At 41.0% G+C, this 144,179-nt stretch overlaps 1 protein-coding gene and 2 pseudogenes across 4 annotated transcripts; 1 reads left to right on the plus strand and 2 right to left on the minus strand.

Moving 5' to 3' along the window:
• The first annotated feature begins 44,519 nt into the window (after nt 1-44,519).
• On the plus strand, nt 44,520-111,790 carry LOC125403661 (uncharacterized). 4 transcript variants are annotated; one of them, XM_085684326.2, is made up of 8 exons: nt 44,520-44,601; nt 95,548-95,673; nt 96,975-97,054; nt 100,520-101,343; nt 102,939-103,020; nt 103,808-103,860; nt 109,436-109,556; nt 111,168-111,790. In XM_085684326.2, exons 1-8 carry the CDS (start codon nt 44,553-44,555, stop codon nt 111,264-111,266), a joined length of 1,434 nt encoding a protein of 477 aa, XP_085540452.2. In that variant the 5' UTR covers nt 44,520-44,552; the 3' UTR covers nt 111,267-111,790. The 4 variants fall into 4 exon arrangements, with proteins under 4 accessions (XP_085540452.2, XP_048295157.3, XP_085540451.2 ...); XM_048439200.3 differs by lacking the exon at nt 44,520-44,601 and adding an exon at nt 69,092-69,179; XM_085684325.2 differs by lacking the exon at nt 44,520-44,601 and adding an exon at nt 71,058-71,163.
• LOC146889222 (tyrosine-protein phosphatase non-receptor type 12 pseudogene) lies at nt 73,280-75,841 on the minus strand (annotated as a pseudogene).
• LOC125403657 (transmembrane protein 269 pseudogene) lies at nt 82,334-92,989 on the minus strand (annotated as a pseudogene).
• Nucleotides 111,791-144,179: the final 32,389 nt, after the last annotated feature.

The raw sequence follows: 144,179 nt of genomic DNA on the forward strand, positions 1-144,179 counted from the left end.
TGCCAGGAAGAACATGTTTGACACTCCAATTTACTAAAGTATTCTAGGTATCTGTTCAATCCAATCTATGTATTGTCTAGTCCAGATCTGACATTTGATAATTTTAGTTTATATGATGTGATGATTTATGTGGATTGCCAACAGGACCTATAAAAAAGAAAAGGAGCCTATGTGCATGCCTGTGAGGGATTATCTAGATTAAGTTATCCTCTGTGTGTGTCTGTCAGGATATTTGGGGGGGGTCGTGTGTCTGTGTTGGGCAGTGGGCTCTGAGTTCCTAGAAATGCCAGGCAGACCACTCAGAACGAGGGTACTACCACTTCCATATGGTTCCCACAAAATTCTCTCATCCATCATGCTGAATGTAAAGATACAGGCCACCCCACAAACACACACCGTGCCCTGTACCACTCCATGCTTATTATGCCCACGTGAGCTGGAACTGAAGGATGGAGCCTTCAAAGTCTTCACCAACGTGCCAACGTGCCATACACCATTCACCCTGAGCTGACCACCAGAGCTGTTACACACTGTGACCTCTGAGCCACTTCTTATGGCCTCACCAAGGACTTGTCTCCTGGCCACGGATAAATATAAACCACACCACACACACACACACACACACACACACACACACACACACACACAGGAGTTAAAAGTTCCAAGAGGACAGGTGATACCCTGTGTTAATTTCAGAGCTTTCTCTGAGTATTCTTGTAGCTGAGATGATGCCTGGACAGCCCAGAGCAGGACAAGGGGCTTGTGGACCCTTGACCCTCTGACTTCTCCTTGGGTATTACTCAGCGTGGACTAGATAGGAGAAGCCAGGTATGTGTGGCCTGCATGAGTGTCCCTTATCAAAGAGAGGGGATTTGTCAGGGGTGGCAAGGGCAGTGAAACCTGGTCTGGATGGTACCCACAGGCCTGCCTGGTCAATTTGGGCAGCCTACATTCCACACCCTGACCTGCCTAGTTCTACTCGGATTCACCCTGAACCATCACACCGAATTGAGCTCGGTGCCCACTAGGTATGCACAAGCAGGTGGTACATGATGACGTTGGTGGCGGGTGCCTTCCCTCAGACCCCTTGTAGGGTTCTGGGGAATTAGCTGTATATCAGAAACATCTGGCAGGTGGCGGTCCCTGAATTGCGAGCCCAGCACGACTCGAGGTGAAAGCCATTTCTCAGAGAAAGCAAAGGAAGGAAAGGAGGGCCCTGCAGAAAGAGAGGAGAGAGGATGGCAGGGAGGGAGTGATGTGGATGACAGACATGTTGTCACAATGGCTAGCTGTCCCTGAGAGCCTGAGCACCTGGCCAGAGATGCTGGGCAGTGAGTGCAGTTTCAGGAAAGGAGCTATGTGTGTTGGAGGGGAGGCTGAGCCCAAGGCTAGAGGTTCCCTGAGCAGGCCTGTGCACATGACATGGGCTCGCAGGCACCCCAAGGTCGCCAAAGGAACCCAGAGGCATTCCAGGATGCTGAATACCCTGCAGAGAGGATCTCTGATCCTGCCAAATGTGGCTGCCTCAGGACCTGGGAGGCTGTGCTTCCCTTGCCCAGCAAACCTAGGACTGTGGTGGTTGTGCAGTTCCCCTACATCTGGCTTGTTCTCACACCTCTGCTTGATCACAGAGACTGCAGGAGACTGGGTTAGGCACACTGGGGGCACTATGGGAATCTCTCTTTTGCCAGCTCTCATCCATGTCATCAGAAGCACTGGGGAACTGCTGGCGGGATCAGAAAAACAATTCTGCTAGATGGCAGCAGTGCACTGAGAATGCAAACTGTCACAGGGCATGGGTGCACTCCCTCTGCCCTTTCCAAAGCAAAAATAAAGGAAACCCAGTGCACCACACCCCAAGATGGCCACCGACCCAACAACTAGGCAAGGACTGGCCAGAGATGGGTCTCTGGGTCTGCTACAAGAGATCCAAGGGCTGTGGACCTTGAGGGGTTCAGGAGTTCTGTGCAGAGAAGGGCTTCATGGACCTCAAAGGCTTCTCTACCACACTGCTTGAGACACTCAGCTTTGTGATTGATGCCAGCCCCCAAAGGTTCTTTGGGGGAGCGACCATGTGAGATTTCCCCTTTCAAGTTAGCATGTTTATCTATATCATTGCTCAGGTCTGGATTAGGCAGCCATATTGTTGAGGTATCACAAGTACAGCTTTCCTATCATTTCAGGAGATGCAATCTGATACCCTTGCTCTTACAGTTTGCCTGTCACTTCTTCCATAAATGCTTCCTGAGAACCTCTCTGAGATTCTGTTTCCTATGATGGAGTCTCAGGGATTGGTCTGCACAAAGTGCATGCATGAGCTGGTGAACAGTCCACGCCCCCACCCTTCATGCCTTCAGCTTTCCCAGCAGCATGGTGAACCAGTCTGACTGAGGAGAAAGCAGTATGAAAGGAAGTGTGGTAGGAAGTAGTGTCTAGGTGGGTGGGTGACTTTGGTGGGCTGAGACTCTGTAAGCTTCAGTGGGTGATGACACTGGCTCTGAGGAGTTCCGTGAGCATTGGCAGAGGAGAATATGGCTTCGCAAGGCAAGGCCTCGGCTAGCTTGTTAGGAGACACCTGGGAGTCTTGCCTAGGCTTCAGATGAGAGGAGGCTCCTGAGGGCAGTGGCTTCCCTCTGTTCCTGAGATCTAGGGTGCTGCTGGCCTCCCCCACATGGCTCCCCAACAGCGCCTTAAAAATGGCGCTGGCTCTTGGCCTCTCTAACGGCCACCTTGGAGTGGGCAACTCCTTGTTTGGCATCGGATCACAGCTCCTCTGTGGAGTGACTCTGTGTCATACTTTGACGTGTGTCTGCAGTTGCCAGGGAGCCTATGAGCTATGCCCACGTGGCTTACAATCATTGGAGAACAGAGCTTATAAGCTGCTTACACGGAGGGCTCGGGGAAGAAGACATTATTTTGTAATGAAAATCCTGCAATAAAGCCACTTGCTGGAAGACTCTTGGTGTTGTGTCAGTCCTTGCTGGTCAAGGTTGGGCCTGACACTGAGAGGGGCTTAGGGAACCCTGTGTGACATAGTGAGAGAGTGCAGACCTCTCACAGCTTTATCTCTGCCTGTTATAATTCATTATTAACACTGGGGCTCCTGAGCTCCTCCTGTGTCCTCGAAATAACAAGATAGCACGGTTGTCTCCTGAGTCTGTGGCACAGGTTCATTTCTGGTGGCTGAATCAGTACTAAATTGCTTAGTCCATCTGACCATACATCAGTGCAAGGATACTCAGGCTCGGGAACACAGGCCACAATTTTGTCTGCCTCCACCCACTTCCAAATGCAGGAACTCAGCAGAAGGGGTAGAAGTGGAGGTGTGCAGGACAGAGTCAGCTTCATATTCATCAGTAGAGAACGGACAGGTTAGGGTACCACACTGTTGTAATATTCCATGAACCTCCCTGCTCCAGCACAGAGTGACGATGCCCTGTCTCCCTCCCCATGGACCCTGGCACTTGTTTCTTTGACTCTTATTTAATTGCTGGGAGTTTTGTATGTCGTTGCAATCACAAGGTTTAGGAGTTGGAACTAAAACCAGGGCACAATAGACATGCCACACAAGGGGAAGAAGGCTACAAGCAAAACTCCAAAGCACTTGACGAATTCTCCTGATTCTCAATCTGATGATGACTTGAAGCATGGTGTTCCCCAAAGGCCAGGTACAAACAGAGGGTTTTGTAAAAGGCTGCACCTATACCAGGGGACAGTTTGACTGATCTCTTGGCAGGTGGTGCATAAGGGCAACTCAGGCCCAGGATCCTTGCTTCAGATTGCAGGATGTTTCCAACTCTGAAAATGGATATTTCTATGTGTCCCAAACTGGTTTGTTGACTTTAGGTTTCCCCTTGATCTTCTAACTCCAGGACTCCTAGCCTAAGCCATCCTCACTTCCAGCTTGTCTCCTGGCAAGGACAAGATTTAAAATTACTTTCGCCCCGGAAGGCTTGTACAAATGCCTAACTAAAACATAACCCAGGTACGTACCTGTTTTAATCTCACTTGTACACACATGCTGGATTGAAAAGTACTCTTCCTCTCTGGGATGCCTAGAAATTCCATAGACAACGTATTTTGTATTTTCTTTCTCTTCAATGTAATAGAAAACTTCACGACTGATATCAGTGACGACAGTGCTCAATCAAATCAAGATGAACATCAGGAGAAGTGATATGTGTCAAGTACTGTTTGTTTGTCATTAGAAGATAGTTTCAGAAAATTCAACTTTTCTCTGTTAAACACCACATATTTATTTCCAAATAAAATGAAGTTTCATATCTCATTTAAGAATCTTGTATGTTTTTCATAGGGAGTCTGTTCAGAAGATGTTACAAGAAATTCAAGGTATGTTTTAGGAGATGCTCACCATTCACAAGTGCTGTTTTTCAGTCGTACAACTTTCACACAGTCATGAGTGAGCACTGACCTACAGGACTACACTTAATGTCTTCTTCACATGCATAGGAGTGTGTTATGAATAGGTTGCCATTTGATTTTTATACATTTCTTCACTTTTAAACTCACTTTTTAAACTAGAAATGAAATGTTTCTAACAATGAAGAGGTATGGATGTTTTGCGTAGTAGAGAGTGAGTGGGGTGTGTATTGCTGGGTGGAATGGATAACAGAATCTCCATTTTTAAACTACTCTCTATGATATTTGTTTCAGTACGTGCTTTTGGTGTTTTGAATTAATTTAGATTTTTGGATTTTTGAAGTTGCATTTCTTAGGATAACAGTGCTGATGAGAGTCCTTTCATACAACTGTTATTAACTGTGAATGAGCTAGTTAGTAGAAAACAAAAGAAAGTACTCTGCCCCCCACTACGACCCTACACCAATGAGAAGTGTGAGGTTGAATATATAGTTTACATTTTATTAACTATTAGCTACACATTATGAATGGACCAGCATCTTTACAAAGTGACTAAATTTTGAATCCTTTTCTAGAGCCAAGAACAGTACTTTGAATTCTCACTGATTTTTTTTGACACATCTCTAGAGACGATTTGAACAAAATAATATGCAGAGCAACTTTTTCCATTTGATGCTGACAAAGAGATTGTATCACAAAGAGACCCACATATTTTTACTAGATAGATAGATAAATTATTTGTATTGTGGCAGGAATGTTATCTAAGTACTGAAAGTAAAAGTTATGCAGTGAATATAGCTTTGTTATTTCTGAAATATTATGAATTCCAGTACTTATGGGAAGGCAGGTGTTATGAAGTCTAAAACAATAATTTAACTTTTCTGTATTTAATGTATGCTCTCCATGAGATTGTTTTTAATGAGAAAATACAGTGTCCAGGTATCATATGTCACAGTGCTTAAAACTAACGTTCACATTGTGTATTTATCCATATGATATTTTAAAAGTCTGTTTTTAAAAAAGATTTATTTATTTTATGTATATAGGTGTTCTATCTGTATGTATGACTTTATGCCTGAAGAACAAGGCATCAGATCCCTCTACAGATGGTTGTGAGCTGCCATGTGGTTGCTGGGAATTGAACTCACGTCCTCCAGAAGAGCAGCCAGTGCTCTTAACCACTGAGCCATCTCCCCAGCCCCCGACTTTAACAGTTTTTAAAATAAAATATATTTGTGTTTCTAACAAATGTGTCCTAACAAGATTCCATCCTAAGTGTATTATTTGAAAAGAATATTTACTGAATGTTTTGGGGTATGGGTTATCTCACTCAGTATAATGTATTCTATTTCCATCCATTTGCATGCAAAATTCAAGATGTGATTTTTTTTACCACTGTACAAAACTCTAATGTGTATATGGGCACACTTTCTTTATCCATTCTTCCATTGAAGGGCACCTAGGTTGTTTCCAGGTTCTGGCTCATATAAATAGTGCAGCTATGAACATAGTTGAACAAATGCTTTTGTAGTGTGATTCGGCATCTCTAGGGTATATTCTCAAGAGTGAAATTTCTGGGTCCTGAGGTAGGTTGACCCCCAGTTTCCTCAGAAACCACCACACTGATTTCCACAGTGGTTGCACAAGTTTGCATTCCCACACCGATGGATATCTTGAATATCACCATAGAAGCTTCATCCAGTGATTGATGGAGATAGAGACAGAGTATCACATTGGAGCACTGGACTGAGCTCCCAAGGTTCAGTTGAAGAGCAGAAGGAGGGAGAAGATGAGCAAAGAAGTCAGGACCGCGAGGGGCTTGTCCACCCACTGAGATGGTGTGAATGATCTAATGGGAACTCACCAAGGCCAGCTGGACTCGGATGTAACGAGCATATGATCAAATCTGACTCTCTGATTGTGGCTGCCAATGGGGGTTGACTTAGAAGACAATGATAATGGCATTGGGATTTGATTCTACTGCATGTACTGGCTTTTTGGGATCCTAGTTTGTTTGGATGCACACCTTCCTAGGCCTAGAATGAGAGGGGAGGACCTTGGACTTCCCACAGGGCAGGGTACCCTGCCCTCTCTTTGGTCTGGAGGGGGAGAAGGGAGAGGGGAGTGTGGAACTAGGAGGGAAATGCTAGGAGGGGGAGGTGGAGATTTTGAATGGCATTATTTATTATTTATAAAGCAATAAAAAATTGTGTTTTGCTGATTCTGAGTAGGAAATTAAAGGCTGTCTTTGAACATCTTTATACACATATTAAAAAAGTAGAAAACATTTTGACTTGGAACTTTCTTATCTCTAAAACAAATGGCAAAATACACACATACACACCACACATACACACACACACACACACACACACACACACACACACACACGGGTAAATAGGAATTCTGTTTTTAGAAAATGGGAGTGTTTATAAAAGAAAGACAGCAAACTTTGCTTTTTGAAATGATGCTTATTGTCGAATTTTAAATATTGTTGCAATATTGCTCAAACAGCATATCTCATGTCAATTTGAGTGGGAACAAAGTAACTTCCAATTTTACCTTCTAATAAAATTTTATTTCATGCATAGGTTGCCTTACAAAGTCCTATGTTGCAAAGAGAAATCAGTTTCACCAAGATGTAAAATCTACTATTGAATTTCTGAATAAAAAGCTTCTATCTGTTTTTAAAACACAACAAATGGAAAGGTAATGTTCTTGGCTTCTTTGATCTGCAAAATTTGTGCATTTTTATGCTTAATCCGTGCAAGTGATTTCAGGCTCCATTTTCTTGTTATGCAATGATCTGAATCTCCACTGAAAACTAGAATCACCTTGCTTTTCCACCGAGCAGAACTTTTTATTAGTTCTAGAAACTCAGTTTTAGGGAATTGAGTTATATAATGTAGAATACAGTGAAAATATCCAGTTTCTTGCCTTTTAGTTAACCCCAGAACTGTGGTACTGTAAAATTAACTGATACTTAAGTTTTGTAATTTGCTCGCTGAATGAATGTAGGGTCAGTGTCAAAGCATTAATTATATGTAGGACAGTAAATGATATTTACTGTAAATGATTCGACTATGTAGACTTATTTATATTGTAGATATGAGCCTTAAAATATAGTGATACTCTTACTTTGTCTAATTCTCAAATTGCAATCACCGTTTTTCTGTGAAAGTCATTGTGATAATAGGAAAGACAGCGATACTGTGCTACCGTGCGTGTGCAGTGCCCACGGCAGGAGATCATTGAAGACTTGTCCTATATGGTGCGGTAGCTGCTTATCTAGTTCTTCAAGCCCACCCGAATCATCTTCTACCGAGATGGGATCCCTGAGGGCTAGCTCCCCCAGATTCTTCACTCTGAGCTGCTTGCCATTCGAGATGCCTGCCTCAAACTGGATAAAGACTACCAGCCTGGGATCACTTATATTGTGGTGCAGAAACGCCATCACACCCGCCTTTTTTTGTGCTGACAAGAATGAGCGAATTGGGAAGAGTGGTAACATCCCTGCTGGGACCACTGTGGACATTAACATCACCCACCCGTTTGAGTTTGACTTCTATCTGTGCAGCCATGCAGGCATCCAGGGTACCAGCCGACCATCCCATTATTATGTGCTTTGGGATGACAACTGTTTTACAACAGATGAACTCCAGATCTTCACATACCAGCTGTTCCACACTTATGTACAATGCACACGTTCTGTCTCCATCCCAGCACCTGCCTATTATGCTCGCTTGGTGGCTTTCCTGGCACTATACCAACTGGTGGACAAAGAGCATGACAGTGGAGAGGGAAGCCACATATCGGGACAGAGCAATGGGCAAGACCCCCAGGCCCTGGCCAAGGCCGTGCAGGTTCACCAGGATACTCTACGCACCATGTACTTCGCTTGAAGGCAGAAAGCTGTTACCTCACTGGATAGAAGAAAGTTTTCCAAACCCTGGAAGCTGTACCACCAAATACAGAGGAAGCAAGGAAGAGGGAGGTGGGGTCGGGAGGAGTCCAGGAGGCCTTGTTTCTATCTACAGAGGGGATGTAAGGGTGGGAAGAGGACCAGCAAGACAGGCTACTAGCCAGAAATCTCTGATAGCAACCTCATGTCCTCCACCCCTCTCCCCATCTTGTCACATCCGACCCCACTGGACCAAAAGGGCCAGCACTGGTGCCCACCATACATGTAGTTGTCTCACTGACTCACAGTGCTAAAGACTCGTGCTTGGCAGCTTACTCGAGTCGGCTCTGCAGTCCTGTGGTCAAATCTGATACTTCTGGATTTGATAATTCTAGATGAGAAAGTGAGGGACTTGAGAAAGTGGGAGGGAGGAGGGAAGGAATTTTTAGGAGCCTTAATCAGAAAAGGTCTAGATTTGTTTAAGAAGAACAATGAAAACAGACTCAGAACAATATTTTAGGATACTAGATGTTTTCATGGGTTCAGAATCCAGTTTGTAGGAAGATTTTTAATGCTAATGGTTTGGGTTGCTCCTCCTCAGCTGCCACCCTCCCCAATTATTCCTCTCCATATTTTCTACCCCATATGCCTCTTCCCTGACAGACATCCAGCCCCTAGTAACACTTAAGGCACTATGGCACTTAGCTCTGAAGTGACACGACCCTGTCTTCCTTCCGCCTGCTGGTGGGTAACAGTGCCTTCCCTGTATCGGTAATGCTGCAGAACTGCGACCTTTTGTACCTTTCTTTGTGGGGTGGGGTGTGGGTGGGAGAGGAGGCAGGAAGGGAGGGGAGAAATAGCCCAACGCCAGCAAGCCTCCAGCCAGAATGCCAGCTACTTTTCATTTGAAGGAATTGACTTCCATTCATTGAGCTTTTAAAAAAAGATCACAACCTCAAAATGGTTAAAGTCCATTGACATTTGCACTTTCAGACGTGACAAGTCTCCAAGCTGCTGAGATGACTGGCCTTTGGCCTTTCCCCTTGGTCCCATACCCCCACCCTGCCAGGGCTAGAGTTACTGCGATAACATTTCTCATTCTTTGTTTCCTTTTCCCCTGATGGTCATGTCTCTTTTGTTTCAATATTTCTTAACTGGGGTGTCTTGTAACAGAAGATCTTTAGGACTAAAATAAGAAAACAGAAAACTAAATGTTATTTTTATACCATAACTTGAGTCTATTGCCAAAATCTGGAAATCTCTCTCATACTGGATGAGTTTGCATCCCAGACCCATGGAGTCATCAGAAGGAACTGTGACCCTGACTTATATTCTGGCCTGGCTAAGTAGGGGGTGGTTGTGTCCCTAAGGTGGGGCTCAGCCTCTGCCCTCCCTCTCTCTCAGCAGATAATACCCTTTTCTTGCTAAAGCCTCCCTCCGCTGCCCCATCCTGCACTCTTTCTCATAAGTGAATCTTTGCTTTTCCTGGACTGGACTGTCCTCTAATGCTCTGACTAATGGAGATTCTGGCATGTCCTCTGGACAGGCTAGAGAATTTTGCTGTTCCCTATTGCTTCTGTTTACACAAATGAATTTTTCCTGTTTCCCACTAGGGCATGTGAGTGGGTGGCATGGGCTTTTCTTTTTCTCTCCCTCTCAAGATACTGGGGTTCAGCTGTTTAGCAGGACTGGAAAAGAAGTGGGTTCTAGCTTTGTCCTTGCGGATCTTGAAGCAAGGTGCCCTCTTTCCTTGACTGATATTTTTCTCTTCCTGCACTGCTGCTTGGGATGGGGAATTTGAAACTTGGTTTACAAAGTCCCCTTCTAAGGAGTCTGAGCTTAGATTTGCCCTACTCTGGTGATGAAGCCATGATATTTTAGATCTAGCCCGGGCTTAGAGGCCAGCTAGAGAAAGGAAGGTCCGAATCCTGGCCTTTGGAGTCAGAACCGCTCTCCAGTAGCCTTTGTACAGACCCAGATTTGCTATGCAAACAGTCCAGGTTCAGTTGTGACCAGCTACATTATTTAGTAACTTCCCAAAAGGTAGCACAAACATTCCTTATGGAAAAAGCACAGGACTGTTTAGCAGTTCCTCCTGTATTTTTGTTCTGCTGTCTACAGTATGGAGTGCCCCATGAGCCCTAGCTCAGCTGAAGAACAGAACAGAGGGCTCTGGGAAGAGGCAGCTCACTGGAGAGCCTACATTCCTTACACAAGTGCCTACAGAGAGTGATGCCAACACTCCATCTGCCCTGTCCATCGCCTCCATATACAGTCTACTTCTTATTCTGTCACCCTTTGTGGGGGAGCTCTCCACAGATGTGTGCTGTCAACTTGGGTACCTTTGGAAACTTGGATAGGGCACTATTCCTGGAGGGTCCAATCATTCACCAGCATTTGCAGATGCCCATAGGGAACAGGTGGCTGTCACAACTCCAGCAACAAGTTTTTGTTCTCTTCTTTTTTCTTTGCCTCACTCTCTCCAGTTGGGTTTCAAGCTAGGGATTGGAAAGCAGTTTTAGTCCTTTGGTATTTATGTGCCATTCAAGAAACAAAAGCAAGATCATGGGCATGATGACCCAAGTCTGTAATTCCATAATCTCAGCTCTAAGACCGAAGCAGGAGATCCGCAAGTTCAGGGTCCCCCTGGGCTGCTCAGTGCATTCCAGGCCAGGCGCACTATGTAGTAAGACCACGTCTCAAAATAATAATAGTTAAAAGGAAGAGAGGAAAGTAACTTGGGTGATACAACTTATTGCTGTGATTTTTTTTTAAAGCAAACCAGCAAATCCTTGAGATTTAGCTACTACTGACCATGTAGGTTCTCCTCATTGAAAGGTAGTGCACACACATTAAAAACCGTGTTGCAACAAGGGTCAGCTCGTTTGGATTTGACTTAAGGGGTGCATTGTGCCAAGCTCCGCGGAAGCACTGGGAGGAGTCCAACTTCATCTTCGACCTCTTTCTCCTTTTCCCTCTCCCTCACTGTTTGGCTTTCCCTTTCCTCTTCTCTTTTCTCAGCTTGCTTTCTGGCTGGCTTTCCTGTCTGTCTGCCTGTGTGATAATAAATTTTCTGCATGGCTGCAATGATCTCACTGTTAGTGGCAAGGTCGGGCTTAGCTCATTGACTACAGAAGACCAAAAACCTGTTTCTCATGCCCAGGGTGTTAACCTGGTTTGCACTGCCCTCAAGCTTACACTAGGTCAGATCAGGGGGCTCTTCTAGCTGACAAAATCAGTAGGCTTTCTGGCAGTTTCAACACTTCTCCACTCTGAGGACCTGATTGCTCTCTGGTTTCTAACTGCTGCTTTTTCTCCATACCTGGGACCTCGCTCTGCTGAGAATGTCCTAGAGTTGAACTACTTGGGTATGAAAGAGTTGGCTGGAGGATGGACACAGAAGAAGAGAGTAAAAAGAGGATGGAGAGAGTTTGGATAGTAGATGGTAAAGGAGAGCGCGGCTTGGGTCCAGTGTGGCCACTACTTGAGGTGCTATTGCCAGCCACCTGGGATCAGCCTGGAACTACAATGACTGGGAACTTCGGCTTGGAAGATGACTAAAGTCTGACATTAGTAACTTAGAAGTGTGGAGCAACTCTAAAAGTCTAGTTCTCAACTGCAACATAGTTTCTCCATGGCCTCCTCTTTGGCTGAGCAGTAATGTTTTTAACCAGAATCCTGTGAATGATGCCAGGGACACAGTTTCCTTTGCTGGCCCGGCCAATGGAATGTCTACAGGGCTGCTAAATGTGGTCGACCTGGCATCAGGCATCACAAAGGAGGATGAAGGTTCTTCCCTTTCAGGGTAAAAGTCACCTCTCATCTAGCCGAAAGGCAGTTTGGGAAATTTGTGTCAGGAACAGATTTGTTTTGTTTTTTATTTTACTGGGCTTTGGGTAACCCAGGATGGTAGTTAAGATGCCTTCCTTGGGCAGGGATCATGGCAGAGATATGTAAGGCATTCTTTCCTACTTGGCCTTCTAAGCAGACTGGGAAAGAGGGGTTCTCTGGTTTTCCTTTCTCCCCACTTACTAGGTCTTGCCTTCTCCCTGAGCCAGGAGAGGCTGGGTTGGTGCTCTCCCCTTACACTGCTCCTACTGACTTAGGAGCTCTGGCTGCTGTACAATAGCCCAGGAAAGGAAATGGGAAGAATGGACTCAAAACAGAATGATGTAAGGAAGGCAGATTTCCTTCCTTCAAAAGGGAAATCAGAAACTCTCCAAGAGCTGTTTAAGTAAAGATAATGTGTCTCAATGCACTGAGTCCTCTGGTGTCATTGCAATAAGGAAAAATGAAATGACTTCCTGTGCACACATTCCAACCTGGTTGGTGAATGATGTTGCAAGAAGCAGCCATGTGGTGGGCATGTGTGACTACTCTGGGTTTCACTTTATTTTCTAAACTTTTTATTCCTCTCACGTCCAGCATGGATGGGGAAATGTCCCTTCAGCCCTGCAGCTGTGTATTTGTTTGCATTTGTTTCCTATTGAGACTTGTGTTTGTGTCCTGCTTGAGCTGTACCTTGTTCCGTCCATTGTGAAATTATCCCACCAGCTGTAATGTACAGTTCCTTCTTAAGCAAGCAACAGCAGCAGCACAATTCTGTGTTTTATAAAGGCAACAGTGGCTTTTATTTCTAAAAAAAATAAGACAAAAAGGCAACCTACTGATTGGGAGAAGATGTTCACCAACCCCTCATGAGACAAAGGTCTGATCTCCAAAATATACAAAGAACTCAAGAAACTAGACACTAAAACTCTAACTCTAAAACTCTAAAAAAATGGGGGTACTGAATTGAACAGAGAATTCTCAACAGAAGAAATTCAAATGGCCAAAATACGCTTATGGTCATGCTCAACCTCCTTAGTGATCAGGGAAATGCAAATCAAAACAACTTTGAGATATCATCTTACACCTGTCAGAATGGCTAAAGTCAAGAACACCAATGATAGTCTATGCTGGAGAGGATGTCGAATAAGGGGAACACTTATCCATTTGCATTCTGGGAAGGCAAACTTGTTCAGCCACTCTGGAAATCAGTGTGGCAGTTTCTCAGGAAATTCGGGATCAACTTACCTCAGGACCCAGCAATTCCACTCTTGGGAATATACCAAAGAGATGCCCTATCAGACTACAAAAGCATTTGTTCAACTATGTTAATAGCAGCACTATTTGTAATAGCCAGAACAAGGAAACAACCTAGGTGCCCTTCAATAGACGAATGGTGAAAGAAGGTGTGGAACATAAACACACTAGAGTTTTACTCAGCGGTAAAAATCAATGACATCTTGAATTTTGCATGTAAAAGAATGGAGATAGAAAATGCTTTACTGAGTGAGGTAACCCAGACCCAAAAAGAGGAATATGGTATGTACTCACTCATAAGTGAACTCTAGCCATAATTAAAAGTCTTTGAGCCTATAATTCGTGATCCTAGAGAAGCTAAATAAGAAAGTGAACCCAAAGAAAATCATATAGTTATCCTACTGGATATTGGAAGTAGACAAGATTGCCAGGCAAAAGTTGGGTGCATGGAGGTGGGGGTGGATGTAAGGGGAGATGGGTAGAGTGAAGGGAGGAAGGGGAGGATTGGGGAGAGCTTGGGGGAATGGGATGGGTGGGATGGAGGGAGGGTGGATATGGGAGCAGGGAAGTAAATATCTTAATTAAGGGAGCCATTTTAGGGTTTTCAAGAGACTTGACTTGAGAGGGGATCCCAGGTCCAAGTAGAGGCCCCCAGGTTGTTCCTTGGGCAGCAGAGAAGAGGGTGCCTGAACTGGCCTTGTCCCATAGCCACACTGATGAATATCTTGCATATCACCATAGAACCTTCATCTGGTGATGGATGGAGATAGAGACACAGACCCACAGTGGAGCACTGAACTGAGCTTCCAAGGTCCAAATGAGGAACAGAAGGAGGGAGAACATGAGCAAGGAAGTCAGGACCACAAGGGGTGCGTCCACCCACTGAGATGGTGAGACTGATCTAATGGAATCTCACCAAGGCAGCTGGACCGGGAGTGATGGAGCATGTGATCAAACGGGACCCTCTGAATGTGGCTGGCAATGAAGGCTGACTGAGAAGCCAAGGACAATGGCACTGGGTTTTGATTCTACTTCATGGACTGACTTTGTGGGAGCCTGTTTTGTTTGGATGCTCACCTTTATAGACCTGGATGGAGGGGGGAGGACCTTGGACTTCCTACAGGGCAGGGAACCGTGACTGTTCTTAGGAGTGGAGAGGAAGGGGGAGGTGGGGAGGGGGAGGGAAAAGGGAGACAGGGAGGTTGTGGAAATTCTCAATAAATAAACAATAAAAAAGAAATAAGCCACACTAGTTTTTATCTGAGAATGTGTAATTTGCTGTACCTCCATGCTATAAGACCATGCTTATTACTATGTTTTACAGACGGATGCTTCGTGCCAAATATTCTCAAATGTTTGGGCCTTTGTTTCAACAATGGGAAAGAGAGGTGCTGAAAATTAAGCAAGAAGAATACAGTTTTGTTGTCAGTGTTCGGATTATCTTTGTAATTAACCTGTGTGACAAAGTCTAAAACAATAAGAAGTCATATAGATATTCAAGATGGAAAGGGAAGCACAGGCTCACTTCTTTTAATCTGGTGACATGTCAATGTCATTGGTTAGGAGTCAGGCTAGCTAGAAAACACAACATGTCCTCATTGGAAGCTTGTATAGAAAGAAAGTGATCTCTCTCTCTCTCTCTCTCTGTTTCTCTGTCTCTCTCTGTCTCTGTCTCTGTCTCTCTCTCTGTCTCTCTCTCTCTCTCTCCCTCCCTCCCTTTTCCCCTCGCTCCCTCTCTCCCTCTCCCCCCTCTCTTCAAGGGACACCATTTAGGAGCATAGTGAGATATGTATGACAAACAGTAGAATTGTACAACACAAATTTATGACACTGGGTTAGAAAATTATAAGTGAAAGTAAGCCACGTAGCTGCGCTTGCAGAGCAGGGTAAGATGTTGGCTTTGAGTAGTTAGTATTCTGAGAAGCCCAGGCCGGGAGGGGAAGGGAAGGAGGCTTACATGCAAGAACAGGTTTGATAATTGACAATGATACTTACTCTGAAACTGAGAACTTGAGGATAAGGAAGATGGGTGTTGGAGAACAGAAAAAGTTCTTTTTAGTACCTCTTATTTCTTGACAGAAGACTGAGATGTAATGCTAAAGACAATGCTCCTCAAAGCTAGGAAAGAGTCTAGATCCTGAGAATATGGGGAAATAGTCCATGTTTATAGACTGGAACCTGTCTCTGGAAGTCTTCTTGGAATCTGCCCATAGTATTAAGTAGTTTCTCTGAAACTCATTTTCTTCTAGAGTGAAAGGTGGGATAGCAAAATTTCTACCTCATAGAGTGGGTTGCATATTAAACAAGTTCTACTCTCCCATTTTTATAGAAATGTTTAAGAGCAGTACCTGACAAATGATTGTCATGTGCCTTTTGTATGTTTCATACTTAAAACATGTGGATTAATTCTAGGGGATGACTTTGAAGGCCAGCAGGGGTTAGGCCAAGATTATAGTTGGAGTTAAGGTCAAAGAACAGAATTGGCTACATTTAGAAATTTCATCTGTGTACACGTTGAAATGTACCACAATTAATTCTCATTTAATACTAGACTTCCCCCCCAATATTTCCTGATCCCCCCAACTCACCTCTGTCCCAGACTCACTCCCTCTCTATTTCCCTTTACTAAAACATATCCTCAATGTTTTCTTCTAAACTAATTGATGCTGTTTTAATAAATTGGAAGTTACCAAATTCCTTCAAGAGCTTAAGAGTTCCCTATATCAAACCCAGATATTTAGGGAGAGATTTAAGTTGGAAAACATGCAGCTTTGCTGAGCCCTGAGAACCACTTTCCTGAAGATATAAATAAAAAGGATCTTTTCTAAATGTTAGTGTGAAATGCCATCACTATATTTGGAACCTTATTATGGAAACTTTTACAGTTGCTCCCGTTCTTCTCTCCGTTTTACCAATAGGGCTATGTGCTCTTTGCAGGGCTTCTTGCATTTTCTTCAATGAATTGTGGAATTACCACAGGGCCTTTTCATTTCTCTCTAGTATTAGGAAATCTTTTCTGTGTTCTCTAAACTCAGTTATTAAATTACCACAGGGCCTTATCATTTGCTGCTAGTAATTGAAAATAGTCTTTTCTGTGTTTTCTCTTTCTATCCCTCCTTCGCTTAGAAACCCCCATCTCTCATGTTGCATTCAAAGTGCATAAATAAAATATTATCCTAAAACAGAGCTCTTTCCCTTTCCAAATCTGTCAGTAGCCCCCCATTCTTAATTCTCAGATCTTCCAATACTCTCCTCAAAAACACCTCTCCTTCAAATAAAAGCTTCTTTTGCTGCATCCTGCCTTTGCTTCCATACCTCCAGCATAGTAGATTCCTATGAAGAAACTTAACACTTTGTTTCCCTGATTTGCTTGTTTTTCCTAATTCTTGTCTTTATTTTGAGAATACTTTAGTCTCCCTCTTTTAGCCAAATACCCTAGCAAATTCTTCTGAACTCATTTTAACTTCTTTATATTATTCCTGTTTGTATCCTTATCCATGCCATAGGAATACGGTAGAAACTATAGAAACTGTACAGTTCCATTTCCTTTGTTCCACATATGCCACAGTTCTTTCCCCATGGTGTATATCACTTCACACTTCTTTGGCTAGACAGAAAACTGCTTAAACCCTAAATGATGTTCCGTGTAACTGAACGGTCATAAGGTAATTTGACCTTATGACCGTAAGGTTAACATTTCTATGGAATGTAAAAGGAAATCATTTTACATGTTCTATCATTAAGTTGATATTCAGCCATTACCTGGGGAGGGGAAATACGGTATTTCCTACTACAGACTCTTACAAGTCTACTTCCCTTGAATTTCCACTGCCCATTCACCAGCCTGTTTTCTCCAAGTAATTATGCACCCTTTTTTCTTTTTATAATTGTACTCCACTCAGGTCTACTACCTAAATCCTATAATGAGCACTAAAATCTCCTTAAATGTCACCATGTTTTGCATTCATAACAAGCATCCCTTACCTGTGACTATTTGAAAGTTTTGAACTTTGAATGATTTGAATGTGACTTGAAAGATTGGGATTTTCATCTGAGCCAGACTTTTGTTTTGTTTTAGAGCATCAAAGTCCTTGAGGATCATCACCAAAACTTGATGCTATTGAGCAAAAGATAGTGAAAAAAGAAATAGAAAACTTGAAGAGGAAACTTAAGACAGAAAATGTGAGCAGTGTACATTTAATACAGAATAATAAGTATCTATGTTATGCTTTTGATGTCTTCTTGGAAGAGATGCTTATAGTTATTATCGATATCTCTGTTTTGAAACAGCAACATCAGGATTTAAGTGCTATTGAAACATATCTTCTTTCTCTGCTCTCTGAGGACTAAAAAAAACCTGTGAACCTACATCATGTGACACATATATACACACAAAACATTCACTACACTATCAGAAATTATAATTGAAATTAGTATATTTCATTTATCATTATTTTGTTTGCTACACACCATACTCCATGTCTTTTAACCTTTAAGTAGCACTGGACATTTTAGTGAGCAGAAATCATTACATGTATTCTATTTATTTTTCTAACTAAGCATATACATGTTAAGTATGCAAATGAATGAGATTTGCTGTGCCATATCCAAACGTGCACATTATCTGCAATGACAAGGAGGACCACCCTTTATCCAGTCCATCTAACAATTTTCTTCTTCCATTCTGCCCTCATAGCTATGGCTCCCTCAGTACATGCTGTACATTCAGATCCTTCAAAAATTATTTCAGTATATGTGAAAGAACATGTGACTTGTGTATCTGGCTAATTTCCCTTAATGGAATACCCAGAGATGCATATGTTGTAAAAGGAGTGGCAGGCTGCATCCTGCCTGGCTCCCGGCCACACTGCTAGCTTAGCCCCTGAAATAATTACACGGAAACTGTATTCATTTAAACACTGCCTAGCCCATTAGCTCTAGCATCTTCTTGGCTAATTCTTACATATTTGTTTAACCCATATTCATTAATGTGTATTGCCACTTTACTGTGGCTTACTGGCATGATTCTAACCAGCATCCATCTTGGAGAAGAGAGCCATGGTGTCTGCCACACTGCCTTCTTCTTCCCAGAATTCTGTTCTTTCTACCACGCCCATCTAAGAGCTGCCCTATCAAAAGGCCAAGGCAGTTTACAACCAATGAAAGCAACACATAGAAAGAAGACCCTCCTTTACCTTTTCCCCTTTTTCAGTTTAAACAAAATGAAAGGCTTTCACTGTAACAGTAAAATTACATATAACAAAACAGTTATCAAGCAAGTATTACAGTTACAATATTTAGACCTATTTTGTCTTTTATCGGAACAATGGGAAATTATAACTATAACTATCTATTCCTCAACTCCATCAAAGACTCCAGAAGTATATAATATTACCTAAGCAAAGAAGAAGTAAGCAACTTCCAAAACTCTAGAAATGAGAGAGACATCTCACTATCTGGATAGTCACCCAAATTTCTTTTGTACTGATGGGGCATCCATCTCCAGCCTACAGGCCCACAGTATCCAGCAGATATTTCCAGAAAGCTGGAAATCTCAAAGACAATTCAGTCACTTTCTTCTATATCCTACAGAATTTCTCATAGACTCTTTCATGAATCAGGAACCCCCAAAGAACATTTCACCTTTAGGCAAGTTCAGCAGTCCTCTCTCTGTGGGTTCTTTGTGTCCAATTAAGCAGTCCAGGCAAGAGCAGTTTCTTGCCCAAATGGCTAACCAACTCCATAAGGAGCTTCTTCGATGCCCATCCTCCTCTTGAAGTAGATTTGTGTTGCCAGGCACAGATGAGTCTCATTGTCATGTAAAGCCCTAAGTTATTAAAACATTTAAATGCCATATTCTGTAGTCTTTGAAAGATATGAAGAATGCCTATCTAACTGAAATATATCTCTCTATATCTAGAAAAATCTAACCTGACTACAAACTTGACTATTATTGATAATTATCTATTGACAACCTATATTTCCTAATTATACATTACATTTTCAAATGAACTACACAATAACAATACCTTAATCAAGGTCAGAAATACATATACATAAAACAAAATTTAACTTAAATTTATATCAACAAAGCAAAATTTATACCAATGTAAATTATTCATATCTATATCATGCATTCAGCTTGTTTTTTCCTGAAAATGGCAGCATTTCACTTCTTTTTGATATCTGAAGAATATTTCATTGATATTTATGTCTCATACTTTCTTTATCCTTTCATGTGTTGATGGACAGCTGTCTATTTGTACTTTTTGCCTCCTGTACTTGAATGGGTGGCTTTATGCCACTATATTAAATTACGATTGTCAACATGACTGCAATTAGAATTTTTTAAGGCATTAGTAAAGCACACGTGTGACATATATGTTAAGCTGTTTACAGAGAAGATTGGTGGAGAAACAGGAGAATGTGTTTTCCTAGTTGTGGATAGAGTCATTTAATAGACTGGGAGCCTACAGGGAATTACGAAGTAAAAAGAGAATGAAAACTAGTGCATACAAGCCTCACTCTTCCTGAACTTGTGCATCTGTTCCTGTGGTCATTGCTGGTAGAGATCAGATTCCAGACTCTTTGACCTCTCAATTCAGACACACACTAGTGTTGCCCTAGATAACTCCAGACTTTTGAAGCGGGAATGGTGGTAACTCATTTCTCTCACTTTCTTTTAAAAATAATTTTTATATATTTGTGTTTATTTTGGAAGGAGGTGTGAACACTTACAATGTTGTATCTGTGAGGGTCAAAGGGCAACTTGTGAGGTTTGGTTTTTCCAAATTTTAGGTTCTGGATGGGGCTCTAACAACATTGTGTGTATATGTGTGTGTGTGTGTGTGTTTGTGTGTGTATGTGGTGCATGGGTGTCTGTGATGTATATATGTATATATCACATATATGCACATATTTGTGTGTGTATCATGCACAGGCACATGTATATGTGTGTATTTATCATACACATAGCTCATATATATGTATATGTTTATACGAGATATATCCACACCTGAGTAGAATGAGATTCACATAATGAAAGACTCTGATTGTTCTTCTTACAGGCAAATAAAGGTTTTAAAGAAGATTTTATTTGAATTGAATAAATAAAACCCAACTCTCACATTTCCGCTAGAGCATTGGCACATTTACTAAATATACAGGAAGAGCCTAGGTATATAGTGTATACTTAAAGAAATTCAGATCCAAAGAGGGGTATAGTCATCAGAGTGTCCAGTTTAATCACATGCTCCATCACTCCCAGTCCAGCTGCCTTGGTGAGCTTCCATTACATCAGTCCCACCTTCTTAGTGGGTGGATGCACCCCTTGTGGTCCTGACTTCCTTGTTCATGTTCTCCCTCCTTCTGCTCCTCATTTGAACCTTGGGATCTCAGTCCAGTGCTCCAATTTAAGTCTCTGCCTCTATGTCCACCCATTGCTAGGTGAAGGTTCTGTGGTGATAGGCAAGGTATTCTTCAGTGTGGCTATAGGATAGGGCCAGTTCAGACACCCTCTCCTCAGCTGTCCAAGGAACAAACTGGGGACATTTCCTTGGATACCTGGGAACCCCTCTAGAGTCAAGTCTCTTGCCAACCCTAAAATGGCTCCCTTAATTAAGATATCTACTTTCCTGCTCCCATATCCACTCTCCCTCCATCCCAACCATCCCATTTCCGCAAACTCTCCCCATCCTCACCTTCTCCCTTCTCTCTCCCCATCTCCCCTTCCCCTCACCCCACCCCCACCCCCAAACTTCCAATTTTTGCCTAACAATCTTGTCTACTTCCAATATCCAGGAGGATAACTGTATGTTTTTCTTTGGGTTCATCTTCTTATTTAGCTTCTTTGGAATCACAAATTATAGGCTCAATGTCCTTTATTTATGGCTAGAATCCACTTATGAGTGAGTACATGCCATATTCATCTTTTTGGGTCTGGGTTACCTTACTCAGGATAGAAGAAAATTTTCCCAACCCAAAGAAGGATATTCCCATGAAGGTTCTATTAATAAGTTTTTAATGCTTCCTCTAATTCTGTAAGGATTTGAAAAGGCAAAGATTGAAGGCTTTTATTTATACAACATTTTGAATTGTTTGGGTGAATTTCTAAAGCACAAGCTTAGTGTGTGGTTTTGGGCAGAGCCAACTCATAGTGCGCTTGGCCTGCCTGTGTCAGGATATAAAGGGAATGCACACAATATTAATAATTTTGTCTAGAAATCAAAGGAAACTCTCCCATACATTACATCCCAAGCACAGTTTCCCCTCCCTCTAATCCCCTACTTACAATACTCCCAAGGGAAGATGGGTTGATGCCCCGGAGCACACCACCACCCACCTGAGTGCGGCCCCAGGCTCAGCACAGGCTTCCCACCTGGCAGAAGGCAGCAACGAGATGACCGGACACAAGCAATGGGCAGGCAGCTGCGTGCATTCGTGAGGACTCCAGCTTCGCAGGCCTGAGTCCCGCCCCATGGTCCCATGGGTCCCATGCTCCCATGGGAGACGAGAAGAGCCACAGTAAACCTTGGCTACCTTGGCCCAAGCTTCACCTGTCATCCGGCTTCAGGTGGCTGCGGTCCCACATCGTCCTCAGCCTGGACCAGAGCTTGGAACGGGACATCCGCGACCTCTCACCAAGAGCCAAGCCTCTTGGGATCCTGTTGTGGACACAAAGTCACATCGAAAGAAGACCCATTCCAGCCCACCTGCCCCCTTGCCTACCAAACCCTGGGCAGGCTCCCAATCCTAGCACTGTCTGTCCTCTATTCATCACCAGGCAACCATTGTGAACTGCCACCAGCTCTCTCACAATCTGTCCTCTCCCCCACAGACCTCCACACCCCCCCCCCCACGCCACCACTTTCAACCCACAGCAATCAGCAAGTACTGTTGACTGAGGTTCCTCTCCTGTCCTGTTCCTGCGGTCATTAAGTCCCAAAGAAACCACACAGAGGTCTACATTATTTATAAACTGATTCACCCAGTATTTCAGGCTTCTTCTTAACTCTTACAAATTTTATTAACCCATTATTCTTGTTTGTGTTAGCCACGTGGCTCAGTAACTTATTCAGCAAGGCAGCATGGTGAGAGCTTCTTATTCTACCTCTGGCCAGTAAAGTGTTGTTGGTCCTTTCACTGTGCATCCTTGTGGGATTTTGTGTTGTTTGCACAAGTAGACCTTATCTCAGTTACTCTAATGGTGATTGGTCTGAATCATCTGTCCATACTCTCCTACTATGTTTTTCAGCAAGGGGCTGTGTAGGTACATTTAATTCTTATTAATGTCCTTTAGATAAATCTATGTCAGGTAGACCTGGTGACCCACATGTATGATCCCAGCCTGCAGAAGGCACAGGCAGCAGAAGCCTAATTATCCTATATAGCCAGATGTCTCAAAACAAAAATAAACACACAAAAATTTTTCAAGGGCCACATTTGGTATTATTGGGTGTAGCTAGAGTACTTGCATAGCATGCAGGAGGCTCTGGGTTCCATCCCTGCACTGCCAATCATTTAAAAAAGTAAACAAATGATACCAGTATTTGCCTACTAGGTCTGGATGCATGATTTCATTCCTTGACCAGAAGTGAGTAACATTAACATATCTTTGTGGTCAATTTGACAGTCCAGAAATACAGATGTTATAGGACTTCACTCTTGTCCTTTCATTTGCCTCATGATTTTATTGAATTAAAAATACCCAGCTGAGGGAACAAGCATAGGACTAAACTAGTCCCCTCTGAATGTGGTTGACAGTTGCATGGCTGGGGCAGACTGAGGGGCCACTTGCAATGACACCAGGATTTATCTATACTACATCTACTGACTTTTTTGGGATCCTATTCTCTTTGGATGTATACCTTGCTCAGCCTACATATAGTATGGAGGGCCTTGGCCCCTCCACTAAACAAAATGCCTTACCCTCTCTTAGGATTAGATGGGGGTGGGTGGGAGGGTGTGAGGAAGGAATAGGAGGAGGGGAGGGAGTGGAAATTTTGATTGGTATTTTTTTAAAAAAATCTAATAAATTAAAAAAAAAGTTTAAAGACTACCCAGCCAAGTTAGAAGAATGCTTAGCATGTGTAAGGTCGTTTGTTCTAGTCCCAGCATCGCAACCCCAGATAAAGCCACTTCTGCTTGGTTGTTTGTTGTTTTCCCCTTAGACAGGATCTCCTGTAGTTCATGCTTGCTTTGAACTCTCTGTCTATGGAGTCTGCGATGACTTCAAAATCCTGATCTTCGTGCTTCCATCTTTAAACTGCTGGAATTACAGGCACACACCCTGCTTTAAGATTATGTATTATTTTAGGGGTAGGGTGAAACTGATGGTTCAGGATATGGCAAATCTTATTTTTAAATTCATTTACTTTTATTTCCTCTGCACTTTCATTTTGCCTGCATATATATTCATATGGGGCTGTGGGATAACCTGGAACTAAATTGCAAACCATTGTCAGCTGCCCCCCAACTGCTGGTAATTGAACCTGGGCCCTCTGGAGGAACAGCCAGTGTACTTAACCATTGAGATGGCAATTTTGTATAAATTTTATCTTATATTTTATGTATGAGTGATCTGCATATAGCCTTTTATTCTTTCATTCTTTTTTCTTTCACTCGTTTATTTATTTATTTATTTATCATTCATTCATTCATTTATTCATTTATTATGATTAAAGTGCTCTACTTGTATGCCTGACTGTTGGCCAGAAGAGGGCACCAGACCTCATAACGGATGTCTGTGAGCCACTATATCATTCCTGGAATTGGACTCAAGAATTCTGGAATAGCAGCCATGGCTCTTAACTGTGCCACCTATCCAGCTCTCTGCATATATTCTTGCATGCCAGAAGAGGGCATCAGATCCTACTATAGGGATCCCTGAGAACACAGTTTATAGTTTATAGGTTCTAAGAAAGAATTTGGCCACATTGGGATTAGGTTGTAATAGAAAAGTCTGCTTGTTGTGATTTGTGTGGGTAGGAAGGGTGTTTGTCTAGGTGAGCAGGTTAAAGACTGGCTAATTTGAATGATTTCAGTGGGTGAGTCCAGACTTACCTGGGAACTGGCCCTGGGGAGTCTAGGGCTAGTGAAATCTCAAGAAGGGAGTGAAGATGGAGGGTGAGTTGGCTTCTGCGTTTTTGCATAGGAAAGGCACTAATCCAAAGAGTATTTACTATCTTTAGACCTCGGGTAGGGCACTGTCTCCAGGATCAGCCAAGCATATGAGGTCACACCATCAGAATCACAGACAAATAAAAGCCCGATTAAAACAGGCTTCTCTAAAATAGTTCCTTAATTTGTTTTCTTTATGGACGTCTGATTCAGGAGTATCCTTTTGAGACCAGATCCATGGTAGAAAATAAAGGAGTAAAGGCACTGAAACCCCAAGGCAGGAGTGGTTTAAAATGGCCTTTGCTATCTAGAGTTGGGGGTGGAATCCTTGCTCTCAGAATTGCCAAGCAGGCTCTAACTGCTGAGCCACACCAACAGTCTTGCAAATAACTTTTAAAGGCCACCATCAGTGTGGAGTTTGCTGCCTCCGTTCCCTGCAATTCACAGCCCCAGTTGAGGCTCCTCTTATGACAACCTACATGCTGCTGGACCCAGCCTTGGGTCAAAGTTCCAGACTTCACTGGTTTTGTTTATCCCTCACTTATTTCTTGGCTGCTTAGGTAGAAGAAATAGAAGAACCAAAGGGGAGGGGAAAGAGAACAATGGAGTCCATGAGGTTCTTTATCCTGGCCATGCAGATGACTTTGTACTTCAGGTTAGTAATATCGTCATTGCCTTTCCCTGGAAAGGGTTCATTCCTGTTGGTGACTAAACATATGTTTGTAAGGGATTGGTCTATGCTGTCATACTTAGCAGAGAAAATTGGAAGAATGGGCGTGAGGGGAAAAGTGAGGGCAGCAGGAGAGGACGAGCAGAGAAGGAAAGGTGGGAGGAGAATTTGAGGGAATGGATGATCGAGATGGGGGAAGGACAGAGAGGGAGAGCAAGGAAAGAGAAATCTAGATTGAGGGAGTCATTGTGGGGTTATCAAGAAACCTGGTATGAGAAATTTCCAGGAATCCACAAGGATGAACCCAGCTAACACCCCTAGCAATTGTGGAGAAGGTGCCTGAACTGGCCTTTTCCTATAATCAGATTTATGACTCTCTTAAATGTCATTATAGAACCTCCATCCAGCAACTGATAGAAGCAGATGCAGAGATTTACTGGCAAGCACTGGTCTGAGCTTCCAATGTCTAGTCAAAGAGAGGGAGGAGCGATAATATAAAAACAGGAGTCAAGACCATGGTGGGACTACCCAGTGACACAGCTCACCAGAGCTAATGGGAGTTCACCACTTCAGGCCTAACAGTAGAGGAACCAGCGTAGGACCAAATTAGGCCCTCCAAATGTGGGTGACAGTTGTATGACTGCGGCAGACTGTACTGTCACTGTCAGCGAGACCAGGATTTATCCCTACTGCTTCTTTACTGGCTCTTTGGAACCCATTCTCTTTGGAGGGATACCTTGCTCAGCCTGCATATAGTGTGGAGGGCCTCTGTCATATCTGAAAGCAATGTGCCAGTCTTTGTTGACTTCCCATGGGAAGCCTCACCCTCTCAGAGGAATGGGTGGTGGCAGAGTTGAAGGGAGTGGAAGGAGGTTAGGGAGTGGGTACTGGAATTGGTATGTAAAATGAGAAAATATATCTCTTCTTAAAAATTAAATTAATTAAAGAAAATATTAAAGTATGAATTTAGGAGTTAATCAAATCTTTCTCTTCCTATTTAAATTTGTTTTGAGAGAAGGTATTAATATATCCCCATGGTTGGCACTATGCAGAACAGCCTGGCCTTGAACTCACAGGCATGTCTCTTCCTCTAACTAGCAGTTACTGGGATTAAAGGCATGTGTTCCCATACCTCGTCCAAACTGATTTGAATTTTATTTTGCTATGTACCTTCTGAATTTGAATAAATAATTTAAACATATGTGTTGTATATCTTAACAATGTTATTGATAAAATCACATCTATGTGTGTTCAAAAAATAAATAATATGCCAGAAAAATACATGTGGTTTTTAGTGATATCTTCTTGACTTTGGTAATCTTTTGTCATGTAAATGTTATCATAGAAACTTCAGTTTTGTAGGTGTATTTTTATATAGTATATCTCTAAAATAAAGTTCAATATCATCTCAATATGTAGGAACTATGAATAAAATTCTGCAGCCTATAGCTATATTTTTGTTGGTTGATCTGGAATCTAGTATGTTATCTTTTAAAGTGTGAAGTAATATAAAAACTTTGTTTTTGTTTTTCTTAACTTGATGTGGAATTCCCCACTGTATGCTGTGAATATTATTCGTTAATAAAGGAACTGCTTTGGGCCTATAGCAGAGCTATAGGGGAATATATTTAGGTGGAGAAAACTAAACTGAATGCTGGGAGAAAGAAAGGGGAAGTTAGATAAATGTTATGTAGCCCCACCAGAGACAGATGCCAGAATTTTAGCTGGTAAGCAGCAGTCACATGACCATACACAGATGAATTGAAATCGGTTAAATTAATATGTAAGAGTTAGCCAATAAGAAGTAGAGGTAAGGGGCCAAGCTGTGATTTAAATAATATAGTTTCTATGTGGTTATTTCAGGTCTGGGCAGCCGGGAACCAACAAGTAGCCTCTTTACAACATTAGCTAGATCTTTAAACTGCATTTAGGTTTATTTCAATACCTGCATAAATGGTTATTTTTGTTTCTTTTCCTTAGTAAGTAATGAAAATGCAAACTGTGACAAGAACAAATAAAATTTTATGCACTTTTTCTATGTCCTTGCAATGCAGTGTTTTGCCACTTCAACACATTAAGAACATAAATACATTACTAATTAGTTGGATTTATATGCTTCTTTTGTAGAATATCTTGAACAAACATGCTTTTTTCTGTATTGTATTTACATTTTTGGAGTGCCAAATATAAAGGACTGCATGTACATATTTGCTATACAATATCATAGCAATTGTGGCAACTTTAATACAAAATTTTCAGCAGAATATTAAATCAGAATCATGTATAGCATGAAGGAAGAGTTATGTATGTGTCCTAAATGTCTTCCTAAGCTAATACAATAAAAGGTAGACCCAAGCTGATGGCTCATGGCAGGTGGTTGAAATTTTGAAAAGGCTAGTACAAGAATGGTCCAGGTTAGGTGGTAGAAACTTTAGAGCAGGCTGATTCAAGGATGCAGATCAGTATAGTCCCACTACTGAAGGCTGTATAGGGACTCAGGCTCCTGCTCTCTCTGGTTCCATGCTTCGTGAATTGAGAGGGTACCCTCCGCCACAGAACACAGAACACAGAACACAGAACACAGAACATGGTAACATGTTCTGCCTTGCTGAAATTCCAAAGCAGTGCAATTAAACAAGCGTGGTGAAACTTCTAAAGCTGGAAAACAAACTTCTCTTCCTTACTAGAGTCTAATATGTCAGGCATTTTGCACAATGACAGAAGACAAACATCAAACAGATGTGAGAGAAAACCTCTAAGATGATAACATGGAAACCTTGAATTCTGCTGAGAAGGGACTGAACATCATAGAATCCACTTTGCCTTGAACAGAACATGTACCAAGAAAAAGAGAAACAAAATGGGGTCCAAGAGTGTAAACAACTTCCTTCTGTGTACTAATACACTCTAGATAAACAGATAAGCCACAGAAATATTCAGTTTCTGAGTGGAAGGAACCTTGTCTTGTTTGTCTGTTCATTTTTGCAACCCTTGTTAAGTGAGTATAAAATAAAGAAAAACTGAGCCACTCCATGGGTAATGTGTTTAGATTCTTTTTCTCTGTTATATCCAGATAGTTTTCTGTAAGATAGAACACAGCTTTAAAAAGAGAATATTAGTATAACTTAGGGGATAAAAACATTGGTTTCAATAATTACCGTCCAAAAACATATCCAGGAAATGTTAGAGTGTCATGACTAGTGTCAAGTACACACAGGTACATCTCAGTGAAGATTTCATGATGTAGACTTTCCGTATCTTCTACCTAAAGCTTTAGTAGGTAAGATGAAGCATTATCAAGAACAATAGTCAAGAGACACACAGTCTCTCTGAAAGTCCTCTATCTGCTTGCAATACATTCACTATAGAAATCAGTTACATACCTATATTTTTAATTGTATTTTGATACAACATAAAAACCTTACATACTCAGTCTATGGGATCAAGAAAAAACAATACTTAAAGGGAACATGTCAGGGTGAAATGTATTAGATTATAATTTATTTTAAAAATATTTAATGCTTAAAAAATCATATCATGGTGAAAATATTGCAATTGTAATTTATTTTAAAAACATTTCATAATTAAAGGATATGTATCCAGGTGAAACTGTGTTGGATCATAAATTTATCCTGGCTAAGTAAACCAAATCATGTCACTTCTCCCTGCCTCTCACAGCATTTGTTTCAACCATGCCTGCACATTAGCCATTTTCTGTCACGTCTGCCTTATCAGCAATGAAGACACAACACCAGACTCTTCTTAACTGCGGTTTATTCGTGCCCTTAAAATAATCTTCTCTTCCTTTCGCTACCTCTTGCAGCCTCTCGCCCCAGGGAAAAGCCAGTCTGCAGTTTAAATAACCTCTGGGTAGCCAACCCCAGCAAGCCACGTGGGAGATGCAGATAGGTCCAGAAACGCGGAAGCAAGCCAGATCTTAGCATTAGCCATATATGGAGTTGTTACACACCTGAGAGCACTCACCATTGGAAAGGATGAAGGCGGGAAACAGCGCCATCTGTAAGGCATGGCATCATGCTGCTCTCTACAGTTCCCCCTTTTTGTTTTAGATGCAACAGGCAAGAGTAGCCTTGCATCCTGAACATGTAGGGGGACTGACCTACTTCAATGGCTGTAATGGCTTTAATAATCATGGCTGCTCCGTGCTACTGAAAAAACCTGATCTTGCAAATACACCACAGGCAAGTCAGGGAGACCAACACCAACACAATTTTCTGCTGATCTAAACTGTCCTGGATTTGCCATATCCTGTAGTAATGTACAGCGATAGGATAAATCAAGGGTGTTAAATGCTCAAGGAGCCTCATGGGCATACTAACAGGATTTAAGGAAAAGTTGACCACTCGGAGTTGGGAACAGCGACTGAGTGCTGGGATGACATGAGAAACTATAGAATCTGTTAAGATGCACTGACTAACTGCCAGATGTTGCAAGGTGCCAGAGATTCTATGCAAGAGGTTATAAAAGGGCTCACAATCTTCCCAGCACATCGGATTATTGCTGATATTCAGCAGTTTTAAATGGTTGGCTTGAGGGCACTCAGTTAGAAACTTGAAATCATTGTAAGAAAGTTCACAGAATGTCAGATGTACGAAATCCAAACTGGTTGGTAGGATTCTGCAGGGAGAAAACAGAAAAGGATTTCTGAAAAATGAGGACTAGAAGAGGGGAACTATATCTTTGAATCTAGAACAAACTGTTTTGCACATCAGTAGCAACAGATTGGAGCTTTCACACACTTAATAGTCTTTTGGGTCTGTGAGAGATACTTTACCACCCTGGCAAATTATATTTTAACCTTGACAATATGAAAAACATTGTTATAAAGTTGTGTGAAAATATTATCAACTTAAGAAATACAACATAACAATAGGAGGAGCCTAGTTCACCTGCTCAGAAGAGAGGGAACAGAAGGAGCAACCAACTGGAAGCTCCCTTTGGCCCGTCCATAAATGATAGCCTCTACAGTCATAGCCTGAACCTTGGAGATTTTCCTCATAAGGTGACATTACCATCCATGGGTGTATGAATATGTACACCTGTACCAGGACATAAAGCCTTTCAATTCCCCCTCTTTGTCTCTCTTTATATCTCTCAGAGGAGGGCTGCATTTTTCTTTTGACCTTCATTTTTTCTTGAATGAGCACAGTGCCTACACATGCTCACCTAACTACATTTTTTGTAGCTCAATTTTTCTATTTAATTAAAGTCAAGACTATCTAAGAATTATTTCGCTCACCTTAAAAACAGGCTACTATTGGAAACATAGTATCTGCCCCATGCCCTTACCTCAGGACAGTTTCAAAATGATTTGTGAGGGTGAAAGAATGCAAATTGAATTCATTGAGATGGTAAATACACCTAAGGTGTGAGACAAAATTTCAGAAGACTTTCCCATTCAAAGATCTACAAGTGAGTTTAGAAAGACAAATTCTGCTCAGTTGTACCATTTGAGCCAGAAGGTTGGTGACAATGGTGTTTTCTTGACTAGAAGCTTACTTTTACCACAAAGAAAGTAAACTCCTTGTGGAGTTTCTTTGATGCCCATTGTCTTCTCTGAAGTAGATTGGGGCTGCCAGGAGCAGACATGTCTCATTGTCATAAAAATGTCATGTCTACATTATTAAAATATTTTACATGCTATATTCTTTAGGTCTCTGAAGTGTTTGAAGATGATCTGTCTATCTAAAATGAATCTTTATTTGACCTTGAAAACATACTTAACATGACTACAAGTTTGATTATACTTGGTAATAAACTACTAGATTATATTTCCCTATAATCCTAAACAGTTGGTGATGATAATTTTCAAGGACTAGAGATTTGTATTACAGTTTTGAAAAGAGCTATATAGGTACAATACCTTGAACAAGATTAGAAATGTATGTATAGTATATTTTAATAAAATTAATCTCAAATTTGTATCAATATACAAAATTTGTATAATATACAAAAGTTCAGTCCAGTGTAAAACATTTAAGACTAGTAGTTGCTTTTAAAAGTGATGCGGGAGAATTGTCTGTATTCTGTCAATCATATTTTAATAAAATGCTGATTGGCCAGGCAGGCAGTATAGGCTGGAAAACCAGACAGGAAGTAGAGGTGATGCAATGAGAACAGGAGAATTCTGGGAAGCAGGGAGGTTCCTCTGCCACTCCTGCACAGACCACCGAAGAGGCAAGATGTAAGCTGCCCAGCTGAGAAAGGTACCATGTGGCTGACATAAATAAGGATAATGGGGTAACAAAAGTTATAAGAGCTAATAAATAGCCTGACCTAATGGGCCAATGAGTTTATAACCTTATATAAACTGTGTGTGATTGATTTTCGTTGGGAATTGCCGGTTGTGGGGTACTGGGAGGGGCCAGAACCCCCAACAAGCCGGCCTCTCGTGTTACATAAAAGTAGATTCAATAATCTACCTTTTAATCTTATCATATATACATCCTTCCTTTTTTTAGAGTAGATTCAATAATCTACCCTTTTATCCTGACATATCTATTTCCCCCTTTCTTCTTTTCAAAACAAGAGCCTTGAATCTATTTTTTTTTTGTTGTTTAGCTTTTTGCTGACCATTATATGTAATAACTTGTAGTCAACACACTAAACAAAGACATTCATAATCCGTGAATACTGTGGGCATAGTTTTCTAAGCTACTTCATACTGACTATGGGCACTGATAATCTTATGGGGACATAAAGAAAATTTAGGATTACTGTCAAGTCCTGATTGAAGTATTCTGTGAGACTGGATCATCTTGGTAAGCAGTCTTGATGCTGTTCTGGATGTAGAACTCAGAGAAAACTGTAACAGAGGTGCTCTAAAATGATTAATCATCTGGGCCATCGACTCCTATCAGAGATTTTTCAGGGTGTCTTCCTTGATCAAACATTATTTTTCTTAACCCATGATGAATCCACAACCTCTCACTTCCTGTGGAAACAAAAGCAAAACCTCTTCTCGAAAGTAACATATTTGACTTAAATTTTGAAGTTAAAGCATTTTCAAAATATCTATCTTAGATTAACCTATCAGTACTTATAATCAAATGTCTTTTAGCAGTTGTTGCTCCTTTCTCAGCAGACAAACAATTCAAAGACAATACAATAACATACAATTTCCAGATTGTCTGTGTATTTTCCATCTCTACATGGATGCTAAACTGGGGCAATTGCTATCAGGGAGTGCTAGTTTTCTTCCATAACCCATTTGGCTATGTTTGGGTCCAGTTCTGGCCTGTGCTGGTGGAAAAAGCTTCAGGCAAACAGGTTTTTGGTAAATTTGTATTCCCAAAAGTTGTATGTCAAATGATGCATGAATAATAAAAACTTAGAGACAGATATGACATGGCAATCCTGCCTCCAGAAATCTGAGAATGAGTCTGTGTCTGTGAACTGTCTCCTCCCATTTTGCATTCTTCTCTAAGGCTGGGATTAAAGTGTGCACCACTGGGATTATAGGCATGCACTGCCCAGTTCTCATGGCAAACTAGTGTGGCTACTGGGATTAATGGTGTGTGTTACCACTGCCTTGTAACATAGTAAGGTTGGCCAGTGTAGCTGTTTTACTTTTCTGATCATTAGGCAAGCTTTATTTATTAAAATACAAATGAAAAGCCATTATAATCATGTCCATTTAGCAAATCATCCTATTAATGTCAAAAATGATGTTACATATATTTGTCATGAAACTTATATTTCAAAAACAGTAGTAATATATTTGTATTACATGACAAAATTATACCTGACCTATAAAGATCCCATTTTGTAAACTTGTATTCAACTACTAATGCTTTCTAACTTCATTTTCTTTAAATCACCCAAATGCCTTATACATTATTTGTAACAAAAATCGATTTTTCTATGTCATACATGGATATATATTTATGATTGACCAAAGAAAACAGTAAGTAGTGCCTTCTCCCTCAGGCATGAGAGGCTGGATTGCTGCTCTCACCCTACTCTGTTCCTACTGACTTAGAACCTCTGACTGCTGTATAATAGTCCAGAAAAGGGAATCGTAAGAATGGGCTCAAAACAGAATGATGTAAGGAAGGCAGATTTCTTTCCTTAAAAAGGGAAGTCAGAAAGTCCCCAAGAACTGTTTAAGTAAAAACTATGTGTCTTAATGCACTGAGTCCTCTGGTGTCATACCAACAAGGAAAATTGAAATAATTTCCTGTGCACACAGTCCAACCTGAATGGGGTATGATGTTACAGTTAGCATCCATGTGGTGGGCATGTGTGACTACTCTGGGTTTCACTTTATTTTCTAAACTTTTTATTCCTCTCAAGTCCAGCATGGGTGGAGAAATGTCCCTTGAGGCCCACAGCTGGGTACTTGTTTGCATTTGTTTTCCATTGAGACTTGTGTTTGTGTCCTGCTTGAGCTGTGCCTTGTTACATCCATTGTGAAATTATCCCACCAGCTGTAATGTACAGTTCCTTCTTAAGCAAGCAAAAACAGCAGCACAATTCTGTGTCTTATAAAGACAACAGTAGCTTTTATTTATAAGAAAAAGAAAATAGTAAGTAGAAATGTGTGTATGTTTAAAAAAAAACCTTGAGAATAAATGAAATTTTTAGGTAATAAATATTTTGAATATGGTATTTGTAATATTTTCATTTCAACAAAAACCTTCATTGCAGACTGTCATAATTTCTTTAAAATGTTATTACTAGATTTGACTAGAGAAACAACAAAGTACAACTCTGCTGGTTGTGTGATCTATGACAGGAAGTATAGCCACTCAGGGCTCAGCAAATGGCTCTTGACCCAGTCAATTAGTAGAAGACAGTTGCAGTGCTGTTCGTCTTCACCAGAATCATCACACTCCTCAATTAGACAGATTTAAGGACAGATATTCAAGAGTCTATAGAAACAAGGAAACAAAACCTCTGCAAAACTATTGATACTTAGGTTAATTGAAGAAAGAATAGACAAATAAATACAAGTGGAGAGAATGATAGAGGTTATAGACCTTGGAGGTAAACCCAGTAAAGTTTGCCCACATTTTCCTTGAGCCACGTGTTATAGTTCATATTTTACTTTCTGAATTATTTCATACTTTGAACAGCTGATGCTCCTGCCTTGTACACCCTAAATGCTGAGATCACAGAAATGTACCACCATGCCCAACTCAGAATGGTCACATAGTTATATTCTAATAAGTTGTGTACTCATATGTGTATGTGTGTGTGTTGAATAACACTAGGTTCCTGATAGTAAATTTTTACTTAAAAAGTGGTGGCTTTGTGTGACCATTACAAGTTTTGAAAGGAATGTAATTGAAGATTTGAAGTCAGAGCAATCTAGGGTAAGAGGCATAGGAGACTTCTTAAATAAATCCATATTACAGAAGATAGGAACTGGAGACCTGATCATGAGAGAGGATAGGCACAGGAGAACGGCAGCAATAGTTAATCTGATTCTTGGATATATGTGAATTTTGAAATATTTGTCAGATCTACAAGTAAAAATGTCCAACCAGTTAAAATTATGTTTTAAAAGTTCACAAAGAATGCATTTGTACTATTGAGCTTTCAGCTCAATAGAATATTTATTGTGGGTCCTGGCAGAATTTCTGTCTCCTTTGGAACCGTAACTTCTATGCTAGCAGAATTTAAGGTCCTAGGAACAGGAAGCAAAAATATCCATAGTGAGTGAACCTATTCACTTTTGCACCCCTTGATTCCTGGACTTTTGTGGAGTATTGCTGTGACACACCTGATCATGCTGTTTGGGGAAGGATTGTGGAAGGACATTGGAACTCTGAGCAAGGAAAGCCATTGAATATTTAGTGCTTAGTGAGCTGTTCTGTAGGAGATTAGAAGAATGTTAATGGCAATGCCAACGATAGAGGCCTGGCTTGTGAAGTTTCAGGGGGAAGTTTAAATACTCTATCTGGGCCCTTCATTGTTTAGATTCTGTGGTTCTGCCTAGCTAAAGCCAAAGAATCACCTGCTGCGACTGACAGGATACCAGAAGTACTCATGGGGAACTTTTGCTTTGATGAGCTATCTGAGGCTGGATGCCTGGAACTGAGATATGAGCAGTGATTCAGAAGAGACCAGCATTGTTAAGGTGAAATCTTCTGGGAAGTGTTTTCTGAAAGCATAAAGAAGCTGTGTTCCAGTGGTGTCCAAGGTTTTCCCTTGTGGTGGCAGCTGAACATGGTAGGCTAAGAGGCACCCAGGTGGTAGTAATTTTGAAAGTGTGAAGGGGTCATGGAGAGAAGCTAAGGCTTGGCACTGTGAGAGGCCAGAAGAGACCACTGGTGAAGGTTCAACCCCAGTAGCAGTTGAAGGCCCAGCACTGAAGGGGTCATTTGTATGGGCTAGTTTTTATATTACTTTGACACACATTAGAGTCATCAGAGAAGCTGGATCCTCAATTGAGAATATTGTCTCCTTAAGATCAATCTGTAGGGCATTTTCTTAATTAGTGTTTGATAGGGGATGGCCCAGACCATTGTAACTGGTACCATCTCTGGACTGGTGGTCCTCTGCTACATCCACGGCTGTCTCACCAGTGTAGCAGAAATGCTGACTGGATGGGCAAGTGTTGCCAGAGGATTGGGATCTGCGCTCCTCAGAGATGTGTCCCAGGCTGTCCCTTGGCAATCAGTTGTGGTGTAATGCCACCTGAGTCGCCATTTGTACTGACTCGACCTTACTGTACTTGGTGTCATATGTCTGTCTTTTCCCTTGTCTGTGTGTTCTTTGTGATCCTTGCATATTGCTAACAGATCAGACTATTCCAGGCAGTTGCGGATACAAATAAGACTGTTGAGGACATTTTCGAGTTTTGCCCCACTATACATTAAAGCCTTTAAGGAAATAGCCAGTTCTGGAAATAGGGAAGTCATCGTTAAAATAATTCCTTAATGTTGTGGAGCAAAAGGAGCTGCTCTTATCAGGAGAAACCTTAGAAGCCTTCTGTAGGAATACAGCTGCAGCAACACTAGATGTTTGCCTGAGAATTACGTGCAGGAGGCCTATGCAGCCTTCATTATGGCCAGAATAAACCTAGGCTAATTACAACATCTGACCCCGAGAGTCAGGGAGGGAAGAAAGTTAAGATTTATGGTATGAAACCAGATTCAGACAAGTTTGGGATCATGTCTTTAAAATTTCCTAGCAGAAAGTTTTTCCAGGAAGATAGTGGCCTTCTCCTCTCACACCCTGGTGCGGGAGAATTATCTGTATTCTGTCAATCATATTTTAATAAAACGCTGATTGGCCAGGCAGGCAGTATAGGCGGGAAAGCCAGACAGGAAGTAGGGGTGGAGCAAAGAGACTGGGAGTATTCTGGAAGCAGAAGCTCTCTCTCAGCCACTCCTGCGCAGACCACCGAAGAGGCAACATGTAAGCTGTCACACTGAGAAAGGTACTGAGCCCATGTGGCTAACATAGATCAGAATAATGGGTTAAGATAAGTTATAAGAACTAATAAGTAGCCTGACCTAATGGGCCAATCAGTTTATAACCTTATGGAGTCCTGTGTGTAATTTCTCTTTGGGATTTGCCGGCTGTTGGGGTACCGGGCGGGACGGAAACCCCAACAAGCCGGCCCTCATACTACATATGGCGCCAACGTGGATAACTGAATCCACATAAAGCGTGAGAAAGCTTGGGAAAGAATAGAGTAAAGCATGTTTTCTTGGTAGCAGCAATTTCTCGGGTCTGCTCTGCTTGCTAGAGGCAAGCAAATGCTCTCATCTAAGAGAGGCTTCCTGACTCAGCTTTAGCTGCAAAACTTTGTAGCTCATTAAGAGGTCCTGCCACGAAACACTTGAACGGTGTTGGTGAAAAACTGAACGCATGCTTTTCGGTCGTAGCAGGAAAAAAGCTGTGCTGTTTTGAAGTGCCGGCTTTCTGGGCTGTCCTGCCAGGACAAACTCTGACTCTTGCAGGCAGGCAGTCCGACTGAGTGTGGTCTGTGAGCAGAATGATGCAGCTTGCTTGCTAGCAAGGACCTTGAAACACGACAAGTTGTGGCAGTGAACACAGCTGTGGCTGGTATCTCAGCTATGAGTCTGGAAAGCTAAGGAATGAGCTGGATCTAGCTGTCAAAGCCACGGCTTCCCATATTGCTTTGTAAATTAAAGGCTCATGTGGTCAGAAAAAGAGAGATAAACAGTAAAGAGAGATTCAAAGATGAAGAAAACCTCTAAATGGTTTACAGTGTGTATATGCAGGCTAAAAGTTAAAGTTCTTAAAGTTAAAAGGAAAGAAAGAGAGTAGTTGGGTGTGGTGGTACACACCTTTAATCCCAATGCCTGGGAGGCAGAGGCATATTGACCTCTGTGACTTCAAGGGGTAGAGATAGATTGACCTCTGTGAGTTCAAAGTGTGGTAGCACACACCTTTAATCCCAGTGCTGGGGAGGCAGAGACGGAAGGATCTCTGAATTCAAGGACAGCCTGGTCTACAGTGTTATTCCAGGACAAAGATATACAGAGAACCTGTCTCAAAAAGTAAAAGTAAAAATAAAAGAAATAGAGGTTAAAGTAAAGCCACATAAAGATGGAAAATATACAGAGAATCTTGATACTGTATGCTATTATGCTCTCTTTGGATTGTTTGAATGCTGAGGAAGGAGCAACAGTTGCTAAAAGACTTTTGTTTATAAATGCTGCTGAACTAATCCAAGATAGGAATTTTGAAAATACCTTGGCTTCAAAACTGAAGTCAAAAGGTATGTTACTTTCGAGAAGAGATTCTGCTTTTGTTTCCACAGAAAATGAGAGGCTATGGATTTATTCAGAGTTAAGAAAAATCATCTTTGACCAAGGGAGGCCACCTGAGAAATCTCCGACAGAAACAGGTGGCCCAGATGACAGAGTTCTACATCCAGAACTGATTCAAGACTGCAGCCTGAGATGATCAAGACTCACAGGATACTCCAGTCAGGACTTGATGATAATTCTAAATTTTCTTTAGGTCCCCTTAAGACTATCAGCGCCCCCAACCAGCAGGAAGTAGCCTGAAATACTATGCCCACATTCCCAACAAATGGATTATGGGTATTTTCCTTTGTTTTTTTAAAAAAAAAGAGGGAAATGGTGCGGGAGAATTATCTGTATTCTGTCAATCATATTTTAATAAAACGCTGATTGGCCAGGCAGGCAGTATAGGCGGGAAAGCCAGACAGGAAGTAGGGGTGGAGCAAAGAGACTGGGAGTATTCTGGAAGCAGAAGCTCTCTCTCAGCCACTCCTGCGCAGACCACCGAAGAGGCAACATGTAAGCTGTCACACTGAGAAAGGTACTGAGCCCATGTGGCTAACATAGATCAGAATAATGGGTTAAGATAAGTTATAAGAACTAATAAGTAGCCTGACCTAATGGGCCAATCAGTTTATAACCTTATGGAGTCCTGTGTGTAATTTCTCTTTGGGATTTGCCGGCTGTTGGGGTACCGGGCGGGACGGAAACCCCAACAAGCCGGCCCTCATACTACAACACCCCAAGATATTCTGAGCACAAGGTCACTTAGCCTTGCCAGCCGCCTGGTATAGACTGGGCGAAAGTCCTTGTGCCCAAGTCAAAGCATTTTCAAATATTCTTTTTGTAAACTGTTTTATGCTTTTTTTTAATGATCTGATGATGTATGCCTTTGCCAAGTTCTTTGTTTGTAAAAATAGAAAAACCTCACACTGAAAAAGTAAAACGCAACAGCATGTCTCAAATACATTGAGAGTGATCTGTTTGTCAATTTCCTCCGCTGTATCCTGAAATCTTCTGTTCTTCGTCCTGTTTCCTCACGGTCTGAGTATCTCCCCTGAGCCAGTCCGTAGCAGTCCTCATTTCTATAAGAAAGCAGGCTGAACAAGCCATGATGAGTAATCTAGTAAGCAGCACCCCTCAATTGCCTATGCACCAGCTCCTGCCTCCAGGTTCCTACTCTGCTTGAGTTCTTGCCCTAGCTTCATCCAGTGCTATGGAAGCACACCAAATAAACATATTCCTCCCAGAGATAATTTGGTCATAATGTTTCACTGAAGCAATAGAAACCCTGACTAAGACAGTTGCCATAAATTGCCCTCCTCACTTCTGAACAATTCTTTACAAATGCAAACCTTTGACTGTTCTCATGTTTTCACACAGGGTCTGGCTGGACAGCACAAACTGTCCTTCAGTTTCCTAGTCTGCCTTTGCTGCCCTCTAGTGCCAGGATTATTATTGTGAGCCTCCAATCCAAACCAGGTTACATGGTTCTTTACTTTGTTTTTTTCCTGCATGAAATGGGTTGTGCGATGTTCCTGGACCACAAATAAGGATCCAGTAAGGGCTTGTGACAGGCCACATGGATAAACTTGAGAAAACTTCTTACTGTAAGAAAATACTTGCATACCAATTCAATTTAATCTAGCAATTCAATACTGTGTACACGAGAAATTTTCTTTTGCTTTTTTCCTAATGGAATTTTTGTGTACAGGTCTGTCTGTCAGGGGTGAGCATGTTTAGGTGTACACAGTAGCACTTATACATGTAGGCATTCCTGTAAATGTTTGTTTATGTAAAACCTAGAAGGCAACCTTGAGTTTAGTTACATAGGACCTAACAACAAATCTCTTTCTGGGACTGAGATTTACCCATTAGGTTAGGTTGCCTTGCCAGTGAGTCCCAGGAATTCTCCTATCTTTTTTCCATCCTTGACACTGGGGTTGTAAGTATACACCCTTATGGCTCAAAATTTTTTTAAAACTGACTATTTATTTAATTTCTTCAGGGATTATGTGACCTGCCACAGTGAACATGGGAGATCAAAGAACAACTTGTTTGTTTGTCCTCTCCATTTATGATGGTGGTTCCAGGGATCCACTATAAGTCCTCAAGTAGAGCACCAAGTGCCTTTAACCACTGAGCAATCTCATAGGCACTCACATAGGGGTGTTGCAGGTTTTCTGGGGATCCAGTTCAGACCCTGAAGCTTGCCCAGTAAGCACTTTATCTACAGAGATGTCTCTCCAGCAGTCCCAATAGAGTGTCTAAGAAACATAAATATTTTCCCTTCACTTGTCAAATGTTATGAGAGTTATAACATTGTGTGTTATAATGTTGCTTGGCATACAGAGACTCAACGAACCATTCTTCAAGAGAATTAAAGAAACGTTACCATTAAAATCATTGATATTTTCAAACAGTAAATTTGATATCTTTTTCCTTTAGTCTCATGGTATATTTCTAAGTTGAGAGCATAGATTTCCTTTATTAATAATATTCCTTTTACATTTAGATTTAAACATTGATGGATTTATTCATTTCTTTTTTTTCTTTTTTTGTAGACCTCTGACAAGTAGCTAAGACTCACCTGAGACACAATGGGTAGCCCACACTGACTCCAAAGGGCAGGCTACCTGCCTAACATTTCTGAGTGCTGAGATTGTACATATAAATCATAATGCCAGATTCATTTGTAAATTTAGTTTTTAAATTTATTTGGGATTGATATTTCTTCCAAGTCATTTGTTTAATTTATGCCATTCCTTTTTCCCCTCTAAAACTTCCCATATACCTCTCCTTGCTCTTCAAAATATAATCATTTTTTCTCATGAATAGAGAAATGAATTTTTTCTCAATTGTGTATGTCTGTGTGAATATATACATACATGTATATCTCTCTGTGTGTCACACACACATACGCATACATGGTGACTTCTTTGTTCAGGTCTCATTTAAGACAGCCAGCTTGTCAGCTTGGTGAGACTTTATGGGTTTAGCTTCTTACATTATAGGGAGATAAAATCTCACAGCGAACTCTCCATTTCTCTGGCTCTTAAAGTCCTGCATACCTTCTTTCCTAATTTTCCCTAAAATTTAGACATGAGAGTTGATTTGTTGATGTATCCATTGGGACAGGGATCCTGGCTTAGTCAGGGTTTCTATTGCTGCAACAAAACACCATAAGCAAAAGTAAGGTGGGGAGGAAAGTGTTTACTTAGTTGACACTTCCATATTGCTGTTCATCATTGAAAGAAGTCAGGATAGGAACTCAAACATGGCAGGCACCTGGAGGCAGGAGCTGATGCAGAGCGTTTGGATGGGTGCTGGTTACTGGCTTGCTTTCAATGGCTTACCCAGTCTAATTTCTTATAGAACCCAGGAACACGACTGGCCCAGGAGTGGGCTTGGTCCTCTCCCATCAATCACTAATTAAGAAAATGCATTATATCTGGGTCTTATGGATGCATTTTTTTCCAACTTAGTTCCTTCCTTTTCAGATAACTCTACCTTGAGTCAAGTTGACATAAGACTAGCAGGGTCAGATTCAAAACTATACATTTTCTTTGGTTGTGGTTTTTTGTAAGGGTCTACATCTGTTACAAGGATTTTTCTACATGAGATCTGAGGACTACATTTATCTGGGGGAAAAACAATTGGGAAAAATAGAGATTACCTTGGTTAGATAATAAAGTAGTTGTAGTTTCTTCTTCACAATCCATGGCTGCATTGGACCTGAGTAGCTGGCTGGGTTTCCAGTACCAGTCATCATTTCTCTCTTGTTGATGAGGTATTAAATCCAATTGGCAAACTGTTGGTTACTGTCAAGGTATGAGTATTTAAACTGTACCTTAAGTTTACCATGCCTTGATGGTTGGCATGTTTTTAAGGTATCATATAAGGATAAGACCGTTCCATCCCTTCATTGGAAGCTTAAATGTCCTTATGGTACCATAAAAGTTTAAATTCATGACAGAGAGAGAGAGAGAGAGAGAGAGAGAGAGAGAGAGAGAGAGAGAGAGAGAAAGTTGAGTGTATCCTAATATTCCACTCTCCATAGCTCCCCCACCACCCCACCCTGGCAATGGTAACTTTTTACTTCCTTGGTGTCTTCCGTTAATTAATATGCCTACAAAATCAAAAATTACAACCATTGAGTTTTTCAAACTTACGTTGATGCTGTTGTAGGCTAGTGTGTCTTCAAATTCTGATCTTATCTGGTATTTCAAGTTTGACCCACGGAACCTATGCAAGTGTGCTTTAATAGGTCTTCTAAGTGTTTCTGATTTATAATATACACTATGAAAGTTGGGCCACAGTTGCATCTGTGATCTCTTCAAATATTTTTGGCAATGTTTTAGCATACAGAATTGCTAGATATTGCAGATTGTACTGGTAATACTAGTTACTTGACTGAGAAATATTCGTACCATCTTCAACTGATTCTACTGTCTCAAGATTTTATAAAAAAATTATTTCTTTCTTGGTCTACAGGTATTCTCTGCAATTCTATATATACACAGTCATTAGCTTAGGTAATTGGACAATAGAGAGATGGTGGAATGATCAAGGGCTTTTGGTGCTCTTTGAGAGTACTGGAGTTTCATTCTTAGCACTCAGATCAGACTGCTCACACGTGATTCTAACTGTACTGGAGTTCAGCAGCCCTCTTCTGGCCTCTGTGAGCCAGACATATGTCCTAAACATACATTCAGACACAAACACAAAGAATTAGATAAAAAATACTAATAAATATTATAGGCATTAATTGTTTATTGACTTTGGAACATTGTAGTGACATTTCACTTTTATTTTATTTTCCTTTTTATTATTATTTTTATTGAGCTCTACATTTTTTCTCTGCTCCCCTTTCTACCTCTCTCCTCACCTTCAACCCTCTCCCAAGGACCCCATGCTCCCAATTTACTCAGGAAATCTTGCCTTTTTCTACTTCCAATGTAGATTAGATCTATGTACATCTCTCTTACGGTCTTCATTATTGTTTAGGTTCTCTGGGATTGTGATTTGTGGGCTGGATTTCTTTGCTTTATGTTTAAAACCCACTTATGAGTGAGTACATGTGATAATTGTCTTTCTGGGTCTGGGTTACCTCACTCAAAATGATGCTTTGGTGTAGGACAATTATATATCCTGTCAATTATGTTTGAAATAAACGTTGATTGGGCATTAGCCAGGCAGGATGTATAGGTGGAACAACCAGACAGAAAGTAGAGGCGGGACAAGGATAATAGGAGTATTCTGGGAAGCAGGAAGCTCTCTCGGGAGTCCTACCTAGATTACAGTGGAAGCAAGATGTGAGCTGCCCCACTGAAAAAGGTACCAAGCCACGTGACTAACATAGATAAGAATAATGAGTTACTATAACTGATAAGAGCTAATAAGAAGCCTGAGATAATGGGCCAATCAGTTTATAATTAATATAGACCTCTGAGTGATTTTCGTTGGGGGGTTACTGGCTGTGGGAACTGGGCAGGACAGAAGCCCCAACAAATAGGACCACATGACCCACATGTGAATGAAGCAGGCACTCATGTTACAATGTTTTCTAGCTCCATCCATTTTCCTGAAAAATTCAAGATATCCTTATTTTTTCTGCTGTGTAGTACTCCATTGTGTAAATGTACCACATTTCCCTTATCCATTCTTGGTCAAGGGGCATTTAGGTTGTTTCCAGGTTCTGTCTATGAGAAACAACGTTGTTATGAACATAACCGAGCACATGTCCTTGTGGCACAATTGAGCATCCTTGGATATATACCCAAAAGTGGTATTACTGGGTCATTTCTTAATTTTCTGAGAATTCACCACACTGAAAGCTAAAGGAGCTGTACCAGCTTGCGTTCCCATCAGCAATGCAGGAGTGATCCCTTAACTCCACATCTTCTCCATCATAAGTTGTCATCAGTGTTTTTGGTCTTGGCCATTCTTACAAGTGTAAGATGTAATCCCAGAGTTGTTTTGATTTGCATTCCTCTGAGGACTAAGGATGTTGAACATTTCCTTAAGTTTTTTCCCTTTTACCACATCCTCGCTTGAATATGAAGTACCTTTTATATTATTTTACTACTCTTGTCAATTTTTCTTACTGTTCACTTATATTATTATTATTATCATCATCATCATCATCATCATTATTATGGTTTTCAAGAGAGGGTTTATCTGTGTAACAGCCCTAGCTGTCCTGGAACTTGCTTTGCGGTCCAGGTTGGCCTCAAACTCAAAGAGATCGGCCTGCTTCTCCCTCCCAAGCGCAGGGATTAAAGGGCTGAACCAATACCGTCACCTGGGTAAAAACAGTTTTTTTTTTAAATTAAAATAAAAAATTAAAAGGATTTGTGACCCGACAGTGGTGGGAAACGTCTTAAATCCCAGACACACAAGAAGAAGAGTTGTAGGCTAGCCTGGTGAGTTCCCAGGCAGCCAGACTACACAGAGAAACCCTGGTTTGAAAAGCCCGCCCATTCCTCCTGGTAGAGACCTGGTGCTGATTGGCCTAAACTAAATTCTTCCCTTTGTGCCTTGGCAACAGTGGAGGGAACGGCAGTCATTGGAGGGCTCCGTTAGCCAATGGTGGAGAGCCCCAGTCTGAGGACGTGATTCACGGGCATGGAGTGTACTCCTCTTTGAGATGCCCTGGAATAGAACTCGAGGCAGCAGCATGATGGCAAACCGTGAGGGTAAGTGTCTTTTTCTAGTTATGTCTCTATGAATGTAGCAGCCGGGCCCCTTTCCCTCCTCGGGGTCCCCACTAGTCGCGAAGGATCTTTCGGGGTGGGGGGGTCACCATTTCACAGAGCCTTCAAAATGGCGCCTGGCTGTGGTGACCACTCCTGGCGAGAGGCTTACACTCTGGCTCTCCTGTGGTCTTCACCAGAGAAAAATCTTCCATCCTTTCTGGCCCTGGGTCCCTTGTCCTTCATCCACCCCTCTGTTCTACAAAGGAAACTGCAAGAAGGATACGCGGATGGGGGAAAAAAGGCGGCAGAGGCTGCTGCTGAGGTGGCGGGACCTCGCGCCTCGATCGGGAAGCAGAGGCAGGGATATCTCTGTGAGTTTGAGACCAACCTGATCTACAAAGGGAGTTCTAGGACAGTCAGAATGGTTATGCCGAGAAACACTGTCTTGAAAAAACTGACAATGATGTGTGAATTAAGGATTGTTGAAAGGGGCAGGGAGTAGAACTGGTTCTTTTCAAGACTTAAAGCCCTTTACTGAGTTCTGACCCATGAACTGCATAGCTGGAGCCCAAGGTATCCTTCCTAAGGATATATTTATGGCAGTGCCAGAAACCACAGAACGGACCTCTGGTTTGTGGGTTTCTTTGGTTATTTGTAGAAACCATGATTACCTCCTTCCTTGTCACTGAGTTCATTTGTGCCCCTAACCGTGGTTCCAAACCATTTCCCCAGGCTCCCTTGCTGTGTCCCCACCTTTCGTTCTTAACCCCTCTCTCTGGTCCTCAAAGTGGGACTTTGTGTACATTCCTTAACCAGGACCACTGTAAATCAGAAACAAGGTGGGGCCGAGATGTGAATGCCAAAGTGCTAGAAATCAAGGTGAAAGGAGGGAATAGAAATGGGAGGAGCAGCACACAGGTTTTTTTGGTAGGACTGAGCCCTCTTGAGTGTCATTGACCATATGATCATATCTATTGGTGACTTCCTTCTTTAGATCTCATTTCGGCAGTCAGGGTAGTGAGACTTTGTAGGTTTAGCTTCTGACATTACAGAGAGATAACAGTATGACAGCACACTCCCTGTTCCTCTGGTTCTTAGAATCTTTCATCTTCTCTTCCCTATAGTTTGTTGATATTTAGGTTAGATTTTTTGTTTTATGTTTTTTTTATGCATCCATTGGACCTGGATCACAAATACACATTTTGATTAGTTGTAGTTTCCTGTACTAGTCCCAGTCTGTTGTAAATGGAAGATTTCTCAATGAAGACTGAGGACTATATTTATCTGTGGATATAAGAACAAACATTTAGAAAGAAATTAGACATTAGTCTGGTTAAGTACTATAGTGGTTGTAGGTTTTTCTCTAAGATCCATGACTTCTGTAGCCTGCAGTAGGTAGCTAGTTAGGTTTCCAGTACCAGGAACGATTTCCCACTTGCTGTGTGAGCCTTAAGTCCAATTAGAGAACTGTTGGTCACTGTCAGGTATTGACACTTAAAATGTACGCTTAGAGTTACCCTGCCATGATAGTTGGCATGGTTTATATGTATCTTACCTGAATAAGACTGAAGTGAGTCCTTCTATTCGAAACTTGCATATCTTTATCAACAACAATTGCCTCTCCTCAGAGGTCTCTGGGCTCAACCACTGATGTGCACGGTCTCTCAGCAATATGGACTTGCCTTTCTGCTATGAGTGGCAACTAGGTGCAGTAGCGAGAGCCTATCACGTTTTGGGAGTCTCTTGGACGACCCTGAAAAAGGACTTAGAAAGAGGGATTCTCTTGGTTGGTTTTGGTGTAATTGTTCAATTGCCTTTAGCTTTTAGCATACTATGTATATTATGGTCCTATGCTATGTGTACTGTGCCTGTACTACCTGTACTAGGGAAAGGTTCATGAGTAGTTCAAGGGGCTAGAGATTGAAATACACACGCACATGTACACACACACACACACAAGCACACACACACACGCATAGACAGAGACATGGGTCATCCTTGAAATAAAAATGCCCAGAATGCTCCCTTGAAGAGGGGCCTAGTTGTGAATGCCAAAATGGGAGAAATCAAGGTGCAAGGATGGAATAGAAATGGGAAGAACAACACACAGGTGTGAATGGGGGAGCAGCACACAGGTGTGAATGGAGGAACAGCACCCCGTCCTGAAGGGAGGAGCAGCAAACAGGTGTGAATAGGAGAGCAGCACACAGGTCTGAAGGGAGGAGCAGCAAATAGGCGTGATGGGAGGACACACACACAGGCATGAAGGGAAGGACAGAACACCGATATGAAGGGAGAAGCAGCACACAGGTGTGAATTGGGCAGGGCAGAGGTGTGAATCTGGGAGCATCACATAGGTGGGAAGGGAGGATCAGTACACAGGCGTGAAGGGAAGAGCAGCACACAGGTGTGAAGAGAGGAGCATAGTAGATGCACATAACTGGTAAAAGGTGTAGAGCTTTAAAAAGAGCAAAATCTAAAAGCGAGAGGAACAGAGGAGTCAGATCATAAAGAACAGAGCTACAAAAAACTTGTCTGCTATAAATTTTTGTAGCTAGAAAATATCATGACACCAAGTGCTTTCAAATAATAATAGTAACATACTGTATATGAGAAATTACTCAATCTAATATTTCTGTGCATGGTCTTTGATATGTGTGTAATTTTTTTCCTGTATACCACAGATAAAGCCCAGGCCATGATTCCCAGAACCATATAAACTGGATGTGGTGGTATTTCCTATAATATACTTCCTCCAATACTGGAACTTGAGGGTATATGCTTCAATGCTAAGGCTCAAACTCAAGGCTTTGATTGGCATGCAGGTCAAACACTCTGTCAACTAAGTTGCCCTCCACATTTCCAGATAACACTGTACAAATGCAAACCTTTGACTGTTCTCATGTTTTCACACAGGGTCTGGCTGGACAGCACAAACTGACCTTCAGTTTCCTAGTCTGCCTCTGCTGCCCTCTAGTGCCAGGATTTATTATTGTGAGCCTCCAATCCAGGCAGCTTTTCTTGGTGCTTTACCTTCCTTTTTCCTGTATGAAATGGGTTGTGGGTTCCTAGACCACAAATAGGATCCAGTGAGGAATTGTGACAGTCTACACAGAGGTACTTAAGCAAACCTTTTACTTCAAGAATATGATTGCATACCAATTCAATTTAATCTAGCAATTCAATACTGCATTCCTGAGAAATTTTCTTTTGCTTTTTTCTAACAGAATTATTTTTGTGTACAGGTCTGTCTGTATAGGGGGTGAGCATGTTTGTGTGTACACAGTAGCACTTATACATGTAGGCATTCTTGTACATGTAATACCTAGTGGGAAACCTTGAGTTTAGTTACTTAGGACCAACAACATCTTCCTTTGAAATTAGTCTCTCTCAGGGACTGAGTTGTGTGTTCGTTTGTTTGTTTATTTGTTTTTTAATTGGAGGCAAAAGCAAGGTTTATTCAAAAGTGCAGTATGAGCCTAGGCATAGAACTTGTCAAGCAAAATCAACACAGGGAGTGCCAGAGGAGCTGCTTTCCAGAGATTACAAGACTTTTTATAGATAATCTTGCAAGATCACCAATTCTCACCTGATTTGCATACCTGGACCTAATTGAGGACAGCAAATGATTCCAAAAGGTGTTAAGTTCAATAAGCATAACATCATTATGCAACTAAAGTATGAACATAAGTATGCCCTCAGTGGCCTATTCCTATCTGTCCTTGGGGTGTGTAGATGAAGCATACTATGGACATATTTTTACTTGGTCAGTTCTTGGCTATCTTTGAGGTTCTCCCAGTTGTTATTGGCTCCTGAAATGACCCTTGTTAAGTGTGACGTGTTTTTCAAAATAACCTAGCCTAAAGAGTATGGTTCAGGTGGAAATCAATTAGGTCACTTTGACTGGATTTATTTCTTTCACTCATTACTACCTCTCTACTTGTGTAATTTTCTTGTGGGTTCCCTCACATACTCCCATGTTCACATTTCACATGGCCACACATCTATGCATTTTTGGATTCACCTGTCAGCCCAACATTTCAGCTCCATTTTCTTATTTTTCCATTCAAAAATTTACACTTCCTCTCCTCCTCCCATTCCCCTCCTGCTCCCCCATTTACCCTCTTCCCTCCCCCTCCCTCCTTAAGAGAGGGCAGGGTACCCCACCCTGTGGGAGTCCAAGGCCCTCCCAGATACATCCAGGCCTAGGGAGGTGTGCATCCAAATAGACTAGGGTCCCAAAAAGCCAGTACATGCAGTAGAAACAGGTCCAGGTGCCATTATCGATGGCTTCTCAGTCTGCCCCCATTGACAGACACAGAGAGTCTGGTTTGATCACATGTTCATTCAGTCACGGTCCAGCTGGACTTCATGAGCTCCCATTAGATCAGGAACACTGTCTCAGTGGATGGACCAACCCCTCGTGGTCCTGACTTCCTTGCTCATCTTCTCCCTTCTTCTGCTCTTCAGCTGGACCTTGGGAGCTCAGTCCATTGCTCTGATGAGGGTCTCTGTCTCTATCTCCATCTGCCGCCGGACAAAGATTCTATGGTGATATTCGAGATAATAATCAGTGTGATAGTGGGGCAAGGCCAGTTCAGGCACCCTCTCCTCTACTACACAAGGACCTAGCTGGGGACATTCCTGTGGAAACCTGGGATACCCTGGAGAGCCAAATCTCTTGCCAACCCTAAAATGATTCCCTTAATGTAGATATCTTCTTCCCTGCTCCTATATCCGCCCTTCTTCCATCTCCACCATCCCTCTCCCCCAAGCTCTCCCCAGTCTCCCTTCTCCCTTCTCTCTTCCCCTCTCCCCTTTCCACAACCCACCCTCACCACTACCCCCCACCCCCATGCTCCCTACTTTTGCCCTGTGATCTTGTTTGCTTCCAATTTCCAGGAGGATCTATATATGTTTTCCTTTGGGTTCACCTTCTTATTGGCTTCTCTAGGCTTGTGAATTGGCTTGTTTATTCCTTCTCTAGGCTTAATGTCCTTTGTTTATGGCTAGAGTCCACTAATGAGTGAGTACTTACCATATTCATTTTTTTTGAGTCTGGGTTATCTCATTCAGGATAGCATTTTCTATTTCCATCCATTTGCATGCAAAGTTCAAGATGTCATGTTTTTTCTTCCGCTGAGTAGTACTCTAATGTGTATATATTCCACACTTTCTTTATCTATTCTTCCATTGAGGGGCATCTAGGTTGTTTCCAGGATCTGGCAATTACAAATAGTGCTGCTATGAATATAGTTGAACAAATTCTTTTGTAGTATGGTTAGGCATCTCTTGGGTATATTCCCAAGTGTGGTATTGTAGGATCCTGAGGTAGATTGATTCCCAATTTCCTGAGAGACTGTCACACTGATTTCCAAAGTGGCTGTACATGTTTGCATTCCCACCAGCAATGGATGACTGTTCTCCTTACTCCACATCCTCTCCAGCATAGGCTATCATTGGTGTTTTTGGTTTTAGCCATTCTTGCAGGTGTAAGAATTTTCCTCATACATGCTGGTGATAAATTTTAAGAAATTCAATAAAAAAATCTCGAAGTATTATTAATGCATGGATAGGTCCTAATTTCTAAAATTTGTGATAACTTGTTAGGAATACGGACACATACCTCTAATCCCAGCATTCCAGGGTCAGAGGCAGGCAGATAACTGTGTCTGAAGCCAGTATTATGAGTACTCTGCCTACGAAATTTATTTTCTTTTAATTTTTTTGACACAGGATTTCTATGTGTAGCAGGACTGGCAATCCTGGAACTTGCTTTGGAACAGGCTAGCCTCAAACTCACAGAAATGAGCCTGCTTCTACCTCCCTAGTGCTGAGATTAAAGGACTATACCACCACCACATGACCAAGAATTTTTCTTGTTAAATTAAAAAGTAAAACCGATTTATGGCCCAGCAGTGGTGGCAAATACCTTGAATCCCGGCACTCAGGTGGCAGATATAGTTGAATCTCTGAGTTATAGGCTAGCTTGGTGAGTTGCCAGGCAGTCAGACTCCTCTTTGAGATGCCCTGGAATAGAATTCGAGGCGGCAGCATGATGGCAAACCGTGAGGGTAACTGGCTCTTTCAAGTAATGTCTCTATGAATGTAGCAGCTGGGCCTCTCTCCCTCCTTGGGTTCCCCACTAGTCGGGAAGGATCTTTCGGGGTGGGGGGTCTCCGTTCCACAGAGCCTTCAAAATGGCGCCTGGCTGTGGTGACCACTTCTGGCGAGAGGCTTACACTCTGGCTCTCCTGTGATCTTCACCAGAGCAAAATCTTCCACCCTTTCTGGCCCTGGGTCCCTTGTCCTTCATCCATCCCTCTGATCTACAAGGAAAACTGCAGAAAGGATATGCAGATCGGAAAGAAAAAAAAAACGGCGGCAGAGGCTGCTGCTGAGGTGGCGGGACCTCGCGCCTCGATCGGGAGCCAGAGGCAGGGATATCTCTGTGAGTTTGCGACCAACCTGGTCTACAAAGGGAGTTCTAGGACAGTCAGAACGGTTATACCAAGAAAACCTGCCCTGAAAATATTGAGAATGATGTGTGGATTAAGGATTGATGAAAGGGGCAGGGAGTAAATCTAGTTCTTTTCAAGACTTAAAGCCCTTTACTGAGTTCTGACCCATGAACTGCATAGCTGGAGCCCAAGGTATCCTTCCTAAGGATATATTTATGGCAGCGTCAGAAACACACAGAATGGACATCTGGATGGTGGGTTTGTTTAGTTAATTGTAGAAATCATGTTTACCTCCTGCCCTGTCCCTGAGTCCAATTGCTCCCCCAGCCATGGTTCCAAACCATTTTCCCAGGCTCCCTTGCTGTGTTCCCTTCTCGTCCTTCTTAACCCATCTCTCTGGTTCTCAAAGCATGACTTTCTGTACATTTCTTCACCAGGACCACTGTAAATCAGCGATCTGAATGCCAAAATGGGAGAAATCAAGGTACAAGGAGGGAATAGAAATGGGAGGAGCTGCACACGTGTTAATGGGATGGCACCACACAGGTGTTAATGGGGTTCAGCACAGAGGGGAGAATGGAGGATCAGCACACAGGTCTGAAGGGAGGAGCATTATGGATACACAGAACTAGAAAAATGCCCTAAAAAGAGCAAAATCTAAAAGACAGAGGAACAGAGGAGTCAGATTATAATGAACAGACCTAGTATGATACTTGTGTGCTCTAAATTTTTGTACCTAGAAAATATTATTACATGAAATGGTTTCAAATACTAATATTAACATAGTGTTTATGAGAAATTACTCATTCTAATATTTCTGTGCTTGGTGCTTTGATAAGTGTGAACTTTTTTACTGTTTAAAAAAAAGAGAGCACAGAAGTTAAAATGTAGTCCAGTTGATACTTTCCTGTCTATCACAGATAAAAGGCAGGCTTCGATTCCCATAAACCATATAAACTGGATGTGGTGGTATGTTCTATAATATACTCCATCCAATACCGGAACTTGAGGGTATATGCTTCAGTGCTAAGGATCAAACTCAGGGCTTTGATTGGCATGCAGGTCAAACACTCTGTCAACTAAGTTGCCCTCCACATTTCCAGATAGCACTGTACAAATGCAAACCTTTGACTGTTATCATGTTTTCACACAGGGTCTGGCTGGACAGCACAAACTGACCTTCAGTTTCCTAGTCTGCCTCTGCTGCCCTCTAGTGCCAGGATTTATTATTGTGAGCCTCCAATCCAGGCAGCTTTTCTTGGTGCTTTACCTTCCTTTTTCCTGTATGAAATGGGTTGTGGGTTCCTGGACCACAAATAGGATCCAGTGAGGAATTGTGACAGTCTACACAGAGGTACTTAAGCAAACCTTTTACTTCAAGAATATGATTGCATACCAATTCAATTTAATCTAGCAATTCAATACTGCATTCCTGAGAAATTTTCTTTTGCTTTTTTCTAACAGAATTATTTTTGTGTACAGGTCTGTCTGTACAGGGGGTGAGCATGTTTGTGTGTACACAGTAGCACTTATACATGTAGGCATTCTTATACATGTAACACCTAGACGGCAACCATCAGTATAGTTGCATAGGACCTAACAGCATGTTCCTTTGAAGTTAGTATCTCTCAGGGACTGAGTTTTATCCATTAGGTTAGGTTGTCTTGCCAGTGAGTCCCAAGGATTCTCCTGTCTTTATTTCATCCTTAACACTGGGGTTCTGTTGGGGTCCAGCCTCGAGAGGGTTCATACATTCCAGGGTAGAAGCATGTAGATTAGAAATGTTAGGTACAAAAAGCAGAGATACAAAAGGAAAAGACTGAGACAGAATAGAGTCAGGAGGGCAAACCAAGTGAATAGTGAATTTCCCTATGTTTATTTTTTCATATGCTTCACCCCAATCCAAGGAGGGGTGAAGCAAGCTCAGACATATACTCCCTTTTAAATTCATTTATTAATGCTTGCTCTACTAGAGGACAGACAACTCTTCGTGGCATAGCTTGTCTTCTACCTTCCAGCCTTACCCGTCATTGGTATGTACATTCTATCGTGCATATTCTCTCTTAGATTGCCTGGAGGGAAAAGATTTTACCTGTTATTGACTACCACCATCTGTTTATAAAGGATAACATGTAACTGGAGACCATGTACCTCTGAGCCAACTTTTCATCGAGAGAGTCAACAAATAACTAGTTAATCATAAGCAAGTATATAATACTTTACAATAGACATGCTCCTATAGTCACAAAACCTCCTAATAAAGGAATAGAGGTTGACCAAGATGGGATGGCCTTTTAAAATTGATCTAGGATGTATTTAACAGGTTTTAGTTGCATCAAAATTTAAATTTGTCCTATTAAACTTATCAATCTAAGGACATATTGACATAATGTCAAATTTTTCTCAGACAACTTATACCTTTTTTCTCACTAGTACCATCTTTAAAGTGAACCAAAGGAGTTAACAAACATTAACAGCTTCATACTATAATTCTAGTTTGAAAATTAATAATAAATCCACAGTTTGTCAAATTACAATTTTCTTAACTTTGTTCTAATCAAAAAACAAGAAAATGTTTCTGTAATGGGTGAGGTATGAGTCTTTTTCCTCTCCTATAGTCTAATTGCATTGTTGCTTCTAACTTTCAAAGATAAATTCGAGCTCTTACAGTCCCATCAGCAAAGCTTTTTTCCTATTTTTTTTCCTATTCTTCCCCATCAGCCTGGGGCATCTCTTCAATACCTCCAACAAGGTTTATTGTACTAAGTTGTGGCACACGCTGCCTCTGCAATAGTGTTCAATTGTTTCAGTGAGTCTTTTTCCCACAGGTGGGAAGTCTCTGAGGCACCTGCTTGCCAGGCTTTACATTTAAACAGCAGACTAAGACTGTACTGACAAAAATGAGTTCTGTGTCCCAAGATATAGTATGGATAAACTTCCAAACATTTAGTCAGCATTCTTGGGATGGATCCAGAGTAAATAGGATTCACTAATGTCTGGAAATCTGTGAAGTCTTTCTATCAGGAAATCCAGAATCACCAACCGTCACCACAGTCTTCTTGCCTTCTCAGAAGGCATCTTGATGACAGGAGAGGATCAGGAACAAAGCAGTCTTTCACTCCGACTCCCCTGGGAAGGCCTCCACACCTACTGTGCCATCAGGTTTGATACCCTCTTGTTCACACCCTGAACTAAGCATTCAGGAAACCACCAAGCTTCATTCTCCTGTGAAAAAAGCAAAAACACAAACATGCCCTCAAACCCATATTATGGGTCCTTTCCATAATCCAGTGCAAGGGTATTTTAATTTTGCTTTAGTGAATGCCACTCTGGTGCCATTATGCCAAAATCTATCCGTGGTAGATTGTTCACTGGTATCCATATTCAAAAACTTTAATATAAAAAGAACTTGATTTGAGGTATTATGTGGTGACTGAGGGTGTAATTCTGTCATTTTTATCTTTGGAAGTTGTGGTTTCAAGGAGCCATGGACACACTCTACAATTCTTTGTCCTTGATTGTTACAAAAAAAAATGCCTGTTTTATGCTCAAAATTGCACCTGTCTTGCAGTGTCTGTGAAGCATCTGGGGAAACCAAGATTAATATTCCCCTTAAGAATCTCACTGAGGGGCTCAGGCTCTCCCATAGCAAATTTAAAATAAGGTCTCAGCAACTGAATATCTCCTAAAAATTTCTGAAAATCATTCAAAGTTTATAAGCTCTTTTTCTTTGATCCAAGCTGCAACAGTCTCACTAGCTGCAAGATATTATTTGCAATTTCACAGACTCTTGGCTGGGCCCAGCTAGAGCTCTGCCATTCCTCCAGGACCAGGGACAGGCAGTGCATTCCACAGTCAGCAGTCCCTCTGGAGGCCAGCAGTGTCAGTGGTGGCTGGCAAATTTAGCTGCAACACTGGTTTGACTGGCTAGGAACTTATAGCTGGGTGTGGCTACTCAGTTCTCACCACTCCTTTTTCTTTCCTTAAATCTTATATCAATCCCCATTTTCCTGTTTTCTTTTTAATAACTAAATTAACAAAATTCCTGTGTCATCTTCTAATAAAGGCTATTGATCCACGCGTACAGGCTCCTGGGGCTCACTGGCCATGTAGCCTCTAGCCATTCCTTGCAACCTGCCCTGGCTGCAGAGGCAGAGCCATTCAAACTTTCCTGCCTTCTGCATTCTGGCTCTGGAGCACAGTGGGGGCTAGACTCAGCCAGGGAAGTTGGGGGAGGACAACACCCAAGAGGGCAGGGCTCACTCTAGCTCAATCCCTTGCCTGGGGAGCAGTGGTGGTGACTGCAGTGACTGCTTATAAACTTAGGAGGTGCAACAGGCATCCACCATCTCCATGGCATCTTGGTGACTACAGGCTTGGTCTGCTGGGAAGGACTGCTTCGCCTTTACTTCTCTGAGCCCAGGATAAGACCTAAATATGCAGCATTTCCCAGAGGCCTGGTTCTTCAGGCATTGACAGGCAGTGCACTACATGTGTCCTTAATCCCCCCCACCAACTCAGCAGAGGCAACAACTGCAACAGGAGCTTGTGGGAGAGCATGGGCAGGTTGGTACCTTTGCTTCCTCAAGTCCTGGTTCAAAAATGGTGGTGACTGTGCCACCAGTGTTGGGGATGGAGCATAATATCTATAAATATCTATAAACTCTAAAATTCTCTACACTTGTTGCTGTTAATCCCAGTTATCCTGGATTTCATAATATACCCAAGCAAATGTACAGACAACTGTCTACTCTTTCCTTGTCCCATTTCTACTATTTTTATTTACAAAATTTTTACTTCTGGTTTATTTTCCACCACTTTTCTACTTTTATTATCTATTTGAGCACTCACTTTTTAACTCTACACCAGCAGTGTGATATTCATGTACAGGGTTCACCATTTCTCCACCTGTACCACTGGCCACATGTCCATGGGCCATCTGTTTGGTCCCACATTGGAGTGACATCTCTTGGGGTTCAGCCTAGGTGGGTTCATACATTCCAGGGTAGGGGTGTAGTATGAGCAGAAGGCTGCATCCTGCTGCCCAGCTAGTTTATACCAGAAATAATCACACAGAAATTGTATTAATTAACTTACTGCATGGCCCATTATATCTAGCCTCTTCTTTCCCAACTCTCACATCTTGATCTAACCCATTTCTATTAATCTGTGTTTCACCATGAGGTCGTGGCTTACCAAGAAAGATTCAGTATGTCTGACTCTGGCAACTCCATGGCGGCTCTCCCTGTCTTCCTTCCTTCTCCCAGAATTCAGTTCTGTCTCCCTGCCTATCTAAGCTGCTGCCCTATCAAAAGGCCAAGGCAGTTTCTTTATTTAACCAGTGAAAGCAAAACATAGACAGAAGAACCCCCTACACCATTTCCCCTTTTTCTGTTCAAACAAAAAGAAAGGCTTTCACTTTAATATAGTAAAATTATATATAACAGGTATCAAGGAAGAATTACAGTTACAATATTTTTATCTATTTTCTCTTATCATAACAAAGGAAAACTATAACTATCTATCTGTTCCTCAACTCCATTAAAGACTCCAGAAAGATATAATATTATCTAAGTAAATGAGAAGTAAGCAACTTCCAAAACTAGAAATGACAGAGACATCTCGCTGCCTGTACAGTCACCCAAAGTTCTTCTGTACCGTTGGGACATCCATCTTCAGCCTATAGGCCCATAGTATCCAGAAGACATTTCCATGAAGCAAGAAATTTTTAAGACAGTTCAGTCACTTTCTTCTGTGTCCTGCAAAATGTCTTACAGTGCCTTTCATGAAACAGGAACCCTGAAGAATTATCTCACCTTTAAGCAAGTTCAGCTGTCCTCTCTCTGCTGGTTCTTCCTGTCCAGTTTATGCAACAGTCCAGGCAAGAGTAGTTTCTTGCCCAAATGTCTAACCAATTCCATAAGGAGACTATTCAATGCCCACTTTCTTCTTGAAGTAGCTTGGTGCTGCCAGGAGCAGATGTGTCTCACTGTCATGAAAATCCCTAAGTTATTAAAACATTTAATGCCATATTCTATAGTCTTTGAAAGATATGAAGAATGCCTATCTAACTGAAGTATATCTCCCTATATCTAGAAAATCTAACTAACATGACTACCAGCTTGACTATTTTTGATGATTAATACCTTATATTTCCTAATTATAATTTAAATGAACTACACAATCAAAATACCTTAATCAAGATCAGAAGTACATATACATATAACAAAATTGACCTTAAACTTGTATCAATAAATCAAGATTTATACCAATGCAAATTATTCATGTTTATATCATATCCCCCATTAAATGTAAAAGAACATTTATAAACAATATTTGGGAATATGGGTGTAGTTTTTTTCTCTTCAAACTGCTTCATGCTGAATGGGGGCACTGTTCATCAGATCTTTCATGGTCTATCCTATGTGCTAGGTTCATCTCAGTCGGCAGTTGAGCAAAGTAAGTTTTTGAAGGTGTTCACAGAGACCTTTCAGAAGGGCATAGTCTATCATACCATTTTGGTCTAGAAGCAGTCCACAGGGTCTCATCCTCTGTGAAAGCAAAAAATAACCTCTTTTCCAAATCATATCCTTAAACCCAAATTCTGAAGTCATAATAACTTTAAAATATACATGCTGGTTTGACTGAGCCCATACAATGAAATGTCTCTCTGTACTTAGCTCCTTTACAGTCAAAAAATTCAAAGAAAACACATTAATACACATAATCCAGACTCTTCGTGAATTTTCCATTTTATGTGGCTTATTTTTCTTTAATCTGTGATTATCTGTACTCTGTCTCTTTAAAGATTTTACCCTTTTTTAATAAACATTAACATTATTTTTTGACTTTCTATACCCTTTTTTTCTCTCTCCCAAGCCTACAACTTTATCTAACAGCATGATCCATTTAGAGTTCTTTTTATGTCTCATTCTGTCCTATTGCATTGTCTTTAATTCTCTACTGTCTTGAAGAGCTTATAAAATGCTAAGCAACTTGGTTGCAGCTGCTCTGGATGTTAGCTCCAGCTCTCTCTAATTTTATAATGGTGGACTTATCATTTCTACTAACTCTGGGGCTACCAGGTAGGAGCCTCACTCAGCACTTTAACTCTGTGAATGAGCATGCAGCACATACAGCCAAATCTGACATGCAGAGCACTGCACAGCCTGGAAACATCTCTCTGTATGGTAGCAGAAATCTGCCATGCTCTGCTTGTGCACGCCTAGTAATCCTGAGCCCACCACCGGCCCAGACAGGTTGCCCTGAGTCACAGGTATGGTCTCAGCCACCTTTCTCCTATCCCCGAGTGGGCACAAAACATCCAGGCCCACAAATGCCATTGAAATGCTTAATAGCTGGCATTTTTACTGGCAGCACAGCCCAGGAAGCTATTTTTTAAAACTGCATGGCTTTTTTGTTTGTTTGTTTGTTTCGTTTGGTTTTGTTTTTTTCACTACAGCTGAATCAGAAAAATGTCTCTTAAAGGAGCTGTGGCAAACTGCCAGCAAACAGCGAGAAGCTGTTTCTTTTTGAAGCTCTCTCAGATTTTACATGGAGTCAACTTACCATGTTGGGCGCCACTCTGCTGTAAGGAGTAGCAGGCTGCGTTCCACTGCCTGGCTTGTTTAACACCTGAAATAACCACAGAGAAATTATATTAATAAAATTACTACCTGGCCCTTTAGTTATAGCTTCTTATTGGTTAACTTTCACATCTTGATTAAACCCATTTCTAATAATCTGTATGTCACCATGAGGTCGTGGCTTACCGGGAAAGATTTACCGTCTCTGACCTGGTGACTTCATGGCGGCTCTCTGTCTGACTCTTCTTCCCAGCATTCAGTTTTGTCTCCCTGCCAACCTAAGCTGCTGCCCTAACAAAAGAACCAGGCAGTTTCTTTATTCAACCAATGAAAGCAACATAGGGGCATATATTAGAAATGTTAGGTACAAAAAACAGAGATACAAAAGAAAAAGACAGAGACACACAATACAGTCAGGAGGGAAACCCAGTGAATAGTGAATTTGTCTGTGTTTATTTTTCATATTCTTTATATATCCCAATCAAAAAGGGGGAAGAAGGCAAGACTGCTTTACCATGTTATAAGAAAGGAACAAAGTAATTAATCTCTTCATTATCTGAAACATCAAGTAATTATATCCTGAGTTAAGTATTCTGTTGTTTAGGCATGATATACAGCAACCAAACATTAGGCCAAGCATCCTGTAGGAAGCCAAACCCTGGGTCAAATCTCCTGTCATAACCTTGAAGGAGCAGGATTAGGTCTAAATGCTCTGACATTTAGTACAGGTAGAATGAATCCACATCCGTGGGCTCCAACAGGGTTAAAGATATAAACCCTTATGGCTCAAGCATTGTTTAAAGTGACTATAATTTGTGTGGGTTCAGGGGTTATGTGACCTGCTATCGTAAACAAGTAGAGGTCAGAGTCCAACTTGCAGTTGTTACTCCCTTCCTTTAACAATGATGGGTCCAGGGATCCATCTTAGGTGGTCAGAAATGGCAACAAGTGCATTTAACCACTGAGCCATCTGGCTGGTCTGCACAACAGAGACCGTTGCCTCTGTTTGTGGGATCCAGTTCAGGCCCTAAAGATTGCATGACAGTTGTTTACCAATTGATATATATGCCCTGTCCTTTAACAGAATGTATGAGAGACAGAAATATTTACTCCTCTATTTTATAATCTAGACATGAAGACATGGAATATCAAGAAATACTTTTTTTTTATTTAAAAATTTCCACCTCCTCCTATTTCCTTCCCCGTCCTTACCTCCCCCTCCCTCTCCAGTCCAAAGAACAGTCAGGGTTCCCTGCCCTATGGAAAGTCCAAGGTCCTCTCCCCTCCATCCAGGTCTAGAAAGGTAAGCATCCAAACAGACTAGGCTCCCACAAAGCCAGTCTATGCAGTAGAATCAAATCTCAGTGCCATTGTCCTTGGCTTCTCAGTCAGCCCTCATTGTCAGCCACGTTCAGAGAGTTCGGTTTGATCACATGTTCCATCAGTCCCAGTCCAGCTGGCCTTGGTGAGCTCCCATTAGATCAGCCCTGCCATCTCAGTGGGTGGGCACACACCTCAAGTTCCTGACTTCCTTGCTCATGTTCTCCCTCCTTCTGCTTCTCATTTGGACCTTGGGAACTCATTCCAGTGCTCCAATGTGGGTCTCTGTCTCTGTCTCCATCCATTGCCAAATGAAGGTTCTATGGTGATATGCAAGATATTCATCAGTTTGGCTATAGGATAGGGCCAGTTCAGGCGCCCTCTCCTCAGCTGCCCAAGGAACAAACTGGGGACATCTCCTTGGACACCTGGGAACCCCTCTAGAGTTATGTCTCTTGCAAACCCTAAAATGACTCCCTTAATTAACATATCTAATTCCCTGCTCCCATATACACCCTTCCTCAATCCCAACCATCTCATTCCCCCAAGTTCTCCCCATTCTCCCCTTCTCATGTTTCTCGCCCCATCTCCCCTTACCCCCACCCCACCCCCGCCCCTAATCTCCCAGTTTTTGCCTGGCAATCTTGACTACTTTCAGTATCAATGAGGATAACTGTATGTTTTTCTTTGGGTTCACTTTCTTATTTAGCTTCTCTAGGATCACGCATTATAGGCTCAAAAACCTTTAATTAAGGCTAGAATCCACTTATGAGTGAGTACATACCATATTCATCTTTTTGGGTTACCTCACTCAGGTTAGTGTTTTCTATTTCCATCCAGTTGCATGCAAATTTCAAGAAGTCATTGTTTTTTTTACCGCTGAGTAGTACTCTAATGCATACATATTCCACACTTTCTTTATCCTTTCTTCCATTGAGGGGTATCTAGGTTGTTTCCAGCTTCTGGCTAATACAAATAATGCTGCTATGAACATAGTTGAACAAATGCTTTTGTAGTATAATAAGGCATCTCTTAGGTATATTCCCAAGAGTGGTATTGCTGGATCCTGGGGTAGGTTGACCCCGAATTTCCTGAAACACCACCACACTAATTTCCAAAGTGGTTGCACATTCCCACCAGCAATGGATAAGTGTTCCCCTTACTCCACAACCACTCTAGCAAAGATTATGATTGGTGTTTCTGATTTTAGCCATTCTGACAGCTGTAAGATGGTATCTCAAAGTTGTTTTGATTTACATTTCCTTGATCACTAAGGAGGTTGAGCATGACCTTAAGTGTCATTTGGCCATTTGAACTTCTTCTGTTGAGAATTCTCTGTTCAGTTCAGTATCCTATTTTTTAAATAGGGTTAGTTAGCATTTTAAAGTCTAGGTTCTTGAGTTCTTTATATATTTTGGAGATCAGACCTTTGTCTGTTTCAGGTCTGGTAAAGATCTTCTCCCAATCAGTAGGATGCCTTTTTTTCTTAATGACACTGTCCTTTGCTTTATAGAAACCTCGCAGTTTCAGGAGGTCCCATTTATTCATTGTTGCTCTTACTGTCTGTGCTACTGGGGTTATACATAGGATGTGGTCTCCTGTTCCCATGTGGTGCAGACTACTTCCTGCTTTCTCTTCTATCAGGTTCAGTGTGGTTAGATTAATATTGATATCTTTAATCCATTTGGACTTGAGTTTTGTGCATGGTGATAGATACGGATCTATTTTCATTCTTCAGGTTGACATTCAGTTATATCAGCACCATTTGGTAAAGATGTTTTCTTTCTTTCATTGTACTTTTATATCCTTTGTCGAAAATCAGGTGTTCATAGGTTTGTGGATTAATATCTGGGTCTTCAATCCAATTCCATTGGTGAACATCTCTGTTTTTGTGCCAATACCAAGCAGTTATCTTTATTGTACCTCTATAGTTTGAAGTTATCTTTGTGGTAGCTCTGTAGTTTGAAGTCAGGGATGGTAATGCCTCTGGAAGTACTTTCATTATATAGGATTGTTTTGGCTATCCTGGGTTTTTTTCCATATAAAATTGATTATTGTTCTCTCAAGGTCTGTGAAGAAATTTTGATGGGATTTTGATGGGGAATGCCTTGAATCTGTAGATTGCTTTTGGTAGAATTGCCATTTTTACTATGTTGATCTTCCCAATCCAAGAGCATGGGAAAGCAGTCCATTTTCTTGTATCCTCTTTAATTTCTTTCATCAAAGACTTACATTTCTTGTCAAATAGATCTTTCACTTCCTTGGTTAGAGTTATCCCAAGGTATTTTATGCTATTTGTGGCTATCATGATTGGTGATGTTTCTCTGATTTCCCTCTCTGCTTCTTTGTTCTTTGTGTATAGGAGGACAACTGATTTTTTTAATTGATTTTATATCCTGCCACATTACTAAAGGTGCTTATCAGCTCTAGGAGATTTTTGGTAGAGTTTTGGGTTCGCTTATGTACACTGTCATATCATCTGCAAATAACGAAAGTTTGACTTCTTCCTTTTCAATTTGAATTCCCTTGATTTCCTTATGCTGTCTTATTGCTATTGCTAGAACTTCAAGCACTATATTGAAGAGGTATGGAGAGAGTGGACAGCCTTTTCTTGTTCCAGATTTTAGTGGGATGGCTTTGAGTTTCTCTCCATTTAATTTAATGTTAACTGTTGCCTTGTTGTATATTGCTTTTATTATATTTAGGAATGAATCTTGTATCCCTAATCTCTCCAAGACCTTTATCATAAAAGGGTGTTAAATTTTGTCAAGTGAATTTTCAGCATCTAATGAAACAATCATATGTTTTTTTTCTTCAGTTTATTTACATGAACCAGCCCTTCATCTCTGGGATGAAGACTCCTTGATTGTAATGGATAATTTTTTAAATGTCTTCTTGGATTCTGTTTGCCAGAATTTTATTGAGAATTTTTGGATCGATGTTCATGAGTGAGATTGGTCTGTAATTCTCTTTCTTGGTTGGGTCTTTGTGTGGTTTTGGAATCAGGGTGACTGTAGCTTCATAAAACGAGTTTGGTAATGAATCTTCTGATTCTATTATGTGAAACACATTAAGGAATATAGGTATCAGGTCTTCTTAGAAGTTCTGATAAAATCTGCATTAAAACTATCTGGTCCTGTGCTTTTTTTGGTTGGGTGTTTTTTTTTTATGACAGCTTCCATTTCCTCATGACTTATGGGTCTATTTAAATTGTTCACCTGGTCTTGATTTAATTTTGGTAAGTGGTACTTATCTAAAAACATGTCCATTTCTTGTACATTTTCCAACTTTGTGGCAAATAAGCTTTTGTAGTAAGACCTAATGATTCTCTGAATTTCCTCTGTGTCTGTGGTTATGTCCCCCTTTTCATTTCTGATCTTGTTAATTTGCGTGTTCTCTCTCTGCCGTTTGATTAATTTGGCTAGGGGTTTGTCAATCTTGTTGACTTTCTCAAAAAACCAGCTCTTTGTTTCTTTGATTCTCTGAATTGTTTTCTGTGTTTCTATTTTGTTGATTCCATCCCCAGTTTGATTAATTCTAGTCTTCTACTCCTCCTGGGAGAGTCTGCTCCTTTTTTTTCTAGAGCTTTTAGCTGTGCTGTTAAGTTTCTAATGTGAGCTTTCTCCGTTTTTTTTTTTTTTTTTTTTTTTTTTTTTTTTTTTTTTTTTTTTTTTTATTGTGGGCACTTAGATCTATGAACTTTCCTCTTTGCACTGCTTTCATAGTGTCCCATAGGTTTGGGTATTTTGTGTCTTTTATTTTTGTTGAATTCAAGGAAGACTTTAATTTCTTTCTTTCTTTCTTTCTTTCTTCCCTGACGCACGGGTGGTTCAGGAGTTGACTGTTCATCTTCCATGAGTTTGTAGGCTTTCTGGGAGTATAATTATTGTTAAATTCTAACTTTTTTCCATGATGATCCGATAAAAATATTGGTTATCAATATTTTTTCTGTATCTGTGGAAGTTTGCTTTGTTATCGAGTATGTGGTCAATTTCGAGAAGGTTCCATGAGATGCTGTGATGACGGTATATTCTTTCCTATTTGGGTGGAATGTTCTATAGATGTCTGTTAAGTCCATTGATTCATTACCTCCATTAATTCTCTTATTTCTGTTAGTATTCTGTCTGATAAACCTGTTAATTGGGAGAGAGGAGCTTTGAAGTCTCTTACTATTCGTGTGTGTGGTTTGATGTCTGCCTTTAGTTCTAGTAATGTCTCTTTTACGTAGGTGGGTGCTTTTATATGAAGGTCATAGATTTTCTGGATTGAGAATTCACCCTGATTAATTGTTTCTGTTATGAGTATAAAATGTCCATCTCCGTCTCTTCTGATTGTTTTTAGTTTGAAAGCAGTTTTGTTAGAAATTAATATGACCACACCCTCTTTTTTCTTAGGTCCACGTGATGAAAAAAACTTTTCCCAACTCTTTAATCTGAGTAAATGTCTGTCTTGTGGTTGAGGTGTGTTTCTTTTAAACAGCAGAATGTTGGATTCTGTTTTTGCATCCAATCTCTTAGCCTGTACCTTTTTATAGGTAAATCAAGTCCATTGATATTAAGTGATATTATTGACCAGTGGTTGTTAACTCTGGTCATTTTTTTGGTAGTAGAGTTTGTGCGTTTCCCTTCTTTGAGGTGTGCTGGTGAAGGGTTGTTAGATATCTGAGTTATTGTGGGCATTGTTGGATTCCTTGGGTTGTGATTTCCCTTCTATTACTTTCTGGTAATGCTGGATTTGTGCCTACGTATTGTTTAAATTTGTTTTTATCTTGGAATACCTTGTTTTCTCCATCTATGATGAAAGAAAGTTTGGCTGGTTATAGTATTCTGGGCTTTCATCTATGATCTCTTAATCTCTGCTATGCATCTATCCAAGCCATTTTGGCTTTTATGGTTTCTTTAAAGATGTCAGGTGTAATTCTGATAGGTTTCCAATTATATGTTACGTGATCTTTATCCTTTTCAGCTTTTAACATTCTTTCTTTATTCTGTATGTTTTATCTTTTGATTATTATATGGCAAGGGGAATTTTTTTTTTGATCCAGTCTCTTCGGTGTTCTGCATTCTTGTACCTTCATAGGAATATCCTTCTTTAGGTTGGAAAAGTTTTCTTTTATAATATTGTTGAATATGTTTTCTGTGCCTTTGAGGTGTAATTCTTCTTCTTTTACCCCTATTATTCTTAGGTTTGGTCTTTACATGGTGTCCTAGATTTCCTGGATGTTTTGTGTTAAGAATTTTTGGATTTCTGTTTTCTTTGATTAGTGTGTTTATTTTCTCTGTAGTATCTTCAGCATCTGAGATTCTTTCTTCTATCTCTTGTATTCTGTTGGTTATACTTGTCTCTGTGGTTTCTGTTCATTTACCCAGACTTTCCATATCCTGCCATCTCTCAGTTCGTGTTTTCTTCATTGCCTCCATTTCAGTTTTCAAGTCTTGAACTGTTTCCATTACCTGTTCGATTGCTTTTTCTTGGGTATCTTTGAGGGATTTATTCATGTTTTTCTAACTTTTTGTTAGTCTTCTCATCCATTTCTTTAAAGGAGTTTTTCACATCCTGTTTAATGGTCCCTAACACTTTCATAATGTTATGTTTAAAGTCTATTTCTTCTACTTCTTCTGGATTAGGGTATTCAACTCTTCCTGCTGTATGTTCGCTGGATTCTAGTGTTATCATGTTGCTTTTCAGATTGTTGGAAAAATTCTTGCATTGGCACCTGCCCATCTCTTTCTTCAAATGCTCTTAGGAGATTTTTGGCAGCTTAGTCCGATCTTTGCTATGGCTAACTTTGTAATTGAAGGTTTTTCTTTATCTGCCCCTTCTTAGGTCCCCTCAGACCAGGAGTTGGCTCTCAGATCCTCCCCACCCTGAAGTATGCTCTGGTGGCAGATCCCTCCAGATGGATCTACTGGTACTGAATCAGGGCCACTTGCTGGGCAAGGACCTAGCAGACAAAAGGGCAGGCTTGGTAGATACCAGCTTGGTGGAACAAAGAAACCCCTGAAGCCTTGCACTCACCACTGTGTACACAGACACTCAGCCCTGAAGCAGGCTGAGTTGGGGGATCCTAGGACCAAGCTGATAGAAAAGTGTGCTTGAGGGAAAATTGGGGTGAGATATGTAGAGAAAGACAGTAGCCAGGGAGAAGCCCCACTGAATGGCCAGGAAGTTTAGGGAACTGGAGGGTGCCTGTGCTCCATTTCCGGGGCTATGGCTGGCCAGGCGGTAAAACACTTACCCCTCCAGATGGATCTACTAGTACTGCATTAGGGCAGTTGCTGGCCAAGGACCTTGCAGACAAAAGGTACTGGATCAGGGGCACTTGTTGGCCAAGGACCTTGAAGACTACAGGTTAGGATAGGTAGGTGCTAGCTCAGTGGAATAAAGTTACCACTGTTTCCCCAGAACCTCAGTCCCGAAGCAGGCTGAGTTGGGGGTTCCTAGTTTCACACAGATGGAATGGGGTGTCTGGGGCAAGCTGGGGTGGGATAAGTAGAGAAAACAACTAGCCAGGGAGAAGCTCTGCTTAATGGCCAGAAACTTTAGGGGATTGGAGGGTGCCTGTGCTCCCTTCCCTGGGCATCTGGCTAGCTGGGAGGCATATACTTACTTCTCCAAAATGATCTACTGGTACTGGATTCTGTTTTTTTTTTTAAATGAAGGCATTAGACCTGCATCCACAAATCACAAATACACATTTGGATTCATTGTAGTTTCCTGTAACAGTCTAAATCTGTTGTAATGGAAAGTTTTCTCAATGAAGACTAAGGACTATATTTATCTTGGGGTATAAGAACAAACATTTAGAAATAATTAGACATTTGTCTGGTTAAGTACTATAGTGTGAAGGCGTAAGTCACAGACAATACCACACCAGTTTGGAATTATGATTAATAGAATGGTTATTTATTCAAAGGGGAAAAAACTTACAGATTACCATCCCAGACAACAGCCCCTCCACGCGAACAGGAAAGGAGTCTAGAAGCTGGAAGTTGAGCTGGAAGCCAGAGAGAGAGAGGAGGACAACCGCTGCTTTTTTTAAAGAGAGAGAGACCACGCTCCAATGGACTAGTAACTCAGCGGTGATTGACTGATGGGGCGGAAGAAGCTCCTGCAGCAATAGTGGTTGTAGGTTTTTCTCTAAGATCCATGACTTGTGTAGCCTGCAATTGTTAGCTAGTTAGGTTTCCAGTACCAGTCATGATTTCCCACTTGTTATGTGAGCCTTAAGTCCAATTAGAGAGCAGTTGGTTACTGCCAGGTATTGGCACTTAAACTGTACCCTTACTGTTACCCTGTCTGCATAGTTGGCATGGTTTATAGGTATCTTACATGGATAAGATTGAAGTGTGTCCATCTATTTAAAACTTGCATGTCTTTATGAATGATTCCCTCTGCTCAGAGGGGCCCATAATTGGCCAGAGTACTTTGGACTAGCTAAATCTCTAGGTGGTCTGTCACCAGTATTTTACCTTCCCTGAATTCTCACACAGCCATACATTAACACCCTGCCCTGTCTTCACTCCATTCAGTTGTCTGACCCCTTACCCCACAGTCACTTTACACGTGCCAGGCACTTATCAACTATCAATGTCCATTTCCATATTGTTCCCAAGAATGAACACATCCTAACCCTCAACATGCTCTATGCACTCTCTTCTTGCAGTAGTCTTCCCTTATCACACCTTATTTCCTCCACCCAGTCTAACAGGCTACATCCCTCTCACGTGTCACATCCCCCAACACTGGTCCTCCATCATATCCCTGCCCCAAGGCCTGCATCCTACCTCTTCACTACTTCACCATCACCCAGAGAACTCACCCTATTTTTCTTTCCTCGTGCACATCTCTCCACTTCCAAACAGCAACCATCCACCTCCTTGTCCTCTTGTCTTCTCCCAATGACTTTTTCTGCACACTTTTTGTAGCTCTTATTGTTAGATTTGATTCTGAAGATCATACCATTCACCCATTCTGTCTTGGAACTCATATCTCCTGCTTCAAACCTCCCTGCTGACTGTCATGAATTTTTGTAAAGAAGAATTTAAGACTACTTAATATATTTTCAGCTATCCAAATACAAGCATTGAACACTACCTCCTTCAAAGAAATTCTGCAACATGATATTGCACAAATATTTATAAAATTGTGGGCACAAAGGTAGCTTAGAAGTAATGTTTGGATCGCCGCTGACCTAGCATATAACCAGACTTTGAGTTCCAGCACCCCTGTTATTGGCTGATAATTTTCAGTAACCCCCGGTTTGTGGGGATTGCAGTCCTATTATGGACTAAACAGGCATTTGGAGAATATCTCAATCCCATAGACATACATGGTGGCAAAATGCCCAGACTTTAGTTTGAACTACAAATTATAAGCTAAAAATTAGTAAAGAAATATTTAAGTGAATAAAATTTAATCCCAAATAGAAATGATTACAATTTTCCTCATACATGCTGGCGATAAATTCTCAGAAATTCATTTAAAAAAATCTCGAAGTATTATTAATGCATGGATAGGTCCTAATTTCTAAAATTTGTGATAACTTATTAGCAATACGGACACATGCCTTTAATCCCAGCATTCCAGGGTCAGAGGCAGACAGATAGCTGTATCTGAAGCCAGTATTATGAGAACTCTGCCTAAGAAATTTATTTTCTTTTAATTTTTTTCGACACAGAATTTCTATGTGTAGCAGGACTGCCAGTCCTGGAACTTGCTTTATACACCATACTGGCCTCAAACTCAGAGATGTGCCTGCTCCTACCTCCCTAGTGCTGAGATTAAAGGGCTACACCATCATTGCCTGAAGGAGAATTTTTTCTTTTTAAATTAAAAAATAAAACCAATTTATGGTCCTGCAATAGTGGCACATACTTTTAATCCAAGGTACTCTGGAAGCAGAGATAGGTGAATCTCTGAGTTGTGGGCTAGCCTGGTGAGTTCCCAGGCAGCCAGACTACACAGAGAAACCCTGGTTTGAAAAGCCCGCCCCTTCCTCCTGGTGGAGGCCTGGTGCTGATTGGCCTAAACTAAATTCTGCCCTTTGAGCCTTGGCAACAGTGGAGGGAACGGCAGTCATTGGAGGGCGCCATTAGCCAATGGTGGAGAGCCCCAGTCTGAGGAAGTGGTTCCCGGGCATGGAGTGTACTCCTCTTTGAGAAACCCTGAAATAGAACTCGAGGCAGCAGCATGATGGCAAACCGTGAGGGTAAGTGTCTTTTTCTAGTTATGTCTCTATGAATGTAGCAGCCGGGCCCCTTTCCCTCCTCGGGGTCCCCACTAGTCGCGAAGGATCTTTCGGGGTGGGGGGGGTCACCGTTCCACAGAGCCTTCAAAATGGCGCCTGGCTGTGGTGACCACTCCTGGCGAGAAGCTTACACTCTGGCTCTCCTGTGGTCTTCACCAGAGCAAAATCTTCCACCCTTTCTGGCCCTGGGTCCCTTGTCCTTCATCCACCCCTCTGTTCTACAAAGGAAACTGCAAGAAGGATACGCGGATGGGGGCGGGGGAAGCGGCAGAGGCTGCTGCTGAGGTGGCGGGACCTCGCGCCTCGATCGGGAAGCAGAGGCAGGGATATCTCTGTGAGTTTGAGACCAACCTGGTCTACAAAGGGAGTTCCAGGACAGTCAGAATGGTTATGCCGAGAAACCCTGTCTTGAAAATACATTGACATTGCACAAATATTTAAAAACTTGTTGTGGGCAAAAAGGTAGTTTATAATAATGTTTCGATCACCACTGTCCGTGCATATAACCAGACTTCTAGTAACAGCACACTTGTGTATGGCTAATATTTTTCAGTAAACCCTTGTTCGTGGGAATTGCTGCCCTATTCTGGACGACACAGGCACTTGGAGAATATGTCATTTCCACAGACATACATTGTGGCAATTTTTGTTCTTTTTAAAAATAATATGATGATGGGATGTCCCTGGCAGCTCGCGGAGCAGCTGCTAGCGGCTGTGGGTCCCCGCAAGATCTCCAGGGTGGCAGCGCCATGCGGCCGGGGAGTCAGGGTCCCCGGGCGAGCGGCAGAGTCAGGCGGCTGGATGTGGTGGACGGCAGAGTAAATGGATATAAGGCTATACATAAAGCTAGACATTTATTACTTAAAGAAAGGAAAACATAGACAAATATAGAGAAAACAAAGACATATATACATACACACACACACACACACACACACACACACACACACACACACGGGCACGCACTCACCCACACACATGCACCAGAGAGAGAGAGAAGATGGCTGCGGGAGAGGTCCAAAAGTGGCTGGGGTGGGCGTGGTTAGTTCTTAAAGTGGCAGAAGACTAAAAGCAATATGCCCAGACTTTAGTTTGAATGACGAATTATAAGCTAGAAATAAGTAAAAGAAATATTAAAGTGAATAGAATTTAATCTCAAATACGAATGATTATAATTTTCCTCATATATGCTGGCGATAAATTTTAAAAAACTCATTTTAAAAAATCTCGAAGTATTGTTAATGCATGGATAGGTTCTAATTTCTAAAATTTGTGATAACTTGTTAGCAATACGGACACATGCCTTTAATCCCAGCATTCCAGGGTCAGAGGCAGGCAGATAGCTGTGTCTGAAGCCAGTATAAAGAGAACTCCGCCTAAGAAATTTATTTTCTTTTAATTTTTTTGACAAAGGATTTCTATGTGTAACAGGACTGGCAGTCCTGGAACTTCCTTTGTACACTAGGCTAGCCTCAAACTCACAGAAATGAGCCTGCTTCTACCTCTGTAGTGCTGAGATTAAAGGACTATACCATCACCATATGACCAAGAATTTTGTCTTGTTAAATTAAAAAGTAAAACCGATTTATGGTCCAGCAGTGGTGGCATATACTTTTATCCAAGGCACTCAGGAGGAAGAGATAGGTGAATCTCTGAGTTGTAGTCTAGCCTGTTGAGTTCCCAGGCAGCCAGACTACACAGAGAAACCCTGGTTTGAAAAGCCCGCCCCTTCCTCCTGGTGGAGGCCTGGTGCTGATTGGCCTAAACTAAATTCTGCCCTTTGAGCCTTGGCAACAGTGGAGGGAAAGGCAGTCATTGGAGAGCGCCATTAGCCAATGGTGGAGAGCCCCAGTCTGAGGCAGTGATTCCCGGGCATGGAGTGTACTCCTCTCTGAGATGCCCTGGAATGGAACTCGAGGCAGCAGCATGATGGCAAACCGTGAGGGTAAGTGTCTTTTTCTAGTTATGTCTCTATGAATGTAGCAGCCGGGCCCCTTTCCCTCCTCGGGGTCCCCACTAGTCGCGAAGGATCTTTCGGGGTGGGGGGGTTTCCTTTCCACAGAGCCTTCAAAATGGCGCCTGGCTGTGGTGACCACTCCTGGCGAGAGGCTTACACTCTGGCTCTCCTGTGGTCTTCACCAGAGCAAAATCTTCCACCCTTTCTGGCCCTGGGTCCCTTGTCCTTCATCCACCCCTCTGTTCTACAAAGGAAACTGCAAGAAGGATACGCGGATGGGGGGGGGAAGCGGCAGAGGCTGCTGCTGAGGTGGCGGGACCTCGCGCCTCGATCGGGAAGCAGAGGCAGGGATATCTCTGTGAGTTTGAGACCAACCTGGTCTGCAAAGGGAATTCTAGGACAGTCAGAATGGTTATGCCGAGAAACCCTGTCTTGAAAATACCGACAATGATGTGTGGATTAGGATTGTTGAAAGGGGCAGGGAGTAGAACTGGTTCTATTCAAGACTTAAAGCCCTTTACTGAGTTGTGACCCATGAACCGCATAGCTGGAGTCCAAGGTATCCTTCCTAAGGATATATCTATGGCAGTGCCAGAAAGTCATAGAACGGACGTCTGGTTCGTGGGTTTGTTTGGTTTTTTGTAGAAACCATGATTACCTCCTGCTCTGTCACAGTCCTGTTCTCCCCCTAGCCATGGTTCTAGACCGTTTCCCTAGACTCCCTTGCTGTGTTTCCCACCTTTTCCTTTTTAACCCATCTGTCTGGTTCTCAAAGCACAACTTTCTGTACATTCTTTAACTATGACCATTGTAAATCAGAAACAAGGTGGGCCCGAGTTGTGAATGCCAAAGTGCTAGAAATCAAGGTGCAAGGGGGGAATAGAAAGCGGAGGAGCCACACACAAGGTGTGAATGGGGGAGCCGCCCAAGCCGTTAATGGGGGAGCAGCAAACAGGTATGAATGAGGAGCAGCACAGAGACAAGAATGGGGGAGCAGCACAAAGGGTTGAAGGGAGGGGCAGCACACAGTTGTCAAGGGAGGAGAGCACACAGGGGTGAAGGCAGGAGCAGCACACACTTGTGAAGTGAGGAGCATAATGGATGCACAGAACTGGAAAGAGGTTTGGAGCCCTAAAAGAGTAAAATCTGAAAGCCATAGGAAGAGAGAAGTCAGATTATAAAGAACAGAGGTAGTATAATACTTGTCTGCTTAAATTATTTGACATTGTAATATAATTACACTATTTCTGCTTTCCTATTCTCACTCAAAACCCCAATATGTCTGTCCTTGCTCTTTCATATGTATTGTCCTCTTCTTTAAAGAATTGCTATTATATATACCCCCCCTCTCTCTGTTATATGTATGTGGGTGAGAGAGTGTTTTCATGTGTATTCCTATCATTTAAATACAGCATGATAAGTCTGGTTTATATTACTTCCTGGTAGATATTTTCAGGGCTGACTACTTTGTCATAAAAAAAAGGTTAAGTTCTTCTCTGGGGAAGAGAACTCACCATTCTTCAGTTGTCTGCAGTTCTTTCTGTAGTATTGAGCCTTTTTTCATTTTTTTCACTGTAAAACTGTTTTTTAATAGGTAATATCCGGAAACATACATATATTCTGATAGTCTTCTAATCCCAGTTGAATTCAAAATTTAAGTAACACACACAAGCTAAGAGAATTCAATATTGTTCCAAGGCACTTACTGAATGTCTGTGAGGAGATGAAAACAAGACCCATCAGGACGAACGATTATACAGTAATAATATAAAAATAACTTCTTGCTCACAATTTACAAATTGCATATTGTTACAATCTTTGATCTCTGATAACCTGCAGCGCTGGCTGCATGAAGCCAGCAATTTTAAAATCCAGAAACTGTTTCTAAAACTTCAGGGCAAATAATTTACAAATAAGGTACACAAAGACTTAGACCACGCAGAAATTCTTACATCTTGTTAATAATATTTTATAACTTCAACTTTATCAAATTATATACCTACTTGCCCTATATATATATACAAAATAATGCATACATGATAAAACAGCAAAAGAGTAATCCTTAAACTCAATTATCATAAAAGTATTACTATATTAACAGGTCTACAAGCAGCTTGTAACAAGGTTAAGAGACATTAAGGCAATAATATTTGAAGTTACAAAATAAATAGTAGGTAATACTTTTCCTAAATTTAGTATAAGGCAGGTAGATGGCCCCAGCAACAACATCAAGATAACGATCTACACTGCTGTTCGCCCCACATTTTAAAGATGGAATACTATAATCTGGCCTTCAGTGGCACTTGAATTTTCCAGTATAATTTAAAGTGTCTTTTAACTCCCTGAATCATGTCCATTCTGAAGGTGGATCTCTTGGTCCTTTAGGTTTTCCACAGCGATTGCCAAAACCCATATCTGTGGCTTCGGTTAGACTTTCTGTTACTTTATCTTTCTTGTCGCTCAAAGGAGATGGAGAGTCTGTGCACGCCTCTGTGTGAATGCCCCCTTCATCACATTTTTCATTTCCAGAGGTTATCAAGCCTTCAGATCCTCTCTGTTGCGACTCCTCACATGGGAGTTCACTCCATTCAGGTCTCACAGGTGTAGTATGCTCACTTGCTAATACAAAGGACTCAGGTGTTCGTTCAGGTAGGGGAGGAGGTGACTCTTCGCTAACATCAACATCTTCAGCTCCTGCCATGTTCTGTCTAGCAATGGACATGGGCAACACTTTCCTGGTATAGCTGCTCTCAGCACTGCTGGCAGCAGAGACGGTGGCGCTTGCTGTGGAAATGCTTGTCTTGTTCTTGGTCACAGCACCGTCAGAGTCCCTGTCCTCTGAGTCTGAGTCGTCAGAGTGAAGGGGGTTGGTAAAGCTGAGGGGCGCTCTCAACAGAGGCGAGCTGCTGTGGTGGTCCACACGCTCGTGGGTGTCTGCATCTGCTGGAGAGGCTGCTGCTGAGCTTGTGGTCTTTACAGGCTGAGAATGGCTGTCTGGGGATTTGCCGTTGGATGAGTCAGATGCGGGTGTGGCGTGCTTGGGTCCGTGAAACGACCACGTCACATGTCCTGTCTTCTCGAGAGGCAAGCGGTCTGGCCGTGGCGGTGTGTGTGAGTTCTGGGACTCTTCTGAAGACTCGGGGACTCTGTCTGAATTTGTCACACAGGAATTCTGAGAAACACTATCAACTTTTAGATTACCTGAATTTAACTCCTGTGGCCTAGAGGTTTTGTCAACCATAGGCAACAAAGCCGATTTAATTTTAATCACATGTCCCCTATTCAACAGTGTGTTCCATCAAAACTTTTGGGGCCCTCTTGGAGAGGAACTTTCTTAATCTCAAAACTTAAATTTCGCTCTAATTTTTTATCTACATGTTCAATAGGCGATTCGTTTTTCCCTGTAAGGTCTGAAGATTTATTGTAATTTCTGTTGAGGTCTGCTGAAATCATGTGTAACACTGGCTTTGGGTGGTATCTGTCACTGTCCTGCCACAGAGTAGTAACGGTCGGAAAGGCCGAAGGGGGAGAAGGCGACAAGATGGGTGGCACCGGGTGAGGTTCTGGCGGCTGCAGGATTTCTTCCTTGGCATCCCCTTCTACAAGGCAACTCCTAGTCCGTGGTGGCTTTGGAGGAGGAGAGTCTTGTTTCTCACTATCAACAGAGCTCACCATGTTTCCAGGGGTAATTTCATTACCATCAGCAATTTTCTGTGCTGCATGAATTTCATACAGTTGTAGCTGTTTTTCAAACAGTTGGGCAATAACTCTATGAACAAGCTCATATTGCTCCTTTGTTTGTACTGCAGAATGCCTCTGTGTTCCCATTTCTTGTATTAAATTAAATACATTAAATTCCTCTGGAATTTTCCCAGCTTTTAGTAAGTTCCATGTGTAATCTATGGCACAAATAGCACCTGTTCTTCCACAGCCTGCACTGCAATGAATACAAATAGGCACATTTTCATGTTCCTGGTATTTCCGCATCAAACTTATCATGTCCAGAATAAAATCAAAGGATGAAGGAACATCGTGGTCTGGCCAGTTCACATAATGGAACTGATAGAGCCGGCGGGATTCATTTTGAAACTCAAGTAAAAGTGTCCGAATGAAGTAGTCTGTTCTTGCTTGCTCATTTTCACAGGAAATTCTAAATGGTGCAAACGTTATAGGATCTTCTCCATACAAAGGCCAATATCGCTCACCACTTTTTCCTTCCCATCTCAAATTCTCGACAGTCCGTGACGATGATCACAACATTGTACTCCCATATCATCCTCCAGAAGTCTATGACCGTATTCGCTAAAGGCCCCTGGGTTGCCACATATGCTTTTGGCCCATAGATGCCCTTAATAAAATTTGCATTGATGTAGTCTGAATCTTGAGACGGCGTCTTCAAGGTCAGCTTAACTCGGCTGTGGTCAAATGGCAGTATGTCCTTATATCTGTTCTTTTTAACATTCTCTTCTTTTTCTCCAGTGACTGTGGGGTAAATCTTTTCTGTTCTATATTTGGTAGACAATCCTCTTAATCGCATGAAGTCCCGGGCGAAGTTGTCCTTCCCATTGTGGTTCGGACTCTTCATGGCCTGCACCCGCTGGATGAACCTCCTCAGGATCTCCACTTGCTCCATCCTCCCGCCGCCTTGCCCCCCGCCGGCCGCCCGCGCGCCGCAGCGCCCGCTCCATCTTCCCCCGCTCGCTCCGGCCTGCCCGCCCTCCCCGCCTCCCTTCCCCTCCCGTCCGCTGCGCCGAGTCGGCTGCTGCTGCGGCGGCATCGGCCGTGCTTCCCCGCGCAACTTGAAAGAGCGGCTCGGCTTCCCTCAGTCCCAAGCGAGCCACGGGCTAGCGCCGGCCCTGGCCCCCAGCCGGCCCCATCCTCCTTCCCTGCCCTGCCCTCCTCTGTCCGAGCCGCCGCCACCACCTCAGGAACAGGGCTCTCCGCTCGCCCTGCCCCCTACCCGGTCCCCCCCCCCCCCCCCCCCCCCCCCCCCCCCCCGCCAACAGCCGCAGCCGCCTGTCCCCACGGGCGCGCCCCCGCCGCCTCCCAGCAGGATTGAGCCTTCTTGAGTGATCATTGTCCATATGAGCATGTCCATTGGTGACTTTCTCATTTAGATCTCATTGAGGCAGTCAGGGTAGGAAGACTTTACAGGTTTAGCTTCTGACACTACAGAGAGGTAACAGTATGAGAGCAAACTCCCTTTTCCTCTGATTCTTAAAATTTCTCATTCCCTATTGTTCGTTGATATTTAGTTAAGGGTTTTTTTGTGTGTTTTGTTTCTGTGGGTTTTTTTTATGCATCTGTTAGACTTAAATCCACAAATCACAAATACACATTTGGATTCATTGTAGTTTCCTGTGATAGACTCAATATGTTGTAAATGTAAGTTTTCTAAATGAAGACTGAGGACTGTATTTCTCTGTGGGTATAAGAACAAACATTTAGAAAGAAATTAGACATTAGTCTGGCGAAGTACTATAGTGGTTGTAGATTTTTCTCTAAGATCCACGACTTCTGTAGCCTGCAGTAGGTAGCTAGTTAGGTTTCCAGTACCAGGAACGATTTCCCACTTGCTGTGTGAGCCTTAAGTCCAATTAGAGAACTGTTTCTTACTGCCAGGTATTGGCACTTAAACTTTACCCTTAGGGTTACTCTGCCATGATAGTTGGCATGGTTTATAGGTATCTTACATGGATAAGACTGAAGTGTGACCATCTGTTCGAAGCTTGCATGTCTTTATGTACGATTCTCTCTGCTCAGAAATCTCTGGGCCCAACAACGGATGTGCATGTTCTCTCAGCAATATGGACTTGCCTTTCAGCTATGAGTGGCAACTAGGTGCAGTAGTGAGAGCCTATAATGTTTTGTGAGCTTGTAACATACTACATGTATTATGGTCCTATGCTACATGTACTGCGCCTGTACTACCTGTACTTAAGGAAGGTTCATTAGTTGCTCAAGGGGCTAGAGATTGAAATACACACGCACATGCACGCACATACACACACACATTCACACCTTCAAACGCGCGCACACACACAAGCACAGAGACATGGGTCCTCTTTGAAGTAAAAGTGCCCAGAATGCTCCCTTGAATCAAGAATGTCCCTTTTATTGTGTCCCAGGGCAGCTTATATAGCGATCTCCTTGACTAATGGCCATTACCTAGCTTTCAGGATTTTTCAGCTGCAAACCCACCAGAAAAACCAAGCTACTGCTATCAGGAGCTCATAAGGGTCTCATGCTCAGAGCAGCTGCAAGCATAATAAAACAAGTTGTTTACTCTGGCAGACAAGGTGTCACAGGAAATTTAGGATCTCTGTGTCTGCACCTCCCAACTTTAGCTCTTTCAGGGAGCATTTTCAACACATATGGAAAACTGTCACTAAAATTACAGATGTATATTTATGCAGAAATTCATGTGAATTATAATTTATACCTAGGTAAAACACTGATTTATCATGGCTTTTAGAAACATCCTTACTGCTATTTACCCCCTTCTTTTATATTTATTTTATTCCTTTTCAATAATTAGAGGTTCCTCTACATATTTCCTGATCAGAAAGAACCCTTACATGTGGCTTTCTATAACCTGTCTTATGGTTCAATTTGGCACGTCTAGAAGTATTCCTGTAGAAATTTCAGGTTACTTTATGACATCTGTGAAGAGAGATAATTTGTCTTCTTTCCAATTTATATCTCTAAATTAACATGTTACTCATATTTGTTATGGATAGGCATCTATATATGTTTTTGATTGAAAAATGTTTTTACCTAAAACCTGAGAATTCTGAGATTTCTAAGCAGTGATTCCATTTCAATGCATCCAATAGTTTAAATAATTTGTAATCTAAAAACAGACATACATGGAGGCAAAATGTCCAGACTTTAGTTTGAAGTACAAATTATATGTTAAAAGTCAGTAAAAGAAATACTAAAGTGAATAGAATTTAATCCCAAATAGAAATGATTACGTTTTTCCTCATATATTCTGGCGATAAATTTTAAGAAACTCATTTTTACAAAAGGCTCGAGGTATTATTAATGCATGGATAAGTTCTAATTACTCTAATTTGTGATAACTCATTAGAACTACGGGCACATGCCTTTAATCTCAGCATTCCAGGGCCAGAGGCTGGCTGATGGCTGTGGCTCAGGCCAGCCTGGTGGAGATGATGAGTTTCTGAAGAACCAGTATTATGAGAACTCTGCCTAAGAAATTTATTTTCTTTTAATTTTTTTTTTCGACACAGGATTTCTATGTGCAACAGGACTGGCTGTCCTGGAACTTGCTTTGTAATCCAGGTTGGCCTCAAACTCACAGAGATCTGCCTGTTTCTACCTCCCTAGTGCTGAGTTAAAAGGGCTGAACAATCACTGCCTGAACAAGAATTTTTTTCTTTTTAAATTAAAAAAAATAAAACCGATTTATGGTCCAGCAATTGTGGCACATACTTTTATCCAAGACACTCTGGAGGAAGAGATAGGTGAATCCCTGAGTTGTAGGCTAGCCTGCTGAATTCCCAGGCAGCCAGACTACACAGAGAAACCCTGGTTTGAAAAGCCCGCCCCTTCCTCCTGGTGGCGGCCTGGTGCTGATTGGCCTAAACTAAATTCTGCCCTTTGAGCCTTGGCAACAGTGGAGGGAACGGCAGTCATTGGAGGGCGCCATTAGCCAATGGTGGAGAGCCCCAGTCTGAGGAAGTGATTCCCGGGCGTGGAGTGTACTCCATCTCTTTGAGAAGCCCTGAAATAGAACTCGAGGCAGCAGCATGATGGCAAACCGTGAGGGTAAGTGTCTTTTTCTGGTTATGTCTCTATGAATGTATCTTCTGGGCCCCTTTCCCTCCTCGGGGTCCCTAGTCGGGTAGGAGCTTTCAGGGTAGGGGGGGGTCTCCGTTCCACAGAGCCTTCAAAATGGCGCCTGGCTGTGGTGACCACCCCTGGCGAGAGGCTTACACTCTGGCTCTCCTGTGGTCTTCACCAGAGAAAAGCCTTCCACCCTTTCTGGCCCTGGGTCCCCTGTCCTTCATCCACCCCTCTGTTCTACAAGGGAAACTGCAAGAAGGATACGCGGATGGGGGGGGGGAAGCGGCAGAGGCTGCTGCTGAGGTGGCGGGACCTCGCGCCTCGATCGGGAAGCAGAGGCAGGGATATCTCTGTGAGTTTGAGACCAACCTGGTCTACAAAGGGAGTTCCAGGACAGTCAGAATGGTTATGCCGAGAAACCCTGCCCTGAAAAAAACCGACAATGATTTGTGAATTAAGGATTGTTGAAAGGGGCAGGGAGTAAAACTGGTACTTTTCAAGACTTAAAGCCCTTTACTGAGTTGTGACCCATGAACCGCATAGCTGGAGCCTAAAGTATCCTTCCAAAGGATATATTTATGGCAGTGCCAGAAAGACACAGAACGGACCTCTGGTTCGTGGGTTTGTTTGATTATTTGCATTTATGCACATCTCTCCACTTCCAAACATCAGCCATCTGCTTCCTCGTCCTCCTGTCTTCTCCACACTATTTTTTCCTCACACTTTTTGTAGCTCTTATTTTTAGGATTTGTTTCTGAAGATTACACTATTTACCCAGTATGGCTTGGAACTCATCTCTCCTGCTCCTAGCCTCCCCATTGGCTTAGAATATAGTGCTGTATCTGACTGAATCAGCACAGAGGTAAGAGGGCCTTAATGTGTGTTACACCCCTTTAAGAATGGGTTCTACTAACTAGGAGCTAAAGAGAATGGTTTTGTTAGGGAAAAGTTTGGGATAAACACTCTGGGTGACCATTTGCATTCATAAATAGCAATAAAGTCACCAGGACTCTAGAAATATCCAGTCCCAGCCTTGTGGGCAGAAAACAGGTAGTTCTTCCTCTGAGGAGAGGCCCCTGAGCATTTAAGATTTCTGGTTCCTCTGTGCTATGTGGCACAAGGACCTTTGCACACCAACAATACAAAATTTTGGAACCACACTGAAGCTGAAATGAAAAGTAACAAGCATACTTGTTTTTAAAGATCCTATATGAATGAGTGTGGTATATATCATACTCCTGTAACCCTTGCTTCTCTAGAGGCTGTGGCAAGGTAATTGAGAGTTCAAGCCCTCCCTAAGCCCCCAAATAAGATACTTTTTAAAAATTGAAAAGAAGAAAATTCTTGGCTGTGCTTATAGTTTTGTACCTCATATTCATAAAATACATTGTTTGGATCTGCAGAGCAGCATTGTAACGTTAGGGGCCTGCTTTGTTGGGTTTTCTGTCCTGCCTGGTCCCCAGCCGTTTAGTCCCAGAGAAAATCACACAGAGAGTCTACATTAATTATAAACTTACTGGCCCTTTTGCTCCGAGTTTTTATTAGCTCTTATAACTTATATTAACCCATTATTCTTATTGATGTTAGCCACATGGCTCAGTACCTTTTACCTGGCTCAGTACCTTTTTTTTTTTTTTTTGGCGGGGCTGGTCACATCCTGCTTCTTCTGTGATCTGGGCAGGAGTGCAGGAAGAGCTTCTTTCTTCCCAGAATATTCTTTTTCTCGTTGTCTCACCTCTTTTTCCTATCTGGTTGTCTTACCTATACTTCCCGGGAGTACCACAAAAAGTAACAACTGAATGTTATATTAAATGTACCAACCTTTCCTGTTTTACTTCACCCTCTTTCAGCAGACAAGGCAGGGTTATACCATTGATCAATACAAGTTGTCTTTAAAATATTGACCTGTTACCACATCAGGAGTGCTAGGATTTAACTGTCAACCTCAATTATGCAGAGTTTAACGAAATACATGGACATTCTTTAAAATTTATATAAATAAAAACCAAAATGTATACTTAGTAACAAGAGGGGGTCGGCTTGTTTTGGTTTCTGTCCCTCCCGGTACCCCAACAAGTCGGCAAGCCCCAAAGAAAATCACACAGAGATCTCTATAAGTTATAAAGCTGATTGTCTCATTAGGTCAGGCTACTTATTAGCTCTTGTAGCTTATATTAACCCATTATTCTGATCTATGTTAGCCATGTGACTCAGTACCTTTTTCAGCTGGCAGGTCACATCCTGCTTCCTCGGTGGTCTGGGCAGGAGTGGGAGGAATCTACTTCCTCCTTTCCAGAATTCTCCTGGTCTCATTGCATCATTTCTACTTCCTGTCTGGTTTTCTCACCTATACTTTCTGTCTGGTCAATTAGCTTTTATTTAAAACATGATTGACAGAATATAGACAATTCTCCCGCACCACAGTAAGTTAGCTAAGATTCGCAGAAGGTTAAATCAGTTTCCAAAAACCTACCTGTGGAAGGATGAGGATCTGAGTTTGAGTCCCAGGGGCAATGGCTCTATAATAACAATTTTGAAATGGTAGAGACAGCAGAATCTCTATGCCTTTTTCATCGGTCTGATGAAAGGAATCATCCACAGGTTCAGTGAGACACCCTGTGTCAAACACTAAGGCAGCAAACAAATTAAAAAAGACACCCATGTTCACCTCTAGCCATCACCTCTACATATGCACACACGCACAGACACACACATGTGCACACATGCTATATAGGGGGCTGGAGAACCACCTTAGCAACTAAGAACTTTGGGCTGTTTCCTCACAGAACATAGATTGATTCCTAGCACCACTTGGCTCACAACCCTTGTATCTCCAGTTTCCAAGGGATTACTATCATCTTATGGACTCCACAGGCATATTGAAGCAAAATAAACCCCATACACATATACTTAAAAAGAAAAATTAGAAAAGAAAACATAAAAGTAGTATTTAGAGCTAAATAATAATAATCATATTTATTCCTTTATTATTTTTTTATTTAAAAGGATTTTCTTTATGTTACATACCAACTAAAGTTCCCCCTCCCTCCCCTCCTCCAATTCCACCAACTTTCCTCCCCAATTCCCCATCCACTCCCCAGAAAGGTAAGGCCTCCCATGGGGAGTCAGCAAAGCCTGGCATTATTATTTCTTCTTCTCCTTTTCTTCCTCCTCCTCTTCCTCTTCCTCCTCCTCTTCCCCCCCTTGTCCTCCTCCTCTCTTTTTGACAATACAGGTACCAGGAAAGCTTTAGTGAGGATGAGGCATATCTTGGTCCATCGTGCTAAGTGCAGAGCCCACAGAGCCAGCAGAAGTAGTGAAGTCATGTTTCTCCCCTCACTAGAGCTTAATGCAACCCCCTGCCACACAGGGCATCTGGGAAGATGATGTAGGAGAGTGACCAAATCAGGCAGTAGAAGGTGGTGAGTGAGAATGAGGAGAAAAACAGCATGATGACACCTCCCATATAAACTACTTTTTTTCCAGTTCCCTGACTCCAGGATTTCATCATGTGGATAGCAACTCTGGTCAATCATGAACAGAATTATGAATGAAGCCATGCAGCAGAGAATAAATGTGTTGCCCTTGGTCAGTAGGCAGGTGGAGGCAGGAAACATAGGGACAAGGTAGACCTTTGTATGCAGAGGGACCTCCTTCAGTTGAGTAAAAGACAGGCGGAAGGAAGTGGTTAACACATGGAACCCAATCAGAGCCCCATCCACACCAAGGAGCAGAGCCCAGGCCAGGCCAAAGGTGGTGAAGACAGCAAAGTCATTCAGTTCAAGTCCTAATTTTTGGCAGATGTTGAGGTGCCTGATCATTGTTCCTACTGCCATGTCTAACAGGAAGCTGATCAAAAGCATCCTTGAAGCACAGTGGGATTTCCTAGAGTGCAGGGCAGCAAGGCAGCTTCTTGTTGTCCCCACTGGACAAGCCCATACTCAATACCTACTCTTTTTTTTAGTTGCATTTGTATATTTAAGAAAGTAGGAGTTTATGTTAGTGTGCCCTAAGGATTTCTTTTTTTTTCTCTGATAATTTTTTATTACTTGATAAATAATAGGAATCAAAATTTCCACTTCCTCCCTTCCTCCCATTTCCCTCCAGCTCCCCCACTCACCCTCTCCCTTTTCCCCTCCAGTCCTAAGAGAGGGCAGGGTACCCTACCCTGTGGGAAGTCCAAGGCCCTCCCTACTCGCTTAGGAAGGTATGTATCCAAATAGACTAGGATCCCAAAAAGCCAGCACATGCAGTAGAGAAAAATCCCAGTGCCATTATCATTGCCTTCTCAGTCTGCCCCAATTGTCAGCCACATTTAGAGGGTCCAGTTTGCTCCCATGCTCATTCAGTGACTTAAAGTTCTTAACATACAGGTCTTTCACTTATTGGGTTAGAGTTACCACAAGATATTTTATAATATTTGTGGCTAATGTAAAAGGTGATGTTGTCCAAAATTTCTTTTTCAGCCCATTTATCATTTGTGTATAGGAGGGCTACTGATTTGTTTGAGTTAATCTTGTATCCTACCACATTGCTGAAGGTATTTATCAGCTGTAGGAGTTATCTCATCTAATTTTTGAGGTCACTTATGTATGCTATCATATAATCTGCAAATAGCAAAAGTTTGATTTTTTTCCTTTCCAATTTGTATTCACTTATCTCATTGTTTTCTCATTGCTCTAGCTCGAACTTAGAATATTATACTGAATAGACATGGAGAGAGTGGACAGCCTTGTTATGTTCCTGATTTTAGTGGAATTGCTTTGAGTTTCTCTCAATTTAGTGTTAGATTGGCTGTTGGCTTGCTGTATTTTGCCTTTATTATGTTTAGGTATGTTTCTTGTATCCTTGATCTCTCCAAGAACTTTGTCATGAGTTGGGTTTTGTTAGAGGCTTTCCCAGCATCTAATCAGATGATCGTGTTTTTCTTTTCAGTTTATTTATATGGTAGTTTACATTGATAGATTTTTGTATGTTGGACTATTCCTGCATATCTGGGATGAAGTCTACTTGGTGGATGTTTTTTTTGGGGGGGGTTTATATTCGGTTTGCCAGTATTTTATTGAGTATTTTTGTATCAATGTTCATGAGTGAGATAGGTCTGTAATTCTCTTTCTTAGTCAAGTCTTTATCTGGCTTGGGTATCAGAGTGGTTGTAGCCCCATAATAAGAATTGGCAATGTTCCTTCTCTGTCTACTACATGGAACAATTTGAGGAGTATTGGCATTAGTTCTTTGAAATTCTGGAAGAAATCTAAGCTGAAACCATTTGGCACTGGACTTTTTATGCTTGAGATTCTTTTAATGACTGCTTCAACTTCCTTAGTGGGTATAGGTCTATTTAAGTTGCTTATCTGTTCTGAATTTAATTTTGGTAAGTTGTACTTATCCAAAAAATTTTCCATTTCTATTAGGTTTTCCAATTTTGTGAAGTACAGGATTTTGAAGTATGACCTAATGATTCTCTAGATTTCCTCAGTATCTACTGTTGTTTTTCCTTTCATTTCTGTTCTTATTAATTTGGATATTCCCTCTATGCCTTTTGGTTTGTCTGTCTTACTAATTTTCTCAATGGACCTTCTCTTTATTTCATTGATTCTTTATATTGTTTTCTTTGTTTCTCTTTTATGTATTTCAGTTTGATTATTTCCTGTCTTCTACACCTCCTGGGTGAAATTTTCTTCTTTTTGTTCTAGAATTTTCACGTATGCTGTTAAGTTGCTAGTGTGCGATTTCTCCAGGTTCTCTATGTAAGCATTTAGTGCTATGAACTTTCCTCTTAACACTGCTTTCATAATGTCCCCTAGGGTTGGGTATGTTGTGCCTTCATTTTTGTTGAATCATTGGAAATCTTTATTGTCTTTCTTCTTGACCTAGTGGAAAATCAGATGAGAATTATTCAGTTTCCATGATATTGTAGTTCTTCTGTATTTTGTGTTGTTGAATTTTAACTTTAAGCCATGGTGATCCTATAAGATACAGGTAGTTATTCCAATTTTTTGGTATCTGTTAAGATTTTCTTTGTTAGTGAGCATGTGGTCAGTTTTAGAGAAGGTTCTCTGAAGTGCTGAGAAGAATGTATATTCTTTTGTGTTTGGGTGAAATGTTCTACAGATGTCTGTTAAGTCCACTTGAGTCATAACATCTATTATTTCCCTTATTTCTCTTTTAAGTTTCTGTTTGGCTGTAGTCGGGAAGGATCTTGCCTGGGAGGTCTCAGCATCACACAGGCTTCAGAAAATGCTGCCTGGCTGTGGTGACCATTCCTGGTCTTCACCAGAGAAAAATCTTTCTGGCCCTGGGTCCCTTGTCCTTCATCCAGCCCTCTGTTCTAGAAGGGAAACTGCAAAAATTATATTGGGGATGAATGGGACAGAGACTAAAATGGTGGTTATTTTCAAATGGCATCACCCCCCCCCCCCTTTTTGGTTTTCTAGACAGAAGTCAGTCCTGGAACTTATTCTATAGACCAGGTTGACCTCAAACTCACAGAGATCTGCCTGCCTGTGCTTCCCAAGTGCTGGAATTAAGGCCTCTTGCTGGGTCTTGACCCATGTGACCTTGGGGTGAAAGTCCAGAGATAGCTTCCTGGGGATCTAGGAAGGTAAAGTAGCAAAATGTACATTTAGTTGGTGATTTTCTTTAGATTTTTGTAGTAATAGTGACTAATGGCCATTGCTTCATCTTGCCCCCTTTGCCATGGCTTCCAGTCATTGCCCCCTTCCAGCCATTTGTACAGATTCTTTTTGCCACCCAACATGCCATCCCTATTCTCTGAACCTTGAACCTGTATCCTGAAGGACTTCTTGTATAATACTTAGGGACCCTATAAATTCTAGCCATGGTAGGGCAGAGATGAGAGTGCCAAAATAGGAAATAGTAGGAGCAAGGAAAATGTAGTCTCAAAAAACCACATAAAAGCAAAGTTTTAAAATTAAGATTTTTAGTAAATGTGGTATAGTTTTTGAGACAAGGTCTCACCTAACCCAAGTTGTGCTTCACTGAATGACGTGATGTAGCCTGGGGTAACCAGGATTCAAACCAGTGCTGTGCTGTATTTCCTGATATTATTTTGTGCTGGGTATCAAATTCAGGACTTTATCAAGCTGGACAAGCGTTCTAGCAACTAATTTGCCCTCCTCACTTCTGAACAAAGCTTCAAAAATTAAGACTTTGATTGTTCTTGTGTTTCATATCTTTTTTAGATACTGACTGTATGGCACAGGCTGGCCTTCTATTGCCTTTTCTTGCCTTTGCCTCCTGGTAATACCAGGAATTATTATTACCAAACCAGGCAGGGTTGATCATTTACTTTCCTTTTTCCTGCTGTAATATGAGTTGTCTGCTATTCCTGTGCAACAAATAGACTCTATTAAGTACTTTTTACTGCCACATGGAGACATTTGAGAAAACTTTATACCTGTCGCAAGTTATTACAGACCAACTCAACTTAAGGTAATTATTTAATACTAAAAATTTATCTGATAGATTTTTTTCTACTTTTTACCTAATTTAATGGTGTATGTATGTGTTTATGTGTGTGTGCATGTACATGCACATGTGTTTATGTAGGTTTATGTCTGTAGGTGGTATATTTTTTGTGTGCGCAGGCACGCATATATTATGTGTGTCTACATATATGGAGGCTAGAGGTTAGCCTTTGATGTTGTTAATCAGGAGTCATTCACACATGTATTAATATACTACTATGCTCAACATTTTTGTATTATTTATAATTTGTATAGGGATTCAGTAGTTGTGTGACATGCTATATTGCAGAAGTTGTTTTTCTCCTTTAATGATGTGCTTCCCAGGGATCCAACTTAGGTGGTTAGACATAGCAACAAATACACTTACCCAATGAGCCATCTCTAAGTCCTTCCATGTGGGATCTATTCCAGGATTATGAGGATCCAACTCAAAAATCTTATCATTGTATGGCAAATGATTACAAATTGAGATCTCTCCAGCCCTCCTAACAGAATGTCTACAAAATTGGAATATTTCTCCTTCAGTTTTCCAGTCTAACTAGTAGGGTATTTTAGCTTTGTACACAGGAACTCAAGAAATCAATTAATAAGAATAGTTAGAGGAATATCATTGCCAAAATCTTTCTTATTTTCAGGAAATACATTTTAAATTTTTTTCTTTTAGTTTCATGGTACATTTCTAATTTGTGAACACGGATACCATATTCTATTACATTTTATCTTACATTTCAATTTAAACACTGCTGGATTTATTAATTTTTCTTCTGTTTTTGAGGCAAGGTCTCACCATGTAGCTAGGACTGTCCTGAATTATATTGTGTGAATCAGGCTGTCCTGAAAGTTACTATGAAGCCCAGGCTGGCATCAAAAGTAAGCCTCCTGCTCCAATCTTCTTACTTTTTTTTTAAAAAAATACTTATTAAATACTTATTAATGTAGTTTTTAATTTAATTTTATGTATGAGTTCTCTGTCTGCATGTATTCTTGCATTCCAGAAGAGGGCATCAAATCCCTTTATAAATGATTGTGAGCCACTATGTGGTTGCTGAGAATTGAATTCAGGACCTCCTATTCTCTAGCCCCTGGCTCAACCTTCTAAGTGTAAAAAGTATAGATATGAGCCTTCATGCCATGTTTGTTTCATGGAGTAATTGTTTTTATTCATTAGGCTTAATTTCTTAGAAAAGGTCTCATTTAGTCCACACTGGCCTCAGACTCCCAGTGTAGCCAGAATGACCATGAGTTTCTGACTATTCTGCCTCTAACAAGTGCTGAGATTCTGGCTGTGCACCACCATTTTTATGTTATGCTGTGGCACAAGAGGGACCATTGCAGTGGGTGACATAATACACCATACAGACAGAACTTAAGTGTAGAGTTTTATTGAAAGGAGAGGAGGATGGGGGAAGGAAGGAAAGGGGACGATTGATTAATATTATGACTATGAACCCTTACAGTCCTAATATAACAGAAATCTGGAACATGCTTTATTCCTTTAAACGTCTCAAATCATTTGCCTTTGTCATCACTTAAGCTTTTTATCCTCAGTCCTCATAACTTGCATTTGCATACCTTAAGTCACTTTCTAGTACTCTTAAACATTCCTATCCTCAGACCTTTATAACATGCATGTACAGACCTTAATAACTTGCATTTGCATATCCTGAACACCTTCTTAGAGCCGAAAACATTCTTAGATCCTCACATCTTGAGCTTTGTATCTTAAAACGCCTTCTATTTAAACATGGTAAGAAGTTCTGCTGAAATCTGTTTTGTGAAGCTGTCCTTTTTAAACTGGCAAACCTCCCAGCTGTCAAACTTTATCCTGAGAAGGATAAAATTTTAAATTTTAAATCAATAGATTTAAAAATGACAGGGGCTTGATTGGCTACCTGGGCAGGCATTCCCTAGGGGCCTCCATGGTCATTGAAGGCAGGGGCTTCAGGGCAACATTTCATCTTACAGCTGGCAGCGTGGGGCCTGAAAGACTTCAGAAGATCCTGTGGATTTGGAGTTTTTAGGAAGAGCAACCTACTTTGCCCTGGGCAGTTGATTCCTCAGTGTCCTGTTGTCCATGGTCTGGAGAGGTCTTTTCAGCAGTTGAGGTGAAAGGCAGTTTTGCTCAGTGGCTAGCTAGCACTCTCGCTTGATGAAACAAGTTACAGATGGATGTTCTTTTGTGCCTATTAATCCTCTTTGGAGGAAGTAGGGGTTGCTGCCAGGAACCAACCTGTCTCTCAGTTATGAAAAGCCTTTTTAGTTAAACATTTGAGTGCCATATTACCCAGATCTCTTGAGCACTTGAGGGCTGTCTATTGGGTATATATGAGTTATGACTATAGAATAGGATCTGTCTGAAGTGTTGAATCCAAGTTGAGAGGTTATGGAGGAATATTTTACTCAGAGGTCTTCAGCTTGACTGTAACTGGCTTTAGCTTAACAGGTGAGATTTATAATTGAGAAAGACAAAGAAGTAAAGAAAAATTTTGCAATAGAAACTTAACAGTAAAAACTTACAATAGTGAAGAACAGCTTACAGGAAATGCTAGATAGTGTAAATCTCTAGGTTAGCTTTTGTTAATCTGAAATAGATGTTTATAGTCTTAAATTTTTTATCAGTATGTAGACTATATTTTATAACAGGATTGAATCACATAGACAGTTGGTGTGGAAGAATTGTCTGTATTCTGTCAATCGCATTTTAAATAAATGCTGATTGACCAGCCAGGAAGTAGAGGTGGGTCCACCAGAGAGGAAGTATAGGTGGGGCGATGAGAACAGGAGTATTCTGGGAAGCAGGAAGCCCATTCCTCCCATTCCTGCCCAGACCACCGAGAAGCAACATGTGACCTGCCCCGCTGTGAAAAGTATTCAGCCATGTGGCTAACATAGATAAGAATAATGGGGAAAAACACAGGGCTGAGCTTATAGCTTTGCTCATAGAGTACATACCTAGCATTTTTTAATCCCTAGGTTCCATTCCCAGAACAGCATAAATCAGGCATGGTAGAATAAACTTGAGATCCCAGCACTTAGGAGGTAATGTAGAGAGCAGTCAATGAGGAACATAACATCAATCTCTTACTCCAAAATCCACACATATACACAAATACACATGCATACATAAACTCACACATCATGAACACATACACCAAAATATGGGAGAAAAAAATGGTGGGTTCCTTTCGAATAACTGAAGTGTTGGTCTATATTATTGCATAATTATTTAAATATTCATCAGTTTCTACACATATTATCAAACTCAAATAATACCCTTAGTAAGTGCTGTTTATTTGGTCAATTAACATGAGTCTGTGATATGCATTATATAAGGTGCTCATCCCTACAACCACATCCCTGTTCATAATACTATTCGTGCCATAGTTTCTAGCCATTACTGACACTTAGGGTTTGGTATGGTGTTAGGGTCTTCCTATTTTCATGACTCCCGCCACCCTATCCACCTCTACTATCAGGCTTTTATCTTCTGTTTTAGCCAGGCTAATCTTCCTCCTGAAAACTCTGGGGTTGTTTGTCTTTCCGAGAGTGCTCAGATCTTTCCCCTCATTCAAATTCTGTGCCTCCCACATGCTTCTGCTTTTGCAGCTGCTGCAGTGAACAGCAGTCTATCTTTTCTCTGCTGCTCTTGAGTATTTATTTTCTGTGTTATTCAGTTGGTACTTAATCTCATGTAGGCAATTTACAGCTGGGAAATGGGTTGTTATGTTCTAGTAGCTCATTTTTGTGCCAGATGTTAAATGTACAGAGAATCTTGTCCATAAAAATATTATAAAAGCTGAATTACATTTCTAGAGTGATGCTCAGAAGTCTGTTTGATGCACATAATAGCAAAGATGCAATACTGCTATGCAGAGCACAGGGTTTTAAGATGAAAAGCTGAAACTAGAGGATGGCTCCAACAGTAAACTCTTTGTCATGCAAGCATGAGGACCCGTGTTCGGATCCCTGGCATCTATGTAAAAGGTTACATGTGCCAATGTACACCTGAAACCATAAAACTGGGAAGGTAGAGATAGGAGAATTCTGGAGTTCATTTTCAAGCTTCTCCTACCATCTTTCAAAGTAGTAGTCCCACAGATTTGACAGAAAGACCACCAGTACAAACCATAATGGCCAAATTAATTTAAACAAACTTATTTTATTCATATACATGGGATTTCTCTACCTAATATCTGGATTCAAAACATCAGCATTGGACATGAGTGAGATAAGAATTTTTACAGGTCAGAAGACGGGGGTTTCCAAATGAGGGATTTGGTAGGCAAATAGGGTTACAGAAGCAGAAAATAAACATAACAAGTTGCTAATAATAACCTTCTGAAACAAAGATATATTTGCAAGGTGGACATGAACACAGATGGTCATGTCGGGTTGTGGTGGTGCATCCTTTATTCCCAGCACTTGGTGCCTGTCCTGGAACTAGCTCTTGTAGACCAGGCTGGCCTCAAACTCACAGAGATCTGCCTGCCTCTGCCTCCTGAGTGCTGGGATTAAAGGCATATGCCACCACCACCACACATACCGCTGTTTTCTATTGTGGAACTTGTCTTTCTTTCTTCTATGGATGTGCTTCCTTCTATATTGTATGTGTGTCTTCCCTGGCACAAGTGACTTCACCTGAAATTAGTTAAATAAATATAACAAAAATGGAAAAACACTAGAGGAAATTCAGTTTCCTTTTAATATGTGATGTGTAGATTAAAATAGATTCCAACAGCTTACAAGAATTGTCGGTTAGTAAAGTGCTTATCACACATGCCTGAGGACCTGATTTTGGATTACCAAGACACACATAAAAAACCTGGATATTATGGTGTACCTGTAATCTTTGCACTGGTATGGGAGGACACATACAGTGTAACATGAGGGCCTGCTTGTCACCCCCGGCTGCCTGGCTAATTTAGCACTGAAATAATCAAACAGAAAGTCTATATTAATGATAAACAGATTGGCCCATTACCTCAGCTTTCTCATTAGCTCTTGTAGCTTATATTAACCCATAATTCTTATCTATGTTAGCCACATGGCTCAGTACCTTTTTCAGTGGGGCAGGTCACATCCTGCTTCTTCGGTGATCTGAGAAGGACTGGAAGGAGTGGGCTTCCTCCTTCCTAGAAGTCTCCTGTTCTTATCGCCCCGCCTCTACTTCCTGTCTGGTTGACCCACCTATACTTCCTGTCTGGCCAATCAGCATTTATTTAAAACATGATTGATAGAATACAGACAATTCTCCTGCACCAATACAGGAGGATCTTGGGACTTTCTGAATATTCATTATACCCCAATCAGTGAGCTCCAGTTTGATTGAGAGACTCTGTTTCAAAACCAAGGTGGAAAATAATTGAGGATGACACCAGACATGAACCTCAGGCCTTTACAACACACACACATATGCACATGCACACACACCCCTACACACTCCAGAGAGAGAGAAAAATAATTTTTTAAAAGCTGAGCTGATATTACATGATACTGATATTTTATAGTAAAGCCAGTTCTATCGCTTAGAGATCTAAATTAAGTGAAAGCAGTACTATTTTGAAGAAAACTTAAATCTCATCACCTTTTACTATTCCAAAGTGGTACACAACCTTAGATTAAGGATAAATAAGTGACAGTATAAGGTAAGTGACAGTATAAGGTGTTATCAAATCAAGAGGGTCTGTCTATTATATATTTGGGTGGACTTCAGAGTATGTATGGTGACAGAAGATACAAAATAATTTCACACTAGTTCAGAATTATGGATAATAATAGGTTATTTAGGGGAGATGCACAGGTCACTTTCCTAGATAACAGTCCTCTCCACAAAAGGGGAACAGGAACAGAGTCTAGCAGCTGGAAGCAAGAGAGAGAATGCAGGCTTACAGCTGAATTTATAGTATAAGAGACCACACCCTAGTGGACTGGTACTGTAAAGACTATTGCCTGAAGGGGCTCCCACAGCATATGTATCTGCCTTCTCTCTTCTTGACCAATTAGTATGAGTCAAAACATCTTGATGCTGTTAGACAAATAGTGGATATGAACCATCTAACCATTTGTTGAATACAGACTGCAGCTGTCATCCTGTTGGAAATGAATATCCCAGATGCTCATATTAAAAGCACATATCAGTGGCAACATAGACCACTGGCATTGACCTGGGCTTAATCAGTAGTACAGACCAAAAACATCAACATGGCCTCAGGCAGTGGGGAGCTGCTGTCTATAAGAATATGTTGATGTTCATGGTCCATGTTACCACCAAAGACCATATTGGAATCTATGCTCTGTGCAGCCACCTTATTTTATGTTGGTGTCCTTATTCCATACTGCTACCAGAGGCCATGTGGATGTTCATGGTCCATGCTGTCACCAGAAACAATGTGGAAGTCCGTGATCCAGCTGTTGCCTTTGGCTTTTATGGGCAAGAAGCCTTCATTTGCAGTAGTATCAATGACTGCAAACTCATAATTGAAAATAATAGAAAATGAAGGTTTTTGTGGCATCGCCCCCCCCCAAAAAAATAAAGAAAAGAAAAAGAAACAATCTAGACAGGAATACATTGAAAAGAATCCTTAAAAAATGTGATAAAGCTGCTGAAGTATAACTTTTCACAGTTGAAGGCTTCTGGCTGAGGTGTAGTGGGGAAGAACTCAGTTATCTTTAAGGGGTTAGACACTGGGAGCTTGGTGATGCTCCAACGAGTATATTGGATGTAGTGTATTCTTTTTCTTTTTTGTGGGGGCACAATGTAGGAGGGTGGAACTTAGAGAAATGGAACTCAAATGTTATCAGGGTGCATTGAATAAAATTCCCAAATAACCAATAAAAATACTCTGTTGGGGAAAATTTCATCCCATCTAAAATGTGGACTTTTTCTCCCATGGCTTGACTATTATTTCCTACTTATGCTTTGGTGTTTGCTCATTCATAGTCTTATGGATGCAAGGATTACTTGAAATTAGACCAAACTGAGAGGAAAAATAAGTCCATATTTTACATATTCAAAAGAAAAGGATTTTTAAAGTTCTAGGGTTACTTTTGTGTTGACTAGGTATCATGAAGACTGAACTTGTCTTTTATAAAGTTATGGGTGAGGTGAAAAGTAAACAGATTTAATTACATAATATTTGGGGGAGCAATTTTTCATTTTTTTACTTTTAATTTAAAGGGAGCAGTTTGAGTTGGAGAGTATTTTGATTAAAACATCAGATATCTTAAGTTGTTTGAGGCAAATAACACCACGGAGAACATTTAACTAAGTCAGCGTTCTCTTTCTGAGTGCATAGGTGACAGATTACGAAGTATTTTCTCATGTATAACTTGTTTTGTTCAAGAAAATACATATAACTAATTGTCTTACATTGGCATTTACTCAGGAATGATGCTATTTCTCTGAAACTAAAATAATACTGGGTAAAAGCACTTGTTTAAATGTTCTCTCTATTGAACTACTATAACGTGAAAGCCTTTTGTTCATTTATTTGTATGCCTGTAAATGAAGTCATGAATCTGTTTGATGGAAAAGCTTTTATATTAGTTAAAGAAACTTTCTGAGAGTGGTGGCACATGCCTATAACCCCAATATTAAAGAGTTATGGATAAGTTTAGTGCTCTTTGAGACCAGCTTGGCCTATATAACAAAACCTTTTCTCAAGCAAACAGAAAAATAAAAGGAAAATATCTGGGGAGATGACTCCACAGATAGAACATTTGCCTTGCCAGCTTAAGAACATAGGTTAATTAATGTCCATAATCCTCATAAGTTACTGCATAATAGCACACATCTATAATCACAGCCACGGGAGAGGCAGAGACTGAGAAATCCCAAGAAGCTCCAAGGGCCTGCTAGGCTGAAATACACAACAAATAACAGACCCTGTCTCAAAAAAGGTGAAAGGTGAGGCATACACATGAGGATGTCTTCTGACCTCCACACATGTACACCTACACACACATGCATTGTTGTGTGACCTAAATCCTGGGGAAGCATGAACATAGTCCCCACATATAGGGAACCAACAACAGACTAAAATAAAGATAACCCTGAAGTTCAGTTTGATGAACCAGTAAGTTTACTGGGGTTACTAATTAAAGTATGAATGAGAGATTACTCACAGAAGAAAGAATGTCTTAAAAGCAGCTGCATCATGGAAATCCCATCCTAACATCAATGACAGTTCAGGAATGCCGGGACTCTGGGACCCATTGCCATCTTGTAGGCAGCTCAACAGCTTTACAGTAGATTTGCTACTCCAGTACAGGTCTCCAGCAGTTCCTACTGTTTATATAAACAGTGAGAGGTGAGAGGGCCTTATATATCTGTTTGGTCAATTTCAAGGACTTTCTGAGTAATTTATTTCATGAGTCTCAATGAGACTCCTTTTAGAACTTGCTGCATCTCATGGAGTTGGAGAAATGATTGTGACAGCATGCACAGTACATCAGACTAGATGAATTCCCGACATGTTGAGGAGAGATGGGTAATTTCTATTGGCAACTGATAGCTGATTGGTGAGGAAAGTCAGTTTTATTCAAGGGTATAGCCCTAGCATGTCACTCCCACTCAAGCAGATGGCTACATACATATGTGTGGGAAGCTCAGATTGGAGTTGATGCATTTTAAAAATAGGAGGACTCAAAGTTGAGTTGCTAGGGTGTAGTAGGACCTCCTACACCACTAGGGAAGGAAATGGGAGGTGGTTCTGGGAGGAGTCATGGGAAGAGGTGAATATGGTCAAAACAGATTGTATGAAAAGTTAAAAGAATTAATTTTTGAAATAAGGTCTAACTTTCTTTTTTAAGAGTGCTTTCTCCTTCCAAGAACCAGAGCTTAGCTCCCACGTGGAAGCTAGGTGCTTCACAACTGCCTGTAATTCTGTTTGCAGTTGCTGTGGTTTTCCAAATTTATTGCTATTCTAGTGTTAGAGTTTTTTTTAAGGGTTAGCAGCTGTTCTATATGTTCTGAAATACAGTGAACTTTGCTGTAGATTTTTTACTAAGAACAAATTATTGTCATTTGAGTTTTTCCATTTTCTTCATTTTCCTGTAATTTCTGGTGCAGATGAAATTAGGCTCCGTAGATATCTTGAAGCCGCTAACACTGAAGAGGAATATGATGGGGAGAATGACATACATAGACGAGGCTCCAGAGAGCGAACCCTTATCCATCGTTATCTCCAGGAGAGAGGTAAAGTACATTTTCAAAAAGCACACATGGCATAAAGTAACATGCGAATTCTAGAACTTTCAGTGTTCTAATATGTTGTGTTACATGCTTTATTTCCCTCAGAAATGGACTTGTACAGGATTGGTAAGAATTTATTCCAGATCAAATGAAAGAAATGTTTAACTAATGAGTTACTTTTCTAATGGAGAACATGGTGAAAAATTAACAATGGAGGCAGTAACTGTTTTAGATTCGCCTAGTTGGTCCACTTTTAGGAGGCAGTACAGGGATGTTAAGAACATGATCAATAACCTTACAACTCTAGCAGCCACATTTTTTATAATGGAATGTCACTGGGTAAAGAGAATGAGGTAGGATATGAAGCCCGTTTCCTAGAGCCCTAAGAGCCTTGTTTGGAGCACTGAACATATTTTAGTATAAACATGCTGTACAGATTATCACTGTAAAGATGTATTTTCAACAATTAAGGGTCTCTCTGGTGTATTCAGCTGTTAATCACCATCTTAACACAGTGCATATTGCAAGCCTCTGCAAGCTTACCCAAATCTATTGCAGCCCTCATATGAATCTTTCAGGGACTCATTCTCTAATGAGAAACAGAGATTAGTTATTGTAGGGGCAGTACAGCTAAGACAGGTAAGAAAGTCTGTTCTCATGTATTTCCCAATAAAACCTAAAATTGACCTTCATAAGCTTTTCAGAGATTTGTATTTTTTTAATTAGTTTTTCTGAGATAGGATTGTATGTACTACAGGCTAGCTTCCGACTTGCTGTGTATCCAAGGATAACGTTAAACTTCTGATCTTCCTGCCTCTACCTGTCAGGTGCCAATACTACAGATATGGGTTAGCACACTGAGTTTTATGTTGTGTTAGAGATCAAACAGCGATTTTGTGAATGCTAAGAAAACAGTCTGCCAACTGAACTATATTCCCAGATCATATTTTATAAATATTTCCTAAGCTATCTTTATATCCAAAGCAAAGTAGATAATTAAGACAAATATTGATATGATTAATAAAAAGCATCATTTTCCCATCTCTCCTTTTTATGCTGGCAATTTATTTTAATTAATTCCAACTTTGTACCATATACAACCAAATCTTAAATAGTGTGTAAAATGATGATTGCTCCTTCTAAATAGTAAGTTTAGATAAGACGGGCAAAAGCGGTTGTGAAATTCAGTGAGACAATCAGACACTGTGAGGGTTATGAAAGAATGTTGTATAAAAACTCATTCTGAAAGCTGCTGAATTCACTGAGGTAAAGACAGAAAATAACTTTTGTCAAATAATATACAGGATTCAGAAGCGGTGATAGGGGAAGAAACATGAATTTTTTTGGACAAAGACTTTCAGAAAATCAGCCTCCACTTCATCTGGTAAGTCAACACCAAAAGTTAACAGAAATCAAGGGTCTGAAATATAATATTGTTCATTTTTAAATGTGTGTTTGTGTGAGTGTGTTTTGAGACAAGGTCTTGCTATATAAGACAAACTACGATATTATTTATTATATAGCCTAAGCTGACAAAGAACTTGTAATGGTTCTCCTGCCTCAGTCCTCAGAGTCCTGTGACTACACACGTTGAGTGTCTTAATTACTTTTCTGTTCCTGTAACAAAACACCATGAGCTCACAGTTCCAGAGGGATAGCATCCATGATCATGATCATCATGGTGAGGAGTATGACAACAGAAAGAGTTTACGTCTCATCCACAAGACAGGGAGAGAGAGAGAGAGAGAGAGAGAGAGAGAGAGAGAGAGAGAGAGAGAGAGAGAGAGACATTAGAAATAGCATGGACTTTTGAAACCTCAAAGCCCCCCACCCCCAAGTGACACATCTTCAACAAGGCAATGCCTCCTAGTTCTTTCTGTGGTGGTTTGAATGAAAATGTCCCCCATGAGCTCATGGGAAGTGGCACTATTAGGAGCTGTGACGTTGTTAGAGAAAGTGTGTCTTGTGATAGGCTTTTTAAGGTTTCAGATGGTTAAGCCAGGCCCAGTATCACTCTCTCCTTGCTGCCTGCCAATCCAGTTATAGAACTCTAAGCTTCTTCTATCAGCACTGTGTCTTCCTGTGTGTCCCACCACGATGACAATGGTTGACCTCTGAACTGTAAGCCAATCACCAATTAAATGCTTTTCTGAGTTGCTGTGATCATGGTGTCTCTCCACAGCAATAGAAACCCTAACTTAGACACTTCCCAAGCAGTTCCAATAACTACAGACCAAGCATTTGAATATATGAACCTATGGGGGCCACTCTTATTCTAAACACTAAACCCAACTAATATATTTTGTAATAAGATAGTTTTAAGTTTTGGTGAGAACAGGGATTTCTTCTTAGCATTTTTCCATGCTACCCTATATTTAATTTAAATAGTATATTTTTAGTTAACTTGTTATCACTACAACTATTTCAATGAACATTTTATTTTTATTTTCAATTATCAGGAATTTTGAATTTACAAAAATATAAAAATGTAAAAAATAGATTGTTGGTGACTGTCATTTATCTATCCTACATAATCATTCTAAATTTATCTTTATACAACCTTTTTTGTTTTTTTTTTTGAGACAGAGTTTCTCTGTGTATCTTCTAGCCTGTCCTGACACTTGCTCTGTAGCCTCAAACTCACATAGATCTGCCTGCCTCTGTTTCTCAAGTGCTGGGATTAAAGGTGTATGCCACCACTGCCTGTCTCTCATACAATTATGTATAGTTATAGTGTAAAAATAGACTTCAAATTGATTGTGTAAACCAAAAATCAAGACTAGAGAGATGTCTCCGTGGTTAAGAGCCCCTGCTGCTCTTCCAGAGAACCCAAATTCAATTCTGAGTACCAACGTCGGGTGGCTTACATCATCCTGTTACTCCAGCTCCAAGGGCTTTGATGCCTTCTGGCCTTTGTGGACAGACACATATGTGACATCAGCCTTTCAAGTGCTGGGATTATAGGCATAAGCTTACCACACCTTGTCTATATAAATATTTGTGATAGGTTTGTGATTGTAAATAGGAAAGAACATGGTAACGGTACTTGTCACATAAGCCTATCCAACCCAGTTGAATTTTAGGACCACTGTAAGTGGAAGGAAAAAGGCTAATACAAAATTGGCTTCTGACTTTCACATGCACACCATAGCACATATACCCACACACCACAGACACATATACACAATATATACATATATATATATATATGAGGTTTTACACATATAATGTATATAATTATATATATAACCTTTAAGATTATTTCTTTTCTTAAGTATTTACTCCTTTTTAACAGTATTTATTTCTTTTTTTAAATTTAGGAATCTTATAGTACCTAACTTGATACAAATAATTTCTTAGGAATGCAACAGTTGGAAACGACAGCCTTGCTCATACTTAACATGCATTGTACCACTGAGCTATAACCCCGGCACAGAAAATATTCCTTACAACAACATTAATGAAAATATTGAAAACTCTGTTAAAAGGGTCTTCAGGAGATGTGCCTCTATCCTGTTTTTCATGATGACCTACTGTTCTCCCAACACTAGTCACTTAAAATGAAAAAAGTAGCATGGGTATTCTACCTACTGTACTTACTCATGTTTTCAATAGAAATACTGGAGAGTGGCTATGGATTTAGCCTTCAGCAAATCAACTGATTTTTTCATACTTTTATTTTATTCAAATTGTTTATATATAATATTCTTTGTATTAGTACCTTCCTCATATTTAACAGTTACTTCCAGTATTTAACATTGTAATAGCAGGACACAGGAATGCCAGATATAAGGATATTTTCCTTGATAAGCAACATACGCTAGTTTAAAGCTTGCTTTCTTGTTACAGTCCATATTATGTTATTCATTTACTCTTTTGGACATCATAGACATTTGTCAAAGTTTTCATTATTTTCTTTTTTGGTGGTTCACTCTACAGCCCATTTGGTAGAAAAGCTGAGTTATTACCAGATCAGTTTTCTTACATTGCATCAAGCCAATGCTTTGCTTCCTTTAGAGCATACTGTCCACTTGATTTGGTTTTTCTCCTTAAAATTATGTATTTTTTGTATTAAAAGGTAGTTTTTAATGATCCCTGGACAGGGAAATAAGAGAATAATTTGTAATGCTCTTCTTTGATCTTAAGAAGTTGTTTTAAGAACATTATTAAATACTCTGTTGCTCTTGGGGCTGTGGAAGTAGTGCATTTGGTAGAATATTTGCTTTAGCATGCATAAAGATCTGGGTTCACTCCTCAGTACTACATAATACCAGATGTTGTGGCACATGTCTTTAATCATAGCACTTGAGGTGAAAGCAGGAGTTTCAGAAATTTGAGGTTACGCTTGGATACATAGTGAGTTTCTGGCCAGCATAAGATCTTAACTGCCCCCCCCCCCAGTCTATCTCCTCAATTAAAAAGTTACATAGTTTGATTGTTTTATTATTAAAAATCACAAGACACCTAATTTTCCATATTTTTATGTTACATGTGTATAATCATCTTTGTGCTGGTGACATGGTACATGAGACTTAGGTCTTTAAGTTGCATCTGCAAAATAGTGTATAAAATGAGTCATAGTATATTTCTGGGAGAAAGTCACTGCTAGAAATGGTCTTGAGAAGCTGGGTGTGGTGGCACAAGCCTATTCAAGTATTCATGAGAATCTCAACTTCCAGGTTAACCTGTACTATATAGTGAGACTCTGTCTCAAAGAAGTAAAGAGGGGAGGGAGGGATAGAAGAAGGAAGGAAGGAGGGAAACAAGGGTTGTGAACAATATCCTTACGACTTAATCAAATCATGGACTATCTGTTTCATATGTATTATGTATTTGGGCTCCTTTGTAGATGAGATATGACAACCGTGAAGTTCAATCAAGGTGGACTAGAATCCAATCAGAAGAGAGACATCCACAAATAGAAAGAAATCAAGTTTCCTTTGGGAGATTTCATGGCCACTCTCTATCTCGTGCCCACCACATTAGCAGATCTCATGGCTATCCCTCCAGAAGATCTTATAGCCACTTCAGGAGCACTCCTGTCAACTCAGATAGACCACATCATGACCGCTCAGTTAGACCCCATCGTGAACACTCAGAAGGACGCCGTCATGACCACTCAGGTAGACACTATCATGACCACTCAGGTAGACACTATCATGACCACTCAGGTAGACCTCATCATGACCACTCAGGTAGACACTATCGTGACCACTCAGGTAGACCCCATCATGACCACTCAGATAGACCTCATCATGACCATTCTGGTAGGTTTCATCTTGGCCACACAGGGAGAGCTCATCCTAGCCACTCAGGTATAGCTCATCAACACCATGCAGAGAGAGCTCAACTTAGCCGTACAGGACTAGCTCACCGTGACCACAGAGGGAGAGCTCATCTTAACTACACAAGGCCGGCTCCTTACAACCGTGCCGGGAGAGCTTATGGTAGACACGTGGAGCTAGCTCATCGTGGCCACAGAGTGGGAGCTTATCCTAACCACACAGGGCTAGCTCATCACAACCATGCTGGGAGGGTTAATCATGACCACTCAGGGAGAGCTCATAACAACCGTACATGGAGATCTCGCAGTCATGAAGAGAGATACCGTGGTCAAAGAGGAAGATTTGAAAGAAGCGAAACATCATCAGACTCTGACTCTGAAATGGACAGGTAAAAACAAAATCAATACGTTATCAATGTTAGTACAGTGTTCTAAATGATATGGAAATGTATAAGCATGTTTCTGTATCTTATTAGCTAAATATGTCTTTTCCTAATTCAGAAATTGTTCCGATTCAGACTATTCCAGTTATGTGGCTCAGGGTATCAAGAGTCATGCACATGCAGTTACCTAAGTTTGTTTCCCAGTTTCTGACCTTTTCTACGAGGCCTACCCAATAACCAAAATATGTTCATTTAGTATCTAGTTCTTTTGCATCTTCCAAACTTGTAGGCAAGGTAATGTACCGACAAATTATGTAAAATCGATAAGATATAACTAACTGTAACAAATTTGTTTCCTTCCTAAGGAGTCCTAAAAGTCTTTAGCAGACAATAATCTCTCTGTGTGTCTCTGTCTCCTTTCTTGTTGTTAGAAATCATGCCCAAAACCTGGTATATATTAGGCAAGTGATTTACCTCTGAGCCACAACCTCTGCCCAGCAAATATGTCTTTGAGTAGCTCAGTTCCTCCAAGTCCACTGTCTAACATGTGTGCTGTCTTCAGCAGGGTCATACCTTCAAGTTATGCAAGGCAAACAAAGGCAACAGCAATAGCCTACATTGTTTTGGGAGTCTCTTCTACTCTCAGTAACAACAATTGAAAGGGACACTTCCCATACCTAGCACTGGGTTTTTGTTAGGTTGTCTATGATTCTTGTGAGGAGCATTGGAACTTAAAATGGCACAACTTCATTCAAACTACATACATATGTTTAAATACATACATGTATGTGTATTTTAAGTCCATGTAACAAAATTACTGTTTTCTTATGACTTTGTTATGCATTCTTAGTGTTAATTATTGTTCCATCCTTTTCCCTCTGTATTTCTTCCATGCTTTCCAGTTAAATCCCCAACCTAGTTTGTGATTTTCCCCTTCACAGCAACAGTGTCCTATTCTGCACAGCTCTAGAGAGCCTCCTCCTCCCACTATTGTGCTTTCCCCGTTTCCGAGGTTACTTCAGATCGTGCATTCTCATCTAACAATTCAGAGGACCCCTGAAAAAGAGAGAACATGCAGCATTTGTATTTCTTGGTCTGGATTACCTCACTTGGTATATTTCCTAATTTCATCTATTTTCCTAGATGTAGCATACAACTAATAACTATTTTACATTTCAGTATGATAAAGAGAATTAATTTGTAATGTTCTCCTTAAAAATGTTAACTAGGGGGCTGGAGAAATAGCTTAGCAGTAGAGCCCTTGATGTGCAGCACCCACACCAGGTGTCCTACACAAAGTTGTAGTAGTTACTGAAATGGGGAGAGACAAGACTGGTCACTGAAGTTTGCTGGCCCAGACTAACCAAGAAAAGGCAAGCCCCTATATCACAGAGAAACCTTTCTTAAAACAAAATGTGGAAAGTGATTATGAAGAACACTTGGTGCCCTCTTCTGGCATCCCCATGTGCATACTCTGACAGAGAAGCATACATACATACTTAAAATTGAATAAATAATTCACAGATGTTGAATCATCTGTCAGTGATATGTTTTGGTAAAAAATGTTTTTCTGAATTTTCACCCTTTATGATGAATACCAGATTTTCTACAATAATAGATATGACTGAATACTTACGGGATCAGGAACAGCAGAGAAATGAGCTAATTAATCTCAATAGAGAGGTAAGTGTAATGATTTCTACTTTCTACCTCAAAAATCTGTGTGGTTTTATGTAATGTTTTCATTTAATTAGGCTTTCCTTTTGTGTCATTTTGCTTCTTTGAAAATTTGGCATTTATTTGTATGAATGATTATTTTCATGAGTTTAAAAACTCAAAATGTTAGCAATGTCAGTGTACAAAGAAGCCATATGTCATGCTATATATGCTTACAAAAATTGTTTCCAGTCTTACAGTAGAACTGCTTTCTAATTGTCCTTGGAGCTGGGCATGGTGGCAGACACCTAAGTTTCCAGCATTTGGGAAGTTAAGACAGAGCTTAAATTCAAGACAATCCTCTGAATATAAGGCCTTGGGGAAGTCACTTGATTCTTCTCAATTGCAGTACTAGGGAGATGTCTACTTCAAGAAACTAGAGAGCCTGTGATCCCCTTAGACACAAGTAGTTACAGAGTGGCTATTGCTAAGAGTTACCAGTCTGTGTGAAGATAGTGTCAGAGGATCTTGGCTAGCCACTGCTGGGGTTGGAAAGCATAGGGTCAGCAAGAAACTAGAAAAGCAGCTTACTGTAGTTCTAGGAATTGAGTCACTTTAGCTTGGGAATTGCCGTGGTTAACCAAGATGGGGACACTTTACAAGATGACCAAGGCCAGAGCTAACAGTATTAAGAACCAAGCAAAGGGAATATTGTCATTTAAATTCTGAGGGTTACAATTTAGATTAAAAAACAACACCTTGTACTGAATAAAGATGTCATTTCAATAATTTGTTTCAACTTTTTTCCATTTAGATGGTAGAAGAAGGCTATAGGAGCTCTGCTGAAAGTGAGGAAAGCTCTGACAGGTAACTTTGTGTAATTCTTAAGGGAAAAATATGAAAACTGGCATTGAATTTATATTCTATGTTATGTTATCATCCAGCCCAGAGCCCTTACAATCTGACTTTGAAAACTATCAATTTGTGTAAATAATCCTAGTCAGAATTAGAAAACTCTTTATTATGACTGCCTGGCTTGGATTTATTTTTACTTCTAAGACTTTTATATATCATATTCCGATGTTATATCTTCAATATCATAATTTTGAATCTAAAATGGCTGTTTTTCTCTACAGGAATTATCACTTGGGAAATCAGAACTATTAGATTTTGTCTTCATTTCAATTTTAAGATTGGAAACTCTTGTGTGTAATTATAGGGTCTGCTAGACAAGCTAGATGAATTTCAGCATGCCATTTTAGCAGCAATAGTAGCAAGACTTGGTATCAGGGAGGCAAGAATTCTATGTTCCTTTACCCTTTCTTAGATGTTATTTGATATGGGTCCCTGTTTAAAAAAACATGTTGAAATGCAAGCATAAGAAAAACAGAAGTTTCTTAACATGACTGTGTGCTGTACAAATGGTAGGTAATGAGGGTCCCTACCGTAAGAGCAGACTTGAACATGGTCTGTTAGATTCTGTGCTTAAATATCATTCTCTCTGAAATAAACAGATATGGGGAAAGGCCTGCTAGGGAGATGGTCAGGAAAAGAATGGAAAATGAGATCTACATTTATTACTTATCCTTCTTTTTGTAGGGCAAGAAGGGGAAACACTTCTAAATGGAGATTACCTTTGCAGATGTACACATCTCTCTCATAAAAGGGAGACTTTGATTTTTTCATTTGCTTTTCACAGCTTCCCAGGTGTCTTATGTTTTCCAAAAGGATTGGCTCAGCATAGTGGTTACAGGAAAGAGGCTAATTATGGATAGTATACTTTGGCCTCTTACAGTGGAATTTAAGAGCTAGCTTCTTGTGGTGGATTTTTGGGGTGGCTGTCTAAAACTTGTTTAATGATACTAGGAGAATTTGTTCAAATGGGAAGGCAAAAATGTTGCTATACTACTGTTGAAATGGGTATAACCAAAGGAACTTATGAAATAATCGAAAGCTGTAAGTAAGCACTTTTATATTCATAATTTAATTTATCTCTGGAATTCCTTTGTGGTATGGCATTAGCATTTCCATATTTCAGAATGATACGTTGAAACTGAAGAAAGGGTGGTTATTTTTTCTGGTACTACTAGAGATCAAACCTAGGATCATGTGTACATACAAAATGATTTACAACTCTGCCATGGAGTGCCACTCTAGCAAAGGAAGGTATTTTTTTTGCTTTGTTTTTGTTTTTTAACTTCCCCAAATCATACAACTAATAAAAGTGCAAAGGTACATTCAAATAGTTTGTGTCTACAAAACCTATGAGACTAAGCAGTGGTGATGTACACCCATAATCCTAGTACTCAGGAGTCAGAGGCAGAAGCAGATGGATCTCTGAGTTCAGTGCCAGCCTGGTCTATAGAGTGAGTTCTAGGACAGCCAGAGCAACACAGAGAAACCCTTTCTCAAAACAAAACCTTCTTGTTCTATATTGCCTTTTAATAACTACAAGTACAGAGGAGGTCTAATTCTTGGAACACTAGAATATTCACTTTCTTTTGTTGCTTAAAAATTTACTATGGCTATAGGCAGTAGATTCAGTCTTGATGGGTCAGAAAAGAATAACCACAACCAGGTTAAAAAAAAGAGGTTTATTATTTGAACAAGTTCTTAGGGAGCTTAGCCTTGGAGGGCTAGTGTCATGGAAAACTCAAGAGCCACCAAAGCCAATGGCTTTCTAGTTTGTGTCTTAAAATTTGAAGAGCGAAGTTCATGGGTCACAGAAGGCAAGTTTTAGGAAGAAGTATTTTTGTTAGAACCAGCTTAAAAGAAATAATGAGTAGTTCTTTATAGAGGAAGAGTGGGTCTCCAGGGACAGAGGACCGTCAAGATGCTACTCTGGGGATATTTTTAAGAACTTTGAAGAGAAACTGGTGTGAGGTTTAAGGAGGGAAATTTGCTGGTCAGCCCAGCAGGTTACCCAATAGGAGGCATCTAGGCACCTCCTCTCTGTCTCAGCCACTCCCTCCTGCTGAGCTTCCAGGCAAGGCTAAGAGGTAATAAGAAACCAGGAAACAGAACTCTGTTCCAATGTTCTTGGCCTTCAAAGAGGGTATTCTCAGAACTGCTGCTTTGAAGCCCAACACATTATAAGACATGTATCATATGATTGAGATCAGAGATCATATATCATATGTTAAAAAAACAAAACAAAAACCCTGCCAACTGCCTCTAGGTGGTGAATTTAGTACAATACTCAGTAAAGTATACTCAAGGTCAGTGAAGTGAATGAGTCACAGACTGAAAGTTTCTCTAAGAGCTTTAGCTAAAACAATAGCTCAACAAACAGATTTGAAAGCTGGGGGCATCTAAAAAGTCATTCAAAAGATCGATAGCCCTTTTACCACCACCACCCCATACACATGGAAACTTGCCCACAACGGGCCTGCCTGGCATCCACCTTTACTGCTCACAGAGGCTTCGAACAGAACCCATCCGTCATCTCCCAGTTTGGCAGCTCAGATATCCAGGTTTGCTTGTCTGCTAGGCATTCACATGCCTGGAATCACGGTGCTGCCCAGGGTGCCCGCTTATTAGAAATTTCTAGGGAGGTACCTACTACCAAGATCATTGTAGTGGTTGGCAGAATCTATTTTCTGACTGCTTGTCAGCTAGAGTCCATTCTGCAAATAAAAACATCTGAATTACCCAACTTGCCCTCTTGTAAGATTCCAGTTTTATCTTTAATGCACACACACATTTTCACCAAATCACAACCTTCTCACTGTCAGTCATTCCGACTTTCGCCTTGTCTTATGATTTCATTAGGCTAAACCAGGTACATGTTGTTAAAGGGAAAAATTAAGAAAAAAATGCCAGAGAAAATGCAACAATAATTTTACAAGGAAACTTAAACATTAAAGGATTCAGTTGAGTGCTTGGCTAGATTTATATAGAGCCCTGAGTTTGATGCCTAATGCTGCAAAAGGAGGAATGGCAGAGAAGGAAGGAAGAAAGGAAGGAAGGAGAGAGGTGTACGAAGGAAGGGAGGAAGGAAACTATTATATATCTCATTATTTACTGAATTCTCATTTTTCCCCAAAAAGCAGTTTTGGTCCACTCAAAACCTAATAGAAACAATATAGCAAGACAAAAAACTATTATAGAAAGCACCTTATGCTATATAGAACTGCTGACTAGAAAAATACAAGTAATAATATCAAGACAACTACATAGCCTTTGGACCCTTTGTTGTGCTATGGTAAAGTGTGACTATATATGATGAGCCTACTCCCTGATACTATTTTAGCTACCCAATAAAAAATTTCCCCTTGGATTGAGGGTGTGGTCCAGTTGGTAGACTGCCTGTCTCACATGTATGAATCTCTTTACTCATTCCCTAGAAGGGCATAATACCAGTCTTATTGGCTAATGTCTGCAATTCCAACACTCAGGAGCTAGAGGCAAGACCTTCTAAAGTTCACGGTCATCTTCAACTATTTAATGAAATTCAAGTCAGCCTAGAATGCATGAGATGCTGTGCTGTTTACTGACAGAAAGAGCTATTAATAAGGCAAAACATAACCCAGAACAGCTAGCAGCCACCCATAAGACCCTTTCTTGAACACTTCTTTGCAACATGGCACAACAAATTTCACAGAAATCCAAGCTTGCTTTTAAACTCAAGATGCTCGTGCCTCAAACTCTTGGTTTGGGGTATTCTATGTATGTGCTACCACATTGTTTTCTACTAATTTTTTCTCTTGGGTGGGAGCCACCAAGGTCTTGATGTCATGGGATGGTTTTCTACCTTCTATGTAACCAGGTTGCCCTTAAACTTGGGATCCTCCAGCCTTGCTCTCCTGGTTTTGGGGGATTCTAGGTTTGTGCTGCCACATTGACTTTTAGTTCAATTTTTCATTTAGGATTTTTATGGTGTAGAGAATGATACTTGGGGCTTCATACAATCTAATCAAGTATTCTGCCACTGTTCTGCACCCTTAGCCCTCCAGCTAACATTTTTGTAACTTTCTTCTTTTTACTTAAATATAAGGACCATTTTATGAGTTAGAAAAAAGAAATAGTGACAGGGCAGACAAGTTGTAAATCTCAGCAGTTCTGCCAGGAGGAGGGAGAAGGAGAAGCAGAAGAGAGAAAGATGTCTTTTGATCTAAGGTCCAAGAAAGCAAGCATATTTATAAACTTCATGTGGAAAAGTAGGCCTCAGACTCTCTGAACAAGGTTGGGATTTTAGCCACTATCAAACGTGATAGAAACGGGGAAAGGGAAGGTTACATTTTTAAAGTTTGGGACTCAGAAAAGTAGGTAGGCATAGTGGTGAAGATAGCAAGCAGCTGCTTGCTTTGGGTTTTTTTTTTTTTGAGACAGTCTCATATAGTCAAGACTGGCCTCAAACTCTATGTTGCTAAGGATATCCATGAACTCCTGATTTTTCTGCCTGTACCTCCTGAGTGTTAGGATTATAGTCACAGTTTCTAACAGTTTTATTAAGCTTCATTTTTTTTATACTATGTAGTTAAACTACACAGTTCTGTGGCTTTTAGTATATTAAAAATGTGGAGTCTTCATCATAGTCTTATTTTAGAATGTTTTCACTGTCATCCCCAAAATTTTATACTCTTTATAACTGACTCTTCATTCGTACCATTCCCTCTCCCATGTTTTTCCCCACCCTGGTCCAAGGCAATCACAAATTCATTTTCTTCCTACGAAAGTTGCGATTACTTTTGTTACAAATATACTATACTTAAAGCAGAGTAAAACTGGGTTCTTATCTAGCAAGTGAAAATTCATCTCAAGGGGTAGTGATATTTTGTTTGTAATCTAACAAATAAAGCTTGTCTGAAGATCAGAGTTCAGAGCTAAGCCACACTAGTTAATCATAGAGGCCAGGCAGTGGTGGCAACATATCTTTAATCCCAGGACTCCGTAAACAGAGGCAGATTTATCTCTGTGAGCTCAAGGCTACTCTGGGCTACACGATATTGAATCTGTTTTAAAAAGAAACAGCTCATACAGAGGTGTTCCCAGCACTCTAGAATCCCATGCCTTTAATCCCAGCACCAGGAGGTGGAGACAGTAGTGATATGGCTTAGAGAGGAATATAATGTGGGAGGAGACAGGAGCTCAGTGCAGTCTGAGACAGCAGGCAGTCTGAGGAGGTCGTCTGGGACAGGATTGCCTCTTCTGTCTGAGCATTGGTAGAGGTAAGTAGTTGACCACTCTGCCTCTCTGATCCTTCAGCTTTCACCCTGATAGCTGACTCTGTTTTTATTATTAAGACCAATTAGAATACATGCTACATAAAGATGTGAAGGAAATTAGGGTTGGGAGTATAGTTCAGTGGTAAAGCACATACCTTCTTCTATTAGACCTTTAGAAATGAGACCTACAGACAGTTAAGTTGAAGGCCTCAAAGTTGCTCATCTGATTAGTGGCCACTATATCTACTTATTAATTACTATGTTTTAATTGACAGTTTATGGAGATACGAAGTTGGTGCTGAATTCCTGAATGGCAGATACACCTCAATTAGGACTATTCCACGTCATCCAAAAGGAGTAAGACTGAACTTTAATGTCGGAGCATGGACTAATCAGGTACTTATAGTGGAATTACACAATTGATTGCTCACTAGATGCTAAGGAAGCCTTGTTTATTTTAGGTCAACTTGAAGTATATAATGTTATCTTTTACATATAGGAAACATTACACAAGAAACCTTTTCCTGTCTTCTACCTGTGTGAAAGAAAGAAAAGTTGGGATAATGAACCAACCATACCATGATTATTTATTTTTAATGTGTATTTATGTCTTATCTGTCTGCCTTCCTGCTCTGCCCGTGTGTGGTGTGTGTGTGTGTGTGTGTGTGTGTGTGTGTGTGTGTGTGTGTGTAAGCAGAAGAGTGCACCTGATCCTCTGGAGCTGGAGCTACGGGCACTAGTGAGTTACTTGATAAGGGTGCTGAGAAATAAACTCAGGTCCTAACTGCTGAGCCCTCTCTCCAGACTTTCAAACAAACCTCGGTCATAGCATGATTTAGTTCATACTCCCATACACTTAGTCCTGTAGCTGCATAAATGTTCAATATGATCCTCACAAAGGAATCATCCATGTTTACCAGACTGTGTACTAAAGTGAAAAAGCAAACTAATACATGTCTAAAGAGTTTTTATAAGGGATTGAAACTAAAGGAATTTTATGCCATTCTTCACTTAGCAATGAGGTGAAATAATCCAAGTACACTATTCCATCTGTGTTCTGATTATATTATGCATAGAAATATGTAATTCATAAGTAAGGCATGGTAGTGTGGTGACTGAGAGATCAAGGACATCCTGAACTACATAGCAAGACTGTGTCTTAGAAAGTCAAAGAAAAGGAGAAGAGTGTGTATGTGTGTGAATCATAAGTGGAAAACAGAAAATATACAAACGACTTCTAGCTCAGAGCAGTACTAACTCTCTTTCTGACCTAGGTTTTGAGATGATGTTGAAAAGGGTGTTTCTGAAGGATTGGGAAATAAACTTGGGCTTTGTGACCTTATATAAAATGAAACTAAGCCGTATTCATTGCCCTTCACTACCATTTTTGAGACAATGTCTTACTGTAGCCAGGTTAACCTAGAGCTGGCTATGTAGACTTGTCTGGCCTCGGGCACATAGGGACACTCCAGCTTTCCTGAGTTCTGAGATTAAAATCATATGTCATTGTGCCTGGAAATACTTTATTTCAAGGCAGGGTCTCACTAAATTGTCCAAGTTGACCTTGAACTCTCTGTGTAGTCCAAATAGACTTCAAACCTCCAATTCTCCTACCTTCACCTCCCATGTTGCTGACGCCAAAACTATAGAGCTATAGGCATCATGTACCAACAAGTCTGACTGTCTAATTTGGTCTCTCTCTCTCTCTCTCTCTCTCTCTCTCTCTCTCTCTCTCTCTCTCTCTCTCTGTCTCTGTGTGTCTGTCTGTCTGTCTTTGGAATTTTTACTAAAGGTCACAGGTAGCCAGGCTGACTTATAACTCAGTATTATTGTAGCTGAGGATGACCTTAAATTCCTGGCCTTCCTGCCTCCACCTCCCAGGGAATTACAGGTGTGTGCCACCACAAATGACTCCCTACTCTATTTTTAATAACCTATAACCAAATTCAAGAGTATTTTGTTAAAGTGCTAAGCTCCCAAACTTAAAGCTTTTTGTCTTTTTTACAGACTAATCTGTCACTCCACACTAGATTCACCATAGTGAGGAATTTGAGACGTGCCAGAATGAACAATATGAACCTTGGACTCAGAAGAGATGACGACTGAACTGTCATTTCCTATCAAGGATTTCTGCTAATAGCACTGAACCAGACTTAGGAGCATAAATATATTCTTAGAATCTTGGACTTAGGAGTGTTCTTATTAAAGCACTTTCTTAGGTAGGTTTTGATGTCAGGATTGGGTTGATATTAAACAGTTGGAAGAAAAATTGTTTAGCACTGCTTGCATAAAAGAACAAGGAGATGAGCAAGAAGAAAGCTGGCTTAAGTGGGGTTATTTTAGGAAAACAGCTATTTTTAGAAATACATGGTTTTTTCACGTTAGAGAAAAGTGTGATTTACTGTAGTCCTTAAGCTGTGAAACCTATATAACTGGTAAGAAAGCTCTATCCACAAAAGCCAGTTCCTGTGAGTGACTTTAGCTATGTTATTATTAAAATAGTAGACTTTTATACGTTTACATTTTGTAGAACCATACTGTAGCATAAAAGGAAACTTACTCTTTTGTCAGAATTCTAAGTTTATCATCTTTGTAAACACATGAAAAACAATAAAAGTGTGTGACCATTATTTGTTTGTTTGTTTGTTTATTTATGCATATACAACTAAAAATGTAATTTGTAAAAAAAGAACCCAGGGCCTTAAGCATAGTAGGCAGTGATCTAGTACTCTGCTATCTCCCCAGCTCAAATAATATTTGAATATAAATATGGTTCTTTTCCTGACCATTGATACTTGGAGTCCGAAATAATAATGGTCCTGACACGATGAGTCATCAAAGTGTGACTTGGACCTCAGCCCCCATGTCCAGCTAAGCTTATAGTTATGTATTTTGCAAAGTGGTACTGTAATTATGTGGTATTTCTGCAAGAGGCTGGTGTGATTGTTAATTTCATTTGTCATTTTGATGAGGTGTAGTATCAACTGAAAGAGGGCCTCTGGGTATGCCTGGGAGGAATATCATGTTTATGTTAATTGAGGTAGGAAGACCAGCCCACTGTGACTGGAAGACCATTCTCTGGACTGTGATTTTACTGTGTGGAAATTAGAAAATGAGCCGAACACAAGCATCCATAGCTGCCTCAAGTTCCTATTGCTATGTGTGATTCCATCACCATGCCTGACTGTGATCTCAAACCATGAGATAAAATACATTTTTTTCTTCCCTAAGTTGCTTTTATCTGTGTATTTTTACCAGTGACAACAAAAGTAAATAAGGAACTAGTTCTTTTAAAAATAATGTCACAACTCTGGTCCTCACATTTAGTAGTTATTTCTATATGCACAATTAAATGCAGAGTGGAGAAAGAAGAAAATGAACACTATACTTTGGCACTATTTCTTAGATTAACAGTAATGACCCATAATTATTCATAATATTGTGCTGAAAAACAAGAGTGTTCATTTGATGTCTAAACCATTGGTTCTAAGTTTATTACAAAGACCTAGTTCTTATTACAGAGAAAGATAATGTGCAGAAATCAGGTTGGCCTCAAATTTGTGCCAATCCTTCTACCTCTGCCTTCTAGGTACAAGGAATGCACCACCATGCCCTGCGCTAAGACTATTCATATGACAAATAATTTTTAGAGAGCATGTCCTCTTTTTCAAAAATTATATTAAATTGTTTTTATTGTGAAAGATTTTTAAGTATTTTTATTTCTTGAGACAGGATCTCAGGTATTCCAGACTGGTCTCCTGCTTGCCATGTAGCCCAGGATAATTTTGAACTTTTGGTCTGCTTTGTACCATCTTCCAAGTGCTGGAGTTACGGGTGTGTGCTGTAAACTCTGTTTTATGTGATGCTGTCAACCAAGCTTAGTGTTTTGTGCATGTTAGTTTAGCACTTTACCAAGTGAGCTGCATCTCCAGCACAAGAGTATTTATTCTGGTGCAAAATTAATACATGGGTCATTGTAGAAATTTGAAAAAGCATAAAATGCAAAATATTTACACATACTCACATATTGCAATTGTAATGTCAACCCATGTTATAGAAAGGGCACAATTTTATTCCTATTAGAATCTTAAAATAATTTTGTGCAATGCTGAAAGGCTGTAGTAAGAGCACTGCACTGAAGTGACTCTTGTGCTATAAATTGGCAAACTTCACTTACCAGTATATTTCTAAGAATTGAAAAATGTTCTTACTCTGTGTGACTCATTGAAACTTTGACACTAAGTGAAAACGGCAAAAGAAACAATGCCTGTTTTACTAAGATATTCCTGACAATATTGATATTAATGAGGAACCTAATGATCAATGAATAAATTAAGTCACTGGATGTTGGGAGCCACCTTTTTGGGGGGACTTCGGTAATAGTAGAAATAAAACAGTGCTGTTCCCTGGGTAATGGCAACAGGCAGTGGGCCACAAGGCACAGTGCATCCCAGTCAGGGAACCAAATGGTGGGTGAGAGACCTCGGCAGGTCAGCATGAGATGCTATGGTGGATGAGAGACAGAGACAGATAGGCATGCCTTGAAGAGTGAGGTTGGATATTTATTTAGTGGGTTATGTAAGGGAAGGGGAAAGGGGAGAGGAAGGGAGAAGAGGAATGGAGAGAGACAGAAAGAGAGGGGAGGGGGGAAAGGAGATTAGAAGCTACCTCTTTGGGAGAGAGATGGAAAAGAAGGAAGGAGCTCAGACTGGAAGCAGAAGGAAGATCCACATGCAGATTGGGGGGTGGGGGCAGTGGGCAGGGCTTGTCTCCTAAAGGGACAGGGTAGACCATTACAACTTCTGCCGTGATCCTAGCCACAGCAGGTTCATACATTCCAGGGTAGGAGTGTGAGGATTAGAAATGTTAAGTGTAGCCGGGTGATGGTGGAGCACACCTTAATCCCAGCACTCAGGATGCAGAGGCAGGTGGATCTCTGTGAGTTTGAGGCCAATCTGGTCTACAGAGCTAGTTCTGGGAGAGACCCCAAAGCTGCAGAGAAACCCTATCTCGAAAAGCCAAAAAAAAAAAAAAAGAAAAAAGAAAAGGAATGTGGCTGGCCAGAGTCTTTCTGAAAAGCCATTGACAATGGCACTGGGACTTGTTTCCTCTGCATATACTGGATTTTGTGGATCCAGTCCGTCTGGACACTCACCTTCCTGGACCTGGAGGGAGGGGGGAGGAACTTGAACTTCCCACTGGGCAGGAAACCCTGACTGCTCTTAGGGATGGAGAGGGAGGAGGAGAGGGAGTGGGGGGAGTGGGAGGGTGGTGGGAGGCGGGGCGGAAATGGAAACTTTTATAATTTAATAAAATTACAAAAAAATTTTAAAAAATTAAAAAAAAAAGAAGAAAAGAAGAAAAAAATGTTAAGTATGAGGAACTGAAATAAGAAAGAAATACAGAGACAGGATAGTACTGGGAGGAAACTCTTCATACTGAATGTTATATTCTCAGTTCCAAGTTCTGAGTTCCCCTGCTTTTATTTTTCATATACTTTTATATCCCAATACTAAAGGGGGAGAAGACAAAAAGACTGCCTTAACATGACACAAAGAACAACAATACAGTTACTTATTTCAATTCTTGCGACATCAAGCCATTAATTCCTGAGAAAAGTATTTGATATTTGGGCAGTGAAGACACCCTAGATCAAGTATCCTGCAGGCAGCCACTCCTTAAGTCAAACCTCCTATTTCAAAAGAAAGAGCAGAAGTATGCTTGAATTCTCTGATCTTTGGTGAGGGTGGAGAAGATCTACTTCTATGGGCCAGCTTGATGTTCAAAACACCAAATAACTACACCCTAGGTCTGAATATCTCACAGCCACCTGTTGTCAACAACTTTGAGAGATCAATTTAAGTTAAAATTCTCTAACATTTAGACAAGGTGGAATAGGCTCACATTTTTGGGTTCCCACAAATGGACCATAAGAGAGTTATCAAAAATAAATATATAAAGATCTTAGTAATCCAGCCATAAGTGGAACATCTATATTGCATATCTAACTTGCTTTCTGTTGTGACAAAACATAACCAATAGGAGGATGGGGAAGGAAAGGATTCTTAAGCATATACTTCCAGCTTAAATTCCATTGGAGAAAGTCAGGGCTGGAATTCAAATAGGAAATATGGCAGAAAGCATTGGAGGAATGTTACTTACTTGCTCTCCAGCTCACTCGTAGTTTGCTAGCTTTCTGATACAGTCCAGTGCCATCAACTTAAAGATGGGACTCCTTTCAATGGACTGAGCCCTCCCACATCAATCCTCAATCAAGACTATTTTACACACATGGCCACAAACCAGTCTGGTCTGGGTAATTAGTCAGTTGAGGTTCTATCTTCCCAGGTGATTCTAAGTTGTGGCAAGCTGACAATAAATACTAACACACCCAATCCTAGACTGGAGAGACATCTTAGGAGAGGGGCCAGGACAATTGTTAAAGTGAGAAGTCAGGGATATCAGCTTGCAACAGTGTCTTCTGTATATGACAGGATTCTTGCCCTCATGTACTCACAGCAGCCGTTGATGCCTGCACAAGACTTAAAGCCAGTCATCATTGCAGCATGGAAGGGTTGAAGGACTCCTGAGCTCTGAACCCTAGCTGATAAGCTACTGTCAGTTATCTTCTGGGGAAAGAAGAGTCAGTTTTCTTTAAGGGTGAACCCTGGTGTCCTGGACATGTTCCAGTGGAAGGTCACGGACCCATGAGTATATTGTCAGCACAAACAAGTCCACTGATGGGCTTTTTTTTCTCCCCAACACAGGGTTTCTCTCTGTAGGTCTGGCTGTCCTGGAACTCACTCTGTACACCAGGCTGGCCTTGAACTCACAGAGATCCACCTGTTTCTGCTTCCTGAGAGCTAGGATTAAAGGCATGTGCCATCATCACAGAGCAATGGGCTATTTTTTAAATTTTAAATTTTAAGTTGGGAGAAGTGAATGGGTCTAGGAGAAGTTAGAGGTAGAGCAAATATGATCTGTGTGCCTGTATCTCTGTGTGTATGTGTGTGTGTGTTCATGTGTGTGCATGCAAGTGTACATGTGTGTGTGTTAAAGGGGTTAGTTCTTATCTCTGTAATTATAAATAGCAACTAACGTATTCCAGGTCATTTGCTGTTAGGGATTGGAAATACAGCAGTAAAACAAACACGCTTCCATAAATTGTTTTAAAACAGCACATCATATATCCCAGGCTGGCCTCAAGGTTGCTACATAGCTAGATTTGAACTGTACCTCTTTCTGCCCCCACCTCAAATGTGCTGCAATTACAAGTATATGCAACTGTGCCTAACTAAACAAAATAGTTCTTAAAAATCTGTCTCTATGGTACTTACATTTAAGGATGTCTATTATCTGTCAATCAGGTCTCCATTTGTCTCCCAGGGAGCAAGTGTCTATATAGGCAGTATTTTTTAAGTGTTGAAACTGATGGAGCATCTAGTGAGTCCAGGGCTGCTACTAGAAAGTGCTAGAATGTAAAGAAGAGTCTTTCATGGCAAATAATTATCTGTGGCAAAATGTTGACAGTGACTTCCTGGTCAAGAGAAAAAGTAAAAATAAAATACCTTGATGTGTGATTTCCCTCTGTATGCTATGAATATAACTTTTTTAAATAAAAAAAGTTGTTTTGACCTATGGCAGTGCAGATTATAGCTAGGCAGGAAAGATAAACTGAATGCAAGGAGAAAGAAGGTGTAGTCAGGTTGACACCAAGAAGCAAGATGTGAGGTAACAAACCACGAGCCTCACAGTAAAATATAAAACAATAGAAATGGGTTAATTTAAGAAATAAGCGATAACTAGGAATTCACCTGAACTCTTGGCCAAACTATTGTAATTATTATAGTTTTGTGTGATTATTCAGGTCTGGCCAGGAAACAAAAGCACAGTCTCCTGTAAGTTTTTTACACCTTTAAACATGTTAAAATTTTATTATTTCTCTCTCTCTTTTTGTTGTTATTTTGTTTGGAGACAGGTCTCCTGTAACCTAATCAGGCTACCAATTTGCTATATGTTCACAGATAACCTTAAACTTCTGGTCCTCCTGCCACTACTTCTTAGTGTAGTGCTATGGTTACAGGCACTACTTGCAGACCATAGCCAGTCTATGCCGTTCTGAGGATTAACCCCAGGGCTTCATGCCTGCTAGGAAAGCATTCTACTGACTGACTGAAAACCCCAGCCTCTCTCATCTTGAGAATCACGCCCAGAAAGCATCAATACATGACACTGGGATCCAGACAAGATCTCTGAGGTGCAGGTAGAGCATCCTTCCTGGTCAATTTCTGTCTCACAAATAGAAGAGTTGTGGCTGGATCCTGTGGCCAGCAGCATGAGATCCAACTGCTTCATTGGAGCCTGAAGTTGACAAAATATGCCTTTAAGGGTTTTCCCTCTAACATTCTGACTTCCAAAACTAAAATATTTCTGCTGTTCCAAAAAATTATGGTATTTGATATTTATGCCATAGTTCAGTGATAGAAAGATTTAACATTTATGCAAATCTGGCTGTAATAGGGACTTTGCATTAAGTGTGTCATAGTTATCTCCACGATCCAGCAATATGCAAGCCACCAGCCACATGTGCCCTTATTCTGGTACCATTGTGTTTAGTAAGGCCATAGTTGATATCTGCAAACTGTACAGACCTTCCAGTTATCCATCATAATGTCTTCTTACATTTTCATACCTGGAGTACTTTGATCCACAATGTAAAGTGTCTCTTTCCCACAGATAAAATCTGTTCCTGGGGTGGGAGATCATGCAAGTGACAGCACCATGTAAGCAATAGGGTGCCACCAGTTTGGAATCTTTTCCCAATGCCACAACTGTGTATGGTGCATGACTTGTGAACAACTGTGACCTTGGGGGATGTGGTAGCAGTAAGGAAGGACAGGAGGCAGTACCCACCACTTGCTGTCTTTACTTTCCTATTTCTTTCCCTGTCACTGAGGCTTCTTCCACAAAAAAGCTCTCCACTGCATGTATTCAATTTCCCATTGCTGGACTGTTAAGCTGTTTCCAGTATGATTTTGCTAAATTATGCTATGGAGAAGTTCTATGTATCATACATTTGCAATATATGTTTAATTCATTCCTTATGGTAATTTTCTAGAAGATGGCTAGACCAAATAGCACATATGTAGAATGCTACATATTTTAATAAATTGCCTCACAGAAAGACTGAGCTGTTTAACAGACCACTCTGCTTTCAAAAATGGTATATTTTCATGGATCCAGAATACAGGAGGGAAACATTGAACATTGCTCTCAGTGTCTTACTTCCAATGATTGATAAGCCTCACAAGTCTCTCTTTTTCTGCCTTGAATAACACAGAAGCAGGGGAATACAAGTCATAATTTTGGACACATCGAAGAGCCAAGTACTCTGGCATTTGGTAGGACGTGACCAACTCCATACATGTCTCATTTGGCCCTAATTTTCTAAGCATGGTCTTCAGGGCAGCATTGACAACATCAGCTAGGAACTTTCATATTCTCAGGCTTTACTTCACATCACTTGAATGAGAAACTCCAGTTACAGGTCCCAGAAACTCATATTCTAACAAACCTTGCTGCAATCCCTGATACGCCCTAATGTGTCAGGTGATATGCCATAATGATTCTGAGTAGCCACTGAGATTCCTGCCTGAGATGAATGAAGTTACAGTATCTGCATAGGGCTCTATCACCCCCCACTCAGTCTTTTTCTTTCTTAAGAAAAAGGAATTGTGTTTTAAAGTCAGTGTTTGCATGTGTCTGCATGTAGATATGTGAATAGGGGGTACCGGTGCCCACAGTGTCCAGGAAAGTGTTGCATTCCCTGGGGCGAGAGCTACAGGAGTAGGGAAACTAATGTCTCGAGCCTTCTTCCTTTCACATTCATAGTGATTTTGCTTTGTTTGGGGTTTTTTTTGGGGTTTTGGTTTCTTTTCTTTCTTTTTCCTTTTTTTGTTTTGTATTGATACAGATTTTTCCCTGTGTCTGGCTACCTGGCCTCAAACTTGCTATATCGTACAGGCACTTGAGCAATTCTTCTGCCTCAATCTCTTGAGCGCTTATAGCTATGAGATATGATCAGTAAGCAGGGTTATGCTTTTTGCATTAGAACCTAGAAAAACAGGCAGGCTTAACAGTGAAGTGCTGAAAACATTGGACTGCTTCCCTTTTCTTGTTTGACTTTAGTTGTGCCATGTTGGAAACCTAACACAGGGTCCTAGGCACACTAGGTTAAGTGGTCTAGACATAAACCCTTCATCCACATTGCCTAATGAAATGCTTTTTATTTAGAAAGTTTTTTTTATTATTGACTTTTATTGAGCTCTACAGTTTTCTCTGCTCGCCTCCCTGGAAGTTCTTAATAAGTGTCTGTTAAATGGAACTAAGACTCATGAAAATTGAGTTTGGAACAAAAGTATCACAGAATCTAATCAAGTGGTGGGGGCTGGATCTCAGTGGTAGCATGCCATTCAGCATGCTGTGGCACTGGATTTGGTGCCCAGCACCACAAAATGAGAACAGTCAAAGTTTGGGGATTGGAAATATAGTTATGTTGGTTGACTGCACGAAGCCCTGGGAAAACTAGACATGGTGTCACACATCTGAAATCCCAGCACTTTTGAGTTTGAAAGAGAAGGGTCGGAACTTCAAGGTTAAGAAGGAAGTTCTAAGCCAACCTTGGATACAGGACAACCTGTCTCAATCCAATACATTAATAAACACATAAAGATTAGGGACTGGGAGTGGTGATGTCTCCCAGTTATCGCGGTACTCTGAAGCTGAGGCAGGGGAAAACAGATTTCAATGCCAGTCTCAGTTATATATCAGGTCTAACACAAAATAAACAAATAAGCAACACAGGACCCAAAAAAGAAAGAAAACAAAAAAGCGCGGTGAAGGAGGAAAGAAAAAGAATTGCACCACAGTGTTGAACTGAGGAGTGATGGGAAATTTGTACTTTCCCATATTTACTTTTTACACGTTTTACACGTTTCTGACAGAATCATATTTTACTTAAGTCGTAAAAAAGTAAGCAATTTTTGTGGGTAAAATTATGTTGATTCTGCTTTGTACCTCTGAGGCCCCTGCTGTAAGGGGGTTTTGTTTTTGTTGTGTCTGAAAAGCTGCTCTACTCAACGGAGGCCAGCAGAGGGCAGCACTCAACTTCCCCAAACTAGCCTGTCCCTAACTTAGCATGAACCAGCTTTTTGCAGTTAAATGCATTTGAATACTTTAGAAATGGACATTGGAAGGAAGCTGGAGAGTAGTTTCTCCTTGGGGCTGTTTCCCAGTTTAATTCAGACAGATGATTTGAGGCCATTTAAAAACTCTTTTGAAAGCTAATGGCCAACTAGAGGCATGGTAGAATTAACTAGCATTTCTCAGAGCCACGCTTGACAGCTGTCCTCAAGAACAGCTTTCAGTAAATATAGTTTGGCAGCTGCTCAAAAGAAGGGGATAATTCTGAGACCCCACCCCCCAAAGAATATTCTGTCCCCACAGCTCTAACTAATGCTGCCCCCAGCTACTTTCCCTTCCCAGGTAACCAGGGGATATGAAACCGTTGTTCTCTTTTAAAATTCATATATCCCTAGAAGCAAAGGCAGAGTCAGAGAATTTTAATGTTGAAAAGTAACAAAGTCTCATTGGTTTTTCTGTTGTTGTTTTGGAAAGAAGTCTGAAGCCAAGTAGTTTAACAACATATCCATGAGTATGCAGCTAGCAAGTGGTGGAACTAAGTAAAGCCATGCCTCCTCTCCTGCCTGCAAGGCTGTGTGAGCTTCACGGCCATTTGTGTTTATAATAAGAAGAAAAGTACAATTTATTATGAATATATATCTAGCAATGGCACAGTGTTTGGAGCTGTATTAAAGTATTTCAGCAATCAATCAATAAAGTACTTATCAAGTAAAATACTATATACATAATCATAATTATATGTAATATTTGAGTAAATCTTGCAAGTAAAACAAGCAACATTTGAAAATTCTACTGTAAAGTATATCAAGAATGTATCTTTTTTAAAAAAAAATTTGTGAGGTTTCCTGTAGCACAGGCTGGCTCTCTATCAGGCCGGGATATCCTCATATTTTTTTGTTTTTGTTTTTGTTTTCCAAGATAGGGCTTCTCTGTGTAGCTCTGGTGGTGTTAGAACTCACTCTGTAGACCAGGCTGGCCTTGAACTCAGAGATCCTCTGGCCTCTACCTCCCACGTGCTGGGATTGAAGGCATGGACACTTTTGTTGATTCTTTGTTTGTTTCACATCATGCATTCCAATCTCACTTATCTCCCTGTCTTCTGGAATCTGCTGTTCTGCCCTTACAACTCCTCACCCCCAAAATCAAAACCAAATTTAAAAGAAAAACCAAAAGCAAACAAAGAAACAAAACAAAAACAAAAAAGGAAAGAATCTCATTATGGAAGCTGTAGTGTGGCCCGGTGAGTCACACAGTTTACCCTTTAGTCCGTTCATCTTTACTTACGAGTGTCCCTTGCCGTGAGTGATTGGTCTGGCTCAAGGTCTCTTGTTTCTGCAACACCACCAAAAAACGGGGTCTCCCTGGGGCTTCTCGAGGATATCCTGCTGTTGTCCTATGTCATGCTGTTCTTTTGGATCTGTAGGTTCGTCCCCTTCACATGCTTCAACATTTCACAGATTTGGTGGATATTGAAGTGGGCCAACTCACAGGCCTGGCTCTGGGCCTGGGTAGTAGCTGGGTTGGTTTCCTGCTAGCTTTACCTCATTGTCACTTCCCCAGCAAGTTCTCCAGCACTGCCTTGGCCAGCTCACCCAATGCAACCTATAGCAAAGAGCAGGGCCAGTTCTCCTACTCTCAGGTTCTCAGGTCAAGATCTCCCATACTCACATCACCAGGGCCAGCTCTACTGTTTTGCCCAGGCAAGGTGTAGGGCCCTCCTGATTACTACTGTACTGGGAGTGTGGGGGATGGGGCCAGCTCTCCTGCTCTCATGCGCATAGGACTGGCTCACTTGCACCAGGGTCAGCTGTAGTGTGCTGCCCGTGTAGGGTGTAGGGCCTATTTTCCTGCTAACACCTGAAAATTATGCTTTACTTAACTTTATATAAGAAAATGTGATTTTTAGCGATATGATCAACTTCTTGATAGAGGAATGGTTCCAGGGGATGATGATGATGATGATTGATGATGGAAGAGAGAGAGAGAGAGAGAGAGAGAGAGAGAATTTAAAGATAGAAAAGGACAGTAAGTTTCAAATACAATAAATGCAAGTTGAAATTGTGGTACAAGATGTTTGTTGGTAGGTTCAACTAGTAAATCCATCCTTTGTGACTACGCTTTAGGATTTCCTTTAGTAGCCCATGTGTTGGCTGAGAAATCAGCAGGTATGTGTTCTCGTCCTAGTTTAGTTGTCCTTGGTTACTTTTGTGTGTGTGTCTCTGTTGTTCCATGCTTGAGGGAAGGACTTGTTTTAGATCAAGGTTTTAGAGGGCTCAGTCTTTAGTCACGGTGCCCCATGTGGAACAGATAAAGAGGTGAGATTGTGTGGTTCAGGAGCTTCTCCAGTTCCTGGTGACCAGGAAGCAGAGAGAGACAGACTGTCTGCCAACCTTGCCCTTCTCCTACCCTGACCCCCCTTTGTTTTTTAATCTGAGTACCAGGCCCATGGGAAGGTGGTGCTCCCACTTGGCGTGGCTCTTCCCCTCTTAGTTAATCCTCCCCAGAAATCACAGATTCTGTGCTTTATTAAGGTCTAGGTATCCCTCAATTCAGTCAAGACGAATGCTCACAGTTGTTAGTTAGGCATGCAGTTATTTGAAAAGTAGCTCTTCCTTTAAAACCGTTGGAACTGGGAGTGGTAAATCTTGACAAACCATTTCTAGACATCCTGTCTTTTTACTCTGCTTTTCCATCACCCCCCACTTAACACCCATGCTATGCAGAATGTGGCTTTCAGCCAAGCAGCAGCTTGTTAGAGAAAGAATCTTGAGTTTCATTCCAGACCTACTAAATCAGAATCTGCATTTTAACAAGATTTCTAGGTGATTCATCTGCACATTAAAATTTAAGAGGGACTTACCTAGACTAATTACAACATTGGAGTGGGCTGTCTCCATTCTGACTCTTTCCAATATGCCTTCTATATTAGAACGAGGAAATTCTCTTCAGTAGGCAATGACTGTATACTTCACTATTTATAATCCCCCAGGAGCTCCCATTATAAAAATGCAATATGGAAAGGGCATAGGTTATAAATTAAACATCAGTGCTGAACTGAAACACTTATTAGTTTTGTAACTTGAAAAAAGTATAAAATAGCATCTTATGTAGCCAAGGCTGGCCATGAAATCAGAAGGTAGCCAAGGTTGGCTTTGAATTCCTGATTCTGCTTCAACCTTCCAAACACCAAGATTATAGGTATGGACCTCGGTTTCTGTTCCCTCATTTTTAAAATGTTGATTAAAATGCCCGTCTTGTAAGTGTGGAGTGATGACTAAGTGAGTCCATATGTAAAAAGTTTTGCAGATGGAAAGGCAACACACATTATTCAGTTGTGAACAATCCATGGGGCTGGGAACAATATGGAAGAGGCAGACGTTTGATGTTAAAAGTCTAAGAATGCATATAACTCACAATCAATGTAGCAGAATGGATGTTGTGTGTCTTCTAAAACAAGGGCAGAACAGATCATGACTGTAAAAAGTCAATGTAGAGACTACCATGCCAAATTTCTTCATTCAGATATTCCATTTCCATCAAGCTACCTCATGGAGGATGAAGTTCTTTGGGTCTCCAGGCCAACCTCACATCAGCAGAGCACTGCAGAGTGGCCCTTAGCTGGTGCTGTAAGAATCAAAGCGAACCAATTCTTAGCTCCCTGGATAATGGGCTATGGTCAAAGCTTTGTTTTATTTCCCTGAGTTTGGGAGGATAGTTTTTCTTAGTGCAATGTAGTAGTCACAGGTGATGTGGAATGCAGAGCACTGCAGAGTGGCCCTTAGCTGGTGCTGTAAGAATCAAAGCGAACCAATTCTTAGCTCCCTGGATAATGGGCTATGGTCAAAGCTTTGTTTTATTTCCCTGAGTTTGGGAGGATAGTTTTTCTTAGTGCAATGTAGTAGTCACAGGTGATGTGGAATGCAGTCCCATCAGAAACATGTTGAAATTTAATGCCTATTGTTTGATAGTGGAGGCAAGACAAGGCAGTCCGTTTAAGAGGCACTCAGGACTCTACTACTTGCGTAAATTCATTCCTGGATTAATGAGCCTACTATAAAATTCAGTTTTGCCTAGAACTCTACTGCTTGCGTGGATTAATTCATTCCTGGATTAATGAGTCTACTATAAAATCCAGTTTTGTTAGGTCACATATGAGCTTTTTGACTCTAAACATACCACCATGGAAGTCTAGCAAGAAGGCCATCATCTCCCAGGCTGGTGATGCAGACCCAGGAGGCTGAGCCAGGAGGATCACAAGTTCAAAGAACGCCTGGACCACTTAGCAAGTCCAATTCAGAATGAAACAAATTGTTTTTCTATTTTGGTTTTAGTTTGCTTTTCAAGACAGGCTTTCTCCCTGTATCCCCCGCCCCCCCCCGACTGTCCTGGAATTCACTCCACAGGCCAGGCTGACCTCAAACTCACAGAGATCTTCTTGCTTCCTGAGTGCTGGGATTAAAGGCATGTGCCACAACCACCATCCTGCCAAACTGTTTTTCTTTAGAGGAAGAAAGGAAAGAAGAAAGGAAGAATAGATGGACGGAAAGGAAGGGAGGGAGGGAGGGAGGGAGGAAGGGAGGGAGGGAAGAAGAGGAGGGAGGGAGGGAGGGAAGGAAGGAAGGAGAGGAGGGAGGGAGGGAGGGAGGATGAGCAAATGAACCTGGGTATATAGTTCAGGCCACAGCATTTGCCTGTCATTTCAATGCCCTAACTTCAATCTCCAGCACGGCATAATTAATATATTATCAAGGGCAAAGAAGGAAGACTGTCACCAGCTATAAAATTTCAGTCTTAGATCAGAACCAGGAGCCAAACTGAACCTCTTCTCTTTTAACTTATCCAGTCTATACATTACTGTAACTATCAACAGAAAATAGAGATGTGTAAACTGAGACTGCTCATTTGTTCCCTGCCACCCAGACCTGAATAATCACACAGAAACTATATTAATTACAACACTGTTTGGCTGATGTCTCAGGAGCATTTTTAACTAGCTCTCACATCTTAAATTATCCCATTTCTATTAATCTGCGTATCTCTACGAGGCTGTGTCCTACAGGTAAGATTCCAGCTTCTGTCTTTTTTGGTAGCTACATGGCATCTCCTTGATTCTGCCTATTCTCTCTATATATCTCTGTTTGGATTTCCCACCTGGCATTACTCTGCTAAGCCATTGACTGAAACGACTTTATTCATTAACCAATAAAAACAACACATATACATAAGGACATTCCACATCAGGGATGGTGGTGAAGCTCAGCATTGTAGCATGGATTAGACCTTAAGCCCCAAGGTCATCAACAACAAAATTAGTAACAGTAGAGACAAGACATGAAAATAACTGGTATGCATTGATAGTTGTCAAAGCTGAATTATGACTATACCTAAACTCATAATAGTATTCATCTTACATTTTCATATATGGATGCTTCTATAATAAAACATTTGAAAACAACATGGAAAATACTCAGCTAAAAGTATTAGTAGTAGTTGATGACTACTGTAATTGCAATGAAAATTGTCCACCATGGTGACATATCATTGTGGAAAGAGTGAAGTGTGCATTGAATAGCATAACACTCAGAGTCCTCCTGAGAATCCCATTCCTCTTTTGTAGTTTTGTTTTTGTTCTTTTGAAGATAGGGTCTCATGCTATAATCCAGGCCAGCCTGGAACTCACTGTTTTGTGCTGGCTGGTTTTAAACTCTCAATGCTCCTCCTGCCTCAGTTTCCGAAATATTGAAATTACAGGTATGAACCACACACCATGCCCAAACTAATTGTTTTCTTCAAATTCCTCTCTCACTAATTCAAATACTCTAATCTTAGACATTCAAGAAATGACCAGAATACTTAGAGTCCAGAACTCAATCTTTCATTTCATTTCTCCATGCTACTGTCTGGTGCTTTTTCTCCTCGGGAGCATGGCCTTCATATGAGCTTCATGAATCAGCTCAGATTAACCCCCACAGGGAGGCTGATTCTGACACATAGCAAGAGAATTTTTTCCTTCTGTTGTTAGGCCCCTGCTCTAAACAGACTCCTGCCAAGGCATCCGGACTAGTTTATTATGTTTCTGGGTGTGCCTGTCTGTTTCCCTTTACCAGACTGAAATCTTCAATCTCCTGAAGCTTACAGTGCAAACAGAAGATCCAGACAACAAATAAATAAATCTGCAATTGGATTGGAGTGTGATAAAGTTCTATGAAGACTACAATCGGGGTCTCATGCAAGCATGAGGACCTGTTTTCAGCTCCCAGAACCGATGTAGGAAGCTTGTTGTCGGTGGTAATGGGTACACCTGTAATCCTAGGCCTGCGGGTGGAGAACACAAGGTTCTGGGCACTTGTTGACTAGCCAGGTAAGCGGAATGGGAGAGCTCAAGATTCAGTGAGAGATTTCATCTCAAAATAAAGTGGCGACTTATTGAGGAAGATAACTATGCAATTTCTGAACTCCACACTCATTCACACATAGACACCGAACACATACACAAAAAGAGAATCAGAAAGGGGTGATGCTACTTTCTGGGTGGGGGGAGAGAGACATTTGGGTTGAGATGGGAGTATGAAGCATTCACCTTATTTAGATTCTTCTTCCAGAGTAGAGCACACAACCTGGCATATAGTAGAATGCATTGTACACTAAGGGAACCTGGTCTGCCACCTTTAGAAGGTTCTTCTAAGGATCACAAGTGACAGCATCTGCAAAAGTCCTTTGGAGAGGAAAAAGTCCAACTCAAATGCAGCTTTGTTACAGGCTGTATCCTGAGAATATAGGAGGCAGCATTCCCTCTTTCATCAGAGTGAATTTCCACAGACAGGCAAATTGTGCCCCAGCCAAGTGGATCCAGGCATATAGTCTTCTTTCTAAAGATTGTTTTCCCATTCTGTTTGGATCATCAACATCACCATTAATGAGATACAGGAGGGAGTAGACACATGGCTTGTGTGGGTGTAGGTTTGGATGGAGTCCTGGGGTGGGAAGGGAGCCAGCTCTCTAGTACATTGACTTGAAGATCCAACTGGATGATTTTCAGGGGAGGGGATGCTAAGAAGAGTGGAAAATTGGGGAGGTAATTACAAGTAGGAATAGTAACTCCATGTTTGTCTCTCCATCTGTTCTGATTCAATGGCCAAGTGTTTAGTTTCCTCTTTCTGGTTCTTTTACTTCCTTGAATTAAAATATTTCTCATTTCCAGTAAGAGTGGAAAAGAATTGACATGCGTTTAACATCTACTGTGCAAAAGACACTGTGGCACGAAGGACGTAATTGCAGAAGTCAGACAGTCTAGACTTGTACCTCTCACATCACTGTACATGAATCCAAAGTATCCAGGCACTTTATTCAGCACAGTACTTCTCAACTGAAATTACTGCTATATAGAAATGGTAGATTATCATACTGTGTGTAAATTGTGTTTTCTAATCCCAGTTCTTTCTGTGTAAGGAGGATGGAACAAAGCAAATTGATATCATTCTTTGAAACTCGGAGCCATCTGTCTGTGAGGGTGTAGAGTACATAACATAAATGATTTTCAAGCTATGTTTCCATGGGAAGCTGAGTTTTGAACAGGATATTGCAAAGACGCTATGAGAGTAAAAAACAGAATCTGTAGAAAAGTAGACACACCCACCTTGCTTCAACAAAAGGAAGTAAATTTTATTTCTATGTCTGTATTCACCTTTCAGGTAAAAATTCCATTGGAATGCGATTTTAAATATGAACTATGTTTTCTAGTCACAGAAATAGTATCAAAGACCTATTTCTGTGGCAATATTCTATAGCTATAACATAATTCATTTAGGGGAGTTGGGGGTACGTAGCTTCCACTGCCTGGCTAGTCCTTGCAAGGCCCTGTATTTAATGCCCAGCACCAGGAAAAATGAAACAAATTGGAACAGGAAAAAAATATTTGACACTATTATCTCCTTTGATACCCCCAAAGCTCCTAGCTTTTGAAGAATGAGATTGGAAGAGGAGGGAACTTGGGGCAGAGAGATGTCTCAGTCAGTAACTCCCTAGTCTTCAGAGCTGAGTGTCATCCCTGAGCCCCATATGTGAAAGGACATCAGCTTCCACAAGTTGTAAGCCCATGTCTGTTACCTTGGAGACTGGAAGGCTAGAGGAGGATCGTAAATTCAAAGGCAGCCTGAACTCCATAGTGAGCTCAAGTCTAGCCTAAGCAATACACAGAGAGCCAGCCTGAGCTGCACAGTGAGTTCGAGTCTAGCCTGAGCTATACAGAGAGACCCTGCTCAAAAAGATTCACATAACGTTATTAAGCTTCTCTTGGGAATGTAGAGGAAAAACAAGGATGTTGCAGGCATAACATGTACTGTGTATCCTTGATGTGATTTGAAATGTTAAGTTTTTTTCTTTTTTCTTTTGTATTTATTTTTCTCTCAGATATTACATCCGGACCGCAGTTTCCTCTCCTGCCTCTCCTCCCAGCTCCCCTCACATTCGCTCTCCCCAAGAGAATTCTTCTTCTCTTCCGTTTCCCTTCAGAGAAGAGCAGGCCTTCCAGGGACACCAAACCAAACACAGCATAATATGATACAGTAAGACTAGGCATAAGCCCTCACACCAGATTTGTGAGCATGGACCAAACCATGAAGCTGACTGAAAACAAGTTTATTGACCATACCGGACATGATCTCTAAAGAGCCAAATATTGGCTTGCTTGTGTAAAATAAGTGAATAAAACCATATATATCTAACAGTTATCTATATATTTAATTGATTATATTTATGATTATTATACTTTTTGCTCATTTAGTTCTCTTTCCATTGCATAACACTCCTTAAACAGAGGTAATTACATAAATTATGTTTGTCTTTCCAATTTCTCACAGTTATTGGAGTTTCTCGTTCAATAATGTTGAAGTATGTGTATGTATATGTGTGTATGTGGAGGCCACTGGTCACTGTAGGTCATCTTCCTCAGTTGTTCTTTACCTTAGTTTTGGAGGCAGAGTCTCTGACTGAACCTGGAGATCACTAATGTTGTGAGCTTGGCTGGCCAGCAAGGGATCCACTCATTTCTACCTCCCCAGTTCTGGGATTGCAGGTTCATTCTACCACACGCAGCTTTTTTCCCATGGGTAACGGGGCTCTAAACTCAGGTTTCAGGCCTGCACAACAAGCAAGTCACTGATTGAGCCAACCACCCACCCCAGGCTTCAATAATGCCTTGATATGTCTATGCATCTTGTACCCAATGATTTGAAATTCATATTGTTGTGAAGATATCAAGACAGTCATAATATCTATTCTGACGAATTCTGAGAGAGTGAGTTCCCTGTCTTGAGAAGTTGCAGTAGGGCACAGGTGAATTCACGCGAATGGTTTTTGGAGAAGCACTATGATGGGAAAAGAAGTAGTGTGGAGACTGATTTGGAAAGCTAGCCACAGAGTTGGAGACAGTAAGGAAAATGCTTTCCACCCTGGAGTCACTAATGGATGATTGGAACACTATTAATGCTGTAACATTAGTAGAGCAACACTGCTTAAAGGTACCCGCAGAAGGCAGGGATAATGAAAAGGAAAGCCGTGGGTCATAAGTGCATGGAATAGAAATAGCTTAGAGCAGAATAAGTAGTCAACTGAGTGACCAGACATCAGACCTGTTGCATGACCTACTACTTGATGGGCTAGACATCCGGAACTCCCTCCTACAAAGCTGTTGATCTTTCACAAGTCTTAACTCTTGTTTTCATCTTTGCTTAGTCCTCAAGATGCCACAGGCATCCAGTTAAATAGGGAATCCTTTGCTTGTTGGGAACATGGATTTTCAGGCATTATGGAAGGATTAGTGACAGCTGGAAGAACTTCCCAAAGGAGGTCAGCCCTCATCCTGATTAGGGTACATGTGAAACAAGGGTATCTAACTTTTAAAGGAGAATCATGAGCTGGGCTGTACAGATCAGTGGTAGTTCTTATCACTTAGCTTAGCATAATGGAAGGTCCTGGCCTCCAACCCCAGCAACCCCTTCTCTACCATATTTTTTCTGAGTTAGAAAACTTGGTGAGTTATTGTGAGAAAAATCTGGATTTAGTTGTGAGTGTTGTAGATGTGTTGACTAAATTAACATTGCTGGCAAGGAAAGCAGAAAATCCAGTTGTTATAAGTTGTTTCTATTATGTGTCCTCCAGCACTTCCCAAGGAGAGGATACACTGACTTCAGGTTACTGGGTACAGGTCTGGACAGAATAGGTCATGTGGTAGAGCAGCTAAAAAAAAAATCCTCTTATAGCTAGCTGAGCCAATTAACCCTGATTTCCTACCAGTCAAATATATGTACCACCATAGAAGATGTAATTAGTGATGTGTTCTGTGAATGGACATCCTAACCAAGGAGATGGTCTGGACAGAGAACAATAGACAGTGGAGTGCAATACAAGATTTTGGTGCAGTACGGATTTGAATCATTGAGAGCCTATTCTGGGGCTTGGCTCATCCTTGAGAAAGTTGGCTTTCCGGATTTTGGATCCACAGAGCTGGAAGACACTTCACCTTTGAGATTTAGTCTTCTTGTCTCCCCACCCCATGTATCCTTAAGAAGCCTCTGTACAGATACACACAGACACTGTCAACACAGTCTACAAATACCATTGCCACTGAAGTTCAACAAGCTTTACTTGGAATCCCAGAGTGGGTTTTAAAGTTGAGTCACAGACATCGCTCTTCCAGAGTACTCTATTCCATATTCTGCTGTGTACAATAAATAGTAACTAAGAAATGCAGCCCATAGGCTTTTGTGTACACTGACTATGAAAGTGTTGTTGGGTGCTTTTTAACTATTAAGATTCTACAAATCTAACATCCTTCACCACAAACAAAAAAACTTAGAATCCATTTAATAATGTTTTGCCATTCTAAGTACTAATAGAAAAATGGCCCCTGCACATATTCATGTTTTCCTTTTAAAAATAAATAAAAGAACAATTAGATAATGACTGTCTGCAGGACGTAAGGCAAGGAAGGCTACTAAAGCGATTTAACTTTACCTATACTCTCAGAACTAGCAAAGATGCTAATATGAAAGAAGGGAGAACAAGTAGGCTAAAAGGGACTTGTACTAGGCAACCTTCTATGGCTGAGCTGTATCTAGCATGAAACCACTTCAAGACCATTTTCAAACTCAGTAACAAAAAAGAGAGCATTAGTATGGACTTTGCAGGTCCACTGCCACAAGAAAAGGAGTTGCTTGACAAATATAAAACTAGAAATTTGAGAAAAAGGTAAGTGTGGCTGTTCAAAATAGAATGATCACACTAGACTCATATAGTTGAAGGCTTAGTCTAAATTTTGTGGACAGTTTGGGAAGGATTAGGAGGTGTGGCCTTGTCAGAGAATGTGTGTCCACTAGGGGTGGGTTTTGAGGTTTTTAAAACTCCTTGCCATTTTCCAGTTAACTCTCTTCCCTCCCACCTCGTGGTTGTTGTCTCAACATGTAAGCCCTCAGCTACATCCAGAGAGCTGTCCTTGCCTGCCGCTGCCATGCTCACGGCCACGATGGCCATGGATTCACTTACCCTCTGCAACTGTGAGCCTCCAAATTAATTGCTGTCTTTTATAAATTGCCTCTTCATGGCAATAGAAATGTAACTAAGACAGCAAGGTTGATATATGATAGAGACAAGTTCTCCAGCAACATAATCACTTCTGAGAATATGTAGACTAGGCTCTCGATTCTCCTCAGGCTCCAGGATGGAGGTCGAGCAGTGCTCCCCTCCTCAAACTTAATATCATGTGTCACTTAGAGAAGATGGGATAGCATGGACTCTTTTGCATATTGCAGAATACATGCAAGGAAAGATAGGAATGATGCCTACTTCTGTATCATGATGTTTCCCAGGGAATGACCAGGCTGGAGTGTGGGTGGAGTACAGATGCAGTGCAACCGTTTGGTGTGGTAACTCCTCATAAGCTCTTACTCCATTTCCTCTTCCTTTTCTCCTCCTCTTCTTCCTCCTTCTATAACTTGAGACAGGGACTCACTTGGTAGCACAGGCTGGCCAGAAATTTGCTACATAGCCATGACTAGCTGCAGCTCCCAATCTTCCTGAATCTACTTCTCGTAGGATTATACGTGTGTCCTGGACTGACTTCTCTTTTCCACAGGTTCAGAGTATCTTATTTGGGAAGACAAGCCCACATTTGATATCGGGAAAAAGGTAAGCTTGTTTGGTTTGGTTTGAGTTTCTTATAAAGTCTCCATATAGTATCTGAGCCATTTTTGAAGATTCATGGGTCTAACAATTTTCCTTTCTGGGCCTTCTGAGACTACGACAGGCATGCCAGAGCTCCCTGTCGTAAACAGGTGACAGTGCCTGGACACTCTTTTCCTTGCTATTCTTTTCACCCAAAACTTCATTACCATAGAGATAAAGAGTAAAGGGGCTGGGCACAGTGTGATGAGCCTGTAATTTTAGCACCTCAAGAGGCAAAGGCAGGAGGATTGCAAGTTCAAGACAAGCCTGAGTTACACAATGAGAAATACGCTAAAAGCCCTCACACTAAGAATGGATAAATTAAATTAAAATTAAAATAGGGAACTATTAAGTGGGCCAAAAGCATGACAACTAACCAAATACTTTCATTGAAAAGAAGGCCTCTGCTAACTGCCACTTTACTATGGTTTTGCTTCCAGTGTGTTAGCTTCCCAGCTGACTGACCCAGATAACTGCTGAGATCATTTAAGCATCTAGGAGTTAAGCAGAGGGGAACTCGATTTTCTATTTCTTGCCTTTTTCAGTAAAATTGTTTTCATCTTAATACAGTGATAATGAGGACTCTTTCAATACTTTCAGAGTTGCTTTGATGTAAAGATCTTGGCTTTTCAGACTGTACTTTTGATAGTGGACCTCAAAGCAAGATGAATTTCAAATATGATATGCCATTAAAATAGAGTCACTACCACCACCACCACCACCAGCAGCAGCAGCAGCAACAACAACAACAACACACCAAAGAAGCAAGCAACCATGGGGTTTCTGGAGTCACTGGAGTCCTAAGTATGCTATATTATTAGTTAACATATATTTAACACTTTCTAGGACTTAGCCACTGCATTGATCATTTTACACAGTTTCCCACATTCTTGAGGCAATGGGAATTGAAGTCAAGCCCTTTGCACATGCTAAGCATGTGTTCTATCACTGAGCTATAGTGTCAAGCCCTTCTTAACATTTTATCTCAAGACAGAGTCTTATTAAGCTTCCAGGCTGGCCTTAAATGTGCACTTTTCCTGCGTCGGCCCCCCGAGTACCAGATTACACTTATAGGCACTGGCTACCACATAGGTTATTAATCTTTAAAACAACCTTCCACAGTGTGTAAAAATATTTCCTTCCTATTTCACAAGTGGGGTAAATGTGGTTTACAGTTAGCAAGTGGTGGACTCCCAATCACTTTGCCATCAGGCATATGAGTGATGTTGGTTATAATGCCTTTGAGAGGGAAACAGTAATAGTAGTTGATGTTATTATTTTTAATTTTTATTTTATGTGCATTGGTGTTTGACCTGTAGGTGTATCTGTGTGAGGATGTCAGATCTTGGAATTACAGACAGTTGTTAGCTGCAGTGTGAGTACTGGGAATTGGATCCAGGTCCTCCAGATCAGCAGGCAGTGCTCTTATCTGCAGAGCCATCTCTCTATTCTTATTTTTATTTTTTTATTACATTCACGCACACACACCATGGGAGCCTGTGGAAGCTAGACACACACACACACACACACACACACACACACACACACACCATGGGAGCATGTGGAAGCCACAAGATAATTTCCTAGAGTTGGCTCTCTCCTACCGAGTTCCAGAGATTGAATTGAGGTTATCGGGCAGTGGCAAACATCTTTACCTACTGAGCCATTCCTGGCCCAGCAATTAATAATATTTTTAAAGGCTTATCATAGACATAGGCACCATCTGAACCGCTCTTCCATAACAACTCATTCGTCATCTCAATCTCACGACCTGATAGAGAAGGCTTATGCATGACCCTGTATTACAACAAGAAAAGTAGGACACAGAGGAGTCACTGAGACACCTAATTTTACAGAAATCGGTGGTGCTCTCCTGAACTACAAACTCAGGCAGTATGACTCCAAAGAGCAGCCTCTTAACTGCTGGGCTCCAACAGAGATCCTATGTTCATTGCTGCAGGAGGAAGCCCACGTCCAGGGTCAGTTTTCTCTCTTAAAAAGTTGGTCCTGCAGCTCCCAGAGAGCTTTCAAAAGCCACTGGTGGAGTTCCAGAGTTCACCTAGCCTGCAGCTGAGGCTCTTGCTCCATCTCTTCCCCAGATGTTTGTCTGCCTTTCCCTTTAACCTGCATCTTTGAACAAGCTGATCTATGGGGAGTTCAGCAATGGTGTGCCTCAGCTTTGCCTTTAATGTCTGTGGAGCCTGCTAGCACACCACAGTTTCTTATTTGATCCGAAGGGGATCTAATGAGAGATCATTTCCTGATAGCAGTCTGCTTTCAACATCACCAGAAAGGCCATTTGCCACAAACAATTCCCGTTTTGCTTTAATTGCCTTTGAAAGGCAAGCAGAAGAATCAGAAAGAAGAAACTCCTTGGCATTTGGGTCTGATTTCCTGAGGTGTTCAGTTTCAGAAGAGGCCCCTGACAACAGGCAGAGAATAAAAACAAGTGTGGTCTGGGGCAGACAGTGTTTTTCAAACAGTTGGCCAAATCTCTGCTGGCAGCCGGGAAGCAGCTGACTCATCTAGGCCTCTAATGAGATGGAGACTAGGCTGCATGGATAGAGACTTCAGAGCAACTGTGAAACGCAGAGAAGCTGTGGCCTCGCTGCAACTGGCTTGCTTTCAGGAGGGTGGCCTGACTGAACTGCTGCCCGTAGCTTCATTTGTCTGCTCTCCTTTTGCCCTTCTCTTTCCGATGGCTCACACAGTATTTCCTTTTCTTGGGTGGAGTACCTGTGTGAATTTTGGGTCACTTCAATTATTACGTCTGCTTGAGTTGAAATGAGTCCTCTAGTTAGAAGCCAAAATGGTGGAGCAGAAAGTCATTGAGACAGAACACTTAGGAATGGACAAGAATTGGCAGCGACCCCCCCTTTTTTTCTCTAGAGGCAGGCATTACCTATACATTCAGAAACTGAAAGCCAGATATTTGGACAAAACTCTTGATTCAATTTGAGTCACAAACTTGTTGATATACTTTATAGAAATACTTTGACCAAAACTTTAGAAAAGGGTGGAGAGATGGCTCAGTGGTTCTGAATACTATTCCCTTCCAGAAGATCAGCTTTTAATTCACAGCACTGACATGCAGGCTAACAACCATCTGCAACTCCAGTTCCAGCTGACACCCTCATCCAGCTTCCAAGGGCACTAGGCATATACATGGTGACCAGACATGCATGTAGGCAAAACACTTGTACACATAAACTAAACTTTAAATGAATACACACACACACACACACACACACACACACACACATTGAAAAGTTGAGAGTTATGGGACAGACCTAGCAATGCAACTTGGTTTATATCAGAAACAAATGTTTGGGCTCAGCTGCTGTGGTTTCAATATCAATGTCCTCCCCCAATTTCATGCTGCAATCTAATCCTTAATGTGGTACCACTAAGAGAAGGGGTGTCGAGGGAGATTGGACCCCCCTGACTCATGAGTGGAATCTGTGACCTTTACAAAGAGGTCCGAGGTGGCTTGTGGACTCCTTCCACCTGTGAGATTACAGCGGCAAGGCTCTAACTAAGAAGCCGAGAGCAACTGTCACTGGAAATGGAACCTACTAATGCTTCAGTCTTAGATTGTTCAGAGTTTCCAGAACTGTGAGGAATGCATTCTTATTATTTACCAGTTACTCAGAGACTGTGGTTGCCCTTCAGGGGTAAGACAATTGCCTGTCATGTGTAAGGCACTGAGTTCAATACATACTACTGGGTGGAAAAAAATCTATCAAAATGAATCTCTATGATGTCTCACATGACTGTCTGTAGCATGTCTGATTCCTGTGTTTAACCATGAATGAGCACCAGAAACACTAGCTGTTTGCTTCTCAATGCTAATAAGCATATGACTACCATCTAACTACATTTGCTCTAGATAAAGAAAGGGAAAGACCCAGTGTCTGTCAGTACCACATTGAGCAGTGATCAGAAATGGGGTTGCCCTATGCAGTTCTTCCCTCAAGTAACACTGCAGAAGACAGAGACCTTCTTCAAATTTATCAGTGAACAGGGAGCTCACAAAGGTGGGTAGAAGGGAATTAAAACTAGAAATAACTTGGCAATTCCACAATATAACCCATGGTATGGAGTCCACGAAAGAAAGGGGAGAAGTTTTTCTTCAGTCTTTAGCAACAGTATTCCTTTCCCAATATTTTCTTCTGCCTCCACCGGTGACAATGGCAATGCTCTCTGTGTCTATAAAATTTTAAGGGACCTTTGGAAGCAGGCTTGAGAGAATGGAGGGAAGACATTTGCTCCTTTTAACAGATGAAAACACCAAAGTACAGAGATCTTAACTGATTCCTCTTAAGTTCCATGGGGAATTTGCAATGGAGCAGGTACATTAGACAGTTAGTTCCTCCTTCTGTAGGCCAAACCAGGCAGTGCTCATTGCCAGATGTCCATGTGCATGACAATCAATGGAAGAACGTTTTACAAATGAGAGCATGTGGACTCGAATGCAAGACATCTGGTCCAATGCTCGGGGATCTGCACTTCTATCAGGATCCAGGAGCTTCTAAAGAAGGTAGTCTTTAGACTCTTCTTGAAGTGGAAATGGAGACAAATCCATAATGTGGAACTCTTCAGAGATCTCACTTAAATCCCTAGAGAAATCTGGGATTTTTTTAGCCCATGTAAGAAAAGAAGAAAAGTTACCGTATTATTGTCAAGCGGATGATGAGTAAGCTGGAGATGTAGCTCCGTTGGTAACTCAGGTGGTAGTGTTCATCCTTCAGATGATACTCAACTAGAGAAGTTTTATCTGTTGGGGCTGGAAGAGATGGATCTGCAGTTAAGAGCACTTGTTGCTCCAGCAGAGATGTGGATTCAGTTTCCAGAACACACATAGTTACTGACAACCATCTATAACTCCAGTTCCAAGGGATCCAATGCCTTCTTCTGACCTCTGAAGTTATCACACACACATGAGGTTATGGGATAGATGAACATACATACATGTAGACTAAACAATGATGCATATAAATACAGTAAATCTTTTGTTTAAATATTTTAAATAAGAAGACCATTGACTATGAGGGTCACAGAGAGTGGACAATCTTTGATAAATCACAGCTGTTTCCCAACTCCCTCTCTCTCACACCCCTTTTCCATGTATCATTAAATATAAATGAGCATCCAAGGGAGCCTTGACATGGGCTTGCTTAGACTGCACAAGGCCCTCATTTTGATCCCTGTTATTGAAAGCAAAAAAGAAGAAGAAAGGAAGGAAGCGGGAAAAGGGGAGCCTTGAAGATGTACAGTAGCACAAGAACTGGCCAAAGAAAGAATTTGTAATCATGCTACAGGGGTGAGCTAAGTAAATGGAATTTAGCAAAGTTGGTAGGTTTTTTTTTTTTAACTCTAAAATCAAACTGCCTTAGGATTGAATATTCCCACTGTCAATTCCCACAAATCAATTGTCGCTTTGGGCAAGTCACTTTGCATGTCCGTGCTTCAGTTTCTTCATTTATGCAGAGGGGATAATTTCACTTCCTGCTTCTTAGAATGACTGTAATAATTTAAATGAAATGATGTATGCAAAATACCTCAAACAAAAGCTAATGTCTAGCAGGCAGCAATAATGTGCTTAATTACTTTATGCCTGAGTCCTTACTGAGCCACAACACATAGGAGATGGCTGAGCCTGTAATCAATCCTTTCAATACTTCACATTTGTCTTGGTCTGGGCTCTAACAGCTGTAAAAGATGTTGATGTCACAAAGAAAGGGAAAGGGAGAGTGAAAAAAGGAAAACCCTAGCTTTCAGGAGACCATAGGTTCAAACGTCAACACTACTGTGTGTGTGTGTGTGTGTGTGTGTGTGTGTGTGTTAGAGAGACAGAGAGAGAGAGAGAGAGAGAGAGAGAGAGAGAGAGAGAGAGAGAGAGAGAGAGGTAAAGAAAAAAAGGTGAACTTCAAGTATTTCTTTGCAGCAGCATCATAGTGCAGAGACATTTGATTTCCTCCCCAAATTATAACCTTTTTGTCTGTCTAATCATTGAATAAAAACTGATTAGAGCTGGTGAATAACACAGGATATGTTCAGAAGAGTAGAGCAGAGCTATTCACCTTTCAACCTTTTCATCTCAAAACAAAACAACTCGGTAGATGACAGATGACAGATGCCAGGAAGCTGAGATGCCTTGGAGAGGGTGCTGAAGGCTTATGGGTCCCAGTCCTCAGTTAAGTGCACATAGCATTGCATAGTAACTGGTTACAGAAGTTGTGTCCAGGGACTGGTTTCTCACAATTTTCTGAGAGGTAATATTTAGGGACTTTGGAATGGTTTCAAAGTCGATAGATTTGGGGGCGATGTATTAGGTGTTTGGAGACTCAAGAGATTAGTACAGGGCACAGTGTGCATGCGAAACAGGAGCAGGGAGAGTGCAAGAGAGAGAAAGGCAACTGAGACACACAGAACGATGACATAAATGTTGGGTAGGAGTGAGGGTTGAAGATGGAAAGTGAGAGAAGTTCATCTTTCAGCAGGGGTGATGAGAGATAAGGAGGGACATAGCACTGTACCTAGAAAATGCGGGAAGCTTCTGGAGTCTATCATGTCGCACAGGGATAATTAAGTTTTGGTCCAGCTTGTGTGGGCCCACCTACGGGCAGCTTTGTTCTCTGCTGCATGTTCCCTCACTCATGCTCACAGGCACATCTGCTTTAGTTCCCCAAACCATTTCATGGAATATTCATCTGTACATTTGCTGTTCATGTGATCGGAAACCAGCCAGTGCCAGCAAGCAGCCTGGGTTGAAGGGCAAAGCAAACACTGACAAATGCAAAGTACTTATAACCATCAGCGTCTGGTGCCAATTACAGAAGTCAGCACGTTAAACACATGAGAGGCTCAGTTCAGTGGTGTCGGTATTGGAGAGCAAAGCCTTGTGTCTTTGATTATGTGCATGTGTGCATCTAAAGAACACACTTGTACACAGAAATCTTTCAGTAGCGGGCAATCTTCCTGAAAGTGATGTAAGAAGGATATGTTCATTCCTGCTTTTTTTTGTTGTTCTTTCAACAGGTTCAGTTACATGGTTCAGACTGTTAACAGATCAGATCATTTATTCACCGACGAGTGTATGTTTGGCAAAGGCCCAAGGTTTGTGAGGCTGGAGGGTGATGAGGCCACAGGAGAGGCTACTGTGTTTCCCAAGCACATGCAGCTCCCACATTTTACCCTTGGAATTGGATAGTCCCTTGCAGAGTACACTGAACTTGGAAGACTTCCCCCATACACTCTGCACCCGCCAAAACACACCAAGGCTTTTCGTTGTGATCTGAATCCAGTCGAACTTTGACTAGGTTCTATATCGACAGAGTTCACTTTAAGCTCTTAAACAGAAGACTATCATGAAATATATTTTCATCTTATACTTAACTAGGAGACAAGCTCCAAAAAAACAAAAAGATTTTAGCAATTTTTTTCTCTACTAGACACAAACCTCTAACTCCTGTACAGATGCACAGTTGAACTAATGCTAGAGTTTATGTAAGGCCTGGTTAGAAAACGAGAATTAACAGAATTAATGGTTTTGCTGCTTTGAAGACAAACTGAATAGTGAAGAACTATTTATCCAAAGTCAATTTTTTCAAAACACTCAGTGAACCAGGGGATATTCCTTTCACAATTAAAGCTTTGGAGCTGGGAATGTAGCTCCAGCAGTAGAGTGTTTATGCTACATGCACACATGTTGTGGGATAATGCTCTTGCACACTGTAAAGATTTGTCAATTATATTGGTTTAATGAAACACTGATTGGCCAGTAACCAGGCAGAAAATATAGGCAGGATGATCAGACTAGGAGAATTCTGGGTACAGGAAAGGCACAGAGTCACCAGCCAGACACAGAAGAAGCAAGATGAGGTGCCTCACTGCAAAAACGTACCAAGTCATGTGGCTAAAAGTATACAAGAATTATGGGTTAGTTTAAGTTGTAAGAGCTTGTTAATAATAAACCTGAACAATAGGCTTAGCAGTTTATAATTAATATAAGCCTCTGTATGTTTATTTGGGACTGAATGGCCATGGGACTGGGCGGAACAGAAACTTCTGTCTATACACACAGCCCTGGGGTTGATGCCCAGCACTATATACACCAAGCACAGTAGTGTATACTTCTACTCCACACTTTTATTCTCAACGCTCAGAATGAAGAGAAAGAGGATCAGAACTACAATGTCATTCGTGGCTACATAGCCAATTAAAGGCCAGTATGAGCTACATAAGACTCTATATCTAAATAAATAAAGTGATTGGCTTTGGAGATGCCACCATTAAGATAATCAGTGGAAATTTACATACCCTGGTATGGTTTAGAAAAGTAAATCAGCCAGTCTGATGTTCAGGACATACATTTCAGATATTCTGATTGACATTGGGCCAGTTATGAAATTATTCACTGACCTGGTCTACACACTGTTGAAGGAACGGCGGGCCGCTTCCCACCGCTCGCCTCCCAGCTAGCTTTACCCAAAATAATTACACGGAAACTGTATTCATTTAAACACTGCCTATGTTCTGACCTATCAGGCCAAGCAGTTTCTTTATTAATTAACCAATGAAAGCAACAGAAATACAGAAGACCCCCATCCATCAACACACATTTAAATAAATTGTTGATAGAGCTTGATCTTTCCACCTAAGCTAGAAAACCAATGTCTTTGGGTGGTGATGAATGTCTGATTATTTATTTCTAAGTAATTATAGATTAGATCACTGTTGTTCCAAGTACACTGAAAGATCACTGATGTAAAATTTGCATTACAGATGAATTTAAAGTACCACTACTGAGGCTGAGAGTAGAAAGTGTTTGACTGGTATTTCAAACCCGGGGTCTGACTCCTAACATGACACAAAAACAAAAAAAAATAGACAAATAAAAAGAAAATAAAGCACCATTACCAAAGATTCTCTATGACATTGAGCAGGTACAAAACACTGATTTTTCAAATTGTTGAGATAATGCAGCCAGTAAAATAGGTGAAAATTGAGCAGGAGGTAGTATAAAGTGAATATTAAAAATATAGTTCCCAAGTTAGAGATATGACTCAGTTGGGAGAGTGTGTTCTTGATAAGAACATACCTCTGGATCTGATTCCCAGCATGACAGAAACCAGACATGATGGTTCATGTCTGCAGTCCTAACATTTGGGAGATGAGGCAGGAGGACTAAAGTTAAAGGCTAGCTGTAGAGATGGCTCAACAGTTAAAGGCTAGGTTCACAAAAATTATAAAAGTTAAAAGCCATCCCAGTACCAGGTATGAAATACCTCCATATGAATTGCTAGAAGTTGCAGAAGACCTCAAAACAATATAAGCTCTTGTCATTTCTCTTGGTTTTCCACAAAAACCAGGCGATAAGACTGACCCTATTGCTGAAGATACTACACACCTAGGTTGGAATATATAAAGATATCAAGATGGAATTGAACTGGAAATGTCCTATCTGCTAGAAAGTTTCTCGAAGTTTCTATGCAGAATGCTAGAAGAGAAAAGACACTGATTGTCTTAGCAAACTATGAACTCTATAAATTTCAATACTACATACCAGCCACGATGTGCCCACTTGTATAATACTGACACAACTATTACAGAAATAATCAGTCACTCTTTGCTTGTGCTTACACAGGAACCTAACCCTGGACCAGTAAAAACTTGATTTACAAAAAAAAGGTGTTTGAGGAAATCATAAGCAGCAGGGGTGAACTTAATACTTTTTTAAAGTTACGTTGATGTAACATCAAACTGTCTACTAAATTTTTATGTTTATGCTCTGTGATAGATAGTTTTATGTCAACATGAAACAAGCTAAAGTCATCTGAAAGGAGGGAAACTCAATTTAAAAAGATGCGTCCACATTACCATCCCTGACCTCAAACTCTATTACAGAGCTACAGTATTGAAAACAGCTTGGAATAATAATTCCTATTGGAATAAGAACAGAAAAGCTGACCTATGGAATAGAATAGAAGACCCAGATATTAACCCAAAAACCTATGAACACCTGATTTTCGACAAGGGAGCTAAAAGTATACAATGGAAGAAGGAAAACATCTTTAACAAATGGTGCTGGCATAGCTGGATGTCAACCTGTAGAAGAAAGAAAGTAGATCCATAACTATCATCATGCACAAAACTCAAGTCCAAAGGGATTAAAGACATCAACATTAATCTGACCACACTGAACCTGATAGAAGAGAAAGTGGGAAGTAGTCTATAAGATATGGGCACAGGATACCACTTCCTAGGTAGAACCCCAGTAGCACAGACAATAAGAGAATGAATAAATGGGACCTCCTGAAACTGAGAAGCTTCTGTAAAGCAAAGGACACTGTCAGTAAGACAAAAAGGCTACCTTCTGACTGGGAGAAGATCTTCACCAACCCCTCATCAGACAAAGGTCTGATCTCCAAAATATATAAAGAACTCAAGAAACTAGACACTAAAATTCTAATTAACCCAATTAAAAAAATGGGGTACTGAACAGAGAATTCTCCACAGAAGAAGTTCAAATGGCCAAAAGACACGTAAGGTCATGCTCAACCTCCTTAGTGATCAGGGAAATGCAAATCAAAACCACTTTGAGATACCATTTTAAACCTGTCAGAATAGCTAAACTCAAAAACACCAATGATAGCCTATGCTGGAGAGGATGTGGAGTGAGGGGAACACTCATCCATTGTTGGTGGGAATGCAAACGTGTGCAGCCACTGTGGAAATCAGTGTGGCGGTTTCTCAGGAAACTGGGAGTCAACCTTCCTCAGGACCCAGCAATTCCACTCTTGGGAATATACCCAAGAAATGCCCTATCATACTACAAAGGCATTTGTTCAACTATGTTCATAGCTGCGCTATTTGTAATAGCCAGAACATGGAAACAACCTAGGTGCCCCTCAATAGAAGAATGGTTAAAGAAGGTGTGGAACTCCGTCTGTATCGCCATCCATCGTCGGATGAAGGTTCCCTCTGGTCTTGCCTTCTTTGCTCACGTTCTCTTTCCTTCTGCTTCTCATTTGGACCTAGGGAGTTAAGTCCAGTGTTCCGATGTGGGTCTCTGTCTCTATCTCCATCCATCGCCAGATCTGAAGGTCTTTCTGAAAAGCCATTGACAATGACACTGGGACTTGTTTCCTCTGCATATACTGGATTTTGCGGATCCAGTCTGTCTGGACACTCACCTTCCTGGACCTGGAGGGAGGGGGGAGGAACTTGAACTTCCCACAGGGCAGGAAGCCCTGACTGCTCTTAGGGATGGAGAGGGAGGAGGAGAGTGAGTAGGGGGAGTGGGAGGGTGGTGGGAGGAGGGGCGGAAATGGAAACTTTTATAATTTAATAAAAATACTTTCAAAAAAAAAGGTGTGGAACATATACACATTAGAGTTTTACTCAGCGGTAAAAAACAATGACGTCTTGAATTTTGCATGCAAATGGATAGAAATAGAAAACGCTTTACTGAGTGAGGTAACCCAGACCCAAAAAGAGGAATATGGTATGTACTCACTCATAAGTGAATTCTAGTCATAGTTAAAGGTCTTTGAGCCTGTAATTCATGATCCTAGAGAAGCTAAATAAGAAGGT

The sequence above is a fragment of the Myodes glareolus genome, chromosome X (genome assembly GCF_982192425.1).
Source record: "Myodes glareolus chromosome X, mMyoGla1.1, whole genome shotgun sequence".
Lineage (NCBI taxonomy): Eukaryota > Metazoa > Chordata > Mammalia > Rodentia > Cricetidae > Myodes > Myodes glareolus.

Excerpts from the sequence above, each read along its gene's own strand:
- LOC125403661 (XM_085684326.2), top strand. The coding sequence starts at position 44,553 with ATGCCCTGGAATAGAACTCGAGGCAGCAGCATGATGGCAAACCGTGAG. Across the intron at positions 95,674-96,974 it reads TCGTTATCTCCAGGAGAGAG|GATTCAGAAGCGGTGATAGG; the intron begins GTAAAGTACATT and ends AATAATATACAG. Across the intron at positions 103,861-109,435 it reads AGTGAGGAAAGCTCTGACAG|TTTATGGAGATACGAAGTTG; the intron begins GTAACTTTGTGT and ends TTTAATTGACAG.